This window comes from Phaseolus vulgaris, chromosome 10, assembly GCF_000499845.2.
Source record: "Phaseolus vulgaris cultivar G19833 chromosome 10, P. vulgaris v2.0, whole genome shotgun sequence".
Taxonomy (NCBI): domain Eukaryota; kingdom Viridiplantae; phylum Streptophyta; class Magnoliopsida; order Fabales; family Fabaceae; genus Phaseolus; species Phaseolus vulgaris.
Genome location: NC_023750.2, coordinates 4110021 through 4248261, shown reverse-complemented (window position 1 = coordinate 4248261; position 138241 = coordinate 4110021). Strand labels below are relative to the sequence as shown.

Below are 138241 nucleotides of genomic sequence, written 5' to 3'. Positions count from 1 at the left end.
ATAAGAAGCTCCGTAGCTTCATCCTTTATACTAAGGTAATGGCACCGTGGTTTATTAGAAATATTTTGCTGCATAAGAAATTAGAATAGTGCAGTTTTGCTGCACTACCAATTTGAAGAATTTATGTTGCTGCAGTAGAATTTTGCACATTTCATGCATAGTGCAGTTCAAAAATTGGTACCAAAGTACAAGCTTTGTCCAATCTTTTCAATTTTGTTTGTGGCTTTCGGCTATGTAGTGAGCTTTGATTCCCTGAAAGTAAAATAGTCAACCAGTCCACCATTAAATGTCGAGTGCAAAATAGTTTTAACCCAGTTGCAGAACTTATCATGAAAATAAATTTATGCAAAATAGAGAGTAGGAAGTCCCAATTGAGAGTGTCAAAAAGTCTTCTTTATATCATTGGCCACATTACTCCTTTAGCTTTAGAATAGGGCATATTAATACCCTTGGAGGCAATGCAAATACTATCACTAATTCACCTTCCTTTAACAAAACTATTTTAATGAGGGTACATAATACAACTAGCAATATTACTTAGTCTATCGGCCAAAAATTTAGTAATGATTTTAAAACAAAAATTAGTAATAGTTTTAGGATATGAAAGTCTTTTAAGATTCTCAACGCCTAACACTTAAGAAAAAAGAGAGATAACACTAGAGTTCTTATTAGGGAGATCCAATTTTGAGAGAAAGATTACTTGATAACTTTATAATTGTTATTGCAAACTAAATCCTAGTAAGTTTTAAAAAAGAAACCTCCAAAAAAGACAAAGAACAACATTAAGATTGAAAATCAGAATCTTTATCTCTTCGTTAGTAGGATCAAGAGTAATTAAATCATTTCCAAAGTTAGAAACCATAAGAGTACACAAAACTATTCATAGCAATCAAATTATGATTAGTGCCAATGCAAATAAGTGAATCACTTTGTTATTTTTCAGTCAAGATAATATTATACTCAACCAACATTGAAATGTGACGACCCTTCTATATTTAAAAGCAGGGTGTTTCTTTCTATATCCTATATTTTTTTGAAATACCTAAATTACTCTTAGACAATTTTGGATGATTTCGAAATAGGAAGTGTTAGGTAAATAAAAGGTGTTTTCGGAATAGGAAATTCAGAAAACAAAAAATCTATTAGGGGACTAATTTTTTTTACTTCTAAAATGGTAAATCCGAAATTCATAAAATTGTTCCAAAAAATATGTTCCAAAACATTTTAGAAAGAGTAATTTAAAAGTCATTTTTAAAAGGTAAAACAAAGTTTTAAAAAAATATGAGGTGCAGAGAAAAAGTTGTTAGAATGTAGAAAGAAACACCCTTAAAAATAACATGAAAAAAAATTAGTACCTCTATCACCATCATTGTACCAACAACACAAGCTTTCACTTGCCAAAGTTTTTATTGTATATCTAACGCCAAAGTTAGATCATAAAGATATCAAGTCAGCCAAAACACAATCACTTTGTGCCACAATTTATTTTGAATGCCAATAAGAACAACTTGTTTATCAAGAACAAATTTTATTAACATCACCAAACACACTTTTGTTTCAACATTTCAAGGCCACCTTGACACTTTTGAGCTTTTGTCACAAGTTAAATGTGGAATAACTCAAATAAGAACATTGTTAAACATCTTTAATGATTTTAGAGCAATCAACATGGTCATTCCAAACTTTGAGGAACACAAAAAGAGAGGATAAAACTGTTTTTTTTTATAAGCAATGAATAAATAAAATTAAGGGATACTTCAGGGGTATCCCAACCCATATACAGTAACCCAGAAGTGGACTTCCTATATCATCTACAAAAGAGACTCTCCTTTATGGTTGGGGCAGAGCAACCTTAAAGTGAGAAAACCATACTCAAAAAACAGCCAACAGGTTACCTTAAGCAACATACAACTCGAGACGCCCAAAACCGAGGCCCTCTACATTCACCTCGCCACGCGACGAGTTACCCATGCACATTGCCTTCGGCGACCACCGACTACACCCATATAGAGAACGCCACTTCCTCGACCGGCGATCATGTTGACATTTGCATAACTTCGACGATCACCGACTACGCACGCATGGAGATCGCCGTTCGTCGACCGGCGATCATGTTAACCTTTGCATCACTTCGACATCCACCGACTACGCACGCATTGAGATCGTCGTTTCAACGACCGGCGATTCTGTTGACCTTATATAACTTTGGCGACCACCGACTACATACATATGGAGAACGCCGTTTCAAATAACTTCGGCGACCACCGACTACACACATATGGAGAACGCCGCTTCATAAAGGAGAATAACTAAATGACACGAAGACAAAAGTTAAAATGAGATAACTTTTCATGTTTTTTTTTTTTTTGAGTTTAGACATACTAGACCAGCAAACTACAATTCCAAGTGATTATAAATGAAGAAAAAAAAAGAAAATGTTTTGTACTACCTAGTATAGGAAAATATATAGCAGTTAATATCCACCCATAACCATGACAACTAACTAGTACAACTTATATCTCTAGTACTTGAAAAGTAATCACTCCACATTTTCCTAACAATCGGCTTAGTAGTCATTATTGAAATAAGTTATAGGTTCAAAACTTTATAAATATCACCTGGGAGAATATTCTTAATTTAATTCAATATTTTTTTTTTTATTTGCTCATTCATTCTTAACTCTTACGGATTTGAATGTAGAGATCATCACTCAATTTCAACCATAAAGTTCGACAATCCTTTACCAAAAATGTAAACTTAGCTAAACAACTTGTCATCCATTTCAGCTTATTTCCAATAAAAATGTGTTTAATAATTTAACATAATGATATTGAAATAATGTTATAAAAATATGCCATATAATTTTGTATTCAAATAAAAGGGAAAATTACTTTTACTTTGTCTTCTTAATAAAATCAATTACACTCACCTCATTTGTATTTTTAGTAATTGATAATAAACTTCATAAATTTTAGTAAACTGACGTCCAATTCTTTTATTTTATTTATTTAAAAAATAAATTCAGATGTAGTGACGTTTATCTAAATTGTATTTATACTTTCTATTTTTCTTTCATTATTACAGTGGCCTCTTTAAATATACGTTAATAGGGAAAGAAAATTTATTTTTTATTCTTTTAAAATTTAAAGAGATACGTGCCTAACAGAAAAAGAGAGATAACATAATGCTTTCTTAAATAAAAAGTAAAGTTAATAGGTAAATTTAGAAAAAAAGAGAATATAATTGAAAAAAATAGTGTAATACTTTTCTTTTGGTTCAGAGTGGGTGTTGGTCTAACTTCTTAAATGGCTAAAGTAAATAATATTGATATATTGAGAGCCTGTTCTATTATATAATCTTATTTTTTTTGTCTAAGATTTTTGTTTTTTATAAAATAATGAAAATATATATTTTTTTTTAAATGAAGGTTGTATAATATAACAAGTTGTAAATATATTATTTTTCTAAAGTAAAAATGGGTGCTGCAATTCACGAGCTTCCAGGACTATGAAAAATAAATGTATTAATCTTTGTCTTCTTTGAATGGTTTTCTGTCTTGACTGTGTTGCATTTTTGTTCTCTCTTCTTCTAACCGTTGACCTTCCATGGAATTGGCCTCTTCATCATCCAAAATCCCACTGATGTACGATGTGGTCATAAACTTTAATGGAGAAGACATCCAAAGGAAATTTGTTTCTCATCTCGATTCTGCTCTCTCTGCTGTTGGCTTCACCACTTTCCTTCACCACCCCAATGCACTCCACCCAATTCACATCCAACAACCTATTCTCAATCTCTCTCGTGTAGCAATTGTTGTTTTCACCAAATCCTATTCTCAATCTGCTTGGTGTCTTCAACAACTCCATCAAATCATTGAATGGCACGAAACTTATTGTCGACATGTTCTGCCCATTTATTACGAAATTGAGCCATCTGATGTACGTCTTCAGATGGCTGATTTTGGTAAAGCCTTCAAAGAAACGGCACAACACACATTCTCAGGACAACAACTGGAGCATGCCATATCCAGGTGGAGCCACGCACTCACCAAAGCTGCAAATTTCTTTGGATGGAATGAGAGCAATTACAGGTAAATCACTCACCAAATGAACTATTTAAGCTTCTGATTTTTGTTTTGTAATACATGACTTCTTCTATAATTGCTATTGAATTGAAGGAGTGATGCTGAACTAGTGGACGAAATTGTTAAGACCGTTCTTAATTTACCAGTCTTGTCTGCTACCAAATTTCCAGTTGGATTACAATCGCACATGGAGGACCTGATTCGAACTATCAAATACAAATCTACGGAAGTTTGTAAGATAGCGATATGTGGACAGGGAGGATCTGGTAAAACCACCCTTGCTAAAGCCATCTACCATCAAATTCATGATACATTCACGGAGAAAAGTTTCATTGAAGATATTGGACAAGTTAGCAGAATAAGAGGGGATCTTCGTGTACTAGAACAACTCCTTTCAGATGTCCTAAAATCAAAGGTAGAGATAGATAGCTTTGAGATGGGAAGAACTATGATTCGGGAAAGACTTTCTGGGAAAAGGGTGCTCATTGTACTTGACGATGTGCCTGAGTTTAATAGAGAACTACTATGGGAATACCGTCATTGGTTCGGAGGAGGAAGTGTAATAATCATTACAACAATACCTGAAAACCTACCGAGGATATATGAAGTTGATTCTGTTTTTCAGGTAAAGTTAATGAACGCAAACGAGTCCCTTGAGCTTCTTAGTTGGCACGCATTTAGAGAAGCAAAACCAAAACAAGAATACCATGTACTTGCAGAAAGAGTAGTTTCTTATTGTGGAGGACTACCTCTAGCTCTTGAAGTCATTGGAAGTTATTTATATGAAAGGACGAAAGAAGAATGGAATTCAGTATTGTTACGATTAGACAATATTCCCCAGCACGATCTTCAAAGGAAATTGAAAATAAGTTTCGACCGTTTACGCAATCAAATGGAAAAAGATTTATTTCTTGATGTATGTTGTTCCTTTGTTGGTAAGAGCAGAAGCTATGTTACGAAGATCCTAAATGGCTGTGGAATAGACGCTGATAGTGGAATAAGAGTTCTCATAAAGCATAGTCTCATACAAATTAATAAGGACAACAAATTAATAATGCATCCATTGCTACGAGAAATGGGAAGAGAAATTATTCGTCAAATTTCAGGAAAGGAACCTGAGAAGAACAGTAAACTGTGGTTTGATAAAGACGCAAGATATTCACTGTCAGAGAATACGGTAAGAACATCCTTTATCTATGCTTTTTTAAACTCCTTTTGGAATCTCATGTGCAATATATTTCTTTTTCTTAGCTCTTTTCATCTAAGGGCACAAAAATCATTCAGAGATTGCCTACCGGAAGAGATTTCTTCGGAAGCTATCCTTTACATGTAAGCGACCCATCAAGACTGCTGAAATTAGGTAGAGATTACCATCTTAAGAAACTAAGATGGATCAGTTTGCGAGGGTTTTCTTCAGAATATCTACCTAACGACTTTTATCTGCATGATGCAATAGCCATTGATGTAAAACACAGTCTTCTTCGATTCCTTTGGAAAGAACCCCAGGTTTTTATCACGTGCCATTCTCTTTTAAAATTGTTATTTGTTTTCACTTATAACTATTTCGTTCTCATTTACTTCCTTAATATTTTATCAAAACTATGAAGGTTTTGGCGTGGCTAAAAATCCTTAATCTTAGTCACTCCAAGTACTTGAGAGAAACCCCTCACTTTTCCGGACTACCAAGTCTTGAACAGCTCATTCTCAAAGATTGTCCAAGATTGCGCAAAGTACACCGATCTATTGGACGTCTCTGCAATCTTATACTGCTAAATTTGAAGGACTGTACAAGTCTAAGCAATCTCCCCAGAGAGATATATAAGCTGAAATGTTTAAAAACTCTGATTCTATCTGGTTGTTTAAAGATTGACCTAATGGAAAAAGATATAGTACGAATGAAATCCTTGATAACTCTAATGGCTGAAAATACAGTTATGAAACAATTGCCTTTTACAATTGTAAGCCCAAAAATCATTGGATATATATCCCTACGTGGAAGTGAGGGATTGTCACATAATCTTTTTCCTTCTATCATTCGGTCTCGGATGTCGCCAACAATGAATCCCCTATCTTATATTCATCCCTTCATGGATATGGAGGATAATAGTTGGGATGATATTGCACCATTTCTTAGAAGCCTCGCGAATCTCCGAACTGTTCTGGTGGAATGTGACGCCGAGTTTCATCTATCTGAACAAGTAAAAACTACAGTGGTCGAATATGGTGGAAATAATACAGAATCAGCAATTTCAAAGAATCACCTCAAGTCTTTTCTGACTGGTGTTGGAAGATACAAAGAATTCTTCAATACTGTAAGCGATAACATACCTAAGGTTCTTCTAGTTTTCCTTGTGTTTATTACCTTAACCATCATTTTAGCTATTATTTCTGAGATCATAATATATTCCTAATGAAAGTATCTGATGTTAGTAATCAACCAAGCAAGGCATTATGCTTATAATATCTACTACCAAATTTATTTCCACTTTCTTGGTTTACTAGCTTCATGATTGCTTTATTCCCATTGATCGTAGAAATATAAACTAAGAGACAAAAACAGACTAAATCACTAAAGAAGAGATGGGGATGTATACACAACAAAACTATGAACCAGATTTGTTTTAATCATGTATAACATTTTTGCTTAACTAAACATGCCCTTGTTTATGACATGAAACAGGTATTTGCAAGCAGTGAGTCATGTGATGTTTCTCTCCCAGGTGACAATGATCCTTATTGGTTGGCCCATATGGGTGATGGACATTCTGTTTCTTTAACTGTGCCACAAGATCGTGTCGTGAAGGGAATGGCTTTCTGTGTTGATTATTTATCAACCTCCAAAATCATTGAACCTAAACTTACTACTGTCTTAATTGTTAATTACACGAATTGCACATGCCAAATACACAACCATGGCACGGTAATTTCCTCTAATGATGAAGATTGGCCGGGCATAATGTCAAATTTAGGATCAGGAGACAAGGTGGAGATTTTTGTGAGTTTTGGTAATGGATTGGTGGTCAAGAACACAACTGCCTATTTGATATGTGATGAATCAAATGACTTGGAAAAGGAGCCTGTACCAAAGAAAATATCTCTCCTTAAATTCATAAAGAAAACTCTAATGTGAGTTCTAGTAAGTCATTTATGTTTTTTTGAGAACTGAGTTATGGAATTAATCCTTGTGTCTTTCATTGCAATTTATTTTTTCTAATCCTTTCCTTGTATTTCTTTGAGTATAGTTCATAGTTACGAGATTCATACTTATTTTACCCTGTTTCTCACTCCTCAGATTGTGCTTCCTTGGCTTTACTTGAATTGAACTGTTTATTGTATTTGCTTTGTCGATGTTTCTTTTGTCAATTTTTTTCATTTTTAGCATATTCATTTGATATGTCCAAATATAATCTTTAAAAAATTCAAAAAATAACCATGTAGACAAATACCGCTAATGGTTAAAAATTACAAATGTGTACTTTTTATTGATTAGGCTTTTATGTTTCATATATAAAGTTTTTATCCAAGTAAAAATTAATAAATATAAACTATTTCAAGAATGTTTCAATCATGTTAAAATCGAACTTAGAAAAAAAAAGATAATCATAGAAAACCTATAGCTTATGCTTGCAAACCCATGAAAACTAAAAAAAGCATGATGTTGTGATCCAAAGGGAAACCAAACCAGCAGCTGTAAGGCTACAATAAAAAAGTAACACAAGGCTACCAAACCAACCTGTAGGGATACCATGAGCGGAAGCGTAATAATTTCAACCAAAGATTATGAGAAATTAAAGTAACAAGTAAAGTGAGAATGATACCATAATTTTTAGGTAGAAAACCCCTTTAAATAGAGGTAAAAAACCACCAGCGAGAGAGCCAAAACTTCCACTATAATGGTACTGGGAGTACAATGAATTCCTCTCTAGCTAATAGATAAATAGCCCCAAAACAAATCCTCTCTATATGGGTTAAACACTTACACCCAAGAGATGAAATAGAGAGTATAGGAAAAGAGAGAGGAAGCAAGTGTGTGTTGCTGTATGTTGTGTGTTGCTGTATGTTGTGTGTTACATTGCTTGAAGGAAGCCACTATATATAGTGGTTCTAGGAGACAACAATAATAAATTCAATTAATGGTAATTAATCTCCCATTGATTGCAATTGTTTGTGGCAATTAACCTCCCATTAATTGCAATTGATTGCGGCAATTAACCTCCCATTGATTGCAATTAAGTGTGGCAAGTAACCTCCCATTAATGCCAAGATAACAATAAAGGTGAGTCATAACCCACAAATCTCCACAATAAAGATGAAGCCTTGATTAAGTATGGATAATACCAGCTAAGTTCAGGCAATGATCGAACTTAGCCGATGGAAGTGGCTTGGTCAACATGTCTGCAGGATTTTCGGCCGTATGAATTTTTTCAACAATTATATCTCCTGTATCAACAATGTCTCGGATAAAATGGTGTTTAATTTCAATGTGCTTGGTCCTTGAGTGATACTTACTGTTCCTGGTCAAGTGGACAACACTCTAACTATCACAAAATATAACAAGAACATCTTGTTGAAGACCAAGTTCACTTACCAAGCCTCGAAGCCATATAGCCTCCTTCATTCCTTTTGTAGCAGCAATATATTATGCTTCAGTGGTGGACAAAACCGCAATGGCTTGAAGTGAAGAATACCAACTGATAGCAGACCCACATAGGGTAAAAATGTAGGCTGAAAGTGACCTTCTCCGATCTAAATCACCACCATAGTCAGCATTAACATAGCCAACTGCTCCTCCGGGATCGGCTCTATGTTGATCAAATACCAAACCAAGATCTGGAGAACCTTTCAGATAATGAAGTATCCATTTAACGGCTTCCTAGTGTGCCTTGCCTGGATTATGCATGAACCTGCTAACAATGCTAACAGCATAAGCTAAATTAGGTCTAGTACATACCATTGCATACATGAGACTTCCAATTGCATTTGAATACGGGACATGTGACATGCGTCTTTTGTCCTCGTCTGGTTTTGGACACTGATCTGATGACAACTTGAAGTGGGTGGCAATTGGAGTATTAACAACTTTGCAATCTCGCATTCCAAATTTGTCAAGCATCTTAAGAACATACTTCTTTTGTGATAGAAAAAGTTTTCCAGCTAGTCGATCTCTGTTGATCTCCATTCCCAAAATTTTCTTGGCAGGACCTAAGTCTTTCATATCAAATTCACTGCTAAGTTGGGCCTTTAACTTGTTAACTAAAGATTTATCTCTTACGGCAATCAACATGTCATCAACATATAACAACAAGTATATAAATGACCCATCAGATGTCTTTTGAAAATAAACACAGTTATCATAGCTACTTCTGGAGTATCCATGTCCAATCATGAAAGAATCAAACCTCTTATACCATTGTCTTGGTGATTACTTCAAGCCATAGAGAGATCTCTTCAAACGACATACATGGTCCTCCTTTCCAGGAACAACGAAGCCCTCAGGCTGCTGGATGTAAATCTCTTCCTCAAGATTACCATGAAGAAAAGCAGTTTTCACATCTAACTATTCCAGCTCCAAATCATACAAGGCAACTAAAGCAAGTAATATACGTATTGAAGTATGACGAACAACAGGAGAAAATACTTCATTAATGTCAATACCTCTCTCTTGAACAAAACCTCTTACAACAAATCTTGCTTTATTCCTTGTACTCTCAACACCAGGGATCCCTTCTTTTCTCTTAAAGATCCACTTGCAACTAATGACTCGTTTTCCTTCTAGTAACTTCACCAATTCTCATGTTTCGTTTTTTAGAAGACTCTCAACTTCTTCTTGCATAGCAGCAATCCACTTTGTTTAGTCGTCACCAGAGATAGCTTCAGAGTAATTATTGGGTTCACCTTCTTCACCCATCTCTTGTGCAATAGTTAAAGCATAAGCAATGTTGGCAAATTCTGCAATTAATCTTTGAGTTGGTTTCTTGGTCTCTGTTGTGGAAGTTCTTGAGCCATAGACCACGACTGTGGTAATCCTCGTCGTTTAGGTGGACATTGCTCATGTGGACTCAAATGTTCACTTGTACCATCAATAGTAATGACTTGATCATCTTGGGTACTGGAGGAATTGGGAACGTCTTCCTCATGAGCGGGTGTTTTAATCTCAAACTCCACTTTCTCTCGAGCCTCTTCCTGGCCACCTGTATCAATTGAGGAAATGACAGTATCTTTTACAGAAGAGAGCATAGCATTTTCATTAAAGGTCACATTCCGACTGTGAATTATTTTGTGAGATTCTGGGTCATACAAACGATAACCTTTAACCCCTGAGCCATAACCCAAGAAAATGCACTTCTTAGCACGAGGTTCTAATTTTCCCTCGTTTACATGAAAATAAGCAGGGCAACCAAATATTTTAAGATTAGAATAATCAACAGGGTTACCTGACCAAACTTCTTTTGGAATGTTGCAATCATTTGATCTGTTAGGAGAGCGGTTTATCAGATAGCATGTCGTTGAAGCTGCTTCAGCCCAAAAAGATTTGCTCAAACCAGAATGGGAGAACATGCAACGAACTCTCTCCAGGATAGTTTTATTCATTCTTTCTGCAACCTCGTTCTGTTGTGGAGTACTTGGGATGGTGAAGTGTCTAGAAATGCCTTCCTTCTTGCAGAAATCATTGAATTCATTCGAACAGAACTCAAGGCCATTGTCTGTCCTTAGCCTCTTTATCTTCTTGCCAGTTTGATTCTCAATCAATAATTTCCACTCTTTAAAAGTGGAAAATGCTTCATTCTTATGTTTGAGAAAATACACCCACAGTTTTCGTGAGAAATCATCAATAATTGTCATCATATAACGACATTTACCTCTGGAGGGAACTTTTGACGGACCCCAAAGATCCGAATGAATATAATCCAAAGTACCTTTGGTTCTGTGTATGGCTTTAGAAAAACTAACCTTTTTTTGCTTACCAAAAATGCAATGTTCACAGAAATCAACCTTTCCAGTACAGTGGTTACCAAGGTGACCCTTCTTCTTGAGGATTAGAATTCCCTTCTCACTCATGTGACCTAATCTCATGCCACAACTTGGTGTTATCTTTGTTGGGTGAGGCAACAGCTACAGAACCTGTAACTGTTGAACCCTGCAGCACATACAAACTATCACATCGAATTGCCTTTAGTAACACAAGAGCTCCTTTAGACACTTTTAAAACTCCACCTTCAGCTGAGTATCTACACCCATGAGATTCAAGGGTGCCTAAGGAAATGAGATTCTGTTTCAACTCAGGGACATATCTGACACCTGTTAAAGTTCTAACAATTCCATCATGTGTCTTGATTTTGATTGTTCCTTCACCAACAACTTTGTATTGAGCATCGTTTCCCATCAAAACAAGACCATTATAAATTGGTTCATATGTGGTAAACCAATCTCTATTGTAAGACATGTGAAAAGTACAACCAGAATCAAGAATCCATTCATTTTTAGACCTTTGTTCAGTGTTGAAAGCTACAAAACAATCCCCATCAGATTTAGTTTCAACAATACTAGCTTCGGCAAATTTTTCTGGTTGTTTACCATTTAGTTATCTTCTCTATCTTGCTTATTTTTCAATTTATAGCATTCAGAGATCTCGTGTCCCTTTTTCTTGCAATAACGACAATATTTGGAGTTCTTGCCTCTAGATTTTGACCTAGATTTATATTTATTGTTCCTACCTTTCTCTTGGTTTCTCCCTCTAACTACTAATCCTTCACCAGAACTTTCAGAATGAATTTGAGTATCAAATTTTTCTTTGGCTAGTAAATTAGTCTTGACATCATCAAAGCTTAAGGTAAGATAATTACCGTATAACATAATTTCTTTGAATTGTCGATGCGAGGGTGGTAGAGAAACAATAAGTAGAACGACTTTATCCTCATCATCAATTTTAACATCCAAATTTTCCAAATCAATTATGATGGAATTAAATTCTTCAAGGTGAGATTGGATGGGAGTACCTTCAGACATTCGGAGTGTAAAGAGTCGCTCCTTTAACTGGAGTTTTTTTGCAAGACTTTTGGTCATGTATATAGACTCCAATTTACTCCATATGCCTGCTGTACTTTTCTCGTTGATGACCTCACGCAACACCTCACGGGACAAGCATAACTGGATTGCAGACAATGCCTTTTCATCCATCTCATCCCACTGCTCCTCCGTCATAGTGGTTGGTCTCATCATTTTACCTGCCAGAACATTCTTTAAACCATTCAGTGAGAACAGCTAGCATCTGGACTCGCCAGATAGCAAAGTTGATTTTACCATCAAATTTCTCAATATCCAATTTCGACATTATTGAACAACAGATCCTGGTTGAATTATCGAAAAAGCTCTTATGCCAATTTGTAGGGATATCGTGTGCGGAAGCGTGATAATTTCAACCAAAGATTATGAGAAATTAAAGTAACAAGTAAAGTGAGAATGATACCAGAATTTTAAGGTGGAAAACCCCTTTAAATAGAGGTAAAAAACTACCGGCGAGAGAGCCAAAACTTCCACTATAATGGTACTGGGAGTACAATGAATTCCTCTCTAGCTAATAGATAAATAGCCCCAAAACAAATCCTCTTTATATATGGGTTAAACACTTACACCCAAGAGATGAAATAGAGAGTATAGGAAAAGAGAGAGGAAGCAAGTGTGTGTTGCTGTATGTTGTGTGTTACATTGCTTGAAGGAAGCCACTATATATAGTGGTTCTAGGAGACAACAATAATAAATACAATTAATGGTAATTAATCTCCCATTGATTGCAATTGATTGTGGCAATTAACCTCCCATTGATTGCAATTGATTGTGGCAATTAACCTCCCATTGATTGCAATTTAGTGTGGCAAGTAACCTCCCATTAATGCCAAGATAACAATAAAGGTGAGTCATAACCCACACAACCCCATCCATCTAGTGAAACCAGTGAAGGAGAAGCGAAAACCAGCAAGACTCAAGCAGGACATAATTAACAGATACATCTAATTAACCATTCTTTATACCAAAAGTTTTTCAAATAATGAAAACAACTTTGTGCCAAATAGTGAGTCAGATTTGAGCCTGCTGCACAAGTTCCTCACCAGAAAAAACCATTGAAACATATGATCCTCGATGCCCTTTCTTTTCTCAAATGGCCACCATGTTGATAGCACTTGATCCACCAACACCAATCCTGCTACAATGTTCATACCTTCACTGCTACAATGTACTAGGCACGTACCTGCATCAAACCACCCCTCTCAACCATAAACTGTATAACTTACCACAATTCTTCTTTCCTTCATAATCCAATAAACCATTGCCCATTATATTTCACAACATATATTAATAACATATCCGTACTAGTCAAACAACTCTTCACTTAAAAAATAAATGACATATTGTCTCATCATCCTCCCACACATATTGCAAATATTACTCACCATAACTATCCCACATCTTTCTAATTAACCTTTGTATTAATCTTATTTTCCAAAACCCTCCAAGTTGTGGTATATGTTGAAGGCAGTGCCTTAATTCTCCAAAATTCTCGTACATGGACTTGCCTTTCCCCTCTACTTCACCCTTTAAGATTCTATATGCTGATTTAACCGTATAATTTGATGTCTCTCCTTACTTCCATACCCACTTATCGTCTTTTTCCATGTTTAAACTTGTGTCTTCCAAAACTTGTGTCAATTGATGTGCTTGGTTCTTTTCCCACTCAAATAAATTCCTTCTCCGCTTCTATAACCAATTGTTATTATTCCACTCCCTAACATGATACAACTTAAAAATATCTGATTGTGCTTAGAGAAAATAATCTCGGGAACTTATTTTTTAGTTCTTCATTATCCGCCCATTTATCTTCCCAAAAACTAATCTCCATCCCATTTCCTACCTCTCAAGTTATATTATCATCAAATTTACTTTCTCATGAAGCCCATGCTATTTTCATACCTTCCGAACTCCAACCCCATAAAAATTTTCTCTGCAATTTCATTATCTCCTTCATTACCATTATTGGCATTCTATATAAAGATAAATGAAACAGAGGGAGAGATGAAAGCACTAATTTAATTAAGCATATCCTACCTGCCATAGATATAAATTTACCTTTCCATCTACCAAATTTATTCCTCATTCTTTCCATCACATTCCAGAATTTATCTCTTGTGGCACCCCCCAACTAACATTCCCAGATATTTAAATGGTGTTTTCATCACATCACAATTAAGAATTTTCGCAAAACATTGAATCAGATTGTGATTAACTACCACCCCTCCAATTTTACTCTTTAGAAAATTTACCTTGAAAATTTACCTTAAAGTCAGATGCTAATTCAAAGCAGTTTCGAATTACCTTTATAATAAACACACTTTGAGTATTGATTTTACAGAAAAATAGTGTATCATCCATGTATTGTAGCATATTCACCTTAACCAACTTATCCCCATTCTCCATACTTTCTATCATATTTTTCTCAACTTCTTTTCTTAAAACCCCTACTAATCCTTCTACAACTATAAGACACGAGAAATGTGTTAAGGGGTCTCCTTGTCTCAGTCCCTTCTGTGGTTTAAATTCCTGAGTTGGACTCCCATTCACTAATACTGACACCAAAGATGATTCTAAACATGCTTTTACCCAGACTATCCATCTTTCACAAAAATCTAACTTTCCTAACATATAGTAGATGAACTCTCATCTTAGTGACTCTTAAGCCTTCTCGTAATCCACTTTAAAAAATATTCTTTTTTCTCTTCAGTAGAACTTCGTTGGCCATAACACTATCCATTAAACCCTTACATTATATGAGTGTTGACTGCCTAAGATCAATAACTTTATGTGAGTATATTATTCTTGATCTCTTCCCAACAAATTTTATAAAACCAAAATTAAAGTCGTCACAACATTTCATCTTCTGTAATACTTCCTACCAACATTTCATCTTCTCCATGAATAGTTTTAAAATTTGTATTATCTAACCTGACTTGTTGCTATTCTCTCCCTGAAAAAATTGTCTAACCTTTTCCTTAACAACCACTTGATCCTGACACCATTGACTATTCTCTAGCAAATCATTAATCCCATTTCTTGACCTTCACTATTTAATTATAGAGTGAAAAAAGTTTAGTTAGTGTGGTGAGTTGTTCCACTGTGTAGTGTAAGAGAAAGAGAGAGATAGTGACTCTGATTCACTCGCCAAACCATCTGCACAACCATAATTCATTATACAGATCCCTCTTTCCTCATTTCTCCCTTAACGGACAAATATACCCCTCCCCTCTCCATTTCATTTATATAATTCATTTATATTAAAATAATAATCTACATCTATATCTACACTTAATAATCAGAATTATCTTATAATAATTAGAAATGTTAGACAAATCTCTATAACATTTCTAATCCAAAACATCATGATAATCACTGATAAATCATAAAAATTATATATAAAAGAATAAAATAATATTTCTAATCTGAAATTTTAAGATAATAAGTTTATTTGTCTTGTTTTATATACAATGTTAAAAGACAAATATATTTTGATACCAACTTTATCAATTTCATATAAAAAAAATTATTATTTTATTATAATATAATATTTATTATAGTTATGGAATGATTATTTTTTTGTTATTACAGTGTGAAAGAAATTCTATTCCATAATTAAACCTGGAACCAAACTCCTAGTTAAAATTTAAAAGAAAATTAACAAATTTCACATTTGTTGTTTAAATTTATTTTAAGAAGATATTTATTTGAGAGAAAATAATAATGCATATTTATATTTTAACTTGAAAAAGTCGAATCTAATAACTGGAGTTATGGCATGGGCAATCTATAATTGTAGTTGAGTCTAGAATTCTCTAGAAGTTGGTCACATGGGTCATCTGTGTTGAAAATTCTGTTTTTTAACTGCAAGTACATAAGTACATGTCATATTTTATTATTCTGTTTTAATTGTTAATTTAATATCTTTAGGTAACTGCTCATTAAATTAGTTAAGAATTTATTACTGTAAGTATTATAAATATAATTGTCATATTATAAATATAATTGTCAGTAAAGATAATAAAATATCTTCTTCTGAATTATTTAAAAAACTAAGGGTGGGTAATCCTTTATCTTCATCATCTTCCTCTGTCAGATTGCAGATTTTACCCTATTTTCTTATTCCTCTCAACAACTCCACCTTTCTCTCTCCTCACTTACTCTCTCTAACATCTTCTCCATTTATGCTTACACCCTCACCATACTCTTCCACCACACAACCACACAATGGGACAACTCAACAAATTAGCTAAACTTTTCTTCAAACTCTTCCACCACGCAACCATAAATCCCAAACGCTAATTACTCCTCCCCTGTTTCTGTCAACATCCTCGTTTATGTGAAGAAGCCAGCATTCAAAACGTTTCTCTCAATCTCATTATTTCAAACCCTAAACATTAATCTGACGTGTTTTTACTTTACAATCCACGTAATCACTTTTCTCTGGTAATCACTTTTCTCTGATACATAAACATCTTTACTAAATTAACTATTTAACTATTAACTCTAATGTAAAAGACGAAAAAGGTAATTAAACTAACAAATTTTATTAACATCACCAAACACGCTTTTATTTCAAGATCATTGACACTTTTGAGCTTTTGTCACAAGTTAAATATGGAACAGCGGAATAAGAACCTTGTTAAACACTTCAATGATTTTAGAGAAAAAAAACTTTGAGAAACAAAAAAGAGAGAGGATAAAACTGTTGAGTATAATAACTAAATGACATGAGCAAACTAGATGAAAAAAGTTAAAATGAGATAACTTTACATGTTTTTTTTATTTAGACATACTAGACCAGCAAACTATAATTCCAAGTGAGTATAAATTAAGAAAAATAAAATGTTTTCTACTACCTAATATAGGAAAATATATAACTAATATCTGTTAACATATTTAATATTTAGTTTTTTTTTAATTTATTACACTTTGTTTGTTTGACCCAACTTTTCTTTTCTGTTTCTCTTAATCTTTTTTCTTATATATACACCATGTATTTTACTCTCTCATAAGTAAATAATTTTTTTTTGTATTTTCTTTTATCTATTTTTCTCTCTTTTATGCTTAAGTCATTGTCTCTTTTTCATTTGCAATTAGGGTTCTTATTTGATGTGCTCTATTTGATGCACCACATCAGACAAGGAATATTCATCTTCATTGATTATAATATGGTATCAGAGCTCTTCGAATGAAGAGTTCTACTGCACTTATCTCTTATCTTTATTTCCCCATTTGTTGTTCTTGGTTATCTTTTCTGTTCTCTTTCAAAATCTTGATTGTGTTTCAAAATCTCTTAGACAATGTCTAATGAAAACCCTAGTCTTCATAGTCTTAATAGTAGTCACACTATTACATGCAATTTATGTGGTAAATACGGTCATACTGAGGTTGTTTGTTTTTGCAAAGTGGATTTTCCTTTTGGTAATGTTAAAACCTCAAAGTTTTCTTCTACTAGAAAAGTTTGTTTTTTTTGTAATCATCTTGGCCACATTGTCGACACCTATTATAAAAAGCATGGGTTCCCTCCTGGCTACAAATTCACCAATTGGACATCCCAAGCCAATAATATGATTACTACTGACACTTTTTCTGAGTTTTTTTTCCTAAAAAACAGGATGTAAAGGGGATTCAACTTACATCACAATAGTGTCAGTGTCAATTCCTGACCAACATTTTGCGTCAGCAAAATCTTGAGGATCCTTCCCCTCACACTCAAATTAATCAAGTTGGCACCTTCTCTGCGAATGAAATCTCCAATACTGAGCAATCTTCAACAGGTAAGTTTCTTTCTTCACTATCTGCTATAAAAGAATCTTGGATTATTGATTCTGGTGCCACCGATCATGTTTGCCACAATTTGAACGTTTTTACTACTTATACTAAAATTAAACCTGTCTTAATTAGTCTTCCAAATGACCAAACTGTTTATGCCACATATTCTGGTTTAGTACGTTTTTCTGATAAGTTTTATTTGTCTGATGTGTTATATGTGCCTCATTTTCAATTAAACTTAATATTTGTTTCTAAACTCACACACCAACTTAAATGTACTTTAACTTTCACTTCAACCCACTGCATTATACAGGACAATCTCACCCAAGAGAGGATTGGTACAATTAAAGCTACTGCTGGCTTGTACCTTGTCACTACCTTGCCTACTTCTAGCTGTTCTAAACCGCATTATTTTTCTCCTTTTATTAATTGTAATATCACGGAAAAAACATTTTGGCATTATAGACTAGGACATCCTTCACTTGAAAGATTACACGTCTTAAGCAAACAATACTCTTTTTTTATTACAGTTGATACTCATCATGTATGTGACACTTGTAGTCGTGCAAAACATAGAAAACTTCCTTTCACTTTAAGTAATATTGTTACCTCTGCTATTTTTGATCTTGTACACTTTGATATTTGGGGACCATGTTCCATAATTTCTATGCAAGGTTTTCGTTATTTCTTGACTATTGTTGATGATTACTCATGTTATACTTGGGTTATTCTTTTGCATAACAAATCTGAAGTGCGTCAGCACAATATTAACTTCACTGTTTTCGTTCAAAATCATTTCAAAACTAATATCAAAACAATTCGTACTGACAATGATGTTGAGTTTGCAATGTCAAATTTTTATGCTTCAAAGGGAGTTATACATAAAAAATCTTGTGTTGAAACACCACAACAAAATGACATTGTAAAACGTAAACATCAACACATACTAAATGTAACCTGGGCTTTACTTTTTCAAGCAAATCTTCCTCCTATTTTTTGGGAATTTGCTGTAAATCATGTTGTTTTCTTAATAAATGTTATTCCTACTCTATTACTTAATAACATCACTCCTCATGAAAAGTTGTTTGAAAAATCGTATGATATTTCCTTTTTAAAAGTGTTGGTTGTCTCTGTTATGCTAGTACCATTACTGTACATAGAAAAAAATTAGATGATAGATCTATCAAAGGTATTTTTCTTGGCTTCTCGCAAAATACAAAAGGTTATATTATCTTAAATTTAAAGTATCATAGCATAGAGATATCAAGACATGTAATCTTTCACGAAAATCACTTTCCATATAAATTGGACAGTGGCTTGCCTAGGAACCCCAACACTTTATCTCTCCCTATTTCTAATGCATATAATTCTGCTTTTGATTTTTTTTTTTTCTGATACTGCACCTCCTGTCGAGCCATGTGTCTCTACTCCTGCATCCAACATTGCACATCCACTAGAATTATCACCGCCTGCACCTCCAGGAATCACCTCACCCTAATTTTCAAGAAGATCAACTTGTCCTCACCGACAACCTGCCTATCTTGTGGATTTCCACACTGCAACCAACACTGTAAGTAGTAGATATCCTATTCATAATTACTTGTCTTACAATTCCTTATCTTCCAATTTTAGAAATATTATTTCCTCTATCAATTCTCATCATGAACCTCAGACCTATAACGAAGCCTCCAAACATGCTTATTGGCAATCTGCCATGCAAGATGAGCTTCAAGCTCTTGCTGCTAACAATACTTGGCAACTTACCCCTCTCCCTCCAGGAAAGAAAACAATTGGTTGTAAATGGGTATATAAAATAAAATACCATTCAGATGGCACTATTGAGCGCCACAAAGCTAGAGTTGTTGCCAAAGGGTTCACCCAACTTGAAGGACTTGATTTCTTAGACACTTCTGCACCTGTTGCTAAACTTACAACCCTTCGCCTTCTCCTTGTTGTTGCCACTACCAAAAATTGGATTTTAAAACAACTTGATGTCAATAATGCCTTTTTTCATGGTGATCTCCATGAAGAGGTATAATGGACTACCCCACCTGGCCGCTCTCTTCCTTCTCCCCAACATGTTTGCATGCTTCAACAGTCTTTGTATGACCTTCGTCAAGCTGGTCGCCAATGGTACGCCAAACTTTCTACTTTTCTTTTATCAAATAATTACTTTATTTCTGCTGCTGATTACTCTCTTTTTCTTAAATATAATAACGATAAACTCATTGTTATTCTTGTTTATGTTGATGATTTGGTCTTAACTGGTGATGACACGGAGGAAATCAATACAATTACTACATCCCTTCACCATCACTTCAAGATAAAAAAATTTAGGTCATCTCACTTACTTTTTGGGACTGAAAATTGCTCGAAATAGTTCTGAACTTCATTTAAGTCAACGCAAGTATACTCTTGATCTTCTTCACGAAACTGGCATGCTTGACTCTGCACCTGTGGCCACTCCTATGATTCACACCTCCCGTCTCTCTCCCGACCAAGGCTCCCCTCTTGATGCTGATTTAACTTCCCAATACAGAAGACTCCTTGGATGTCTAATCTACTTAACCAACACGCGACCAGACATCGCCTTCGCTGTTCACAATTTAAGCCAATTCATATATGCACCCACAACTCATCATCAACAAGCTGTCTCACGTCTTTTGCATTACCTCAAGGGCACCCCTGGTGAAGGACTATATTTTTCTCATACTAGCTCACTTCACCTCTTTGGTTTTAGTGACTCTGATTGGGCAACATGTCCTACCACACAGAAATCTATCACTGGATATTCCATATACTTAGGAGATTCCCTAATATAATGGAAATCAAAGAAGCAACCAACTATCTCCCGCAGCTCCTCTGAAGCCGAGTATAGAGCCCTTACCACCACCACATGTGAGCTACAATGGTTGTCTTACCTCCTTCAGGATTTACATCTTCCTCTCTCCCATCCCGCAACCCTGTATTGTGACAACAAATCTGCCCTTCAAATAGCGTCCAATCAAGTCTTTCATGAACGCACCAAGTACATCGAAATTGATTGTCACCTAGTTCGTGATAAACTTAACTTTGGTCTCCTCAAATTGCTGCCCATTACTTCGCCATGCAAGTTGCTGACATATTCACCAAGCCTCTTGCTTTCGCACAGTTCTCTACTCTCAAATCCGAGCTGGGCCTGACGAATATCTACTCCCCAGCTTGAGGGGGGTGTTAACATATTTAGTTTTTCTGTTTTAAGTTATTGGACTTTGTTTGTTTGGCCCAACTTTCCTTTTCTGTTTCAGCTAGGTCTTAGTCTTTTTTCTTATATATACACCATGTATTTTACTCTCTAATACAGAAGTAAATAATAATTTCTTTTGTATTTTATTATCTCTCTTTTATGCTTAAGTCATTGTCTATTTTTCATTTGCAATTAGGGTTCATCAGAACCTCCCTTTCTTCATTGCGATTACGTGCGATTACATGTGCTCCATTTGATGTACCACATCAGACCATGAATATTCATCCTCATTGACTATAATAATATCCACTCAGAACAATAAGAATGATTGAGATAAGTTATCTAGTTTAGGGTTTAAAGTTTACACATCACTTTGGGAAATATTTTTAGTTCAATTTAATATTTTATTATTATTTTGCTTTCATTCATAACTCTTATGAACTTGAGTGTCTGAGAGTTTTCTGCAGTTAAATTATTATTTAGTTTTCAACTATAAACTCGACAACTCTTATTACAGTAAATGAAGATGAATATTCCTTGTCTGATGTGATGCTTTAATGTAGCGTACGTAACCGCACGTAATCGTAATGAAGAAAGAGAGGTTTTGATGAACCCTAATTGTAGAGAAAAATAAATATAAAAGAAACTTTTATTCACTTGTATATTAGAGAGTAAAATACATGGTGTATATATAAGAAAAAGATTAAGACCTAGCTGAAACAGAAAAAGAAAGTTGGGTCAAACAAACAAAGCCCAATAATTTAAAATAGAAAATTAAATATATTAACACCCCCCTCAAGCTGGGGAGTAGATATTTTTCAGGCCCAACTTGGATTTGAGAGTAGAGAATTGTGCGGAAGCAAGGGGCTTGGTGAATATGTCAGTAACTTGCATTGCAGAAGTAATGGGCAGTAGTTTGAGGAGACCAGAGTTAAGTTTTTCACGAACTAGGTGGCAATCAATTTCGATGTGCTTGGTTCGTTCATGAAAAACTTGATTGGAAGCTATTTGAAGGGCAGAGTTGTTGTCATAGTATAGGGTTGCAGACTGGGAGAGAGAAAGATGTAAATCTTGAAGGAGGTCAGACAACCATTGTAACTCACATGTGGTGGTAGCAAGGGCTCTATACTCGACTTCAAAGGAGCTGCGAGATATAGTTGGCTGCTTCTTTGATTTCCATGATATTAGGGAGTCTCCTAAGTAGATGGAATATCCAGTGATAGATTTGTGTGTGGTAGGACATGTTGCCCAGTCAGAGTCACTAAAACCACAGAGGTGAAGTGAACTAGTGTCAGAAAAATATAGTCCTTCACCAGGGGTGCCCTTGAGGTAACGCAAAAGACGTGAGACAGCTTGCTGATGATGAGTTGTGGGTGCAGATATGAATTGGCTTAAATTGTGGACAGCGAAGGCGATGCCTGGTCGCGTGTTGGTTAAGTAAATTAGACGTCCAAGGAGTCTTCTGTATTGGGAAGTGGCATCAGCATCGAGAGGTGAGCCTTGGTCGGAAGAGAGACGGGAGGTGTGAGTCATAGGAGTGGCCACAGGTGCAGAGTCAAGCATGCCAGTTTCTTGAAGGAGATCAAAAGTATACTTGCGTTGACTTAAATGAAGACCAGTACTGTTGCGAGCAATTTCCAGTCCCAAAAAGTAAGTGAGATTACCTAAATTTTTTATCTTGAAGTGATGGTGAAGGGATGCAGTAATTGTATTGATTTCCTCCGTGTCATCACCAGTTAAGACCAAGTCATCAACATAAACAAGAATAACAGTGAGTTTATTATTATTATATTTAAGAAAAAGAGAGTGATCAGCAACAGAAATAGAGTAATTATTTGATAAAAGAAAAGTAGAAAGTTTGGCGTACCATTGGCGACCAGCTTGACGAAGGCCATACAAAGACCGTTGAAGCTTGCAAACATGCTAGGGAGGAGGAAGAGAGAGGCCAGGTGGGGGGCTCATGTATACCTCTTCATGGAGATCACCATGAAAAAAGGCATTATTGACATCAAGTTGTTTTAAAATCCAATTTTTGGTAGTGGCAACAACAAGGAGAAGGCGAAGGGTTGTGAGTTTAGCAACAGGTGCAGAAGTGTCTAAGAAATCAAGTCCTTCAAGTTGGGTGAACCCTTTGGCAACAACTCTAGCTTTGTGGCGCTCAATAGTGCCATCTGAATGGTATTTTATTTTATATACCCATTTACAACCAATTGTTTTCTTTCCTGAAGGGAGAGGGGTAAGTTGCCAAGTATTGTTAGCAGCAAGAGCTTGAAGCTCATCTTGCATGGCAGATTTCCAAGAAGCATGTTTGGAGGCTTCGTTATATGTTTGAGGTTCAGGATGAGAATTGATAGAGGAAATAACATTTCTAAAATTGGAAGATAAGGAATTGTAAGACAAGTAATTATGAATAGGATATCTACTACTTACAATGTTGGTTGCAGTGTGGAAATCTGCAAGATAGGCAGGTTCTTGGTGAGGACGAGCTGATCTTCTTGAAAATTGGGGTGAGATGCTTCCTGAAGATGCAGGCGATGATAATTCTGATGGAGGTGTAATGTTGGATGCAGGAGCAGAGGCACTATTTGTTGGAAGATCATAGGATAATGAGGTTGGTGGAGGGACAGTATTGGGTGCAGGAGTAGAGGCACATTGCTCGACAGGAGATGCAGTATCAGAAAAAAAAATCAAAAGCAGAATTATATGCATTAGAAATAGGGAGAGATAAAGTGTTAGGGTCCTTAGGCAAGCCATTGTCCAATTTATATGGAAAGTGGTTTTCATGAAAGATTACATGTCTTGATATCTCTATGCTATGAAAATTTAAATTTAAGATAATATAACCCTTTGTATTTTGCGGGAAGCCAAGAAAAATACCTTTGATAGATCTATCATCTAATTTTTTCATATGTGCAGTAATGGCACTAGCATAACAGAGACAACCAAACACTTTTAGAAATGAAATGTCATATGGTTTTCCAAACAACTTTTCATGAGGAGTGATGTTATTAAGTAATGGAGTAGGAATAACATTTATTAAGAAAACAACATAATTTACAGCAAATTCCCAAAAAATAGGAGGAAGATTTGCTTGAAAAAGTAAAGTCCGGGTTACATTTAGTATGTGTTGATGTTTAGTTCTACAATGTCATTTTGTTGTGGTGTTTCAACACAAGATTTTTGATGTATAATTACCTTTTGAAGCATAAAAATTTGACATAGCAAACTCAACATCATTGTTAGTACGAATCGTTTTGATATTAGTTTTGAAATGATTTTGAACGAAAACAGTGAAGTTAATGATGTGCTGACGCACTTCAAATTTGTTATGCAGCAGAATAACCCAAGTATAACGCGAGTAATCATCAACAATAGTCAAGAAATAACGAAAACCTTGCATAGAAATTATGGAGCATGGTCCCCAAATATCAAAGTGTACAAGATCAAAAATAGCAGAGGTAACAATATTACTTAAAGTGAAAGGAAGTTTTCTCTGTTTTGCACGACTACAAGTGTCACATACATGATGAGTATCAACAGTAATAAAATAGTATTGTTTGCTTAGACATGTAATCTTTCATGTGAAGGGTGTCTTAGTCTATAATGCCATAGTGTTTTGTCTGTGATATTACAATTAATAAAATGAGCAAAACAATGCGGTTTAGAACGACTAGAAGCAGGCAAGGTAGTGACAAGGTACAAGCCAGCGGTGGCTTTAACTGTACCAATCCTCTCTTGGGTGAGATTGTCTTGTATAATGCAGTGGGTTGAAGTGAAAGTTAAAGTGCATTTAAGTTGGTGTGTGAGTTTAGAAACAGATATTAAGTTTAATTGAAAATGAGGCACGTATAACACATCACACAAATGAAACTTATCATAAAAACGTACTAAACCAGAATATGTGGCATAAACAGTTTGGCCATTTGGAAGACTAATTAAGACAAGTTTAATTTTAGTATAAGTAGTAAAAACGTTCAAATTGTGACAAACATGATCAGTGACACCAAAATCAATAATTCAAGATTCTTTTATAGAAGATAATGAAGAGAGAAACTTACCTATTGAAGAATGCTCAGTATTAAGGATTTCATCCGTAGAGATGGTGCCGACTTTAATTTGAGTGTGAGGGGCAGGATCCTCAAGGTTTTGCTGACGCAAAATGTTGGTAAGGAATTGACACTATTGTGATGTAAGTTGAATCCCCTTTACATCCTGTTCTTTAGGAAAAAGTTTAGAAAAAGTGTCAGTAGTAATCATATTATTGGCTTGGGATGTCCAATTGGTGAATTTGTAGCCAGGAGGGAACCCATGCTTTTTATAACAGGTGTCGACAGTGTGGCGAAGACGATTACAAAAAGTGCAGACTTTTCATGTAAAAGAAAACTTCGAGGTTTTAACATTAACAAAAGGAAAACCCACTTTGCGAAAACAAAAAGCCTCAGTATGACCATATTTACCACAAAAATTGCATGTAATAGTGTGACTACTATTAAGACTATGAAGACTAGGGTTTTCATTAAACATTGCCTAAAAGATTTTAAAACCAATCAAGATTTTGAAAGAGAACAAAAAAAATAAAAAATAACCAAGAACAGCAAAGAGGGAAATAAAAATCAGAGAGAAGCGCAACAGAACTCTTCATTCGATGAGCTCTGATACCATATTACAGTAAATGAAGATGAATATTCCTTGTCTGATGTGATGCTTTAATGTAGCGTACGTAATCACACGTAATCGTAATGAAGAAAGAGAGGTTTTGATGAACCCTAATTGTAGAGAAAAATAAATATAAAAGAAACTTTTATTCACTTGTATATTATTGAGTAAAATACATGGTGTATATATAAGAAAAATATTAAGACCTAGCTGAAACAGAAAAGGAAAGTTGGGTCAAACAAGCAAAGCCCAATAATTTAAAATAGAAAATTAAATATATTAACAAACTAACCTAAATAACTTGTCATGCATTTAAGATAATTCCAACTTATTTTCAATAAAAATATATTTTTTTTTATCAGCAAAAAGGATTGAATAACAGGAACCACTTAAGGGGTGGTTCAACCCTTATAGATACATAAAAAAATATGAGACAATTTCTCTGGTCTCCCAAACCAACAAATAGAGAGACAAACAAATCTACCACTAAAACCCCGTACAGCCCGTACACTTTCAAGACTAACCCGTACAAATTCAAAACTAACCCGTACAAATTCAAATCTAACCCGTACAAACTCAAAACCAAACCCAATACAATCTCTTTGCAACCATATCAAGGGGCAAAAAGAACAACAGAAGCTTAGAACAACAAACAACCCAATTGAAGGAGTAACTCTTATAAAAGCTCACTTTATTGAAAACATACAATCCCTAGGATCAATACGCCACTCAGAGTAAGTAAAACTAGCAGAAACAGTTTTAGAAGTTACCCAAGACCAAACATTTAATTGTGCCAAAGTGAACACTTTCGAAGGATCGATCACCCCCTCCTTGAAAAATATGCTTCCATAATTTACTAGGTACAGCAATCCAAACACAATTCCAAACTACATTAACTTGGACAGGAGCATTTAGCAAAATAAAATACAAGAAGTGAGTTGTTGGGACAACATGGCCAACCGACGCAATCCCTAAACATGTATAGCACTGATTCCAGACTAACCAAGCAATCCTGCAATAAAAAAACATGTGATTTGTCGACTCCACAGCCATCCTGCAAAAACTACATAGATTGGTATCCACCAAAATCTCACGCCTCTCCAAGTTAGCTTTTGTGGCAATCGAATTAATCAACACCCTCCAAGTGATAATCTGTGCTGAGGGCAAAGCAGGAGTCTTCCAGAAGAAGACAAACACACTTTTTCCCTCAACAGGGCCTCTTAAAAGAGCATAGGCAAATTTTACCGAGAAACCACTATCCTTACCAGCCTTCCAAACTCGACTATCTGCAGAATCAAGATAGGGGTCTTTCCATGCACTTCTTGTAACAGATGGACTTCCTGGCATATATTTCCCGATCAAACAGACCTCTCCTCCAAATAAACTTCCACTCCCATCTATCATTAACCTACTCCCCACAAGACTGTAAACTACCTTCTTTATTACCACACAAAGAGAACAATCTTCGGAATTTACTTTTCAAATCTTCGTTGCCCACCCAAACATCTTTCCAAAACAAAATATCCTTCCCGTCTCCCACTCTCCACTTGCAACAATTCTCAAAGGATTTACCCCAATCCTCCATCCCCCAAACCCCCTTCAAGTCTCTCCACCAACTGGAATCCTTAGCATTACTTCTTTGTTCTTGTAAATTTCTCCAGCCTCCGTATTTAGATTCAAGAATTTCTTTCCACAGACCATCATTCTCAGTCTCCATACGCCAAATCCACTTTCCCAGCAATGCTGCATTGAAAAACCTTAAATTCAAAATTTCAAGACCACCAGCTTCTCTAGGCACTCACACACCTTTCTCCACGAGACCCACGCTACTTTCCTTCCTTCGTCTCCCCATCCCCACAAAAACCTTCTCTGTACCTTTTCAAACTCCTTTAACACAGCAACAGGCAGTTTGTACATGGATAAATAAAACAACGTAATGGCAGAAAGCACCGACTTAATAAGACACACTCTCCCTGCCAACGAGAGAAATCTGCCTTTCCATCTACCCAACCTGCTCTTAACTCTTTCTAATACACCATCCCAAAACGAGATTCGCTTGTGACTCCCCCAAACGATCAACCCCAGATATTTGAAGGGAGTTTTCATCACTTCACAATTAAGGATTGCAGCATACTACTGAATCACAGTATGATCAACCCCCACCCCTCCAATTCTACTTTTTGAGAAATTAACCTTCAAACCAGAGGCTAATTCAAAACAGTGCAGAATAACCTTCAGATTGCAGACCGATTTAAAATTCGCTTCACATAAAAACAGAGTATCATCCGCATATTGAAGCATGTTCACCTTAACCTTTTGTGCCCCAACCTCCAGACTTTCCACCAAATTCTTCTCTATAGCTATCCTTACAACACCTGCCAATCCTTCTGCCACAATGAGAAACAAGAAAGGCGCAAGAGGGTCACCTTGACGAAGACCCCTCTTTGGACAAAATTCTGGACTCCCATTTACAAGCACCGACACAGAGGAAGAAACCAAACAAGATTTAATCCATCTGATCCATTTTTCGCAGAAGCCTAGCCTTCCAAGCATGTAGAATAAGAACTCCTAGCTTACAGAGTCATAGGCCTTCTCGTAATCAACTTTAAAATAAACACAACTCTTCTTCCTTCGCTTCACCTCCTCTAAAACCTCATTTGCCACAAGGACACTATCCAATATGCCCCTTCCTTCCAAGAAAGCTAATTGCTTGGGACCAATTAACTTACTCATCACCTTCTTCAACCGGAGAGACAAAACCTTCGAGACTATTTTGTATAAACAACCTACCAAAGAAATAGGTCTGAAGTCGCTTAGCTGCTGCGGATGTCCATCTTGGGAACCAAACAGATGAAAGACACGTTTGACCCCCTGGGCCAACTTCCTCTATCTGCAAACTCATTCACTGCCTTCAGAACATCCTCTCTAAAGATCTCCCAACAGAACTTTAAAAAACCAAAGTTAAACCCGTCAGGACCGGGACTCTTCGAGCTTTCACAACTCCAAATTGCAAATTTAACTTCTTTTTCAGAAATATCTTCTACCAGCATTCTATTTTCCTCCCCAGAAACTGAACTGAAAGCAACATTATCCAACCTTATAGGAACCCCCTCAACTTCATCAAACCGAGATTTAAAAAAATTCCTAACCTTATCCTTTACCACCTCTGTATTATCACACCACAGGCCATCCACAAAAACTCCATTTAAGCCATTTCTCGCCCTCCTCCACTTAATAACCGAATGAAAAAAGCTTGTATTGAGATCCCCATGTTGCAACCACTGATGACCAGCAACACCCGCCTCTCCTCCCTACCCTGCTCGTCTAGATCACTTTCATCATCTCTTTCATCCAGCTCTTGAACTTTCTTGACCAGCTTATCCCCTTCAAGGTTCACATAACCAAAGACCTCCCTATTCCATATTTTTAAATCAGCCTTCAGCTTTTTCAATTTTTCTTTAAACACAAACATGCCTCCCCCATGTACCTCGTAACCATGCCACTTGCTCTTGACAAAATCTTTAAACCTCCCGTCACTCTGCCACGCATCCAAACTTCTGAACGGTTTCGGACCCCAATCCACTTTTGAGACCTTAAGCACTAAGGCGCAATGATCAGAAACAATTCTGCTTAAAACAAATTGTTTACAATCCGGCCACACATCCAGCCATTCCCTGGACACCAAGACCTTATCAATTCTACTTTTAACTGACCCATTTGGCTTGTACCAAGTAAACTTTCTCCCTACCATCGGTACATCCACAAGCTCAGAATTTTCAATAAAGTCATTAAACCCTCTGATATCTCTGCTGTAATCAGACGTGGAGAATAAACTCCTTCTCTCTTCTTGTCTCCTAACAGAATTAAAGTCTCCAATCACGCACCACACCCTATTGTTCTGGCGTCGTCTAAGCTCACCGATGTCTTCCCAAAGAACCTTCTTTTCCCTCAACAAGCTTGGACTATAAACGTTAACTATAACAACCTGAACCCCTCCACCACCCTTCCACACCCCTTCTACAGCAGAGAAATTGTTACCTCTGACAAAATTGACGAGTTGGAATTGGTTGTTTCTCCACATAGTTATGATCCCTCCTGCATTATTTCTAGCACCAACTTCAATCCACCCAATATCATTAGATCCCCACAAATGAAAAACCAACTCCTTACTAACCTTGTCGCATTTAGTCTCCTGTAAGCATAACATATCTGCCTGTTCTTTGCTGATCAGATCTTTAATATATTTTCATTTAATACCCCCTCCTATCCCTCTTATATTCAGACTAACAACCTTCATCATCTGAAACACTGCTCTCCTTCTCAACAACTTCCTGCATACTGCTGTCTCAGTTTTCCAAAGGTTTTAACTTGCTAATAATAATTTCCTCGTCACCAATAAAGGAGAACCCGAGTTCCTTTCCTATGCTCCACATTCTAGCAGCTTCAAAGTTATCGTTTTTCAACCGATTAAGCCTAGATCCATATTGGACAGCACTGTCGATGCTTCGGCTGAGAGGAACATAGGACTCACGACTAACATTGATGTCCAACAAAGCTCGAGGTTGTGAGCCTGTTCCTCCAAAACTGACCAAAGGGACACGGTTGAACTCGCGACTTACAAAACTTCCATCCACTTGACGGGTCGCACCATTGATTGAATAAAAAGGATTCAAGACCTTGTTTTCACTTCCATTTAAACTCCTCTGACCGTCCGCCACCGCACTACTAAACTGGTGACCTACTTCATCTTCCCTCCCATTCACCAGACTCGCACCCTCACAACCTCCTACGTCTCCGCTCCATCCCAATCTTCTGACTTCGTCGATGGAATTGGCTCCAATTGCCGACGACGGCGTGGACACAAGACTGCCACTTGCCGCCGCACTCAAGTCCACATAAAGAACTCCACTGCTGGAAAGCGCCGCTCCGCGAACGCCCCTATCGGACGGTGATAACCTTCCGTTTAGACAGGCGGAGCATCCACCAGAACCGCCACCAACCAGTGCAGGCCGCGACACCTCTTCGCCGCCAACCACTATAGGTCGCGACACCTCCTTACCGCCAACCACCGCAGACCGCATCGCCTCTACGCTTGCAAGCTCCCCTGCGACAACGCACGTGGCAGCCGCCGCCACCGCTGACTCAGTCCCAACCCTAGACGCGTTTCTTTCTTGGGCCAGAATAGGCACAACACAAATTAGGTCATCAAACCATTCCTTCTCCTGAGAAATTAATGTGTCATTAAGACCAATATTCTTTTCTGCACAACCATCTGACTGGGCCCCACTAACTTTATTACTCTGCTCTACCTTTTTTGAAGAAACTGTGGGGTTACCAAAGTGGGAAAAATCATAACCCAAGTTGGACAGATTTACCCCAAAATTAATATTGCACTTAGAATTACACATAACACTTACTCCACCTAGCATAGACTGACCCTTTCCGCAATGATTGTATTTGCATGCGCCACCTTCACCATCTAGCAAGCTTCCATTCACCTCCACAGGATACTGAACCGTTTCCTCCTCTCCTTCTTTTGGTTCAAATCCTTCACCAAGCTCCGAGTCTAGAGAATTGACAGAACCAACTCCTTCGAATTCAACTAAGCTTGCTTCGGATTCTTCCTCACAAACCACTCCCCATTGACGATCAAGGAGCCTCTGCATGGCAACCGGAACCTGTAACTCTTCTTCAAAGGATACGTTGCATAACTTGCCATTAATCTGCACTTGCTTTACCAACTTTGCCACACTTCCTATCGGGATTCTGACACGCAACCGAGCAAACTCAACCACCTCCCTTGTTATCGTGGCGTTGTCAATCTCTACTAACGAACCAACAAGAGACCCAATAGATTCGAAACACTGGCAACTCCAAAGTGCCAGTGGGACACCCCTACATCGGACCCAAACGAATTTTTCATCAACCACAAAACTAGCATCCCAGGGGACGAGAGACTCGAAAATTCCATCTAACAAGTCTTTGTTTCCAACAACTATCTTCTCTAACACTCCCACTTCATCAGAGGATAACAACACAAACTTCTCCCCTAAGGACCTCAACTTCACTGAATTAAATCCACACAACATAAAACTTTCCTTAATGGACATCACATTTTTTAACTCAATAAGTCTCCCTACAAAACACTCCTCCAACCACTTTGTAGACTCTACTGCAACTTGGAAGCAATCCATGCTCGCGTTCTCGACCTTCTTAGAGGCAGACTCATCTCCGTCCCTAACCACCTGAGCAAATGTTCTTTGTTGATTCTTCTGCCTCCAAGTCTTCCTTACCTGTTCATGCTTCCTTATGCCACCCACCTCAGGTTTGAGTGTTTCCTTCCTGCTAAACATAGGTAGATTTACCCACAACTTCCACATCCCAATCCAAATAGCATCAAGCCTCCTCTCTAAAGCGTGTGCATCCACCACCCCTTGAAAACTCACAAACCCGAAACGCCCGTTTCCGGAGTTGAGTCTTCTTGAGATAAAGACGTCGGCAACCCTTCCCCACCTTTGAAAAATCTTCCACATGTCCCTCTTCGCGTACTCATGAGGAAAATTTGTGAAAAAACACTTCACTTCCGCCATTGTGCGTAAAAGTACAATAATTGCTTGGTTGCACTTGCAGAATAGAAACTAGAGAACCATTTTCAAACCCTACCCTGCAACCTCTAACTTTTCAATAAAAATATATTTGTTTAATAATTCTAACATAATGATATTGGAATAATGTTATTCATGTGTACGTGTGGAAGTTAGGTGTAGGTGTGGACTGCAGGTGTATTATTCATGCAGATTGGGTGCCTAATGGAGTCAAGGTTGCAGGGTATTTGTCATGTAGCAGCTGAAGTGTGGTAACTATTGGCATAGTGTATAGGTGGTTGAAAGAAGGTTTCTAACCTTGCCATCCTCCGTACACACAGATGATTTCTCTTTGATGCATAAGCTGAAGGAACTAGCAGGCTCGATGTTGAAGGTTGCTGCATGCAAGGGTAAGTGGCCATGAGCAAGTCAATTGGTGGTATTGACCTGCTGATCTACACAGCAGAATTTAGTGCTAGCAAAGCTGTAGGCCAAGTTAATTGTTGCTGCATAACTTAATTGGGTGATTGCTGTTTTTCCTATCTGGTTTGGTTGAGGCCACTTTTTCTCCAAACTTTTCTAAGATGTTTGGCGCACCCTATGGTTGCTGCTCCAAGTGGCTGGTACATGCTTGTAGAATAGGTGTTGTGTGGATGTAGTTAAGTGTACACTGTTTGGGGTTGTAATGAAGTAAGTTAAGCCGCATATCGGGGTTTTGTTTAAGCCATAAAGAAGAGTAACTAAGAGACTTTATATACCGGTTGGATACCTTAAAGTATCTTTTTTTTATTAATTTATTCATTGTTGATAAAAAAAAAAAATACCATATAATTTTATATTTCAAATAAAAGGGAAAATTACATTTACTTTGTCTTCTTAATAAAATCAATTACACTCACCTCATTTGTATTTTTAGTAATTGATAATAAACTTCTTAAATTTTAGTAAACTGACGTCCAATTCTTTTATTTTATTTATTTAAAAAATAAATTCAGGTGTAGTGACGTTTATCTAAATTGTATTTATACTTTCTATTTTTTACATTATTACAGTGGCCTCTTTAAATATATGTGGAAAGAAAATGTATTATTTTTTATTCTTTTAAAATTTAAAGAGATACGTGCCTAACGTAAAAAGAGAGATAACATAATGCTTTTTAAAATAAAAAGTAAAGTTAATAGGTAAATTTAGGAAAAAGGAGAATATAATTAGAAAAAATAGTGTAATACTTTTTTTTGGTTCATAGTGGGTGTTGGTCTATTTTCTTAAATGGCTAAAGTAAATAATATTAATATATTGAGAGCCTTTTCTAGTATATAATTTTTTTTTTCTGTTTAAAATTTTAGTTTTTTATAAAATAATGAAAGTAATTTTTTTTTTAATTGAAGGTTGTATAATAGAATAAGTTGTAAATATATTATTTTTCTAGAGTAAAATGGGTGCTGCAATTCACGAGCTTCAACGACTATGAAAAATAAATGTATTAATGTTGGGCTAATTTGAATGGTTTTGAGTCTTTTTGACTGTGTTGCATTATTGCTTTCTCTTCTTCTAACAGTTGACCTCATCAATTTCTTCTATGGAATCGTCATCTTCATCATCAAATCTGCCACGGATGTACGATGTGCTTATCAACTTTAATGGAGAAGACATCCAAAGGAAATTTGTTTCTCATCTCGATTCTGTTCTCTCTGCTGTTGGCTTCACCACTTTCCTTAACCACCCTAATGCAGACAACCCTCTTCACATCCAACAACCTATTCTCAATCTCTCTCGTGTAGCAATTGTTGTTTTCACCAAATCCTATTCTCAATCTACTTGGTGTCTTCATCAGCTTCAACAAATCATCAAATGGCACCAAACTTATCGCCGACATGTTCTGCCCGTTTATTACGAAATCCAGCCATCTGATGTACGTCTTCAGATGGGTGATTTTGGAAAAGCCTTCAAAGCAACTGCAGAGCAAGCATTCTCAGGACAACAACTGGAGCATGGCATGTCCAGGTGGAGCCACGCACTCACCAAAGCTGCAAATTTCTTTGGATGGGATGAGAGCAATTACAGGTAAATCACTCACTTACTAAGCGTGTACTTCAATTTTGGTAATACATGACTTGTTCTATAATTGTTATTGACCTTGAAGGAGTGATGCTGAACTAGTGGACAACATTGTTAAGACCGTTCTTAGTTTACCAGTCTTGTCTGTTACTAAATTTCCAGTTGGATTACAATCGCACATGGAGGATCTGATTCGAACTATCAAATATAAATCCACGGAAGTTTGTAGGATAGCGATATGTGGACAAGGAGGATCTGGTAAGACCACCCTTGCTAAAGCCATTTACCATCAAATTCATGGTACATTCACGAACAAAAGTTTCATTGAAGATATTGGACAAGTTAGCGGAATAAGAGGGGATCTTCGTTTACTAGAACAACTCCTTTCAGATGTCCTAAATACAAAGGTAGAGATAGATAGCTTTGAGATGGGAAGAAGTATGATTCGGGAAAAACTTTCTGGGAAAAGGGTGCTCATTGTACTTGACGATGTGCCTAAGTTTGATGCGACATTACTATGGGAATGCCGTCATTGGTTCAGAAGAGGAAGTGTAATAATCATTACAACAAGACCAGAAAACCTACCAAGGATATATCAAGCTGATTCTGTTTTTCGGATGATTCCAATGAACAGAAACGAGTCCCTTGAGCTTCTTAGTTGGCACGCATTTAGAGAAGCAAAACCAAAACAAGATTATCATTTCCTTGCAGAAAGAGTAGTTGCTTATTGTGGAGGACTACCTCTTGCTCTTGAAGTCATTGGAAGTTATTTATATGAAAGGACTAAAGAAGAATGGAATAGAGTACTCTTAAAATTAAAGAAAATTCCTAAGCTTAAATTTGATCAGATATTGAAAATAAGCTTCGAGGGTTTATGCAATCAAATGGAAAAAGATTTATTCCTTGATGTATGTTGTTCCTTTGTTGGTAAGGGCAGAGCCTATGTTAGGAAGATCTTAAATGGCTGTGGAATAGACCCTGACAGTGGAATAAGAGTTCTGATAGAGCGTAGTCTCATACAAGTTAATAAGAACAACAAATTAGGAATGCATCCGTTGCTACGAGAAATGGGAAGAGACATTATTCGTCAAATTTCAAGAAAGGAAACTGGGAAGAACAGTCAACTGTGGTTTGATACGGATGCAGAATATGCACTGTCAGAGAATGCGGTAAGAACATCGTTTATCTATGGTTTTAAAACTTCGTTTGGAAGTTGTTGCTTTCTCATGTGCAATATATTCCTTTTTCTTAGCTCTTTTCATCTAATGGCACAAAAGTCATTCAGAGATTGCCTACCGGAATAGATTTCTTCGGACGCTATCCTTTAGAGGTAATAGACCCATCAAGACTGCTGAAACGAGATTCTGAGTACCATTTTAAGAAACTGAGATGGATCAGTTTGCGAGGGTTTTCTTCAGAATACCTGCCTAACGACTTTTATCTGCATGATGCAATAGCCATTGATGTAAAACACAGTCTTCTTCGATTCGTTTGGAAAGAACCCCAGGTTTTTATCACGTGCCATTCTCTTAAAAATTATTACTTGTTTCCACTTATGATTATTTCGTTTTCTCGTTTTCTTCTCTAATATATTACCAAAAATTATCTTCTTGAAGGTTTTGACGTGGCTAAAAGTTCTTAATCTTAGTCACTCCAATTACTTGATAGAAACCCCTGACTTTTCCGGACTACCAAGTCTTGAACAACTCATTCTCAAAGATTGTCCGAGATTGCGCGAGGTACACCAATCTATTGGATATCTCTGCAATCTTATACTGCTAAATTTGAAGGACTGTACAAGTCTAAGCAATCTCCCTGAAGAGATATATAAGCTGAAATGTTTAAAAACTCTGATTCTATCTGGTTGTTCGAAGATTGACTTAATGGAAAAAGATATCGTGCAAATGAAATCCTTCTTAACTATAATTGCTGAAAATACAACTATGAAACAATTGCCTTTTACAATTGTAAGCCCAAAAAGTATTGGATATATATCCCTACGTGGATTTGAGGGATCGTCACATAATCTTTTTCCTTCTATCATTCGGTCTAAGATGTCGCCAACAATGAATCCTCTATCTTATATTAATTCCTTTATAGAAATGGAGGATAATAGTAGGGATGATATTGCACCATTTCTTAGCAGCCTTGCGAATCTTCGAAGTGTTCTGGTGGAATGTGACACGGAGTTTCATCTATCTGAGCAAGTAAAAACTATAGTGGTCGAATATGGTGGAAATATTACAGAATCAGCAATTTCAAAGAGTCATCTCAAGTCTTTTCTGACTGGTGTTGGAAGATACAAAGAATTCTTCAATACTGTAAGCGATATCATACCTAAGGTTCTTCTCTACCTTTCCCTTTGTTTATTACCTTAACCATCATTTTAGCTGTTATTTCTGAGAACATAAAATAATCCTTTTGAAGTATCTAGTTGAACCTCCAATACTGAACTTTTAGCACCACGACTTCATCTAAAAGTATCTGATTTTAGTTATCAACTAACAAGTCATTATGCTTATACTAAGTACTACCAAATTGATTTCCACTTTCTTGCTTTACTAGCTTCATGATTTCTTTATTCCCATTGATCCTAGAAATATAAACTAAGACAAAAACAGAAATGCATTCTAAATCACTAAAGAAAAGATGGGGATGTATACACAACAAAACTATTAACAAGATTTGTTTTAATCACGTATAGCATTTTTGTTTCACCAAACATGCCCTTGTTTATGACATGATACAGGTATTTGGAAGCAGTGAGTCATGTGATGTTTCTCTCCCAGGTGACAATGATCCTTATTGGTTGGCCCATATGGGTGATGGACATTGTGTTTCTTTCACTGTGCCACAACATCGTGTCGTGAAGGGAATGGTTTTGTGTGTTGTTTATTTATCAACCTCCGAAATCATTGAACCTGAACTTAGTACTGTCTTAATTGTTAATTACACGAAGTGCACATGCCAGATACACAATCATGGCACAGTAATTTCCTTTAATGATGAAGATTGGCATGACATATTGTCAAGTTTAGGATCAGGTGACAAGGTGGAGATTTTTGTGAATTTTGGTCACGATTTGGTGATTAAGAACACAGCTGTCTATCTGATATATGGTGAGCCAAGGAAAAATTCCGTCATTAGATTCATAAAGAAAATTGTAATGTGACTTTTCTGGTATGTCATTTATGTTCTTTTTTGAATCATGTTTATTTTACCCTGTTTCTCAGTCCTCAGTGGTGCTTCCTTGGCTTTGCTTGAGCTGTTTATTGTATTTTTTTTTTTCTGGATTTTACTTTTGTCAATTATTTTCCCTTTTAGCATATAATATTTCAATAGGAATCCTCTTAAAATAAGACATTGCATTATGATATAAAGACAGCTGCTGTTTAATCCTTGTGTCCTTCATTGCAATTTATCTTTTCTGATCCTTTCCTTGTTTTTCATTGAGTATAGCTCGTAGTTATGAGATTCATACTCATTTTACCTGTTTCTCAGTTCTTGCTTCCTTGGCTTTACTTGAACTGTTTATTGTATTTGCTTTGTAGTTTTTACTTTTGTCCATTCTTTTGCCTTTTTAGCATATAATATTGCATTCAGAAATTCTCGTATTTTTCAACATAAGAAGCACCGTAGCCTCATCCCTTAAAGACTAAATTAAACAAAGTTTGATTTCATTTCTCGTTATTTACAATGATTATATTTTTTTATGTCTAATTTTAAAATATTTCATGTTTTTTTTTTCAATTTACATTTATAAGTTTCATTATTGTTTTCTGTTGCGTAAAGTCACCTAATTGTTTTAAATTTTAAATTTTCAACTAATTATTTTCAAATATAGTCATGATCTTACAAATTATTTTAATTTGTTATGAATTCTTTTAAAATTAATTCTTATAAATTAATATTCATTTGATATGTCTAAATATAATCTTTAAAAAATTCAAAAAATTAACCATGTAGACAATTACCGCTAATAGTTAAAAAATTACCCATGTGTACTTTTTATTGACAATTAGTTTAGGCTTTTATGTTTTGTATATAATTTTTTTTATGACAAAAAAAATTAATAAATATGGACTATTTGAAGATTTCAATCCTATTAAAAAAAAAAAACGATTAAAAACAAAAAGATAATCATAGAAAACCTATACCTTATGCTTGCAAGCCCATGAAAACTAAAAAAGCATCATGCTATGATCCAATAAACTGTATAACTTACCATAATTCTTGTTTCCTGCATAATCCAATAAACCATTGCCCTTTATATTTCACAACACGTATTAATAACATACCACCCCGTACTAGCCAAACCACTCTACATATTACATGTTGTCTCATCTTCTTCCCCACATATACTATTACTCATAATTATCCTACATCTTTTCAAATTGGCCTTTGTAGCAATTTTATTTTCTAAAATCCTCCATGTTGTTGTGGTTGTTTTGAAGGCAGTGCCTTAATCCTTCAAAGATGATATTGTTTCTGAAAAATAAAACTGCTATGTGTGTTATTACATTGTATGGTGCACGTTATATATAAATTACACAATACAATAGGTTGAGCTTTAGCCCAAGATACAGAACTGGAAGGCCCAAAAGTCAATAGATATACAAGAAGAAAACGTAAAAAAAAAACACAAACAGGAAACCATGAGAAAAAAAAAACAGAATTCACTTCACCAAGTAACCTTCACTGCCTCCAAAAGCCAATAACCACTCACAAATACCCACCACAGTGAATTAGAATCTTCAAAATGAAGTACTATTAATCTTGAAACAACCAGAGAGGATTAAAGTTCTTAAAGATTTCAACTTATATACCTCTATGGGCAGATTGCTTAGACTTGTGCAGTCTTTCAAATTTATCAGTACTAGATTCTGGAGATCTCCAATGGATTGGTGTACCTTGCACAAACTTGGGCAATCTTTTAGAATGAGCTTTTCAAGACTTGGTAGTCCTGAAAAGTCAGGTGTTTCTCTCAAAAACTTGGAGTGACTAAGATTAAGGAATTTTAGCCACTTTAAAACCTACAAAGATAGTAATTTTGGAAAATATTAGAGAAGAAAATAGAAGAATGCAATAGTTATAACCTGAACCAATTATACTATATCTATTTTAATTAACATGTGAGTTTTAAAAGAAAAAAAGCATGTAATAAATACCTGGGGTTGTTTCCAGACGAGTTGAAGATGACTATGTTTTAAATTAATTGCAATTACATTTTCCATATGAAAGTTATTTGGTATGTACTTGGAAGGAAACCCTTGCCAAGAAATCCATCTCAATTGTTTAGAAAAGTATCCATAATCTCCAATAAGTTGTACATAATCCAGTTGTAGCAGTCTTAATCTCTTCATTTTCTTGAAAGCATGAGCTTTGAAGCTATCTCTGCTGGTTGAATGCAGTTTCAGGGACAGTCCCTGGATAGCTTCTGTCCCCTGTGATGAATATAGCGAAGAGATACAATTGAGAAATCTCTCAATTTCTTTTGATCATTGAAACTGAATGCTGAGTCTAACAAGGTAACAACAGATGCATTGAACTTGAAAATGAAAACACTTTGAAAATAAGTTTCAAAATAATATAAAGAATGTTCTTACAGTATTCTCTTCCAGTACATGTTCTACATCATTCTGAAACCATAATCGACTTCTTTTCCCCGGTTCATTTGGCCAACTCTGATGAATAATTTCTCTTCCCATGTCTCGTAACAAAGGATGCATTGAAAGTTTGTTGTTCCTTTCAAATTTTATAAGACCACGTTCTATGAGAACCGTTATTCCAATATCAGCATATAGTCCACACCCGTTTAGTATCTCTGTCACATAACCTCTCTCTTTACCAATAAAGAAACAACATATATCAAGAAATAAATCCTGTTCCGTGACATTGTATAAACCGTCAAAACTTAATCTCAAGTTCTCTTGAATTTTATTAGTGGGAATTACTTCTGCTTTTAACGATAGACTTTCCCACTCTTTTATTGTCTTATTACATAAAATGGAACCAAGGACCTCAAGAACTAATGGTAGTCCTCCACAGTGAGCAACTATGTTTCTTGCAAGTTCATTGAAGTCTTTTCTTGGTTTCGCTTCTCTAAAGGCATGCCAACTAAAAAGCTCAAGAGACTCATTTTCATTCATATGATCCATTTGATAAACATAATCAACTTTGAGTCGGTTCAGTAGATAAACATCTCTAGTTGTAATGATTATCAGAGTTCCTTGACCGAACCATTCACGATTTCCGCATAGGTTTTCTAATTGGCCAAACTCAATCACATCATGAAGCACAATCAGCAACTTTTTTCGAGAAAGTCCATTCTCGAACATAGTACTTCCCATCCCAACGCTTTCCACCTCGAGCTTGGGTTTTAGGATACCATAAAGAAAATTTTCTTGCAAATCAACATGCCTTTTATCTACTCGATCCCAAACTTCTCTAATATTTTCAATAAAACTCTTACCAATAAATTGACGATAAATTCGATTATAGATGGCTTTGGCTATGGTAGTTTTACCTGATCCTCCCATTCCCCATATCCCTATCATACACACTTTCCTGCAATGATTTTCAATACCTCCAATCACCATTTCCATCCGGGAGTCTAATCCAACAGGAAATTGGGTAATAGACAAGTCTTTATAGTCCAGCAATTCAAGAACGCGGAAAACAACTTTCTCCACAAGTTCAGCATCATGCCTTGAAGATGAAGGGTAATGTATTACTAAAACCTTAGCATATGCTTCATTCAATCTCAAACAGAAGAAAGTACGAAGGATTCATCTGTTTACCTGAAATCTCTGACATCCCAACCACTGATACCTGCAGCTGTGGTGAGTGCACGGCTCCACCTGGACAATGCATGCTCCAGTTGCTCTCCTGAATAGCTTTTGTGTGCAGCTTCTTCCAACGCTTTTCCCAAATCATCCTTCTGATCACGTACGTCCAATGGGTCAATCTCGTAAAATATGGGAAGAATTATTTGACCAAATGTTTCGTGGCATTCAATGATGTTTTCAAGCTGAAGAAGGCAGCAGGTAGATTCAGTGTATGACTTGGAGAAAACGATTATTGCAATCTTAGAGGCTGCTATTGCTCGCATGTGTTCTTCCAGATCTATTCCCTCCTGCAGATTCTCCTCCTTAATCAAAGTTTTGACTTGAGCTTGTAAAAGGAGAGAATGTAGATGAGAAACCAACTTTCTACAGATTTCTTCTCCCCAAGAGTTGATGAACACATCGTATATGAACTGGGGTCCTGACTTTGAGAAGGATGAAGATGATGACGACGAAGAAGTGAACTCCATCAAAGGAATTGAAGTAAACTCTTCAAAGATCTAAGATCTGATAAGACATTTGTGGATAGAAAAACTATATATTTCGTTTCAAAATTTAAAATTACTTCACGAATTACAAGTTCTCATAAAACAAAACAAAAAAGGATTGAAGAAGATGATGATGACGAAGAACAGAAGTCCTTCAAAGGAATTGGAGTCAACACTTCAAATGTAACGCAATAATGTTAAGGATATTAAAATTACAGTTGTTTATGCACTTATCATCTCATCTCTGAGTCTAATAAAGAAATGTCATGATAAAAAAATCTTATAATTTTTTATTCGGCACCCTTTTTTTAAAAAGGGTGGGGACACTTTATTTTATTTATTATAAATAAAAAAACACTTTATAAAAATTTTGTACCAAAAGTGTTGATGAAGACAATGTTGAAATACCATAACACATTTAACTTTTGTTTTAAGAACCAAAAAGAGTTGGAGAAAAGATAATTATATTTAAAAAAACCAGGTTAGTGCTGCAAAGATTAATATTTTTTATACGTAATCTCGAAGTGCCCAATGACACACACCCACAATCACTCTACATTAAATTCCATATATCTTTTATTGATTAAAGTGCTTAGCTGAAGTAAAATTATATTTTCAGAAGATATGAAAGTTTTAAGAGGGGTTTATTAGTAGAGGTTATAATAACCTCTAGTAAGATAATCAAGTAGAGGTTTTTTAAATTCCAGTAAACATCAAACAGTTTTTCTAATAAATCTCAGTAAAGTGTTTTTATTATTTTTTTAATTAAGTCCATCTCTTATTTTTTATTTTGAAAAACTTTAATACTTTATTACTGCAACATGTTCACTCTTCTCCTATAACTTCTCAAATTCTAAAGAAATTCCATCCAGTAAATTATTCTAATTCGATGCTCCTTCACTCTCCTCGATTTCAATCATTCATCCTCTTAAACCACTGATTTAATTCTTTTTATAGTTGCATTAACTCCCAAATGTCCCCCACTAGCTTAAGCATACAACCACTACAGAATTTTTGTCCTCAACAGGAAGTCGTTTCCTACCACCAATCTTCCTTTTCTCCTCAATTCATCATGCTGTCAAGTATATGCTTATGGGTACTCACATTTTTCTACACCTCTGAAATTAATTTCTGTAAATTTGAATCGGTAGTCTAAGATTGTTTTATTCTAGTTAGCAGATGTGACTTAAGGCTTTTGCATTCCCCATTATCCAGTCTAGAAAAGGCATCAACTACAACATTGTCTTGCCCTTTTCTGTACTCTATTGAGAAGTCAAATTCCATCAATTTCACTAACCAGTTTTTTGCTGAAAATCAGTGGTCTCTGGTCCAGGATGTATTTTACGCTGTAATGATTTGTTTTGATAATAAAATGCCTATTTAATTGGTAATGCATCCATCTTTGTACAACAAAGACTACTCCCAACAATTCCTTTTCTTAAATTGAATAAGACTGTTGTTGCTTGTTAAAAGCATCTACCTCAATAACAAAATTTTGTGAGAAGTTTTGGAAGTGTCAAAATTGGTGTGCTACTCATTAATGTTTTCAGCTTGTCAAAAGCTTGTACAGCTATATCAGTCCATGTAAAATTATCTCTTCTTAACATATCAGTTAAGGGTTTAGTGATGACTCCATAGTCTTTAACAAATCGCCTATAATAACCAGCTAACCCCAAAAAAAACCCTCAACTGCTTTAGGGTCTGAGGTAAAGGCCAATTGACAATGGCTGCAATTTTATTAGGATCAGTAGAAACACCTTTCTCCGATATGATATGTTCCAAATATTCCACATTATCCACTGCAAAATAACACTTAGATCTTTTAGCAAATAAAGAATTGAGTCTAAGGGTTACTAGGATTTGTCGCGGTTGTTGATGTTCTATCAAATTCTTACTATAAATGAGAATATCATAGAAGAAAACCAATAAAAATGTCCTCAAAAACTGTTGAAATATTGTGTTCACAAGTCCCTTAAAATGAGCAGGTGCATTCGTGAGGCCGAAGGGCATTACCAAGTATTCATAATGCCCTGAATGTGTTCTGAATGTTCTGAATGTATTTCATATATCTGCAGGGTCCATTCTGACTTGATTGTATCCTGCTCTCAAGTCAATTTTCAAAAAGATTGTGGAACCTTTAGGTTCATCTAACAAATCATAGATTAGGAAACTTGTTTTTCACTGTACCCTTGTTTAACTGTTAATCCACGCATAACCGCCATGATCCATGTTTCTTTCCACCAGAACTACTGGACTCGCATAGGGGTTATTGCTGTTTTGAATTATTCCAAACTTCAAATATTTCTGCATAAGCTTGTCAATAATGTCTTTTTTATTTTTAGCATACCTATAATTCATGTTGCAAGTCATGACCTAGTAGCATGCATTTTGACAAAAGCCTCTACCAACAGTTTCTTTTTTTGGTCAGCGATAATGTTTTGAAAAATTGAAGGAGATGATTGGAATGAAAAATAGAAAATGTTCGAGTTTAAAGGAGGAATTTGTTAAGGATTAAATTCAAAGTTGCCATTAGTTTTGTTTTTCTCTACAAATTTTAAATTTTATTTATAGTATAATTTGAAATATAATTTATAGTATAATTATTATCATAGAACAAATGAATTGGAAAGTCTATTGTTAGACTATGTAGTAATATTGTACATCTATTTGAAATGCAGTAAAAAATTAAAAAAACATTGTCTTTGTTAACATCGGTTAGGTTTGGTGCTCAATTGTTTCTAAGTTTGGTTTGACATCAAGATTTACTGGTAATTGTTTCATTAGCATTCATAGACAGATAGAAAGTCAAACATTTTCAGATGATACTGATGATAAGATTCATCTGTAATGTTGTACCGATAATCACTAATAGATATGATTTGAAGTATCACCGTCAAGAAGTTTCTGCATCTCAACTGCAAAGATCCAAGTTGTATTCTACAGAGAAAAGAAAAAGCATAAGACCATTAGCATAAATCATTTTATAGGAAAACATGGTCAATTTGAAAATTTAATAACATTCCAATTGCACAAGTACTCAAAAACATATACCCAACTGCTAATTTTTGAATGACCAAAATTTGCAAACAGTCATAGAAAAAATAAATCAATAAAATTCTGCAAGTTATAGGACCATTATCATAATTTTCAATATCAAATATTAAGGAAATATAACAACATACTTTTTTTTATCATAAGATTTTCCTCCTATTTAGATAAATTCTTTTCTTTGATATCCAAATTTATTTTAAAAGAATTATATTCCTGCATAAGAGGAGATGGACCAATAAATTCCTACCAACAAAAAAATAGAATAAAGGTAAACAATATCACATAAGCAAATATCTTCAAAACAAATGAAATTTCCATTTATCCTCAATTTCTTTCTTTGTCTTCTTTCACTCGAGATCATTGAGTTCAAACACTAGTCACTCCAAAGTATATCAAAAGAAGATATACCCATAAACTTTACCACGGAGCGAAATGGATAAGAATAAATAGTTCTTCTTTATATTATTTTTTTTTTTTATCAGCAATGAATAAATAAAATTAAAGGGGATACTTCAGGGGTATCCTAATCCATATACAGTAACCTGAAGTGGACCTCCTATATCATCCACAAAAGAAACTCTCCTTTATGGTTGGAGCAGAACAACCTTAAAGTGAGAAAGCCAAACCCAAAAATATAACCAGCAGGTTGCCTTAAAGCAACATTCAACTTTACCGAAACACCCAGAACCGAGACCACCTACATTAACCTCGCCATACGACGAGTTACCCATGCACGTTGCATAACTTCGGCGATCATGTTGACCTTTGCATAACTTCAACGGCCACCGACTACGCACACATGGAGATCGTCTTTTCATCGACCGGCGATCATGTTGACCTTTGCATAACTTCGACGACCACCGACTACGCACACATGGAGATCGTCGTTTCATTGACCGGCGATCATGTTGACCTTGCATAACATCGGCGACCACCGACTACACACATATGGAGAACGTCGCTTCTTCGATCGGCGATCATGTTGACCTATGGAGAACGCCCCTTCATCGATTGGCTATCATGTTGACCTTTGCATACCTTCGACGACCACCGACTACGCACGCATGGAGATCGTCGTTTCATCGACCGGCGATCATGTTGACCTTTGCATACGGCCACCGACTACGCACGCTAGGAGATCGCCGTTTCATCGACCGGCAATCATGTTGACCCGAACGCCGCTTCATCGACCGGCGATCATGTTGACCTTTGCATACCTTCGACGACCACCGACTACGCACGCATGGAGATCGCCTTTTCATCGACCGGCGATCATGTTGACCTTGCATATCTTCGGCGACCACCGACTACTCACATATGGAGAGCGCCAATTCATCGATCGGCGATCATACCTGTTCCTTGTTACATCATATCAGGTTCAATTGATACACATAAGGCACTAATTAGGATTCAAATGGCAATCAGAAAATGAATATGAGAAAGAACTTGCCCTATATTTCAACCATAGCCAAGAGAGAAGCTGAGCCGCTTGAAAGATTTCCTCAGAATCGGGGACCCCTTTTCTAAAAACACCCTATTTCTATGCTCCCATATACAACGTACAATCGCTGCCCACACTCCTTTCCATACCTGATTCTGTTTCTCGGTCATGTGGACAAGGTGGAAGTTCTCAAAATGGCTGCCAATATCCTTATTATTTGGTCCCAAGATACCGTCTAGAAAGAGGTGCTGAGTGGTTTCTTCTGCCATGTTATAGAACACACATAGAGCTGAATTTACTATAATGCCCCGTGATTCCAGGTTCCTTTTAGTTGGTATTCTGTCCCAAAGAATTCTCCACGCAGTAATCATAACTTTTGGTAAAGCTTTGGTCTTCCACAACAAACTAAACACATCACTATTCGGTCCAGTGTCTTGGTTGGTCAGTAGGTTGTATGCAGATTTCACAGTGAAAATCCCCTTGGTATCCCCTCTCCATGTAATAAAATCCTTTACATCTTTATGTAAGACTTCCTTATCTAGAATTTCCAATAATTCCTCCTCCTGGTCCATTTCCCATTGGAACCTCTCCCTCCTCCATTTTAAGTTCCATTGCCATCCACCTTTTCCCCATAAACCGGTCTCCCCCACTATCATGCCTGGATGTAGGGACAGAGCGTATAATCTGGGATATAAATCCTTGAGCTTACTGTGACTAACCCAGTGATCTTCCCACATCCTAATTGAGTCACTAGACCGGACTTTCCATTCTACGGCCTTTTGAAACCACCCTTCGCCCTCACCTTCTCTGCAGATTTTAAGTAGATCACTCCACCACCTTGATTGTTTTTTCATCTGGCCATTGGTATTACTAGACACCATTACATATTTAGACTTCAAAATATCTTTCCATTTCCCTTCTTCTTCACTCATCAACCTCCACTTCCATTTCGCCAATAGAGCAGAGTTGAATTTCCTAATATCTTTGATTCCTAACCCACCTTGTTCAAGAGGCTTACAAATGTTCTCCCAGCTTACCCATGGTATAGACCTGTTGTCTCTACCCCAGGCCCACAGAAAACTCCTTTGTATACTCTTAATCTTGTTACAAACCGAAACCAGAGCTTTAAAGAAAGACAGGTAGAATAAGGGAATGGCTGTGAAGACTGATTTAATCAAGCAGATTCTTCCTGCCATAGACAAGAATTTTCCTTTCCAAGAACTCAGTTTAGCATTAATTCTATTGATGACAGGCTCCCAGAATGAAGCCTTACCAGGGTTACCACCTATTTCAAGACCCAAATACTTGAAAGGAATCTGCATAGTATTGCAATTTAAAGTCTTCGCATAGGTTTCTAATGTATATCTATCCACATTTACACCTGTCAGCTTCGATTTATGGAAGTTAATTTTCAGCCTTGATGCAAGCTCGAAGCATCATAGAATTGTCTTGATAGAGAAGATATTAGAAAAAGAGTCTTCACACATAAATAGGGTGTCATCTGCAAATTGTAGCATACTGCACTCTATGCCCCTCCCCACCTTCACACCTTTGAGCATATTGTGCCTAGACGCTTGCCTCACTAACCCAGCTAAGCCTTCAGCAACTACAAGGAATAAAAATGGAGCCAGAGGGTCTCCCTGCCTCAACCCTCTTGAGGGTGTAAATTCCTCAGTCGGGCTTCCATTAACTAGCACTGAGATAGAAGACGGTTTCAAGCACCCTGTGACCCACTTTATCCATTTGCTATGAAACCCCAACCTGTGTAGCATATCAAGTTAAAAGTTCCACCTTACTGAATCATATGCTTTCTCATAGTCCACCTTAAAGCAAAGTGCACACCTCCGATTCCTCCTCACCTCCTCTACTACCTCGTTTGCTATAAGGACACTGTCTAATAAGCCTCTGTTACTCAAGAATGCGGATTGATGTTCATCAATAACTAGAGCCAACACTTCCTTTATACGACCTGCTAACACCTTAGTAACAATCTTATAAAAGACTCCTACCAGAGAAATGGGTCTGAACTGCTCTAGGGATAGGGGATCATTCACTTTAGGTACCAGCGCTATGAAAGAGGCATTACACCCCTTTGGAATATCCCCCGTTTCTTGGAAAAGGTACACTGCTTCCATAATATCAGATTTAAGGTAATCCCAGCAGTTCTTAATAAAGGTAAAGTTAAACCCGTCCGGTCCTAGGCTTTTTGATCCTTCACACTGCCATATGGCTTCTTTCACCTCTTCCTCTGTGAAATTATCCACCATTCTTGTACTGATTTCTGCTGGGAGGGATTTAAATTCCACCGAGCCTAGATTAACTCCAAATTCTTGTGTAGCCGTGAACCTTCTTTCGAACAGAGCCTCAGCTTCTCTATGTACTCCTTCCGATTCCTCACACCATTCGCCCCCCACTTCCACTCCTTTGACTTCATTTTTAAGTCTTCTCCATCGGATGGTTGAATGATAGAATCTGGAATTCATGTCCCCTTATTTGAACCAGCTTGCTCTTGCTTTTTGTTTGGCAAGGGAATCGAGCTTATTATCTATCATCCTCAATTGACTAAGTAGTTCCATTCTTCTCAGCCGATCATTCTCCTTAAGATCTTCGTTATCATCCTTCACATCAAGGTCCTCGATTTCCTTTAGAATCCCGTTCTGTTTTGACTGTAAACACCCAAACACATTCTTATTCCAGTCTTTAAGATCGCTCTTCAGAAGTTTGAGCTTATCCTTGAGTTTAGATATGCTATTTCCTTGAACACTATATGTACCTCATTTCTCCTTCACAAAGTCCTTGAACCCTGGCTCCATGAACCAAGCATCTAAACAACAAAAGGGTTTAGGGCCCCAGTCTATGACCCAGGACTTCGCTACAATAGCACAATGGTCCGACACAATTCGTGGTTGCACATATTGTTTGTGAAAGGGCCATTTTTGGAGCCACTCTTCAAAGATAAGGAATCTATCCAATCTACTTTTAGCTGTACCATTTGATTTGAACCAAGTATATTTTATACCCACACATGGAATGTCTATCAAACAGTTTGTGTCAATAAAGGAATTAAAACCAATGATTTCCTTCCGCTGGTTGTGATTTCCTCTTACACCTTTCCTTTCATCTTCTTTTCTTACTGCATTAAAGTCGCCACAGAAACATCCTACCATGTTTTGATAAGACGTTTTGAAGGATGTTAAAGCTTCCCATAGAGCAACTTTATCCTTGTAGTTGCATGTTGCGTAGACGTTAACCACAAAACACATACATTTAGACTTGACATGCTGGCCTATTACTGCAATGAATCCGATTCCCATGATATGCGAATGATAAATGAATTTTCCTTTGTGCCACATAGATAGTATACTCCCTGCCCCATTGTCTCCTTCATTATGCAACCAACCAACATTGTTGTCCCCCCATTGGCTACAATATGTTTCACATAGTTTGCTTTAGTTCCCCCCCCCCCCCAAGCCCCTAATATTGAGGTTTACTATGATCATTATACAGCATGACAAGAACCCTCCTCAGACAACTTTTTAACTGCCTTATCCCTTTCCTCCATACCTTCTAATTCAACTACTATATCCACCTCCTCATCTGAACATCTAACACCTAGCTGTCTACCCGCCTCCCATATACGTACCGATTCAACCTCATTAATCTCCTGCTTTAACTGGTTATTGCAGTGTATAATATCACTTTCAGAATCAGCAAAGGAACAACGGTTTAACCTGGATGGGGAATTAATCCCGTAGTGTAGAGGTCCCAGACCGCCTTTGGATCTCCATCGTAGGCAGGATTGCTTCGTACCTTGTTCCCAAATTTCTCGCAATCTTCGGACATTCTCCGGTGTTTGATAACCATCTTCGGTATTTACCCCTTCTTTGCCCTTGGCCAGATTTCTCCTCTCTGACATTGAACTACCCGGCACTAGTGCAAAAACAAGAAAAGGATATGCTTTATTTAGTGCGGCTTTTGCGCTACTTGCTTTCGTAAAAAACATGGTGGCATTTTTGAAATTATTTTGATTTACGAATGCGGTTTTACCTTTAACCGCATTCGTAAATCCTTTTTTACCCTAAATTTTGAAGCGCGCCACACACAATTTCAAACTTTATTTCTCGTCTTTGCCTGCGTTTCGCGTTCGCTCTCTGAGTTCGTCTCCTTCTGCTGCATCTGCATTCCATTTGTGCAATGTAAGTTTCTTGAACTCTTTTTCTTGCTCTTCATCTTCACAAATATATGCATAAATGTTTTTCGTTTTTCTTATATATGTTTTTTTCCTTGCATTGGTGGTCTCGAAGCACTGTTTCGTTGGCTGACATTCGTTTTTCTTACATTGTTTGGTTTCTCGCATTGCTCAGTACTCTTTCATTGTCTTCGTGGTTTCTTGTGGATTTTTTGGTTTGCTCCGTTGCTGCTTCCCTGTCCGTCGTCGCTTCTGCTGTCGCCACCATTTTTCGCTCCTGTGACTCTTCATCAACGTTGGCTTCACACAAGATTGACGATGTTTTAAAATTTTTAATTTTTTTTTATGATTTGGCATATACAAGTGCAGTTAAAGAAAATAACCGCACTTGTAAATGGTATTTATAAATGCGGCTATATAACTGCATTTATATTTCTTGATTTACAACTGCGTGTTGATCAAATGCGGTTATAAAGCCGCATTTATAAATTCGAAATAGCCGCATTTGTTTTATGTTTCTGCACCAGCACACTGCTTGTTTCTCCCTGGGTGAACGTAGGGTCGTGTGGCAATCCTCCTTCAACCTCACCTCTTCGAGTATGATCCCCTGGTAATTCACACTCCACCTTCGTATTGTCCCCTCCAGAAAAATTCACAGACATCTCCGAATTGAAAGATCCGCTCCCTGCAATCGTCGGAGCCAAATTTCTTAGCCCATTCCCTACACATACTTCTCCTGACCCGAACCCAATTCTCTGGTTCTCTGGGCCCAGCCCAATACTTTCTTGGACTTTGGAGATATATGGGCCGTGCTATTTTCGGGTTTATCTGAGTGCTGGTTAAAACATTGAGTAGTATGCATTAGGTCAACCACCAAATTTTGGATGAGAGAGCAAATTGCTTTGACCTTTTCTGGCTCAGATAAAGCTGCCCCATTACTGCAATTCTGCTGCTCACGCATTACCAAATTTGCGAAATGTGATTCGCTTTTGCTCTGACATTCCCTTTCTGCCTTAGAAAGTTCCTTTAATTGTTGCGGATTTGTCTCTAGTGATGGCCAGGATTTTCTACCCTCCTTTACCTTTACGTCTCGCCGGGAAGTAGCTCCGATGTCCCCTACTCCTTCGTCAAACACCTTTTCCGAGAAGATGGTCTCCTCAATGAAGGTGTCCATTGATGAGATACTATCTGAAGAAGCATAGTGATGGACAGGGCAGTTGCATAGTCCTCCTTCTTTGCTGGGTTCCTCCTCCACAATATTAATATTAAATATTTGACCGTTAATACGGTAGCCTTTTGACACTTCTACTGTACAAGACTTCAACACCCGAACTTGAATGCGTGCATACTCAAGGTTCTCCCATTGCTCAGTGGCTTCATCTATGGTTATTAGTTCTTCCATTTCACCTACGACCTTAGACAAGCAATCCTTAGTCCACAAAGTTATGGGTAAACCATAACACCTGACCCATACTAGTTTGTGACCCGCTACATAAGATTCAGACCAAGGTTCAATATCATCAAACAAACTTGTGAACCCTTTGTTGTTTAACTTAATGATATCTTCCATTTGTTCTCCTTCTTCGGGGTTAAAAGCACAAGATTGTCACCCATATACCTCACCTTAATCATAGACATCCCTCCTTTAATAAACTCTTCACGTATCAGGTTGAAGTTCATATCTGGTATCATCCATCCGACTGCGCTATTAGCCATCCAAGGGAGAACTTTTACTAAGGTCTCAATTATTGGGCCTTTCCACTGTTCTTGTGAAACGTTCCTAACTGCATCCGCGTATGAATGTTTGTAGTTAAGATTCCTCCGAACATCCTTCCCCTTTACTTCTCTCCAAACCTCCTTGCTCTTCATTCTCCCCTGTGCGTAGTTATACGGATTCGAGCCTTTACCATCCACATGTGGTGCCACACCATGGTAAACATTCTCATTCCTCCTATATTTTGGCAAGTTCACATAGAGTTTCATATTGCCAATGTATATCTGGTCTAGCTCTTTCTCCAATCTGAGTTCATTTGGCACCGTAAAGAATCTGACAAACCCAAACCTTCTTCCCCACCTGTTTCTACGCCCAGATATAAACACGTCTTTCACCCTAGCCCATCTTTGGAAGATTTTCAGCATATCATATTCACCATGAGTACTTGGGAAGTTTGAGAAGAAGAATGTAGAACATGACTTTATAGATACAGGATTTGTATGTGTGGCAAGTTTCCTCCTCTACTCCTCCCCCCAGCGCCATCGTTCATCTCCTCTGCTACGCATCCTCACATAAGGAATTCTTCTTCTTTATATTATAATCACAAATATGTAAAAATGTTTAAATTCATAAATTATGAGTTATATTATAGTTATTTTATCAATAAATATTCATAAGCGTTTGTATTTTGATATGAAATATTACTGAAATATGAGACTTGTCTGTAATATGTGAGGCAAAATTCATCTCATCTTAGTGTGTGTCACACGAATTGGTTAAGAAAATTTCTTATGAGTTAAATTTACAACAACTTGAAACAACTGAAATACGAGTTGACAACAAATCATCTATTGAATTAGCAACGAATCTAATTCATCAAGAGAGGAGTAAGCATATTGATGCTCGTTTTCATTTTATTAGAGAACATGTTCTAAAGCGAATCTGGTGAGAAGAGGAATCAGCTTGGATAGTAACATGTGTGACCTGTGTGGGGAGGAAGAGGAAACTATGTCCCACCTCTTTTGTACTTGCAGAGTCACCTGGCTAGTATGGTCATATTGCTACGCATGGTTGGGGTTGGCATCGTGAGCCAAATATGCATTTTTTGAGTTTTAAGATTAGTGCGATGAACAAAAACGTTAATCAAATATGGGATTGTGTATGGGTAGCGGTGGTAGCTGAGTTGTGGAATCATAGGAATAAGAAGATTTTTAAAAGTGGCAGGATAAATCATATTGAAATTTTTTTCTATGGTGCAAGTGAAGGTATGGTCATGGGTGAATTCCAAAGTCAGTAGGGTAAGTTTTTTCGTATTCTGATCGATGTCTTGAACCTTTGGTATGCATGAGATCAGTTAGAAAATGGTAGAGGTTTATGTTGAATTGCGGGGTTGTTTTTGTTCGTCAACTACATCTCTTAGTTTTTTGAGGATTGGCTGACTATGTATAAGGGTTGATGTATCATTGAAATACCTCAATTTAATTTATTCATTTTTTGTCGATAAAAAAAATAGAACGTGTTCAGAATGAAAAAGTAAAAATAATGCATATTGCAAGTCATGACGAAGTAGCAGAACATCTTTACAAAGTCTCTGCCAACAATTTTGTTTGAAAAATTGAAGGATCATTGGAATGAACACTACAAGAAAATCATGAAATAGAAACCAATTTTTAGAGACCAAAATAATTAGTTACAATAGAAACTAAAATAGAAACCATTTTAAAAACTAAAAAAAAATTGGTTTCTAAATTAGTTTCTATTATTTTCTATTATTGTTAAATAGTTTCTAAATTGGTATCTAATTAGCAACTAAGGTTTTAGATACCAATTATTTAGTTTCTAAATTTGGTTTCTAAAACCTTGGTTGCTAATTAGATACAGATTTAGAAACTATTTAACAATAATAGAAAATAATATAAACTAATATATAAACCAATTTTCCTTTTAGTTTCTAAAATGGTCTCTAATTTAGTTACTATTGCAACTAATTATTTTGGTTTCTAAAAATTGGTTTCTATTTCATGATTTTCTTGTAGTGGAAGAATAGAAAGTGTTTGATCTTAAGGGAGCCATTTCTTAAGCATTAAACTCAAAATTACCATCAATGTTGTTTCTCCGTAAAAAATTGAATGTTCAATAATTATTACTTTTAATTCTGATTTTGAATGTCATCTATGATATGAGTTTAAATGTAATTTATAATATAATTATTATCATATAACAAATTAATTAAAAAGTTTATTGTGACACTGTATAGGAATATTGTACTCTTTATTTGAAATGCTGTAAAAAAATAAAAGCACTGTCTCTGTTAACCTATGTTAGGTTTGGTGCTCAATTCTTTCTAAGTTTTGTTTGACATTAAGATTTACTAATAATTTTTTATTAGCATTCACAGACAGATATCAAAGTCAAACATTTTCAGATGATACTCGTGATGAGATTCATCAGTCAAAACTGTTGTACCAATAATATATGATTTGGTATATTACCATCTAAAAGTTTCTGCATCAACCTTCAAAGATCCAAGCTGTATTCAACAAAGAAAAGAAAAAGTAGAAGACCATTAACATAAATCATTTTATAGGAAAACATGGTTAATTTGAAAATTTAATAGCATTTCAATTGCACAAGTACTCAGAAACATATACCCAACCACCACTGCTAAATTTTGAACGACCAAAATTTGCAAAAAGTCATAGAAAAAATAAATCAATAAAATTTTGCAACTTACATAGGACCAGTGATACCGTCCATTGTCATAATTTCCAAGATCAAACATTAAGGAAATATAAGAACATACTTTTTTTTAGCATTAAGCTTTTCCTCCCATTAAGGTAAATCATTTTCTTTGATATCCAAATTTATTCTCAGATAATCACATTCCTGCATCAGAGGACATAGAGCAATAAATTCCTACAAAAAAAAAACAGAATAAAGGTAAACAATATCACATAAGCAAATATCTTCAAACAACTGAAATTTCCATTTATCCTCAATTTTCTTTCTTTTGTTACTTCTTTCTCTCTAGATCAATGAGTTCAAACACTAGTCACTCCATACAGCAGCTTCCCTTCGAAGGTGAAAGAAAAGGAAGACAAAAGGAGACGTCGAGTGAGTTTAGCCTTTTAGGTTAAACTTATATAGCGATAACTTCATAAAAAAGAGAAGCATGAGAAGTAGAGATCGATCCAAGAGGGGAGGTGTATACAGGTGCTCAAATGACTATACCACATTCTTCTTTTCGAACTTCCCTTATGGCTACGGAGAGTTGGATATGATCAAGGTCTTCCAAAGGAGAGTTAAAGAAGTCTTCATATCACACAGATTGAACAAATGAGGGAGAAGGTTTGGGTTTGTAAGGTTATTTAAAGTAAGAAATGTGGAACGCCTTGAGAGGGAGTTGGACAGTCTATATATTGGGAATATGAAACTCCATGTAAACATTCCAAGATACCGAAGGCACCAGCTGGAACCTGCTAAGCCGTATGTGTAACGTAGGGAAGTTTCCGATCACTGCACGATAGTGGTGAAGTCAGTGGACAAGGATTGGGGACCAAAACCCTTTAAAACCATTGATGCATGGTTTATGGAAAGGGGGTTCCTAAACATGGTGAAGGATAGGTGACCTCCTACCGTGATCAGGGGAATGCGTTTATGGTGCTTAAAGAGAAACTGAAATGTCTGAAGAGAGATATGAAGGTATGGAACATGGATGTTTTTGGTATCATTGAGTCTACTAAGAAGAAGATTTTGGAGGAGATTGAGACTCTTGATTGTCAAGCATGTAACGGTGCATTAGATGCTTGTGAGAATCTATAGAGGCTAGGCCTGTTGGTTCGTTTAAAGGAAACTGATAGAAGGATGGAATCCCTTTTGAGCCAAAAAGCTAGGACCAATTGGCTCAAGAATGGGGACTCTTGTACTAGATTCTATCACTCCTCTCTAAGGTGGAGACGTCTCAGGAATGAAGTAAAAGGCGTGGAGGTGGGAGGTCAATGGTGTGAAGAACCCTGTACAGTTCGGGTAGAAGCGAATAGGCTTTTTGAAAGAAGATTTGCAGCAACAAAAGACTTTGGAGTTAGACTTGACGCGGTTGAGTTTAAATCTTTAACATGGGAAGACAACATGAGCCTTATTTAGGAGTTTTCTGTGGAAGAAGTCAGGGATGCTGTGTGGCTCTGTGAAGGCTCCAAGAGCCCAGGTCCTGATGGGTTCAACTTCAATTTCATTAAGAAAAGCTAGGAATTTATAGAAGTGGAGGTTATGACAATCATGAATCTCTTTCATGACACAGGTGTCGTACCGAAGGGATGTAACACATCCATCATTGCATTGGTTCCGAAAGTCAAGGACCCTGTTACGCTGGACCAATATCGCCCTATCTCGTTAGTAGGGGCTATATACAAAATCATCTCTAAGGTGTTGGCAGGCAGAATTAGGAATGTCATCTCCTCAGTAATCGATGATTGCCAATCAACTTTTTTCAAGGAAAGAGGGATTCTGGATAGTGTGCTTATGGCCAACGAGGTGGTGGAGGACATAAGGAGGAGTGGGGGAAGTGGTTTGTGTCTGAAGGTGGATTTTGAGAAAGCTTATGATTTGGTAAGATGGGAATTCCTCTACGATATGCTCCACCGGCTGGGGTTCCAAAGTAAGTGGATTAGCTGGATCAGAGGATGTATGGAAAGTTCCACAGTTTCTGTGCTAGTTAATGGGAGTCCTATAGAGGAATTCAAACCTTCTAGAGGGCTCAGGCAAGGTGATCCTCTTGCTCCTTTCCTATTCATAGTAGTAGCAGAAGGTTTGGCAGGTTTAGTAAGACAAGTTGTAAAGGCGAATCTACTCTCTGGCCTTAAGATTGGAACGAAGGAGGTCGAGGTGTGTTTCCTGCAATTTGCGGATGATACCATGTTCTTCTGTGAGGAATCATACACTAATGTGGTGACACTGAAGGCTATCCTTAGGGGTTTTGAATTAGCTTCAGGCCTGGAGATAAATTTCCACAAGTAAAAAATAACAGGTATCAATGTTCAAATGAATTCACTGGCTTGTTACGCCAAGACTTTGAATTGTGCTCAGATGGGGATACCTTTTAAATATCTAGGCCTTGAAGTGGGAGGGAACCCTAGGAAGAGAAAGTTTTGGGAACCTGTGCTAAACAAGTTAAAAGATAGACTAAGTGTGTGGAAAGGTAGATTTCTCTCATTGGCAGGGAGAGTGTGTCTACTCAAATCGGTCCTCACCTCAGTTCTGCTCTATTACCTATCTTTGTATAAAGCTCCGACTTCGATTTGCAAGAGTATTATCAAAATCCAGAGGAGGTTTCTTTGGGGGTGGGGGAAGGAGAACAAGTCCATCTCTTGGGTAAGTTGGGAAGTTGTGTGTAAACCTAAAGAGGAGGGTGGTCTGGGCGTGAGAGACATTAGAAAGTTCAATACATCTCTACTGGCTAAGTGGAGGTGGAGGTATATATCGGAGGAGACGGGGAGATGGAAGGAGCTGCTTGAATCGAAGTATGGCTCGGAAATGCAGATTATGGTCAAACTTCAATCATGGTGGTGGAGAGACTTGCTCAAAGTCTGTCGGGAGGGTGGAGGAGAAGGGTGGTTTCATAAAGAGGTTGGATGGAAACTAGGATGCAGGGACAAAATAAAGTTCTAGGAGGATGTGTGGATTGGGAACTGCAACCTTAAAACCCTGTTCCCCAGATTGTACTCGTTGTCTCTAAACCAGGGGCAGAAGATGGAAGAGGTAGGAGTATGGGAAAAGTTGAGGTGGTGTTGGCGGCTGAGGTGGAGGCGAGAAAGATTTGAGTGGGAATTCACGCTGGTAGAAGAGCTTGATTTGCTCGTAGCATCGACAGTTGTGCTTAAAGAAGAGAAGGATGTTAAGGTGTGGAGGAATGAGGAGAAAGGGTGTTTCTCAGTTAACTCTACCTATGAATGTCTAGCAAAACATGGAAGAGGCCCCCAACATGATGTCTTCAAGTCACTGTGTTAGGTTAAGGCTTTCCCAAGTGTGCTGACTGTAGCATGGAGGATTCTGCTGAATAGACTACCCACTAGAGATTATCTGAGTAGGAAAGGGGTGTTGGTGGAAACAACTCTTTGTGCTCTATGCCGGGCCAAGGAAGAATCGTGTAAACACCTCTTCTTGGATTGTAAATATGCCTCTCAAGTGTGGTCCATGTGTTTTAGGTGGATTGGAATTCTAGGTGTCCAACATAATGATATTATGGCCCACTTTGAGAGCTTTAACCTGCCTTAGGTTAGTCATAATCAAAATCTGGTTTGGAAAGGAGTTTGGACAGCGATAGTCAAATATATTTGGGATCACAGGAACGCGGTAGTGTTCAAGCAAGGTGTTGTAGATGCAGAAGAAATTTTTCAGCAAGCACAAATCAAATCCTGGCAATGGATGAAGTATAAGACAAATTCCTTTAACTATTCCTTAGTGGATTGGGTTTTGAACCCACTGTGCTGCATTAAAAGCTACAATTAGCAAGGTCTGTGGAGGCACTCTAAAGTGCAGGAGTGGGAAGGAGATGTTGTAAGTGAAGGCAAAAGTCAATGGTGGTGTGGTGAATGCAATCAAGTAGCCGCTGGCTGAGGGTCCCCTGTGTTGGTCCTCTGTAACTGGCTGGTATTGGGTGTTAGCCCCGCCACTAGAGCTATGGTGTATTCTATGTTGGGATGTGGGTCTGGTTTCAGTGGAGTCTGATTGCAGGTGCTAATAGGCGCTGTGAAGGGGACGCATGTTGCAGATTTATTCCTGCAGAACCAACATGGCAGTGCAGGTGCTAATAGGCGCTGTGAAGGGGACGCGTGTTGCAGATTTATTCCTGCAGAACCAACATGGCAGTGCAGGTGCTAATCGGTGTTGTGAAGGGGATTCCCACTGCAGTTTTACTTCTGAGGATCCAATATAATAGAGGTACTTGCTGGCTTAATCTGGAGTGTTGGTGTTGAGGGAATAAAACAGAGCAAGATATTTTATTATCTTTGCTAACCATTACATTTATAATACTTTCAGTAGCTGTCTCCTAAATGCTTATGAGCAGTTACTTAGAAATGTTTATTCAACAATTAAAATAGAAAAATAAAGAGTCACATGCAGTTACATGCATTTATGTGCAGTTACAAAATCATAATATCTAACATGGAGCAACAATTTTTGAACTGCAAACTCCAATCTTCTGTCTTAAGTATTCAAACTTGCTAGCTGGAAGTGGTTTGGTAAACAAATCTGCAAGTTGATTTTCAGCTTTACAGTAACAAAGAGACACATCACCATTCTTCTGCACTTCTCTTACAAAAAATAACTTGATATTAAAGTGCTTAGTTTTGCCATGAAAAATTGGATTGTTAGAGATTGCAATAGCAGCTTGGTTATCAACAAAAATCTTTGTGCTTTGCTTCTGCTCCAAATTTAAATCAGTCAGGATCTTTCTTAACCAGAGAGCTTGATTCAAAGTAGTTGATACAGCAACAAACTCTGCTTCAGCAGTGGATTGAACTACTGTTTCTTGCTTCTTTGAGCTCCATGAAAACATCCTTGATCCAAGGCTAAAACAATATCCTGATGTACTTTCCATGTCATCAATTGAACCTCCCCAATCACTGTCAGAGAAACCAGTTAACTTGAACTCCTTATGCTTCAAGAGCTTAACTCCAAAGTTCCAAGTTCCCTTGATGTATCTGATGACTCTCTTAGCAGCCCTCATGTGAGTCTCGTTTGGGCAATGCATAAATCTGGATAGAATGCTTACTGCATTTAGAATGTTAGGTCTAGTTGCTGTCAAATACATTAGACATCCTATCAAGCTTCTGAATTCAACTTCATCAACTTTGGGAGATCCATCTTCTTTGACCAGCTTCTCCTTTTGATTCATAGGAGTGCTTGTTAACTTGCAATCTTCCATTTGAAATTTTTTAAGTATTTCTTTTGCATACTTCTTCTGACAAATGAATACTTCATCTTGACTTTGCTTAATTTTCATCCCAAGAAAGTAAGTCATCAGACCAATATCTGTCATTTCAAAGACCTTCTTCATGTTCAACTTGAATTGATTGACTTGATCAAGATTATTTCCAGTGACCAACAAATCATCTACATAGAGAGAGATGATCAAAATGTCTGTACCATCATGCTTGACATATAGAGTAAGTTCAGACAAACTTTTCTTAAACCCCAGACTAATTAGGCGATCATCTATTCTACTGTACCAGGCCCTTGGGGCTTGTTTCAGGCCATACAGTGCCTTCTTCAGTAAGTACACTTTGTCTTTATTTCCTTTGTCCACAAAGCCTTCAGGTTGCTCAACATAAATTTCTTCTTCAAGAAATCCATTTAGGAATGCTAATTTGACATCCAACTGAAACACTTTCCAATTATTTTGAGCAGTGAGAGCGAGAAGCAATCTGATTGTGTCAAGCCTAGCAACAGGTGCAAATGTGTCTGAATAATCAACTCCAAACACTTGAGCATATCCCTTGACTACTAGCCTTTCTTTGAGCTTGTTGACTGAGCCATCGGGATTTAACTTAGTTTTAAATACCCACTTCACTCCTATTATTTTCCTGTCATGTGGTTTATCAACCAGCTCCCAAGTTCTGTTTTTCTTAATCATTGACAACTCCTCCTCCATTGCAGCCATCCAATGTTTATTATTTTTTGCATCATGGTATCCGGCAGGTTCACAAAAAGCCACATTGCATCTTTGATATATATCAGAGAGTGATCTTGTTTCTCTAATCGGTGTATCATCTGTTAGTTCATTCTGCCATTCTTCATCTACATGTTCTTCTAGAGTGTTGACAATAGATAAATCCCTTGATTGACTAGGAATCTGATTTGACTTATTTGAGTCTTCCCAACTCCATTGTTCATCTTCCACAAAATACACATCTCTGCTCACAATAAAACGTCTAGTATCTGGTTGAAACACCCTATAAGCCTTGGAACTGGTACTATAACCAACAAAAATGCCAGTTGTTGCCTTTTTGTCAAGCTTATCACGTTTAGTCTGTGGAATATAAGTGAAACAAAAGCAACCAAACACTTTATGAAATTTTAAAGATGGTTTGTATTCATACCAAGCTTCAAATGGTGTCTGCTCTTTCACTGCCTTTGTTGGAATTTGATTTTGTAAAAATACAGCAGTGTTTGCTGCTTCCGCCCAAAAATTCTTTGGGAGATTCTTCTCATGAAGCATGCAACGAGTCATTTCCATTATAAATCTATTTCTCCTCTCACTAAATCCATTTTGTTGTGGAGTGTATGGAGCCGTTAATTGATGCTCAATTCCTGCCTCCTCACAAAAAAGATTGGAAGTTTTTGAAGTGTACTCCTTGCCATTATCAGATCTTAAAATCTGAATTGTGCAACCACTTTCATTTTCCACTCTGGCCTTGAATTTCATAAATACACCAGCAACTTCTGATTTTTGTTTCAAAAAGAAAATCCAACACATTCTTGTTAGATCATCAATGAAGGCTATAAAATAAAGGTTACCATTTAATGATGGTGTTCTTTGAGGACCACAAAGATCAGTGTGAATGAGCAACAATTTCTTCGAAGCCCTCCAAGCCTGTTTAGGAAATGATTGCCTGTGTTGCTTCCCAAATTTGCATGCTCGACAGTTGGTCAATTCATCATCAAGATCAGAAAGTCCTTCTACCAACTTCTTTGATTGCATTTGAAGCATCCCTCGATGATGAAAATGCCCGAGTCTTTTGTGCCAAATTTCAGTGACACTTTCTTTGGATTTAAAGGCCATGTGCTCCTCCTCCATTGGATTGAGAGCAAAACTCTTTCCCTTCATTTCAATTTTAAACAAATCTCTGCCATCAACATCTTTGATTAAGCAATGTTTATTTTCAAACATCACTTTATAGCCTTTTTCCAACAATTGACCAACACTCAAAAGATTCTGATCAATCTCTGGCACAAAAAGAACATCTGTAATTATTTTTGTACCTTTATAGCTTGTGATAGCTATTGTGCCTTTTCCTTTTACTGTCAGGTGTTCACCATTTCCAATACTCACCCTTTTAATATCAGTGGTTCTCAATTCCTTGAAGAGTTCCTTATCATGTGTCATGTGGTTGGTGCAGCCACTGTCAACCAGCCAACTCTCACTTGATTCTCTGCTTGAGAAACAAGTGGCTACGAACAAGTGATCTTCCTCTTCTTGATCAGCAACTTGAGCATCTGCCTCCTCCACCTGATTTTGTTTTTGCATATCACTGCTTCATGTCCAAGTTGGTTGCATTTAGAACATTTGGCATCAGGTCTTCTCCAACATTTGAATGGTGGATGACCTAACTTATTGCAATGCTTGCAAGGAGGATAATTTCTCCTTTTGTTGTTATTGTATGTAGCAAGTTCTCCATTTTCTTCCTGGTTATGCTTGCTTTTGTTTTTCCACCCACCTTCATGTTTGGCTGGTAAAGCTCCCTCAACTACTCCATCTTGTCTCATGGCTCTCCTTTGTTCTTGTGCTTGTAAAGCATTTAAGAGCTCTGCGAGAGAAATCATTGATAGGTCCTTCGTATTCTCCAAGGTTGTTATGGTGGCTTCAAACCTCTCTGGAACTGTTACAAACAGTTTTTCTACAATTCTTGAATCTTTAAACACAGATCCAAGCAACCTCACTTTATTGGCAATGGTTACAAGTCTGTCCGAGTACTCTAACATGGAGCAACAATGATAGTGGACTCAGATTGATAAAGTGAGCAGGTTGTAGCTATGACTCCATGTTCAGATTCAGTTATGTTATCAACCATTGTGGGAGTAGCAGCGGTTTTTTGGGCCAAATTGGATGGGCTGTGGTGCTCTTCTGGCATGGCAGGAGTATCCTAGTTGGTGGTAAAACATGCTGATACAGGTACAACTATCCAAATGCAGAACTAAAAGCAGGGACGTAGGGTGATATGCTGGTTTTTGTTGGTTTTTGATGGTTGTTTTATTAGTGCAATGAGCCTTGAAGGAGTTGATATGTTGGAATGGGAAGTGAACCTAAATGTGATGTGCTGTAGTTTATGCGTAAGCAATTGGCTTGTTGTTATGATGCATCAAGTCCCTTTGTCATCTGAGATATAGTGGTAAGCTAGGCACATGCAACTCAACCTCATGCATAGGGTGAAGGAAGCATTCTCTTATGTGATTATAGCTTTATTAAGCAATGCTGTTAGGACTGGTTTTAATGTGCTTTTTGATCCCTTTAGGTTTGTAATCTTGATTTGCTGAGCTCTTAAGCTAGAGAATAGTATGTATAAGGGTTGAGACACCCCTCAAGTGTCTCTTTTAATTTTATTAATTTATTGCTGATAAAAAAAACTAGTCACTCCATACACTTACCACTGAGCGAAATGGATTGAGTAGATTATGAAAAAAACTCTAGATATTTGTATTTTTTTTCCTTTCTTTTCTTTATAATTTCTGTAAGTGAGTTTGTTGCAATGAAAATTCATCAAATTTATTTCCTTGATTTACTAAGCAAAAACTCTTTCATTGAGCAAATTTTAGCAAATTTCAGAAATTTCTAATTCTCTATTCTAAATCCTCTAAGTGAATTAATTTGATTTTGGTGTAAAGACTTAGAAACTTTATTGATCTTACAAATAATCCTTTCCTGAGCGGATCCACAACCATGGAATTATGTTAGTATTTGTTTACTCGGAATTCTTTCTCTAACAACCCAAAAACTTGATATCTATATGTTTAGACTTTATTAAGCTTATATGTTGTTGTTTAAAAATAACACTACTAATTTAATAATGGTCACATGTTAACACAATTGAATAACTTCATTTTTTTAAGCAAAAAATAATGAATAAATAAAATAAAAACATCACTTAAACATTGAATAACTTGAATGTGATATGAATTTGTAGTATGGATTAGGTCTTCCTTAAACATAGTGAGATCAAACCAGAACAAGATCAGAGTTCAAATGTACCAAAACTTTATTTCTGCAGAAAATATATTTAGTACGTGTCTATGTCAAGAAAACACACAAATTTTTAAGCTCCTGCTAAAACGGAATATCACTTAAAGAGATAATACCCATACGAACAATATCTTGATGAAAAATTATTGGGATTAATCCTTTAGTCAGCAGATTCATAAGCATGGAGTTGTGTTAATATATTTTATAAACAACTGTCTACTCTCTGAACTCATTCTTTAGCAACTAATAACTTGATGTCTATACATTTAGAATTTATTGAGCTTATGTTGTTGTTGAAAAATAAAATTATTGATTTATTATTACAAAATAACTTAGCTACCATATGGCTAAAGAAGCTAAGAGACTCTCTAACACTTTCCTACGAAATAACACTGCTAAAAAGCATGTATAAAATAGCATGATATGTATTTCGTACTGTTTTGGTATTCACAAAAATTGGAGTCAGTGTAACCAATGATAGCAAGTCTCTTTTTCGCAATTATAACTCACCTTGAATTGACCAAATGATGTAATTCCTGATGTTGCCCTTATCCATATATTTATTTGAAATTATGTTTGTCAAAAGTGTACTTATCTAGTTAAGAGTCCACTTTGGATTTCAAAGTGTTTTTTTGTCATATACTTAATGCTGAGCATAACAGAAAAACAAGACATGCATTGCACTTGAAAAAATGAAACACTTTCAAAATAAGTTTCAAAATCTTATAAAGAATGTTCTTACACTATTCTCTTTCAGTGCGTCTTTTACATCATCCATAATCGACTCCTTTTCCTCGGTTCCTTTGACCAACTTTGACGAATAATTTATCTTCCCATATGTCTCGTAACAAAGGACAACTTAACTACCAATTATTTAGTTTCTAAAATTTTGGTTGTTAATTAGATACCAATTTAGAAACTATTTAACAATAATAAAAACTAATATAGAAATTGTTTAAAATACCATTCTCGTTGAGCAAGGTCGGGATCGACGACAGTGTTGCCAACTTAGTGTTGCCAACTTAGATCTAAGGGATTCGAAGGTGTTTGAAATAGAAATTTTCGTGAAGGAGTTTGTAGCAGTTTTCACTAGTACAAAATTCTTCAATAACGACACCTTTCAAAGACGGTTTGGAGACAACCATCGTTAAAAACTAGGCGGTGGCAATACTGTAATATTTTTGAAATTTTTTTGGACTTTTAACGACGGTTCACCCCAGAACCGTCGTTAAAAGTGTGGGTTATAACGACGGTTCACCCCAAAACCGTCGTTAAAAGTGTGGGTTATAACGACGGTTCACCCAGAATCGTCGTTAAAAGTCTGTTTCAAAATTTGCCACGCTCTAACCCCGCGCCACGCTCCCACTTTCATTTAGAAATTTGCTTGCCTTTCTCACTTCTTACTCGACCGCAACTCTAACCCGCGACCCAAGCGCCGACCGCGCCCTCACCGCGCCGTGCCATGCCCCACCGCCGACCGCGCCTCTGCCGCGCCGTGCCATGTCCCCACCGTCGACCGCGACCCCGCGCTGCACCGTGCCTCTACCGCGAACCCTGCGCCGCACCGCGCCTCTGCCGCGACTAAAGGCCGCACCGCACCGCGCCTCTGCCGCGACCCCGCGCCGCATTGCACCGCACCACGAACCCTGCGCCGCACCGCGCTTCTGCCGCGACCCCGCGTCGTGCCGCACCGCGCCTCTGTCGCGAACCCCGCGCCGCACCGCACCGCGCCCCGCGCCCGCTCCGATCGCGAACCTCGCAGCGCGCCGCGCCCCCGTCGACAGCGAACCCGCCTCTGCCGCCGCGCCCGTGCCGCTCTGCTGACGTTGCGCCTGCGACCGCCGTCCACGCCTACGTGACCGTCCATCCATTTGAGGTTAGTGTATTCTTATTTATTATCACCTATATTTTGAAAGTATTCGTTTTGAGTTTGATATTAATTGTTTATATTGAACGCATTGGTTCTGAGTCCGGAGGTGTTCGACCTTCGGCAATTTTCATTCATTATATATTGTTTTGACATATTGAACGCACTGGTTCTGAGTCCGGAGGTGTTCGACCTTCGGCAATTTTCAGTCATTATATATTGTTTTGACATATTGAACGCACTGGTTCTGAGTCCGGAGGTGTCCGACCTTCGGCACTTTTGTTTTATATTTTCATGATTACATATTGAAAGTATTGGTTCTTAGTTTAACAGTTCTATGGATCGGAGTTGGATTAATACATCACGAATAAGTGATACTTACGAAAAAGGGGTGGAAGAGTTCATACAATTCGCATAACATAATGCCGTTAGTTATAAGAATGGAGTAAGGATAAGGTGCCCTTGTATCAATTGTTTAAATGGAAGGATATTGAGTGTTTCTTAAATTAGAGAACATCTTTTGTGTGATGGATTTTTGAAAAGTTATACAACATGGACGTGGCATGGTGAATTGTTAGACTTGCCAAGTGTGCACGGAGGTTCGGAGGAAGTTCATTTCTCAATGGATGATAGATTAGAAGACATGATTCGTGACGTGGGAGCAGAATCATTTGCTAATGTAGTTTTTGAAAATATGTCTAATGATGCAGAGACTCCTTTGTATCCTGGTTCAACTAACTTCACACAATTATCAGCAGTGTTAAGGTTGATGAATTTGAAGGCAATGAATGGATGGACCGACAAAAGTTTTACAGAATTGCTTCAATTGCTTAAGGACATGCTTCCAGAAGGAAATACCTTGCCCTATCGAAATTATGAGGCGAAAAAAATACTTTGTCCAATGGGTATGGAGTATAGAAAAATACATTCATGTCCTAACGATTGTATTTTATACAGAAATGAGTATGAAGATTTAAGAAGATGTCCCAGGTGTGGTTTGTCACGCTGTAAGGTTAAGGTTGGTCAGAATGATGAAATTGATGAATTGACAAAGGAAGGTCCTCCTGCTAAGGTTGTTTGGTATCTTCCGATAATTCCAAGGCTTAAGCGTTTGTTTGCAAATGCAGATGACGCTAAAAACCTTAGGTGGCATGCAGATAATAGAAAATGTGATGGATTACTTCGTCATCCTGCTGATTCTTTGCAGTGGAAGAATATTGATAAAGAATTTCCTGAATTTGGAAAAGAATCAAGAAACTTAAGACTTGGATTGGCAACTGATGGAATGAATCCCTTTGGAAATTTAAGTAGTAATCATAGTTCATGGCCCGTTTTGTTAGTGATTTACAACTTACCTCCTGCGTTGTGTATGAAGCGCAAATACATGATGTTATCTATGATGATCTCTAGTCCAAAACAACCTGGAAATGACATAGATGTTTATCTTAATCCATTGATTGAAGATTTGAAATTATTGTGGAATGAAGGGGTTGATGTGTTTGACGCGTTTAAAAATGAATCTTTCCGATTGCATGCGATGTTGTTTTGTACTATCAATGACTTCCCTGCTTATGGGAACTTGTCAGGTTATAGTGTGAAAGGCATAGAGCATGTCCAATATGTCAAGACAAGACATCTTATGAGCAGTTGAAACATGGAAGAAAAACCGTGTATCTTGGGCATCGTAGATTTCTAAAGAAATATCATCCGTATCGTCGATTGAAAAAAGCTTTTAACGGATACCAAGAACATGACATTTGTCCCACTCCATTAAGTGGTGTTGAAATTTATGAAAAAATCAAAAATGTTAATGTGACTTTTGGAAAAATGAAGAAGAAGCAAACGGTGAGTGAAATATGGAAGAAGAGATCAATCTTTTTTGATCTTCTGTATTGGTGTAAGTTGGATGTTAGACACTGTCTAGATGTAATGCACGTAGAGAAGAATGTGTGTGACAGTCTAATAGGAACACTTCTGAACATTAAAGGGAAAACAAAGGATGGTGTGAATGCACGTCTGGATTTGATTGAAATGAATATACGAGAGGAATTGGCACCGAGAGAAGTTGGTAAACGTACATACTTGCTTGCAGCGTGTTACACTTTGTCAAAGAAAGAGAAAACAAGTTTTTGTGAATGTCTTAAAGGTGTTAAGGTACCACAAGGCTACTCTTCAAATGTGAAGAGTCTTGTATCTATGAATGATTTGAAACTAATTGGCTTAAAGTCACATGATTGTCACGTTCTAATGCAACAATTATTACCAGTGGCTATTCGTGGAATCTTGCCCAAAAATGTTAGGCATACAATCACTCGACTATGTTCATTTTTCAATTCCATATGTAGTAAAGAGATTGACTCTCAGAAGTTGGATGAACTTGAAGAAGAAATAATTGTTATCTTGTGTCAACTCGAGATGTTTTTTCCTCCATCTTTTTTTGATATTATGGTACACTTGGTTGTTCATCTTGTAAGAGAAATCAGATTGTGTGGGCCAGTTTATATGCGATGGATGTATCCAGTTGAACGATACATGAAGATTTTGAAGGGATATGTGAAGAATCAATGTCGTCCAGAAGCTTCCATTATTGAAAGATACATTTCAGAAGAATCTATTGAGTTTTGTTCCGAGTACATGTCAAAAGCCAAATGTATAGGTGTTCCTGAAAAAGCTTGGCACTCTCGTAGATTCATAAGTAAATCTTCAAGAGGTGTACATGTCATAAGCAAATCTAGAGAAGAGGTTCTGCAAGCACACTTGTATATCTTGAATAACACTGATGAGGTGTTACCATACTTAGATACACACAAAGACATTGTCAAATATAAAAATCCAAGACAATCAGAAAAATGGGTGTTAATTGAGCATAACAAAACTTTCATGTCATGGTTTAAGCAACAAATAATGAATGATCCATCAGCATCTGAAACATTAACATGGCTTGCAAACGGTCTCAAATTTGATGTTTTATGTTGTTCTGGCTATGAAGTAAATGGTTGTTTGTTTTACACAAAGTCTCGAGATGATAGGAGTACAGTGCAAAATAGCGGAGTCACCTTGGAGGCAGAGTCTATGCAGTTTTCAACTGCAAAGGATCAAAATCCTGTTGTGGGATCAATGCCTTATTATGGTGTCATAGTAGAGATTTGGGAAGTTAATTATACCAAGTTTACTGTACCTGTTTTCAAATGCAAGTGGGTTGACAATAAGACTGGTGTCAAAGTTGATGAATCAGGAATGACTTTGGTTGACTTTCGAAAGATAGGTTATCATGACGAACCATTTATAATGGCACATCAAGCTTCCCAAGTTTTCTATATCCAAGATCCTACGTCTGACCACTGGTCTGTTGTGCTACATGGAAAAAAACAACATAATGACCCAGAAGATACAAACAATGACATTTGTGAGATTGAATCACTTACAAGAACGACCATCAATAAAGAGTACGAGGATGTTGCTGATGTTGTACATGCAACTCGAAATGATCATGATGAAGGAATATATATTTGTATGTACATGTGATTCATGTTTAGTTTTACAATATATTTCATTTTCATTATATTTCATATTCTTGATGCTTATTATATTTTTTTGATAACAGGAACATGGCAGATGATAAAGTTTCTCATTCAAAAACTGGTAGAGGACCTACAAGATTGAAGAATATGTTTAAGAAGATAACTAAAGATGACAAAATACCTTTGTCTATTGATATCCACACTGGTGTGCCCACTGGGCAACATGCAAAGAAATATAGGAGTTATCTCAGAGTACTTTCTCGTGAAAGGATCTCTATCTTAACTCAATCCTGGGATCACGTGACTGACCACGAGAAAAACATGATTTGGCAAGATATTCTGGTATGTAACTGTTTTTACTTTGCTAAATCTAAAGTTCTTTTATACTTTGTTTTTGTTTATGAACTAATTCTTTCAAACAATGTAGACGCATTACAACATCCCGAATGTGGAAACCTTGAAAGCGAAGGTTCTTTCAGATGTGGGTGTCAAGTTTCGTCACACTACAAAAAAAAACCGATTTACCTACGGACAAAATCCGTATGTAACAGCAGAAATCCGTAGGTAAATCAACATTACCTACGGATTTCCCACGGAAAAAAATTCGTATGTAATGTTGGCGTCGGTAATTTACCTACGAAATATGAACCCGTAGGTAACAGCAGTCCGTGGGTAATACCCACGAGCATCAGTCCGTGGGTAATACCCACGAGCATCAGTCCGTGGGTAATACCCACGAGCATCAGTCCGTGGGTAATACCCACGAGCATCAGTCCGTGGGTAATACCCACGAACATCAGTCCGTAGGTAATTCCGTATGTAATCATGCATCCATCAAAATGTCTATTCATACATTTAAATGAATGCCTTTTTTAAAACCTGTATAATTTAACATATCCAACACACATTTAATTTCAAATTCAAATATAACATAATTAAAGTCTCATCATATAAAAGATAACATAATATAAAGTCAAGTCCACTTGAAACATCTAAAAATCAAAACAAACTTGAAACATAACTAAAAATCCTAATTCAAAAGTCTAGTGAACTTGTAATGTAATTTGTTGTTCAAAAAAACTACAAACATAATCCTAATAATCTGCATAATGATTATCGTCATCTTGTTGTTGCGTAGGTGGTTCCTTTTGCCTTGGCGGTTCTTGTGGCGACAATACTTGTTGAGATTGTTGAGCAACAAAACTTCGTGCTTCGGAAGGAAGGAAAGGAAGAATGATACTAACCAATGATTTCACATGCTCGGTGAGTTTATCATTGTGTTCCTTATAATTTCGAACTTCTTCCTTTAGCAACAAAACGCTTGGTGAATCCTCAGAGGAACTTGAAGGTTGATTATAGGTGAGAGTATTACCACGTTTAAAGTTATGAGCCAAGTCTCCAACCCCGTAGATTCGACCTTTCTTCTTGCCACCTGCTGCAAGAAGCCAACTTTCAAGTCTAATTCTGTCTTCCTCTGCAGAATCTATGGGGGATGATCCAGATGCAACCTCTGATCTAACTTGGGAAAGTTTACTCTGAAATTCTTCCTATTATTGATACACAAAATTAATGTCATATGTACAATATATAACTAAAATAAAGAAAAATAACAACAAAATGTAACTCACGTGTGTACGTCTCGATCTTTCATCAACAAATTCACCACTACTTTTTCGTATGAGTCTGCATAAATACCTCATCAATATATGCAGGACGACCCAACTGTTTTGCCTATAAACAACAAACATAAATAATATTATTTTTATGCAAAACAATACCATCCAACTTCTTAAACTTGATATAATCCAATGTAGTATTATCAAATATCTAACCTTCAAACATTGTATAATAGAATAATATGTAATCATAAAACATAATTCAAAACCAATTACAAACAAAGTCCAATGTAACTTATATGTTTCGTGAATACATACCATGCGAATGGCATGCTCATGTGTACTAATGGAGCCACCTGTGTGTAAAGAACCACCTGTGTCAGATGTTCGGTTTTTTTGGTTTTGACTACACTTGGAACGAAAGTCAGGTAAATTCCACTGAGATAGTAAAGAAGTCCAGACATCATCAAACATCCAAATAGGCTTTTTCCCATTTTTTCTAGCTTCCATGAACATTTCAGATAACCTATGTGCGGCTTTTGAGTGGAAGTTTTTTTTAATCCTTTCCTCATGTTCAGGTTTCCAACAGACTTTTTTCTATGTAAACACAAAATTTATAGTTAAAAAAGTGAAGAATTTTTTAATACAACACTTTAAATAAATAATAACTGAGAATTCAATTATGGAAGATGCCAAATACCAAAAGAAACATAGAAAAAGTATTGTTAATATTAAATATAAGAAGAAATACTTTAAAACGTTTGAAGAAGATTTCTCTGTCTTCATCAGTCATTGAACCCCATGTAAGCCATGGCTGACAATATTGTTGTTTAATGATGAATGTGATTGCCTGTGATGCAACCCTACATGGATGAAACCTTAAAAAAACAAGTAATAAAGAAATTATTAGATAATAAATTGATAAAAGAAATAATGTGAAAGATTTTATTTATGGTCTTTACTTACCCATTACCATAAGGTGAAATCATAGGAAGAGCATGACCAACTGAGAGAGTGTCATCCTCATTGTTTGATTCTGCATCACCTCTATCACGGTAAATGTGCGCACCTTCCCCAATAGCACAATCATTGATTCTAGAAGGCACTGATAGCGGTGAGGGTGTTGATAATGGTGTAACCCTTGGCAATGGTGATGGTACTGATGATGTTGAGGGTCCTGTACCTGATGGAGAAGGCGCTGATGCCACAACTGGGGTTGGGGAAGATGTGGTGGGAGAAATGTCTCTTCTTGATTGAAAAGGTATGTCTGCAGTCCTAGGACATGGAAAAGATGCAGCTGTAGAGATAGGCGTGAGACCTGGGGTAGGAGAAGATGTATGTGCAGGAGTTGGGGATGGGGAAGGTTCATGTGTAATAGGTGCATTTGGTGGGGGTGGAATATTTACTTTAAGCACATATCGTGGCCTTTTACGCTTCATTACTCTTTTCCCCTTATTTTGACCAGATAAGTAAGGTTTTGGTTGGTCACATCCTCCTGAAGACATCTATAACCAAAAAATTATATTATCAATTATAAATGAAAGGAACATACTGCAATTAAAAACACACAACATAATAAAAGTTTCTTTCACAGAAGAATCATTATGTTATTACATAAACAAGAAAATAGCAACAGTAACAATCCCATAATGTATTCATAGCACATAATTCAATCATCATCAAATTCATGTTCTTCATTGTCTTCTTCTGAATCATTTTGTTCAAGTTGCCCATCTTCACTATCCTCTCCAGTATAATCATCTTCAGTGTCCCCATTTTCACTATCTTCAAACTCCTCTTCATTATCCTCTTCTTGAAAATCTTGAAATTCATTATCTTCGTCCACTTCTTCAACATGAACCTGCGAATGTTGGAATCCTGAAATACCTTCAACTTCAATTACTTCATTTACATGAGACATTTCATCTATTTGGTAAGGAACATCATCTTCCATATCAAGAGATTCAATGCGACCTCTAGGCTTTGTTTTAATTGCAACACACCAACTTTTTTTGTCCTTTCTTGATGTCGGATAGGGGACATAATATACTTGTCTTACATTATGTGCAAGGATAAATGGATCAAAGGGTAAATACATTTTCTCGATGTGAATGTTCACAATTCCATATTTAGGATCCACTATTGTACCTCTATGTGATGGATCAAACCACTGACAATAAAATACCACCACTTTCTTCGGGGAGCTCGAAGAATTGTACTCTAGCTCATATATGTGTTCAATGAGTCCATAGAAATCATCATGGCCTCCTTCCGTGAGCCCCTTTACATAAACACCACTATTTATTGTTTTTTTCCCCTTGCTCCATGCATGAGTGTGAAATTTGTACCCATTGACGAAGTAAGTGTGCCATTCATTAGCACATGTGAAAGGGCCATATGATAATTCCCTTAAGTGTATGTTTCTTACATTTAAAGGCTCACTTGTAACCTACAAAGGCAAGAGATACTGACTTATCTATATTTTTTTAGGTTAAATAAGACATAACTTAATCACATTGAGTTGATCATACCTGACCCGTAAACCATTCAGGGAAATGTGCATGTATATCATTTGATGCATTTGATGAGCTTATTTGTTTAGATTGCAAGAATGAACTGTGAAACATATTAAAACAATCAAGAATGGTTTATTTAGAGGATCAATTTTTTCAAAAATTAAAGTCAATTATTTGATATACTCACTCGAGGTATGGTTTTACTTCGTTGCAATTGATCAAAACATGAACATGGACAGAGTTCCATTCTTTATGGTTGAATCAATGGATTAACTTTTTTCCTGAAGAACGACCAGGCTGGTTAAAGATGGATAACATTGATGGAAAACTTTCAATTCCACGAGGTATTTCATTTCTACGATTTCGTGGTGACAACATGAAGTTCTTGAAATAGTGGGAACAAAAGTGAATTGTTTCTCGGTGCAAGTAAGATGCAGAAATTGATCCATCAACTTGAGCCTTATTTTTCACTGAGCGTTTAGAATCACCCATAAACCTATAATTAAGTAAATTGGAGATGGATTTAGACAAATAAATGAATTATTTTGACATAATAACAATAATATTTTTCATACCTTTCAAATGGATACATCCATCTATATTGAACTGGTCCACCAAGTCTTGCTTCATTTGCAAGATGAATTGGAAGGTGTTCCATTGAATCAAAGAATGCAGGGGGGAATACTCTCTCCAACTTGCAAAGAATGATTGAAATATTTTCTTCCATTCTAACCAAGTCATGATCCTTTATTGTTGCCGAGCACAAATCTTTGAAGAAATGGCTAACTTCGATAAGTGGATTCAAAACATGCACTGGTAATGAATGAAATGCAATAGGAAGTAAACACTCCATGAATATATGACAATCATGACTTTTCATCCCAAGCATCTTCCCCTTGTCTACATCCACACATCTTGCCAAATTTGAAGAATAACCATCAGGCATACGAAGTTCTTTTATCCATTGATAAACTAACTTTGATTCCCCTGTAGTTAAAGTGTAATTTGCTTTTGGTTTTAGAATCTTCCCATTAGCTTGCAACTTTAACTCCAAATCAGGTCTCCTACAATGCAATGTTAGGTCTTTTCTTGCCTTATCATTGTCCTTTGTTTTACCTTTTACATCCATGACGGTGTTAAATATATTGTCAAAGAAATTTTTCTCTATATGCATAACATCAAGATTGTGCCTCAATAAATTATCTTTCCAATATGGAAGATCCCAAAAGATACTTCTTTTTGTCCAATTATGCCACTCTCCATAACCTGGTAATTTCGACCTGTGAGGCTCATCTATGACTGTTGGTAGATTCCTAACTATATTCCAAACCTCTTCAGATGTCAACATAGGTGGTGGTCCACCCATTTCAACTTTGTCCTTTTTTAAAGCCTTTTTATTCCTCCTAAATGTATGATCATTAGGCAAGAACCTACGGTGTGAGTCAAACCAACTATTTTTTTGTCCATGTTCTAATCTAAAGGCCTTTGTGTGCTCCATGCAATATGGGCAAGCCAATTTACCTTTAGTCCCCCAACCAGACAACATGCCATATGCAGGGAAGTCATTAATTGTCCACATTAGACTTGCTCGCATCATAAAGTTTTGCTTCCTTGAAATATCGTATGTTTCAACACCACTCCACAACTTTTTAAGATCATCGATAAGTGGTTGCAAATAAACATCGATACGAGCCTTCGGATTATGTGGACCGGGAATGAGACAACTCAAAAACATATAGGGTCTAGACATGCACATTTCAGGAGGAAGATTATATGGGGTGACAATTACTGGCCAACAAGAGTAAGGTTTTGCTGATGCTTGAATATATGGATTAAATCCATCAGAGCATAAACCAAGTCGTACATTACGTGGCTCAACGGCAAATTCAGGATGTAATTGATCAAAATGTTTCCAAGCTTCACCATTTGAGGGATGTCGTAGCACACCCGAAGGTCTTCTATTATCATAGTGCCATGTCATTTGTCCTGAAGTTTGCATAGATGCAAACAATCTTTGTAATCTTGGAATGGAAAATAGAACATTCTTTTCAGAGGAATTGGTTTTCTTTTACTTGTTCCAACTCTTGGGTCATGATATCGTGCATGATGACAAAATTTACACTGTAGTAGTCGTCCATCATTTTTCCCATATTCATTTTCATAAAAAAGCATACAACCTTTTACACAACAATCTATCCTCTTAGCCTTCAACCCCAACATTGACACTAACCTCTTAGCATCATAATAACTTTTTGGCAAACCCTCTTTTATTGGTGTAGCATCTGACAACATTGTTGTGATAAAATCTAAGCATTGGTTAGGAACATTCCAATTAGACTTGCAAGCTAACAATTTCATACACATTGATAATTTAGAATCTACAGCCCCTACAAACAATGGCTCATTAGCCTCTAACAACAGATCATAAAATCTCTGAGCTTCTTCATTGGGAGGCTCCTCTCTGTTATTAAAATTAGATGGTTCAAATGTGTCATGTTGCCCAAGAGCATCGTGCACCATGTCTTGCATTGCTACAAATTGTTCACTTTCATCCACATGTACATCACTACTTGAAACACGAACGTGATCGTCATTGTCATTAACATGTGGCACTTGTTCACCATGATGAATCCAAACATGATAATCATACATGAAACCGTTTTTATAGAGGTGAAGCTTGACCATTTCAATTGGAAAAATCTTTGTACATTGACATTTATCGCATGGACATCTAAGCTCCCTTTCATTCAAATAAGACTGTTGTTGACAAGCTTTAATGACAAACTCTTCAACCCCATTCACAAAACTTTCTTTTAAACCCCCTCTGCCAATATAGCATCTATCGTACATCCAACTACGATTTACATGAAACAATTCCATGTTCTGAACCAACGACAACTAAAGACTAAAGATTGAAGTTGCCACAAAGATGCCTTTAGCCCTTTAATGTATTAAAAAAGAGTATTATAAGTTACTTCACCCTGAACTAGCAAGTAATGTGTAACAATGAATTGTGTTAAAAAATGATATCTATGAACAAAGCATCTCTTAAACCAATATAAAGATATCTCTTAATAAGAAAGAGTTTCATAAATTATTGCATTATATGACAACATCAATTACTTATATAAGTTCTATGCAGGACATCAATGACTTCCTAATCTACTTTTCTCCATTATGATATAAACAAACAATTATACAAACAATTATCATAAACTACAGGTCTATATAGTATGTAATTTCAGTTAATACCATTCACAAAAAAACAAAAAATAAAGCAAATTATAGACCCACTTATTCTAGTAAAAGAGGTTCAACGTGCCACCAATTAGTGAAAATAATGTAATCTAAGCAAGCCTTATGCTTAACTGCAGTATAAGTTGGGTTTTTTTTTTTTGCTTATTTACTGCCAAGGGTGGAAAAGGTGTGGTCAAAGGTTGATGTGCTGCCAGCTAAACCATCTAAGAGGCATAGCAGAACCACATTGGAGGCATGAGGAATAAGCCTTGTATAAGGTGGTATCTAGGTGGCATAATTTTCTTGCTCTGTACTGGAATGATGTTCTGACTTAGAGTAATCTAAGCAGAATCAGGAGCAATAAGCCTACGCTTTTTTCAGAACTGGCAGCAAGGCTTATATAAGCCTAAAAGTGTCTTTTTCATATTGGTTCCTTGTTGGAAGGCAAGGTTTTTCTAAGCCTAAAAGTGTCTTTTTGAGATTGGTTCCTTGTTGGAAGGCAAGGTTTTTCTCTCATGCTCTTTTGGTTTAGCTTGAGCTGAAATTGCTACACATCCTAGTAGGTTCCGCAATATGCAGACCAAGTTCTCCTCACATTTGCTGAGGAGTGGGAGCTAGAGTGGTGAAGTGGTTTATTATGAGGTCCACTCTTTGGTTGGAGCAAAATCTGTGACAAGGGTTTGAGTTGTTGTTGGGAGATTGGTACGAATAAGAGATTGGTATCCTACTCTTAATCCAGTAACATTTTCTAATATCCTCCTATGACAAACTCAACATTTTTAAAGCTACCAAACAAAATAAGAAAAACCTTTATGTAGCAGAACCTGCAAAATGTCATTCAACATTTTATTAGTTAATTCTAATTCCATCCAAAAAATATAATATTTTACCTTGGACAAACCCGACTCTGATCTGGAAAATAAGCAAATAAAAAATCGCCAAATTTATTTTCTAACGTTTTCTCAACCTACAACCATAAAAAACCATTTCATGAGTAAAGATCCAAAAATAAAATTACAGAATTTGTGAACGTGAACATAAACTGTGCATGGAGAAAAATATTCACAATTGCCAAATACAGCATAACAACAAAGTTAGAATTTTAGATCAACAAATTCCAAGTCTTGAGCGAAAACAGATGTCACACCGGATGAATATGAACATTAGAAGTACACTCACAGTATGATTTAAAACGCGTCCAATAGTCTCAAAGGAGGCCTTTCCATTCAGTTAACCCAGCGGAAACATTATCAAGCTGGATCAAAGAAACATAAGATAAGAAATACAAACAATAATATGCTGATAACAATAATATGCAAATAATAAGATGGAGTGTGAATTGACTACGCCCATTTCAAAACATTCTGAAATGGGTTTGATAAGATAATAAGATGGGTTTGATAAGATGCTTATCAAACCCATATACCCTCTTTTCGATTCTTCTTTCAGTGCTGTGTATTTGTATTGTCACCCAACTTTTACTCCAATTTCAAAACAACGGTATTGGTAGATTAGAGAGCGTCTAGTATCTTCATAAAAGTAAGTTAGGTGCAGTGACTTGTTACCTTTTAAATTAGCAACATGTCCAGAAATAATGGTGGCCAGTCATTTCCTTTGCCCTACTTAAATAACTTCTACCTTCTTTTTAAGTCACTTCGAAATATACCTGCACTATCTTAATCGGATTCTAAACAATGTGTATACTCCATTCTCTCCTTTTTCCTTCAAGAGGTTTTTCTTTCTATTTTCTGAATACAAATGAATAAAACTATTGAAGGAAGATTTATGACACTGTACGCATGCACCATGTTTGGTACGTTGCTGATTTCCAGTTTCTTCAAAAATGAAATGTTAATTATACATGATCTGTCTTAATATATTTAACTAGAGCATGGCATCAGTTGATGTAACAAAAAGTTGGAAGTTTCCCTTTCTGAAAGACATGATAAGGTAATCAACGAATTTAAGACCTGCGGGCTGGAAGATCTTCCAGGCATAAATTAAGAAATCCAACCAAGAAAAAAAGTGAATAATGTGAGACAGCTAGTTGATAGAGTATTAACTTAAAAAGTGTGAGTGAGTGAGTATTACATCAAAAGTTGCACAGTTTCTTTCATCCCTTTGAAATTTAATTAAAAACGATGCATATCCATATATGGTTTATAAAAGTAAAATATATTTAGAGAGTTTCCTTTTACAACCTTTTATGGTGATGCAAGGGGAAATAAGGTTAAGGAGCAAAAAAGCACATCAGTTAAAGTGCTGCTGCACACAGAATGAACAAAATGTATTGCCATCAGACTGTCATCAGAAAGACTATTATCTTCACGTAAAGGCACATGGTCGGCTTCATCTTTTTTCACCTTTTTCAAAGATTAGTTTTAATGCTCAAAATAAATACAAAATCTAACTAAGAAACCCGAAAGAAAATGATGATAAAGATCTGTATGATCATGATCATGTTATTGAGATCATGATGCTCATCATGGCCATCGTCATCTCCTTGTCAAGGCATCATTTGTGTAGGACCATTGAGGAAATTGCTTTGCTTTGAGCTTATTTCACACAGATAGATATTATATATACATATGGTTGTAGGTCTCAAAGATTGACACCAATTTAACATATGTGTACGTAAATTTAACATAATTATTTCCTTTCCTTTTTCATAAACCACGCGCAAAAAACACCATGTGAGTTTTCAATCTATAATCTCTCTCACAGACCAATTTTAGACATTAGAGGAAAGTTATTAAGCTGCACATCAATTGTAACAAACATGTCAATCTCTATCAGTATCTACTATTAAAGACGACAACACTAAAATAGCCATTAACATCTTTAACAAGAAACTCTGTTTCAAATTATAGAGAAACACATTTTCCATATATGGTTGAACGCAATTCTCAATAACTACCCCCATTCCTCAAATAATAGAGACAAAAATTAACTGAATACCAATGTGGAATTAATAAACTAGTTATATTTTGAGCTTGTTTTGTATTTTAGGTGAATGCAAGAAAAAGTGTATATAAACAGACTCTTAATCCCTGCATTCAACCATGGATAATTACCCATGGATTTAACAAACCAATAAATCAATTAAGTAAAAATCACAAGAATGAGAAAGTTGAAGGTGAAACATAGAATTGAAACATTTTATTACATTATAGTGGTATGTAACTGAACGTAGAATTGAATCCAAGAGAAAGCTGAAGGAAGGAAACCCAATTGGGAATTCCGAACAGAGAAAAAACAGAATACTGAACAGAGAAGGAAGTACAGGTAAGGGAATATGTGCTTGCTTATTATAGGTATTATTTATAGGTGCTAAACGGTGGAAGCGGTGAGCCACCGCATCGCACCGCCGCATCGCACCGCTCACCTCTCTAAACTCACTTTAAATGTTAAGTAATCCAACTGAACATTATCGTACACTAAATCAAAGAAAAAAAATTCAATACCTTTGAATAAGCCTCTGTAAATCGCCCTTGAAACGTCTGCGCTTCAGGCCACCACGACGACCACGACGACGCTTTCCATTGGGTTTTCACGAAATTTTCGAAGTCACCATTCAAGATTTAGGTTTACAATCACGAACACCAGATTAGGGCTTTTGGTTTCACAAATTGAAACCAAAAATTGGGGATTTCTGTGTAGATTTCGGAAGACACGAATTTGGGTTGAAATCTTCGAATGAAACAGAGACTGGGAGAGAAAAAACGGGAACTTCAAAGTTTCATTCTTTGGCCGTTTTGGAGCTTCGAAGGTGTTACAGTTTCGGTTTCTCACATTCTCACGGTTTGGTTTAGGATTTCAGAACCTCCATTGACGTTTTCAAACAAAAACTCGTGTTTCAGTTTAAGAAACCTGTTTCAGTCAAGGGAGCAAGAGTGTGAGAGTGTTTGAGAAGAGTTTGAGAGTGTTTGAGAGGTGAGTGGAGAGGAATGTTCCTCGGAAGGAAACCAACATATTTTTAAAAAAAAAAAAAAATTACTTTAAAATACATTAAAAACTTTCCCACCACCTTAACTTTCGTAGGTAAAGTCCTTTCTCCCCTTTTTATGTTCAATAACATTACCTACAAAATTTTTGGTAGGTAAAAACCTATTTACATACCAAAAAAAGTTCATGGGTAATTATCCATGGGTAATACAGGTTTTTCTTGTAGTGTCAGTTCAAATCAAAATTGACAACAGATTATATATATGGGAAAAGAAAAGAAGAAAATCCTTGTGCAAAATATGCATCCATTGATGAAGAAACTTGGCAGCAGTTTGTCAATATTCGACAAACTGAAAAATGGCAGGTTAGTATCACTTTTATATTTGAATATAGTTTATATTAACGTATTACTAAATTTTGAGTGTTATGATAGGAGGTTCGGAACAAAGCAAAAGCCAATCAGGCACATAATGATACCCCACACTTATTGTCTCGTGGTGGTTATAAGTTGCTAGAGCAGAAGATGCTTGAAGAAAAGATGAAAGCACGTTCTACTTCCATTGAGGAAATGAATAGTGTAGATTCTTTAAGACCTCCATCCCCACCACTCCGACATGAGATGTGGAAGTGTGCCCGTATAAACACATTAGGGACATGGAGTTCTAAGTCTACAGAACAAACAGTTGAACGCATTGTAAGTTTGACAATTTCTTTTCAATGTGTTATTTTAAATTCTATGTGTTATTTTAAATTCAATGTGTTGAAGTTTGTCAATTTCTTTTCATTTGTTTTAGGATTCTCTTAATGAGCAATCAACACAGGGGACTTTTAAACCATGTGGTCGCAATGATATTCTTAATGTTGCTCTCGGACGACCTGAACACCCTGGATGTGTTCGTGTAGCTGGATATGGGGTTGGGATTCGGTCATACTTTGGAGCTCCATCACACAGCAAGGAACAATTTTCCAATGAACCTAGCCAAGAGTATTTACTACAACTACGTGAGCAGTTAAAGGCTGAGGTAACTCAAGAGCTTAAAGAAAGCTTCATGGAGGAGTTTAGTGCGCGAATGGAAATGGAGTTCAAAAAGCGGTTGGAGGGTTTAGGACACTCACAGCAACCACCAACTATGGTACAAGATGAACCACCTCCGCCTCCTATTAAGAAAGTCAGCACTAAAGGGAGTTGTTCGGCAGTTCATCTATCAGGGGATGACTTTGGCTCAACTAGCCAATGCGAACTATATGTTGAGTGTAATTCTTTGACCCGATTCGTTGCCTTGGGTAAGTGTTATGAACAATGTTACACAATGTGCCTCTTCCTTCTAATTTCATGAAGGTCACGGTGGAGAAGGTCCTTTATGGTGATCTTGCAGTTCCTGTGCCGACATCAGAGGTGACAATTGTGGCAGAGGCATTACATACTTTCGTTGCCTGGCCTAGACATCTCGTCAGACCTATAGATTCTATGGTATATATTTGCACTAATATTAATAGAATTATATATCAGATATATTACATTCTAACTAATTTAAGTATTTTTTTGTTTTGATGAGTAACAGGAACCTAAGACAAATCTGCCTTTGGGAAAGAAGAAAATAGTCTCCATTGATGATCCTCTGGCGGCATTGGTGAAAGTTGCTACAGCTTTAGATACAATCGTCTTAGAGGTTCCATGGGATGCCAATGTATTTGGAAGGCATAGTAATCTACCGTTGTACGTTCACATGTCTGATTTGTTGGACCTTGCATCCGGAGATCAAGAGATTAACATAACAGTTCTGCAATTATGGATGATGTAAGTTCAAATTTTAAAATCTTTATACTTTTGATTTATTAAATATATTAGTACTAACTTATTGAAATTTAGGTATCTTTCTGGATTATGCTTTGATGAGGGGAAACACAATATATATGGGTTTTAGACCCTTAAATCACTCAATCAATTGGAAACAAGAAGTCGGAAACACAAACATACATCACCACTGCCTTAAAGAATGGTGGAAAACACATTTATTTTGCTCCGTACATCCATGAGTAAGTTCTTATTTATTAAATAAGTTTTCATAAATTATTGAAATAAGAGAAACTAATTAACTGATTTGTTATACAGGCGTCATTGGCAACTATTGATCATATCTATTCAAGATCATACCGCTGCATGGTTTTGCTCCTTGCATAAAAAACCTCCTGCCTATTTTAAAAACATTATAGATAGGTACGAGAGTTTCATTTAACATTTATTATTACTTATATATTATATAATGTTATGTATTCTAACATGAAATCTTATTATTTTAGTGCTTACTCTGGATATAATATGTTGTGTGGGAGGAGAACTTCAAACGCACAAAAACTCACTTGGATGTACCTTAAGGTATTTAGAGTATATTTGTTTACTTAATTTAATGTGTTTCACTCATTCATTTAATACATTTATTTTCACATGCAGTCCAACAGGCAACCTGAAAATTATGAGTGCGGTTATTATGTTATGCAGTGGATGTTGACTATTTTGCAAGCTGAAATTAAGAAAGGTTGGGATAAGGTAATACCTCAATACAATAAACACTTTAAAATTTGAGATTTATTATTCATGCACTAATTCAAAATATTTCAAATGTCACAGTTGTTCAACGACCAACACCCGCTAGATTTAGAAGCATTGGAGTATGTGAGAACAACATGGTCAAAGTATTTTGTAACCATGTATAACACTCTAGTATAGATAAATCATTACAATGACAAATTTTTTTATATACTACCAAACTTTTTTTTATAATGTTATAATTTGTTGTATTTAATTTTTATATTTAAATTATAATTTGAAATGTTTTTATTTTATGGAATTGAAAACTTTTTAAGCAGGTTATTTGAGATTTTTAAAAGATTTTTAAAAGATTTTTTTTTTTTAATAAAGACATATAACGACAGTTCCACTTGGAACCGTCTTTAAAACCCATACTTATAACGACGGTTCCTATGGGAACCGTCTTTAAAAGTGCCTTCAATTTTTGAAATCAAAAAACGCAACCCCATTTTTAACGACGGTTGTGGGAACCGTCGTTATAAGTCGCGCGTTTTAACGACGGTTATGGGAACCGTCGTTAAAAAACCATACCTTTTAACGACGCCGGTAATAACGACGATTCCGGAATCGTCTTTAAATGTCAATTTTAACCGTCGTTAATTTACTTTTTTGTACTAGTGTTTTGGCAATTGAAGACGGCAGAAGCTACTTTCTTTTTCACTAATTTTCCAAATGAATTTCAAGAAAAGGATTTATGGAGGGTTTTTAAACGTTGGGGAAGGGTTATAGATGTCTTCATATCTAGAAAGTTAGGGAAAAAACGCTTTGGTTTTTGTCAGATTTCATGACGTTAAGGATGGGTATGCTTTAGAAAAACAACTTGATTCTTTTTGGATTGGTACATGGAAGCTTCAGGAATACAAACCGAAATACAAAAGGCAAGAGAAGTCAATGCACACTTCGCTGAGACAAATTTATTATTGGAAAGTTTGGAACCAAAAGAATCAACAGTGCTCTTATATATGCACAAGCAGTCAGGGGTGGAAAAGCGAGATCCGATCATAAGGGAGAAGATGAATTTTGGCCACATGTTAGAGTTAATGCAGAGACGTCTTTTTGGTTGGAGAGATGCTTCATCGGGAAAATGTCAAAAACAACGGATGTGCAAAATATTAAGGAGAGTTTATTTTGGGAGGATTTAATTTAGTAAGGGGGAGAATCTTAAGGGGGGTGTACGTGCTGCTATCATGTGAAGAAGAGGGACAAATTAAGAGGTTGATTGCAGACAACAAAGAATGGTTTGAAGGTAATTTTGAATCAATTGTTCCATGGGATGACTCTTTTGCGATTTTTGAGAAGATAGCTTGGTTCCGATGCAGGGGTATATCGTTGGCTCTTTGGATTAACCAATGTTTTGAATGCATAGGGGTTCTTGTAGGAACGCTTGTAGAGGTTGATGAAGGAATAATTTCTAAGGAGGTGTTAGAGTATGCGAGGTTGTGTATTAGAATCCCATTGGGCGAGGAGGTAAGACTGGCGAAATCAATGAGGATAAGTGATAGGCTATGTTAGGTTTTTTCTGAGGAAGAAAATTTCCATGTTCCTTCGTTTGGAAATCTGTTTCACAAGTGGGGGGTGGCTTCAGAGGATGAATCGGAAGCACAACTTGACTCTAGCATTGGTGAAGAATTTTCAGAGTCCGAGTACTTAGATCACGATGGTAGACAAGGAGAGGGAAAAGGGAGGAGACGACTGTTCAATTTCTGAAAAAAAAGGAAGAAATTTCAAAAGGCGGCACATGCATTAATGGAGGAATTGTTTATGTCAGGAAGAGTCACAATGGTATGTTGGAACCAAGGAAAGAGGGGATTATTAACTTGGAAAAAGATGAGGCACGGAATAAAATCTTAGTGGATATTAATAGCGGCGGCGAAACCCGCAACGTTAGTGGAGGGCACGGTGGAGAGGCAGGAGGAGAAAAAAGGGTGGCGACGTGGACGGCGACGCTCGACGCAGTGGAGAAAGTCGACGACGTCTCACCTCTACCACTGTCAAAGGGGAACGGCGCGGGGACATGACTCATGACGATTGGAGCGCTGGCCGAGGAAAAAACGATGATGGGTGGCGATGAGGAAGCAAGGGTTGTGCCAAAATCGTAGGCGACAACAATCAAAGCGTACGCCGGAGCCAGTTCTCACGCATCTGCACCACGATTGTGCGTCGCAGCGGATGGTGCTAGCGAGTGTTCGAGGTGGGGCGACGACACGAAAGGGAGAGGCGAATGGTGGCTGTTAGGTGGGAGGGGCAGGGCAGATTTAGGAGGAAAAAGGTGAGGTGAGGAGGATTGACTATGGAAGCAAAGGAACTGTTGTGTGCGAGACAGATGATGAGACAGCAAACGCCACGAAAAAGATGAGCTCGGTGGGGTTAGTACGGAGTGTAAAGGTCGCAGATGTCGACGATAGAGCAGTGGTGGTATCGACACCAAAGAATAAGGCATGTAGGATGGAGACAATTTCTGCAAGTTGTCCGGTGGGGAGGTTGATGGACAATATTGGTGGAGGGGGAGGCGATATGTTCGTTTTGAGAGACAAAAATTCACCATTGGTTGAAAGATTATCTAAGTCAGTTTCGTTAAAGGGTTTAAGGTCAGAAATTACTATCTCAGTTAGAGATGTTAGAAAGTATAGGAAAATGCTGCGGTTAAAAGATGAGCAGGGCGAAATCAGGAGGGCATGGAAATCTGGTAAGGAGATGGGTTTCACTTTGTTAAAATAAGAAGAGGTTGTTTTAAATAGACTTGGTAGTTTGGACAGTCGGGACTACAAATGTAGTCAGATGGAGAATTGTGTTTCTGATGATGAGTCTAATTAGCATGAATATAAGGGAGATTGGCATAAGTACGAAAAGAACATACTTAAGAGACTTGATTAGAAAAGAGGAGGTTGGAATGGTATGTCTGTAGGAGACAAAGTGCTTAGTGATTAGTAAGGAGCATTGCTATTATTTGTGGGGCTCAAATGAAATTGAATGGATGGAGAATGGGGCAGTTAATAATGCAGGAGAAATTATTACTATATGGAGAAGAAGTAGTTTTTATATGATGAGATACTTTAATGGAAAATCTTATTTGGTTATCGAAGGAGTTTGGAAAGTAGGAAATAGGGTACAACTTATGATAATGAATGTGTACAACTCTGGATCGTTGAAAGCACGGAAAGAGGTATGTGATGAGATTAGTGACCTCAGGAAGAGTAAACAAAACATGGTGTGGTGTGTTGTTGAGTACTTCAATTCAATTAGAAGGAAGGAGAGAAAAAGCCCAGTTTCAGTATCATATTATTGTACAGAAATCAGGGGTTCAATGGTTTTATCGAAAATGCAAAATTGTTGAATATTCCGATGGTTGGAAGAAATTTCACTTGGTACAAGCCAATTGGGACGATTAAGAGCAAAATTGACAGGATTCTTATTTCTAGGGAATGGTTGGATGTATGGCCGAATAGTAAACAATTAGTTCTCAGTACAATGGTTTCTAATCATTGTACTATAGTGCTCAAAACAATGTCGGTAGATTGAGGGTCGAAACCTTTCAGAAGTCTAGACGTGTGGCAAAGAGATGGAAGATTTTTAGAATTTTTTTGGAGTAAATGGCAGAGTTATGAAATGTAGGGAGGAGGGACGTTTGTACTAAAAGAGAAATTGAAGAGATCAAAATTAGATTTGAAAAAGTGGATTAAAGAGGTTTTTGGGAACGTCAATCAAGAAGGTATTTTATTACAAAATAAAATTCAAGAGTTGGAAACAAAAGACGACGAAGGCATTTTAGATGAGTTTGGGCGAGAGGAGATGATACTATTGTTGACTGAACAAAGTCGAAACTTATTTAAACAAGAAACGGTTGTGCAACAAAAAGCAAGGAAAAGTTGGTTGAAACAAGGCGACTTAAATACAAAAAAGTTCCACTCATCTATGAAGTGGAGAAGAATGAGAAACGGGATCAACGGGGTAGAAGTGAACGTTCAGTGGTGTGAGGAGAAGGAGGTGGTAATGACTAAGGTCAGAAAGTTTTTCGAAGCTAGATTCGCCAGGGAGTCCGAGCCAGTGGTTAGGTTGGACAATGTTCGATTCACCTCGTTATCAAAAGAAGATAATGTGTCTCTAGTTGGAGTAGTCTCTGAAGAAGAAATTAATAACGTTGTTTGTAGTTGTGATGGTTCGAAGGGCCCTGGTCCTGACGGTTTTAATTTCAGTTTCATTAAGTTTTGTTGGGGTTGTCTTAAGGAAGATTTTGTCTCGGCGGTAAATGATTTTATGGTCAATGGTAGGTGGCCTAAGGAATCAAATGCTTCTTTCATTTGTTTGATTCCTAAGAATGATAATATGCAACAACTTAATGATTATAGACCGAATTTGTTGGTAGGGTGTGTGTATAAAACAGTTTCAAAGATTTTTTCTATCAGGTTGAAAAAAGTGATCAGTAAAGTTATCGACGTTAGGCAATCAACCTTTCTTGAAAGAAGAGGGTTATTGGATAGTATTTTGGTAGCCAATAAAGCTTTAGAAGAGTTTAAGAGGAAGAAGAAAAATTGTGTGTTTTTCAAGGTGGATTATGAGAAGGCTTACGACTCTGTGAGGTGGGATTTATATATTATATGCTAGGAAGGATTGGCTTTTGTGAAAAATGGATTTCCTGGATTAAAGCTTGCTTGGAATCAACGTTGATGTCAATTCTCGTAAACGGGAATCCTACTAAGGAATTTATTCCAAAGAAAGGGTTGAAGCAAGGTGACCCGTTAGCTCCAAAGATCAAAAGCGTATTTAATATAAAGGTTATGTTGAACTGTTTTGAATTGCCATCTAGTCTTAAGGTGAATTTCTCGGGGTGGAGCAGATAGAGATTCTCCACTTTGCGACAATTCTAAATTGTAAGGTGATGAGAATTCCTTTTAAATATTTGGGGATGCCTGTAGGGGGTGTCATAAGAGGGGTGAGTTCTAGGATGAAGTGATTAACAGGGTAAAGAAAAGGCTAGGAAGGTGGAAAGGAAAATTTATCTTGATGGCGGGGAGGATATGCTTAATTAAGTAAGTTTTGTCGTCCATACCTTTGTTCTATCTTTCTCTATTCAAGATATCATTTATTGTTTTAAAGAAGATTGTGAGTCTGTAGAGAAATTTTTTGTGGGGATGGAGGTCAGATGGAAGGAAGATTGCATGGGTGGCATGTGATAAGGTTTGTAAATCCAGGGAAGCAGGAGGGCTCGATATTATTAATGTCAGGCAATTTAATTTGGCTCTGTTGGGAAAATGGATTTGGCACCTGAAAACGGAAACAAGGGGTTTTGGATGGAGGTATTGGAATCTAAGTATGGAGGATGGAGAGGTTTGAAGGAGAAAAAAGATAATAATAGTAAGGTCTTAAGGAAGGTCTAGAGGTTTCAGGAATGGGGAGGGAAGTTTGAAGATCGTTTGAATTTGGAGGTTGGAAACGAGAGATATGTTATGTTTTGGTCAGACAATTGGATAGATTAGAAGACTTGAAACGCAGATTTCTAAGGTTATTTTCTTTGTCTGTTAATAAGGAGGAAAATTTATGTGATTGTGGAATATGAGAATGGGACCTAGGAGTGGAACTTAAGGTGGAAAAGGGGTCTGTTTGCTTGGGAATAGGAGCAAGAAAATCAACTCTTAGAGATGATCTCTATAAGCGACTCAAGATGGAAACAATGGATAATGGGTATGGAAGGATAATGAGTCAACATAGTTTTCAGTTAAGAACGCTTATGGTTTTTTAAGGGAAGAAGGAAGTGAGGAGGACTGAAGAAGATATAAATTTTTCTAGAAAATTAAGGTACTTCCCTCAGCTCCAGTCACAACTTGGAGAGTGATTGAAAACAATGTTGTTTGTAGCGTTAATCTGGAGATAAGAGGTATCAAGGTTGAGAGTAATCTGTGTTGGTTATGTAAAAGGTCAGAGGAGTCAACAAATCATTTGTTCTGCGAATGCAGAGTTGCTTGGCTAATTTGGAATCTTTGTTATGACTGTTTAGGAGTAAGATCAGTCGATTTTATGGATCCTGAGTCTCATTTTGAACATTTCAAGATTCTGGATGCACCCACTTCAGTTAATCTTATTATGAACAACGTGTGGATTGCGTTGGTTAGCGAGATATGGAGGCACATGAATAACTGTTTATTTAAAGGTGGAGTGGTTGATCATACTGAAGTTTTCTCTCTAGCACAGGTTAAGGTTTGGTCTTGATCTCATCAAAGATGTCGTCAACTAATTTCTCATTCTCTCATTGGTGTCTAGAACCCTTGGTATGTATGCATTCAATTTAGTATTTTTATAAGGGTTGATCCTTGTTATTCTTTTTTTTATTGGTAGAGACGGGATAGACAGTAGGAGGTGTTGTTTGTTGATATGTAGATGGAAAGGTACTCTTTGAACATCATTATGCTGGATAAGGGTTGAACTACCCCTAAAGTGAACCCATTTAATTTCATTATTATTTACTGAAGAAAAAAAAACAATTTCAATGTAATAGGTAAAGTTGTTTTAAGTATATGTACTCTTTTTTTTATTCCAAATAAAATCGTGTTATTTTTTACCGTCTTAGTCAAAATCAGATTACATCCGTGTTATGAATTTAATGTAATCTGATTTGAACCGAAGTTATATCATACTAACATAATTTCATTTAAAATTAAAAGTTAATTAATATCAATTGAAGTTGTTGTGTGAGTGAAAAATATTTCTTCTCTAACACTAAAGTTATATCAAATTGGTAAAACTTCACTTTTATTACATATTCAAATTTGTAGTATATATATAACTTATTTACAATGTAATTGTGTATGAAACAACATACTCATGGATAATTTTTTAATATTTTTTCTATTTTAATATTTTATTCTGAAGAATTACACCTCTTTGGCTAAAATAAATCTGAGAAGATACTATACTCTAGTGTTTAAAAACACAATTCCAACTGGCAAAAGAAACCAGGTTAGTTCCGGAAATATCTCAATCACTATATTAAATTTCATATATGTTTTATACTTCATTTTTCTGCGACCTTCACGTTCAGTTTTTAGAAAGACACTTTAAGGGCTGCAATTAATTCACTTTGGATTTCAAAAAAATTTCAAATAACTTTCTTTATTAAAAAATTTATGATATTCAATTAAGTTTTTTAAACATTAAAATAACTTACGATATTCTGTCAAAACTATTAAAAAGAAAATCAATTACACTCACCTCATTTGTATTTTTAGTAATTGATAATAAACTTCCTAAATTTTAGTAAACTCACGTTCAATTCTTTTATTTTATTTATTTAAAAAATAAATTCAGGTGTAGGGACGTTTATCTAAATTGTATTTATACTTTCTATTTTTTTACATTATTACAGCGGCCTCTTTAAATATACGTGGAAAGAAAATGTATTATTTTTTATTCTTTTAAAATTTAAAGTGATACGTGCCGAACGTTAAAAGAGAGAGAACATAATGCTTTCTAAAATAAAAAAGTAAAGTTAATAGGTAAATTTAGAAAAAAAAAGAATATAATTAGAAAAACTAGTGTAATACGTTTTTTGGTTCACAGTGGGTGTTGGTCTAACTTCTTAAATGGCTAAAGTAAATAATATTGAGGCTGATTCTCCCTACACTCAATCAATTTGAACTTGCACCCAATTGTATTTGTGAAAGTATCGAATTATCTTTAATGAAAATGAAATTAGGGTTTAGTGATTTCTCCACTCAATCACACACCCAAGTTCATTTCTTCCATTATCGCACCCAACAACATCTCTCGCACGAGCTTTCGCATCCTCGTACCTTGGTAGGCATTTCTCCGGCAGCGTAGTGTTGAGTGGAAGACCCCTTGAACAAAGACGAAGTCAGGAGCGTGAAGGTCGTCCATTGTTGCGTGAAGGTTTAAGAGCATCATCTGCATCAGCGCACCCTACAAGCTTTTTTCAAAATAAACATGACAAGGATACAATTGGATTTTAAAATGTTCGTTGGGTGCTAATCACAATTGATTGGGTGCATGAAGAAATTGGCTAATATTAATATATTGAGAGTCTCATTTGTTCTAGTATAAATCTTATTTTTTTTTGTCTAAAATTTTAGTTTTTTATAAAATAATGAAAAAATATATATATTTTTTAAATGAAGGTTGTATAATAGAACAAGTTGTAAATATATTACTTTTCTAAAGTAAAATGGGTGCTGCAATTCATGAGCTTCCACGACTATAAAAAAGAAATGTATTAATCTTTGGCTTCTTTGAATGGTTTTCTGTCTTGACTGTGTTGCATTTTTGCTTTCTCTTCTTCTAACCGTTGACCTTCCATGGAATTGGCCTCTTCATCATCCAAAATCCCACAGATGTACGATGTGCTCATCAACTTTAATGGAGAAGACATCCAAAGGAAATTTGTTTCTCATCTCGATTCTGCCCTCTCTGCTGTTGGCTTCACCACTTTCCTTCACCACCCCAATGCAGACAACCCAATTCACTTCCAACAACCTATTCTCAATCTCTGTCGTGTAGCAATTGTTGTTTTCACCAAATCCTATTCTCAGTCTGCTTGGTGTCTTAATCAGCTTCAACAAATCATCAAATGGCACCAAACTTATTGCCGACATGTTCTGCCCGTTTATTACGAAATCCAGCCATCTGATGTACGTCTTCAGATGGGTGGTTTTGGAAAAGCCTTCAAAGCAACTGCACACCAAACATTCTCACCACAACAACTGAGGCATGGCATGTCCAGATGGAGCCATGCACTCACCAAAGCTGCAAATTTATTTGGATGGGATGAGAGCAATTACAGGTAAATCACTCACGCATATTTTAAGTTTGTGATTTAATTTTGGTAATACGTGACTTGTTCTATAATTGTTATTGACCTTGAAGGAGTGATGCTGAACTAGTGGACAAAATTGTTAAGACAGTTCTTTATTTACCAGTCTTGTCTGCTACTAAATTTCCAGTTGGATTACAATTACACATGGAGGATGCGATTCTAACTATCAAATATGAATCCACGGAAGTTTGTATGATATCAATATGTGCAGAGGGAGGATCTGGCAAAACCACCCTTGCCAAAGCCATCTACCATCAAATTCATGGTACATTCGTAGAGAAAAGTTTCATTGAAGGTATTGGGCAATTTAGCGGAATAAGAGGGGATCTTCGTTTACTAGAACAACTCCTTTCAGATGTCCTAAACACGAAGGTAGAGATAGATAGCTTTGAGATGGGAAGAAGTATGATTCGGGAAAGACTTTCTGGTAAAAGGGTGCTCATTGTACTTGACGATATACCTACGTTTAATGGACAATTACTACGGGAATGCTTTCATTGGTTCGGAGGAGGAAGTGTAATAATCATTACAACAAGACCTGAAAACATACTGAGGATATATAAAGCTGATTCTGTTATTCATGTAAAGTTAATGAACGCAAACGAGTCCCTTGAGCTTCTTAGTTGGCACGCATTTAGAGAAGCAAAACCAAAACAAGAATACCATTTCCTTGCAGAAAGAGTAGTTTCTTATTGTGGAGGAATACCTTTAGCTCTTGAAGTCATTGGAAGTTATTTATATGAAAGGACCAAAGATGAATGGAATTCAGTACTGTTACTATTAGACAGTATTCCCCAGCACGATGTTGAATCGAAATTGAGAATAAGTTTCAACGGTTTAAGCAATCAAATGCAAAAAGATTTATTTCTTGATGTATGTTGTTCCTTTGTTGGTAAGAGCAGAACCTATGTCACGAAGATCCTAAATGGCTGTGGAATAGACGCTGATAGTGGAATAAGAGTTCTCATAAAGCATAGTCTCATACAAATTAATAAGAACAACAAATTAATAATGCATCCGTTGCTACGAGAAATGGGAAGAGAAATTATTCGTCATATTTCAACAAATCAACCCTGGAAGAACAGTCAACTGTGGTGGTTTGATAATGATGCAGAATATGCACTGTCAGAGAATACGGTAAGAACATCCTTTATCTATGCTTTTGAATCTTCTTTTGAAAGTGGTTGCTTTCTCATTTGCAATATATTTCTTTTTCTTAGCTCTTTTCCTCAAAGGGCACAAAAGTCATTCAGAGATTGCCTATCGGAAGAGATTTCGTCAGACACCATCCTTTACGGGTAAGAGACCCATCAAGACTGCTGAAACTCGCTGGAGATTCTGAGTACCATTTTAAGAAACTGAGATGGATCAGTTTTCGAGGGTTTTCTTCAGAATACCTAACTAACCACTTTTATCTGCACGATGCAATAGCCATTGATGTAAAACACAGTCTTCTTCGATTCCTTTGGAAAGAACCCCAGGTTTTTATCACGTGCCATTCTCTTTTAAAATTATTATTTGTTTCTTCTTATAACTATTTAGTTTTTTCGTTTTCTTCTCTAATATATTACCAAAAACTATGTTCTTAAAGGTTTTGATGTGGCTAAAAGTCCTTGATCTTAGTCACTCCAAGTATTTAATAGAAACCCCTGTCTTTTATGGAACACGAAGTCTTGAACAGCTCATTCTCAAAGATTGTCCAAGATTGAGACAAGTACACCCTTCTATTGGATGTCTCTGCAATCTTATACTGCTAAATTTGCAGGACTGTACAAATCTAAGCAATCTTCCCAAAAAGATATATAAGTTGAAATCCTTAAAAACTCTGATTCTATCTGGTTGTTCGAAGATGGACCTAATGGAAAAAGATATAGTGCGAATGAAATCCTTCATAACTATAATTGCTAAAAATACAGTTATGAAACAATTGCCTTTTACAATTGTAAGCCCAAAAAGCATTGGATATATATCCCTACGTGGATTTGAGGGATTTTCACATAATCTTTTTCCTTCTATCATTCGGTCTCGGATGTCGCCAACAATGAATCCCCTATCTTATATTCATTCCTTTATGCATATGGAAGATAATAATTGGGATGATATATCACCATTGCTTAGCAGCCTCACAAATCTTCGAAGTGTTTCGGTGCAATGTGATGCCGAGTTTCAACTATCTGAGCAAGTAAAAACCATAGTGGCCGAATATGGTGCAAATGTTAGAGAATCAGTTCTTTCAAAGCATCACGTAAGGTATTCTCTGACTGGTGTTGGAAGATACAAAGAATTCTTCAATACTGTGAGCGATATCATACCTAAGGTTCTTCTCTCGCTTTCCCTTTGTTTATTACCTTCACCATCATTTTAGCTATTATTTGAGAGAACTTAAAATAATCATAATTAAGTATCTTGAAGAAACTACAATACTGAACTTTTAACACCACGATTTCATCTAAAAGTATCTGGTTTTAGTAATCAACTAACAAGTCATTATGCTTATACTACCAAATAGATTTCACTTTCTTGGTTTACTAGCTTCATGATTGCTTGATTCCCATTGATCGTACGTAGAAATATAAACTAAGAGATAAAAACAGACTAAATCACTAAAGAAAAGATCGGGATGTATATACAACAAAACTATTAACCAGATTTGCTTTAATCATGTATAATATTTTTGTTTAGCTAAACATGCCCTTGTTCATCACATGATACAGGTATTTGCAAGCAGTGAGTCATGTGATGTTACTCTCCCAGGTGACAATGATCCTTATTGGTTGGCCCATATGGGTAATGGACATTATGTTTCTTTCACTGTGCCACAACATCGTGTGGTGAAGGGAATGGCTTTGTGTGTTGTTTATTTATCAACCTCCGAAATCATTGAACCTGAACTTACTACTGTCTTAATTGTTAATTACACGAAGTGCACATGCCAAATACACAATCATGGCACAGGAATTTCCTTTAATGATGAAGATTGGCATGACATATTGTCAAGTTTAGGATCAGGTGACAAGGTGGAGATTTTTGTGAATTTTGGTCACGATTTGGTGATTAAGAACACAGCTGTCTATCTGATATGTTGTGAATCAAATGACTAGAAAAGGAGCCTGTGCCAAAGAAAAACTCTCTCCTTAAATTCATAAAGAAAACTCTAATGTGAGTTCTAGTAAGTCATTTATCTCCTTCGTTGCAATTTATTTTTTCTGATCCTTTCCTTGTTTTTCTTTGTATAGCTCATAGTTACGAGATTCATATTTATTTTACCCTGTTTCTCACTCCTCACATTGTTTACTTGAACTGTTTATTGTATTTGCTTTGTCGTTGTTACTTTTGTCAATTCTTTTCCCTTTTTAGCATATAATATTGCATTCAGAAATCCTCGTAAAAAATATTGCATTATGAAATAAAGATAGCTGCGGTTCGATAATTTGTTATGTGTTTCGTCTGCTATATGCTATGTACTCTCTGTTTTCGTTTCAACAGAAGAAGCACTGTAGCCTCATCCCTTTATGTAAAGACTAAATTAAACAAAGTTTGATTTCATTTCTCCTTATTTACACTGATTATATTTTTTTATGTCTAATTTAAAAATATTTCATTTTTTTTTTCAATTTACATTTACAAGTTTCATTATAGTTTTCAGTTATGTAAAGTCACCTAATTATTTTAATTTTTTAATTTTCAACTATATTTTTTCAAATATAGATCTTACAAATTATTTTAATTTGTTATAAATTGTTTTAAAATTAATTCTTATAAATTGATATTCATTTGATATGTCCAAATATAATCTTTAAAAAATTCAAAAAAATAACCATGTAGACAAATACCGCTAATAGTTAGAAAATTACAAATGTGTACTTTTTACTGACAATTAAGTTTCTATAATTTAAAAAATTAAATTTAACTTTTAAAGACTGAAATAATATAGTACCTATAATTTTAAACAATTTTAGATATTTATTCTTAGAGACTAAATTATAATTTTAAATAATTTAACATATTTAGTCTTACGAATTAAAATGATTTAGTTCATATAATTTTAAGCAATTTTAAAATTTAAAAAAAAAAATTAAAAGTCTATTTCTTTTTATAATCAACTATGAAGGTATTCATGCATTTTGGGGGCAATTTGGGTTGGAATTGTGAATGAAATTTGGAAGCATAGGAACTCGATCGTCTTTAATGGAGGAGTGATAGATGTGTTAGAAGTTTTTGTCTCTGCGCAAGTAAAGGTATGGTCTTGGATTCCTGCAAAGTCCCGCGAAGTTTACTTTTCCTACCCCTGTTGGGTTATGGATCCTTTGGCATGTATACGACCGATTCGGTAAAGCTAGTTAGCGCTTGGTTTGGTTGGTCCTTTGTCCGACGATTTTGGGTGCCAAGTTAGGAGTTAGATTCTATGTGTTCTTGTAAAAGGGTTGGATCACCCGTAAAGTGGTCCCAATTTATTTATTTTTTATTGCTGATAAAAAAAATGCATTGATAAAAAAAATTAATTATTCATTCAATTTTAATAACAAAATGAATGTGTAGAGCACCTGGTTAGGGACATAAGATTGAACACTTACAAAGGAAAAGGAAGATACACTAATGCAATCAAATAAAAAAATCTGACACAAAATGAAACACATAGTGGATAATGAAGATATTTTAATAGAGTTAATAAAGACATGTGGAAAGTATTTTTGCAAATGGCTAAGCAGACCTAGAGAGGAAATCATTTGATGATTTTATAAAATATGTTCACAAGTATTCTGAAAAGAAATAACCAACAAGTACTGTACATGTAATAAAATATTTAATAATAATATAATTTTTATATTGGTTACCCAACTTGATTTATCTATAGTTTTTCAAAGTGATTTAAAAAAAAAAGGTTATAATGTTGTCACTTTTTGACTTACAACAAGTAGTAGATAAAATCACAAGTAATTATCTAGGTACATAACATTTATAACTTTATTTGATAGTAAAGTTCACTCTTAAACAAGTAAATATAAAATTATATGCTCATTACTTTAGAAATATTACTTCACAACAATGAATAGTTTTCAAAGAAAATCACTCATTTACACTTTTAGCACTTGAAGGCATTTTTACACTAATCTCATGCAAATAAGACTAATTAGTTGTATCTATGGACTTGATTATTGCATAGATAGAAAAGAGCTTAAATAATTTTAAATAAATACATGATTATAAAGTAGATTTAACTTACTTTTCTTTCATGCGTAAAATAAGAGGAATCAATTAATTTTTGTAATGGGATTTATTAAATCTAAAGACAATAAGGTGTTAACATTAGAAGGAAAATAATCCAGAAGAAAATTGAATTCCATCAAGCTTTATTAATTCTAGGTCAAAACATATGAAAAGTCTCAACTTGTCCATGAAAAACTGTTTCACAAAAAAAAAAAAAAAAACTGTTTCACAACTTTTCATAAATATGTTTCTCATATAATCATAACAGGTGATTCAAAACAATAATTCTTTAAACGATACCGTGATACTCATCAAACGATAATACCTATCAAACAATAAAAAATCACCAGAAAATCTAACATAACTTCAACTTAGATTTTATCTGAATCAATCTTCACAATATTCTTTTCCATGTCATGTAAACCGTGAAAACTTATTTTAATTTCTCTTGAACTTGATCAATGGGAATATTTTTTAGTTTTGACGATATATCTTCCCAGTCTTCCATTGTCCTATCACATAACTCATGACCCCTTACCAAGCATCAATTGTGTGTTCTCACTTGTTCTACAACAAGAAAGACAATTAATGAGAAGTGTAGTTTTTGACAGCAAAATTCTGATAAATTCTACAAACCCAAATAATTGAAAAAAAGATAAAGTCATTGAAACCAGGTGGAAATCACAAGGGAGAGGAAGAAGTCGGAATCAGAATTATGGTAGTTATTGTCACAAACTAAACCACACTGCTGATGAATGTTTTTTAAAACATGGATTCCCTCCATGGTATAAACGCAAGAATGATAGAGCCATCAACAACATTTTTTCACAAAATTACGCTGCTACTAACAAGACTGAAGATATTGACCAAGAAGGTCTAACCATTCCCTTAGTCAAGAGAGTGCACAGTTTACACAAGAACAGATCCAACAAATCTTGAAGATTTTCCAAGAATAAAAAAATGAGTCTATTCATAAGGTGAACAACTTCACTGGTGAGTTATCTTTTGGAAAACTGAGAAAGGTAAGTATGTAAAAAATTATTGGATTTTAGATACCGGAGCAACAAATCACGTTACTCACTGCGAATACTTTGTTTAAATTTTTTTTACAGGATAAAACCTATAATTGTTAAATTACCAAACAATTCACGTGTTATAGCTGAACATGCAGGAACCGTACAAATATCTTATCTTTTTTTTTCTGTATGATGTCTTATACATTCTTGAATTTACTATAATCTTGTTTCTGCTCAACGTGTCATTGAATGTCTTAATTGTAAACTGACTTTCTGTAGGGATCTAAAAACTAACCTTAGAGTAAAAGTGGTATATTTTAAATGATACCTGAATATTTTATTATTAAAATGAAAATGACATATAAATAGAGAATTCAGTTATTCAGGTCTCATTTTAAAAGAACCACCATCTCTCTAAAATTTCCCTTTTCCTTTCTCTCCCTTTTTCTAAGATTCTGATCTCCTCACTTATCAGTTTTGCGATTGGAGTCTGCCATTGGACTCCTGGCAGCGAAGATTACAAGACTGCCCGATCAAAATCTCTTATAGAGTAAGTTCAATTTTGTTCCTCTTTTTCCTTTTCTCTCCCTTCTCTCTAAGATTCTGACCTCCTCACTTATCAGTTTGGCGATCGGAGTCTGCCATTGGAATGCTGACAGTGAACCCTATAAGATTGCTTGATCAAAATATCAGATAGAGTAAGTTCATTCTTGGCCCCTTTTTCTTTTGAGTTAATTTTGATCTTATTAGATTTATGCTTTGCATATGATTCTTTTAGCTTCAAGGTTAATTTTGTTAACAAAGGGTCCTAGTTATATAGTTATACTTTTATCAGGATTCTGTGGTGCAGGTTAAATTACCTTTAGGCTTTTGGTAGATTTGGAGATCCTAGTGATCATCAGCTAAAGTTCAGGTAAGGGAAGCTAGTTCTAAATTGCCAATAGAACCCTAGTCTAGAAGATCTGGATGTGGGGATGACGACTTAAACACAACGCTCTTATCTCCGACCTACATTAATTCATTTCGAAACAGAAATAAGTCAAAGGATAGGCCTTAACAAGTAGAAAAAAGATAAAGGAACTACTTTTTTTTTCTAGTAAGATGGTTAGACCCCCCCGGGAAGAACCCAGAGAAAGTACCTATACAACAATATCTATTGTCCATACAAAGACTTGAGGTGACTAGCCTTAGCTAACAGCAGAGGTATTCTCTTTGACTCAGGATTATGAACTAATCTCCGGTCCTGCTTTGCCAGGAGAGCCTGATTGAAATGAAACAAGAGAACTTCCTGAAGCCGAGACCTCCAAACTTGCTAATCAATGACTCTATCTGCTCACATATTGTTTGAGGAATCTTAAAACAACTCATAATGTAGGGATAGCCTGTACCACAGCTTTGATCAGAACCTCCTTGCCTGCCTTTGACAGAGGCTACGCTCCCTTACTCCCAACAAGTTGCTGGTCGGGAAATTGTTTGAGATTGAAATGAAAAGCTTAGATATAGTAGACGGTGTAGAATGTATAAGTTTGGTTTTCTTGACAATTTCAGAGCATATATTTTGATTATTTCATGATGATTCAGTTTATGAACTAAAAATTGTTTGTGACAATTTTTAAAGTAAATTATGAGTTGATTATTTGAAGAATTGCTATGTTGATTTTAATCTGAATTATGGTGTTTTTGAGATAAATTAGTTGTTGGGTTTAACAATTGGTGATCAAACTTTAATTTTCATGTTGTGGCTTCCCCATTCTTTTTATTAAATAATGTTGGATACATGGTGCTAGGTATATGTAAAGTAAAAAGAAGAATATTTATTGTTCATGCTCTTTTCTTTCATTCTATAAATGCTATATAATGTTGGATAATAGTTTTCTTTTCTCCTTTTGTAATTGGTGTAACAATCTTGCAATAATTCTAACTCACTCTTGCAATAATACATTCATATGTATAAATATTCAAAAATGTCCTAGCTTGAATATCTTTTTTTTTTATTTCACAATTTGCGTGGGTCTAACTCACACTAACATTTTCTTTTATTTCACATTTTGTGTGGGCCTAACCCACACTAACATTTTAAATTATTTCTTAATAGTGTCGGTCAAACTCATTCATGATTTTAATTTAGCATCCAAGAAGCGGAGGCTAAACCTACACTAGCTTAAAATTATAAAATAATAGTTCTAACTTTGTGGCGGCCAAAATGTCTACTTGCGTGCACATTGTGTAGGTGTACTCAGATTGCGTCAGCTGAGACCCACAGAAAAAAGTTAGCATCCAGGGTATTAACTTCCATTTTTTGGGAGACGCTAGGCCTACACTAACAATGATTTTGCGTAGGTTTTTTACTATTTGTGTCTCTCTGAAGCCCACACTTTTTACCTTATTTCTTGTAGTGCACGGTAACCATGCAGATTGAAAAAATAGTTGGTGAGAAGATTTTTCTTTTTCTAAAATGGTGCAATTTTGTCAAAGATTTACATAAATTTACACATTTTAAAAATATTACCCATATAATTAATTTCTCGTACTATCACATCATTTTATTGTAAAGAAGTTGTGTATCTATGATATCACTTTAGTTTTGTGATATTGAAGTTGTTTTAAGTATATACGATTTGATTAATGTTAATCAGGTCTTTTTTTTAATTATTCTAAATAAAGTCGTGTCGTCGTTAAAATCAGATCACACCAAAACTGTGTCATACCGATACAATTTTAGTGTAATTTGATTTCAATACAAAAAGACATTGATCACAATATCCCTTCTCCATAAAAATATTATTTTTTGTTATGATAATCTTGTCAGATTCAAATGACACTTTAACCTCAACTTTGCTTAGCAATGTTACAAAGATCAAATTAACTTTAATCGATGACACATGTAGCACATGACTCAAAGCCAGAGTTTTACTAGATGTGTGCTTTAGAAAAACCTTTCCTTTTCTAGGACAACAATTGTCCTGGAATCACCAAGATAAACTTCTCCTTCTCCATCCCCACACTTGTGTAGGAGTTAAACACATTTCTGTTTCCATAGATGTGTTTGGTAGACCCACCCATTTGCTCACATTGGTCACAAGATTTACTTGTGAAATGACTGCAACAATGGTATCTTCCCCTCCGGCTAGATTTGTCTTGGAAGGATAGTCGTTTTTGGCTCCATGTTTGCACTAAGGTGCATGATGACCTGACTTTCCACAGACAAAGCAATTTCCATTTTTCTTAAAGGTGGGGTTAGCTCCATTGTTACGAATTTATTATTATATTTCTTTTTGTGATCAGATTTTTTCTAGCACCTTTTTGGAGTTGGTTTGTCTTCTACTATATTTGCAGACAAAGTTTTGGCCTTTGCAACAACACACTCCTTCCTGTTTGTGTCTTCAATGATGATGTGGGTGATAAGATATGATAGTGACATTTGTTTGTACCCGTGCTATAGTTGCTGTTTGTAATCAGTTCAAGATTATGAAAGTTTCTAAAAACTCAAGCTTATTGTATAAATTTTTATAATAATTATAAAAATAAAAAACAAATTTGTTTGAACTAGTCATGAAAAACATCTTTCTGCTAAAAAGAAAAATTGAAATATATTTATCAATTTAATCTTTATTGTCAATTTATATAATTTTTATAATTATATAATATATAGATCTGTGTCTCAATATCTTACCTTTTAAAAATTATACCTATTATTCCGTATTCGTGTTTATGTTATATCAATATTCAATGTCTTTGCTACATAATAAAATATATTTAGAAAAATCTTCATACTTATTTTTTCGGTGGTTCAGAGTGGGTGTTGGTCTAACTTTTGAAGTGGCTAAAGTTAAACGTGTGCTGGGATTAACGCGCTTCCGCGACTATGAAAAATATATAATAATCTTTGGCTACTTTAAATGGTTCTGTGTCTTTTGTCCGTGTTGCATTATTGCTTTCTCTTCTTCTAACAGTTGACCTCATCAATTCCTTCCATGGAATTGGCGTCTTCATCATCCAAACTCCCACGGATGTATGATGTGCTCATCAACTTCAATGGAGAAGACATCCAAAGGAAATTTGTTTCTCATCTCGATTCTGCCCTCTCTGCTGTTTGCTTCACCACTTTCCTTCACCACCCCAGTGCAGACAACCCACATCACATCCAACAACCTGTTCTCAATCTCTGTCGGGTAGCGATTGTTGTTTTCACCAAAACCTATTCTCAATCTGCTTGGTGTCTTGATCAGCTCCAACAAATCATTAAATGGCACCAATCTTACTGCCGACATGTTCTGCCTGTTTATTACGAAATTGAGCCATCTGATGTACGTCTTCAGAAGGGTGATTTTGGAAAAGCCTTCAAAGCAACTGCACACCAAACATTTTCAGCAGAACAACTGGAGCATGCCATATCCAGGTGGAGCCACGCACTCACCAAAGCTGCAAATTTCTTTGGATGTGATGAGAGCAATTACAGGTAAATCACTCACTTACTAAGCTTGTACTTCAATTTTGGTAATACATAACTTTGTATAATTGTTATTGACCTTGAAGGAGTGATGCTGAACTAGTGGACAAAATTGTTAAGACCGTTCTTCATTTTCCAGTATTGTCTGCTACTAAATTTCCAGTTGGATTACAATCGCACGTAGAGGATCTGATTCGAACTATCAAAAATAAATCCACAAAAGTTTGTACGATAGCGATATATGGAAAGGAAGGATCTGGTAAAACAACCCTTGCTAAAGCAATCTACTATCAACTTCATGATACATTCACGGAGAAAAGTTTCATTGAAGAGATTGGACAAGTTAGCGGAATAAGAGAGAATCTTGGTTTACTAGAACAACTCCTTTCAGATGTCCTAAAATCAAAGGTAGAGATACATAGCTTTGAGATGGGAAGAACTATGATTCGGGAAAGACTTCCTGGAAAAAGAGTGCTCATTGTACTTGACGATGTGCCTGAGCTTAATAGACAATTACTATGGGAATGCCGTCATAAGTTAGGAGGAGGAAGTGTAATAATCATTACAACAAGATCTGAAATCTTACTGAGGATATATAAAGCTGATTCTATTTTTCATGTAGAGTCAATGAACGCCAAGGAGTCCCTTGAGCTTCTTAGTTGGCACGCATTTAGAGAAAAAAAACCAAAACAAGAATACCATCTCCTTGCAGAAAGTGTAGTTTGGTATTGTGGAGGACTACCTCTAGCTCTTGAAGTCATTGGAAGTTATTTATATGAAAGGACCAAAGAAGAATGGAATTCAGTATTGTTAAGATTAGACAATATTCCCCAGCACGATCTTCAAAGGAAATTGAAAATAAGTTTCGACCGTTTACGCAATCAAATGGAAAAAGATTTATTTCTTGATGTATGTTGTTCCTTTGTTGGTAAGAGCAGAACCTATGTTACGAAGATTCTAAATGGCTGTGGAATAGACGCTGATAGTGGAATAAGAGTTCTCATAAAGCATAGTCTCATACAAATTAATAAGAACAACAAATTAATAATGCATTCGTTGCTACGAGAAATGGGAAGAGAAATTATTTATCAAATTTCAGGAGAAGAACCTGAGAAGAACAGTAAACTGTGGTTTGATAAGGATGCAAGATATTCACTGTCAGAGAATACGGTAAGAACATCCTTTATCAATGGTTTTGGAATTTTTTTTGGAAGTGGTTACTTTCTCATGTGCAACATATTTCTTTTTGTTAGCTCTTTTCATCTAAGGGCACAAAAGTCATTCAGAGTTTGCCTATCGGAATAGATTTCTTTGGACGCTATCCTTTACAGGTAAGAGAGTCATCAAGACTGCTGGAAGTCGCTGGAGATTCTGAGTACCATTTTAAGAATCTGAGATGGATTAGTTTGGGAGGGTTTTCTACAGAATACCTACCTAACCACTTTTGTCTGCATGATGCAATAGCCATTGATGTAAAACACAGTCTTCTTCGATTCCTTTGGAAAGAACCTCAGGTTTTTATCACGTGCCATTCTGTTTTAAAATTATTATTTGTTTCCACTTATAACTATTTCGTTTTCTCGTTTTCTTCTCTAATATATTACCAAAAACTATCTTCTTAAAGGTTTTGACGCTGCTAAAAGTCCTTGATCTCAGTCACTCAAAGTATTTGATAGAAACCCCTGATTTTTCCGGACTCCCAAGTCTTGAACAGCTCATTCTCAAAGATTGTCCAAGATTGTGCCAAGTACACCAATCTATTGAATGTCTCTGCTATCTTACATTGCTAAATTTGCAGGACTGTACAAATCTAAGCAATCTCCCCAGAAAGATATATAAGTTGAAATCCTTAAACACTCTGATTTTATCTGGTTGTTCGAAGATTGACTTAATGGAAAAAGATATAGTGGGATTGAAATCCTTGATAACTATAATGGCTGAAAATACAGTTACTAAACAATTGCCTTTTACAATTGTAAGCCCAAAAAGCATTGGATATATATTCCTACGTGGATGTGAGGAATTGTCACATAATCTTTTTCCTTCTATCATTCGGTCTCGGATGTGGCCAACAATGAATCCCCTATCTTATATTCATCTCTTCATGGATATGGAGGATAATAGTTGGGATGAAATTGCAGCATTTCTTAGAAGCCTTGCCAATCTCCGAAGTGTTCTGGTGGAATGTGACGTCGAGTTTCATCTATCTGAACAAGTAAAAAGTATAGTGGTCGAATATGGTGGAAATATTACAGAATCAGATATTTCAAAGAATCACCTCAAGTCTTTTCTGACTGGCATTGGAAGATACAAAGAATTCTTCAATACTCTAAGCGATAGCATACCTAAGGTTCTTCTCTAGTTTTCCCTTTGTTTATTACCTTCACCATCATTTTAGCTACTATTTCTGAGAACATAAAATAATCCTAATGAAGTATCTAGTAGAAACTACAATACTGAAGTTTTAGCACCACGACTTCATCTAAAAGTATCTGATTTTAGTAATCAACTAACCAAGTCCTTATGCTTATAATAAGTACTACCAAATTGATTTCCACTTTCTTGCTTTACTAGCTTCATGATTGCTTTATTCCCAATGATTGTTGAAATATAAACTACAAAAACAGAAATGCATACTAAAAGTGATGGTGATATATATATATATATACACAACAAAACTATTAACCAGATTTGTTTTAATCATGTATAACATTTTTGTTTAACTAAACATACGTCCTTCTTTATGACATGATACAGGTATTTGCAAGCAGTGAGTCATGTGATGTTTCTCTCCCAGGTGACAATCTTCCTTATTGGTTGGCCCATATGGGTGATGGACATTCTGTTTATTTCACTGTGCCTCAAGATCGTGTCGTGAAGGGAATGGCTTTGTGTGTAGTTTATTTATCAACCTTCGAAATCATTGAACCTGAACTTATTACTGTCTTAATTGTTAATTACACGAAGTGCACATGTCAGATACACAACCATGGCACAGTAATTTCCTTCAATAATGAAGATTGGCCTGACATAATGTCAAATTTAGGATCAGGAGACAAGGTGGAGATTTTTGTGAGTTTTGGTCACGATTTGATGGTTAAGAACACAACTGTCTATCTGATATGTAGTGAAGCAAATGACTTAGAAAAGGAGCCTGTACCAAAGAAAAATCTCTCCTTAAATTCATAAAGAAAACTCTAATGTGAGTACAAATAAGTCATTTATCTTCTTTGAGAACTTTGAGTTATGGAATTAGTCCGTCCTTCATCGCAATTTATTTTTTCTGATCCTGCTTCAATGTTCATACCTTCACTGCTACAATGAACTAGCCACGTACCTGCATCAAACCACCCTTTCAACCATAAACTGTATTTTTTTTTTATCAGCAATAAATAAATAAAATTACGAGGGATACTTAAGGGGTATCCCAACCCGTATACAACAGCCACATAGTTACTCCTCCGAACGGGAAGGATAACCCAAGTGTGACATATCCTGCAAAAGCTATATCCCCAGCCAGTTCACAAACATTTACCTACATGACAGAAAACTACAGGAAAAACCAGCAGAATAAACCAGCAGCTTCCCAACCCCAACACCATTCCAAAAGATATAGCAGAGCATCTCCTAGAACTCCCCCTGCACCCTGCAATCCAGCCCTCTATACCAGCGTAGAATTCCACTCTTCCGTCTACCAACCCCGCTCCAACAGTCTCTACTTCCTACTTTCCTTTCAATACCACCACACCACTAGAACTGTGCATCCAAGGTCGGTCTTTGCTTGCTTAACAGCTATAGAGGCTTTTAGAATAAGTGAATCACAAGCACATATGCCTTTTTCCTTCACCCACCGTCTCCATCACCTATGTATTAACCAGCCAATAACCTCCCAAACCTGCCAGCCACAACAAATCAGCCACGAATTTACGAAACACCATGTACCACCTTACCTTCTCTGCATAGAAACATCACGACCCTATTCCAGATTGAGTCGGACCCCCTGAATTGTGTGACTCAATTCCATCCTTGGAGAATCGGCTGCACCCATGGTATCACTTCAAACAGCCACCCCTCCTTTGGTACTGGTACGTCACTCCCCTACCAACGTACTCCCTTTTTAGCATATATATGCTCTCCTTAACAACCTGCTTCCGGTTCCTGCAAAAACCATTAACATAGGCCACCCCCGAGACAAGAACCAGCAACCCAATTCCCTGCCTGGAGAAAACTAACTAATCCATAAGGAGCCCAAACCATCACTAAAACAGATTCCTTCCTACCAAATACTTCACATGATGCCAATTCAGAAGTAACAACCATCTTCTTCGTAACCATCACTGACGCATGTACACCAGAAGATTTTAGCAGCTTCTGATGCAAATATTTGGGTTGAAAACCCAATCTACAAAAGAATAAGAAAACGAGCGAACTTTATGCTTCATCCACAACCAAGACTTCAGTTGAGCCCTCTGGAAAACCTCCTCAGCATCTACTACCCCTTGTTGGAATGCAATCATGTTCCTCTGGTCCCATAAACATCTAATGACATTTATCCATACCCCTTTCCAGATCCTATTCTGCTTATTACTAACTTGAAACAGGTGAAAAATGCAGCTTCAGATCATGTTGCTGTACGAATGAAATATCTACCCACTGAAAGCATAGAGACCAAACCTTCTGGGCATATTTACACTCCATGAAAAGGTGTTAACAGGTCTCCTCCTGTAACTGGCACAAGGGGCACATCTTTGAGTTCACCACTACCCCTCTCCGGCTCAGACTCACTCTTGTAGGAAGTCTTCCCATCAGTACCCTCCAGGCTGTCACTATCACATTTGGAAAAGCCTTCACCCTCCACAAGAGTTTATACACTTCTCCCTGGTTCCCTCTACCATGCTTAGCTAGACAGTCATAGGCAGAGCTCACCGAAAACAACCCCGGTACCTCCTTCCCCCATATCTGGGTGTCCTGGACATTTTCTCTCAAACTGGCCCCTGATAGAAGCATATTAAGGTCCCTCTCCAGAGAAGATTCCCATTCAAATCTACCTCTCCTCCACCTCAAGTCCCACCTCCACTCCGTGCCATCCCATTCACCCATCTCACCCACTGTTTTACCTTGGTTTAAAGATAAAGAATATAGGCGTGGGAACATAGATTTGAGATCCACACTTCCGATCCATACATCCTCCCAGAACTTTGCTTTGTCACCACGACCTATTTCCCAACCTAACTCTTCCTGAAACCACCCTTTACCTCCTCCCTCATTACACATCTTAGAGAGGTCTCTCCACCAACACGATTGATATTTGACAGGTGTAAGGCTGCTTTCCACTCCCAAATCGTATTTGGAGTCCAACAACTTCTTCCATCTTCCATTCTCTTCCGAAAGACACCGCCATCTCCATTTCGCTAAGAGAGCTTTATTAAACAAAAATATATCCCTACACCCTAGCCCTCCCTCCTCTTTTGGTCTGCATACATCTTTCCAGCTAACCCAAGCAATTGGCTTAGATATTTTCCCCCAACCCCACAAGAATCTTGTTTGAATACTGATAATCCTTTTACACACCGAGGTCGGTACTCTAAACAGGGAGATATAATACAGTGGAATAGCGGTTAGAACAGAATTGATTAAGCAGATCCTCCCTGCCACTGATAGAAACCTCCCCTTCCAAACACTGAGCTTTGCTTTCAGCTTGGTTATAACTGGATCCCAGAATTGTTTCTTTCTTGGATTCCCTCCCACCTCCAGTCCAAGATACTTGAAAGGCACCTCCATCTGGTTACAGTTCAACGTCTTAGTGAAACACCGTATAGTACTGCTTTGTACATTGATCCCTGCTAACTTTGATTTATGGAAATTGATCTTCAGTCCTGAAGCTAACTCAAAGCCCCTCAGGATGGCCTTCAAAGTTAACACATTCATAAAGGTATCCTCACATAGAAAAAGAGTATCGTCTGCAAACTGTAAGATACACATCTCCACCTCATGCCTTCCTATCTTCAGGCCCGTCAACATATTAACCTTCAAAGCTTGTCTTACTAGCCCAGCAAGTCCTTCAGCAACCACAATAAACAAAAAAGGGGCTAGGGGGTCGCCCTGACGCAACCCTCTAGAGGGCTTAAACTCCTCCGTAGGACACCCATTAACTAAAACTGACACAGTAGCTGATTCCAGACAACCTTTGATCCACAAGATCCATACAGAATGGAAACCCAGTTTGTGTAACATATCATACAGGAAATCCCATCGAACCGAGTCATAAGCCTTCTCAAAGTCCACTTTTAAGGAGATACCACTTCTCCCCTTTTTCCTGAGATCCTCCACCACTTCATTTGCCATAAGGACGCTATCCAAGATTCCTCTACCCTTTAGGAAAGATGATTGGCTTTCATCTATGATTGCTGGCAATACCTTCTTCAATCTCCCAGCCAACACCTTTGTAATGATTTTGTAAAAGACGCCAACCAAAGAAATGGGTCTATACTGCTCCAGCTTAGTGGGGTCCCTCACCTTCGGGATAAGCGCAATAAATGAAGCATTACAGCCCTTCGGGATATTTCCAGTCGCATGAAACAAAGCCATTGCTTCCATTAACTCTGCTTTAACAAAGTCCCAGCTTTTCCGAATAAAATTGAAGTTGAACCCATCCGGACCAGGGCTCTTAGACCCTTCACACTGCCACACTGCATCTTTAACCTCTTTTTCTGTGAAACCAGCCACAAGCCCCTCATTATCTCTCAAAGTTAGAGTCTTAAACTCTACCTCATCCAACCTCACCCCTAGATCTTTCGTTGCGTTGAACCTAACTTCAAACAGCTTTTTCGCCTCTAACCGAACAGTACCTGGTTCCTCACACCATTTTTCCCCCACCTGAACACCCTTCACTTCATTCCTGAGTCTTCTCCACCTCAGAGATGAGTGAAAGAACCTAGTACAAGAATCACCACTCTTAAACCAACTTGCTCTAGCCTTTTGGCACATAAGAGAGTCAATTTTTTTGTCATTTTCTGCCAATCGACTTGTCAACGCCATTCTGTTAAGCCTATCACTTTCCTCCAGACCCCCGGTACAATCTCTGTTGTCTAGCTCCTCCAACTCCTGTAGCATCCTCCTCTTCGCAGAATGGAGGTTACCAAACACCTCTTTGTTCCACACTTTCAGCTCTGACTTAAGGAGTTTCAATTTCTCCTTAAAACTAACAATTTCGTTCCCTTGGACTGGGAATGATTCCCATTTATCCTTAACCAAGATGTTAAAACCCCTCTCCAAAAACCAAGCGTCAATCGATCTAAAGGGTTTAGGACCCCAATCCTTCTCCACAGATTTCATCACCAGAGCACAATGATCAGAAACTTCCCTTCGAAGGACATACTGTTTGCACATGGGCCACTTCAACAGCCATTCTTCCGTGGCTAGCCCTCTATCAATTCTACTTTTAGCTGTTCCATCCGGTCTAAACCACGTATAATTCTTGCCAACCAAGGGTAAATCTAACAAGGCCATGTGATCAATGAAGCTGTTAAAACCAGATATCTCTCTTACCTGATCATTCCTACCCCTGACTCCTTTCCTCTCGGATCTGCTTCTCACAGCATTGAAGTCACCACAACAACACCAGATTGATTCCTGTGACACCGTTTTAACATTAGAGAGCTCCTCCCATAGAGTCTTCTTTGCATTCAGAGCACAGGGAGAGTAAACGTTGGCAACAACACACCTAACGGACGATTTTACATGTTGACCAACAACCACAATAAAACCTTTCCCCATCAAGTGGTATTCATAACTAAAACCTTCTTTGTGCCACATGGACAAAAGGCTTCCACTCCCCTCCTCCCCTTTATTGTGTATCCAGCCTACATTGTTATCACCCCACAAAGCAAAGCACCTAGCATCCGAGATGTCCTTAGCCTTTGTTTCTTGTATACAAACAAAGTCCACCTCCTCCCTTCCTATTAAGTGCCTCATGTACCTTGACTTGGTACCACCCCCCAGACCTCTTATATTGAAGCTAACAATAATCATAAAAAACCTCTCTTCTTCCCTTCCTCTACACAACTCATGGTCTTCAAATCCCTTTCCTCCAGACTCGAGAACTCCTGGATAACCTCCTGTTCGTCCTTATGACACCTTATCCCAACTTTCCTACTAATCTCCCACAGCTTAATTGGTTCCTCTGGTGAGTCAAACTCACGCAGCCTAAGATTGCAGTTATCAATATCTCCATCTGAAAGAGAGACTGTGGGCATACCTTGTCTAGAGAGAAAGGATAGAGCATTCTACGGGCATTTGTTTCTGATTCTAACAGATCGCCTTGGGTGTGACTTGGAGCCTTCCAGATCAACAAGGCCTTTGATTTTCCGCCGACGCTGTGTGGTTGTGACTCCCCTTTCCTCATGCCCACCACCTTCTCTGCACCCCAACAGCATCCCTCCTCTTCTGCGGTGAGTTCCGATCCCAAGAACAGCGTCCTGGTTTTTGGAAGAGATGTTGCCAGCATGTGTCCCATCGTGCTCCATCGGTGTCTTCTTCTTCGCACTCTCCAACTCCAGATATATGTTTCTGCTACCTTCCTTCTCAACGTTCATATTGTTCTCCTGCTCTTGAAAAGCATATGTTCCCTCTCCTCGTGCTCCCCCCTGTCTTCCTCCAGTTCGAAATCTCGTCTCCATCTCGGATCCAAGGTCCGACAGAGCATTACCAGGCCTTGACCCGGAATAGCCCACTCCCATACCCGTCTGCAGCACGTCTTCTTGGGCTTCCTTTCTACCCTGGCCCAAACCTAGCACGAATATGTCTTGGTTATACATGCTTTCAACGTCCACCACTAATCTGGCCAGCTCAGCATGTGCAGAAAAGCTACAAAAAGAACGCTTGCCGACCTGGATAGCAGCGTTTCCAAAGTCAGGTTCCTCAACTAGCTTTTGTCGTTGACTTTCCTCATCAGTGAAAGGATTACCACCTTTTTCCTGACACGAACTGAACCCTGCAGAGAGCTCCCCTAAACGGGCATTCAATCGTTGCGCCTGGCCTTCGTCCTCTTCTCCACCTCCGACCACCTTCCCCTTCATCTGACTCCGTTCTATAGTCCTTCCGACTCCCCCCTCCTCGTAGCTTTTCACCGAGAAAGCCGATTCCTCCACGTAGGTTTCGGTTGAGGTGATACTGTCTGAAGAATCATAGATACGATGTGAGTCTTTGCACTGTCCTGCTAATACCACTGGGTGTTCCTCCTCAATAAAAACACTTATATTTTGATCATTGATCCTGAACTTCCTTGCCACCCTTAAGAGCCGATTATTCTCGATTCTCACTTTCAGACGTGCGAACTCTAGATTTTCCCACATCAACGTGGCATCATCAATATCAATCAGCGTAGCTATGTCTCCAACCACTCTAGCGAAGCTCTCTCTGTTCCATAAGGTTATTGGCAGACCAAGACACCTTACCCAAACCACTCTATGACTCACTGTGAACGATGGTGACCACGGCTGCATCTTGACCAAAACACTATTAAACCATTCTTTGTTAAGGTTTATAATCTCCTCCATCTTCTTTCCACCTCTTGATGTTAAAAGAGCAAGGTTATCCCCCATCGCTCTTACTCTGAGCATGCTCATACCTCCTCTAACGAATTCTTCTCCTAACTGTTCAAAATCCAAATCAGTATTAAAACGCCCTACCACACTTCCTTCCATCCACGGCAATGACTGTTGCTTTGCGGTAAAGACTGGTCCCTTCCATGCCCACCTTTCCTGACGTCTAACTGCATCAGCAAAAGATTTCTTCTCCCCCTTCTCCACCCAGACCTCCTTCCCTTTGTATGACTTATTTACTTCCGTTTCAACCCGCTCCATCACCCCATGCTCTAGCCTCCCCGTCCCCACTGAGCTTTTGTTCCTTCCTTCCTCCCTTGACACATCCACACGGTGGTACTTCGGTATGTTCACAAAGAGTTTTGTACTCCCAATGTATATTTGGTCAAGTTCCCGCTCTAGTTTTCCCACATTCTTCACATCAAACAGCCTCACAAACCCAAATCTTTTGCCCCACTTATTAAGCCTTCGTGAAATAAAAACATCTTGCACCCTCGCCCACCTTTGAAAGATTTTAAGCATGTCTTTCTCTCCAAACCCGTTGGGAAAATTTGAAAAGAAAAAGGTTGTAGATTTACTAGCCTTACTAGGTTGGAGGTTTGGTTTCCGGCGAGATCTCTGCTCACCCTGCCCATCAAAAGAAAACACCTTACTGTTCCGATCTACTCCCCACGCTCCGCTGCTCCCCGCTCCCTCCATAACAAATGGATGTTTCCAAGAAGAGAAGTTATATAACCATAACCATAATTCTTCTTTCCTTCATAATCCAATAAACCATTGCCCATTATATTTCACAACTCGTATTAATAACATACCACCCCGTACTAGTCAAACCACTCTACATATTACATGTTCTCTCATCTTCTTTCCCTTATATACTGAAAATATTACTCATCATAATTATCCTACATCTTTTCAAATTGACCTTTGTAGCAATTTTATTTTCTAAAATCCTCCATGTTGTGTTTGTGTTGAAAGCAGTGCCTTAATCCTTTAAAAATTCTCGTACATGGACATGCCTTCCCCCTCTACTTCGCCCTTTAAGATTCTATATAATGATTTAATAGTATAATTTGACGTCTCTCCTTTCTTCCAAACTCACTTATCGTCTTTTTTCAGTCTTTTTTCATGTTTAAACTCGTGTCTTCCAAAACTTGTGCCAATTGATGTGCCTGGTTCTTTCCCCACTTGAATAAATTCCATCTCCATTCTAACTTCTATAACTAATTGTCATTATTCCACTCCCTAACTTGATACAACTTAGAATCTTTGTTTGTGCTTAGAGAAAATAATCTAGAGAACTTATCTTTTAGTTCTTCATTATCCGTCCATTTATCTTTCCAAAAACTAATCTCCATCCATTTCCTACCTCCCAAGTTATATTATCATCAAATTTACATCCCCGTTCCTCTGATTTCCATAACTCATTCAGATCCCTCCACCAAAGTAAATCCTTACTATATATCCTTCCCTTAGACCTTTAAATTCCTCCAACCTCCATACTTTGATTCTAAAATCTCTTTCCACAAGTCACCCTTATCGGTACTCACCCTTGCCAAATCCATTTTCCCAAGAGAGTGACATTAAACAATCTTATATCTATAATTCTGAGTCCTCCAACTTCTCTTGATTCACAAACTTTTTTCATGAAACCCATGCTATTTTCCTACCCTCTGAACCCCAATCATATAAAAAAATTCTCTGTAATTTGACTATCTCCTTCGTTCCCAGTATTGGCATTCTATAGAAAGATAAATAAAACAGAGGGAGAGATGAAAGAACTTTTAATTAAGCATATCCTACCTGCCATAGATACAAATTTACCTTTCCATCTACCTAATCTATTCCTCATTCTTTCCACCACACCCTCCTCAAATTTATCTCTTTTGTGGCACCCCCAAATAACATTCACAGATATTTAAATGGGTTTTCGCCACATCACAATTAAGAATTGCTACAAAACATTGAATCAGATTGTGATTAACTCCCACCCCTCCAATTTTACTCTTCAAAAAATTTATCTTAAGGCCAGATGCTAATTCAAACCAGTTTAGGATTACCTTTATAATAAACACACTTTGGGTATTGACTTTATAGAAAAATAGTGTATCATGCGCGTGTTGTAACATATTCACCTTAACCAACTTATCCCCAATCTCCATATTTTCTATCATATTTTTCTCAACTGTTATTCTTACAACCCCTGCTAATCCTTCTACTGCTATAAGAAACAAGAAATATGCTAAGAGGTCTCCTTATCTCAGCCCCTTCTATGGTTTAAATTCCTAAGTTGGACTCCCATTCACTAATACTAACACTGAAGATTATTCTAAACATGCTTTTACCCATGCTATCCATCTTTCACAAAAATCTTTCTAACATATAGTAGATGAACTCCCATCTTACCGAGTCATAGGTGTTAGAAAAGATGGCTTTAAACTAGAGGGAGGGTGAATTGTTTAAAGGGGTTTTCGCAAACTTTTCAAAACTAGAATGAACTTATTTCAGAAACCAATTGATTCAGCAATTCAGTTAGCCAAAACAGCAAGCAAAAGCTGTAGCACCAGAAAAACAATTGATTATTTCGTAGAAACAATCGGTTGTTTATATCAGCAAACAACAAATAAATTGAATTTAAAGAGTTAGAGATAGAGAGATTGTACACAATTGTTTATACTGGTTCACTCCAAACTAGAGCTACATCCAGTCTTCTCAGAAACCCTGAGGATATCCACTAAGCAATCACCACTTGATCACTTACACCACAACCAAGAGAATGACCTTGAAACACCTCAAGAAACATACTCTCCTTGGCCAACACTAAGATTGTTGATCTTGAACACCTCAAGGACACACAGCCAATCTCAGCAAACACAGAAACGAATTGTTCAACATATTACAAAGATTGCACTTGTTACAAATGAATATCTGAAATCAATACAAGTAGAATCCTATTCCAACACCTTGATCAATCACAAAACTCTTAAGCAATCTCAGCATTTTGAAAACTCTCTTAGAAAAACTTTGTCAAAGATTCTTAATTCTTAAAACTGTTTTTCTGAATATATTCAAAGATATAGTTTGTTATCAAATCTTAACAAACTCTTAAATTGCATTAAAAGATTGGTCAAAGCATTTAATGACTGGAGCGTATACAGTTAAAGCATTTAAAGCTCAGTCAAAGAAAACAGTTTTTCTGTTATAAAACAAACAATCGGTTGTTTCCTCGAATCAATCGGTTGTTTTGGTACTTAATAGTTTCAACTATTTAAAAATAGTTTTCAATCTTTCTCAAAACACCTAAGTATAAACAATCGGTTGTTTCGACAAAACAATCGGTTGTTTCAACTTAGTTTGAAAAACATTTTACTTTTATAAAGATTGAGATGCTAATTGCTTGAGATTTATTACAAGGGTGGATTACAACATATAAACTACCCCAAAACAAAGCTTAAACAAGCACAGCAACATCAAGCAAAGCAGAGGCTTCAACATCCTTCAAAGGATTTGGATTCTTCAAAACATTGAACATCACAAGGTTCAACAATAGGCGTTCTTGTAATCAACTTTAAAAAATATGCAACTATTGTTTTTTCTGTTTAGTTCCTCTAGAACTTCATTGGCCACAATCACACTATCCATTAATTCCCTACCTTCTAAGAACGCTGACTGCCTAAGATCAATAACTTTATGTAACTATGTTCTTCTTGATCTCTTCCCAACAAAATTTTATAAAACCAAAATTAAAGTCATCACAACATTTCATTTTCTGTTATAATTCCTACCAAGATTTCATTATATTCTCCATAAATAGTATTAAAAATTGTATTATCTAACCTAACATGTTTCCATTCTCCCCCATTGAACATGTCCTTATAAAAATTCTCTAACCTTTTTCTTAACGAGCACCTGATCCTCACACCATTGACCATTCTCTAGCAAACCATTAATCCCATTTCTTGACCTTCTCCATTTAATTATAGAGTGAAAAAAAATTGGTATTAAAATCACCTTGCTTCAACCACCTGTGACGGGCTTTCTGTTGCATTATAGCTTCTTGTTTAAAATTATTTCTACTCTGCTTAACTAACAAAAACCTCCTTTCCTCTCTTCTTTCCTCATCTAACTTGCTCTCGTCATCTCTTGCATCTAACTTTTGAATTTACTTTTGTAGTTCTCCCCCTAACTGATTAACATTTCCAAAGACTTCTTTGTTCAAGATTTTTAAATCAGATTTTAGTTTTTTCATTTTTTCTTTAAAAATAAACACCCTGCTACCATGCACCTCATAACTATTCCATTTATGTCGTATGAAGTCTTTGAAGATCTACTTAAACAAATTGTTTGCTATCTGGCCATTTTAGCATCCCTACGTGAGTGTTGCTTTTAACTACTCGAGATTTGTTCTGGCTTACAAATTATTTATTTTCTCTGCAGTTACTAAAAGACACGGGGCATTGCCAAAAGAAAGCATAAAAAGTCACGTAAAGATGCTATTGGAGTTGTATGCTTTCCACCTTCGTTTAAAGTTATATGATTCTTATTACTTTAGGTGAATGGTGCTGACACCATGCTTTTGGCACCCTTCTTTAATTGCTTCTGATATCCGATGCCATGCTTTTCATCTTGTCAACAATATCTTTCGTCCGATATTTCGTTTTACAAATTATACGAACTTTAATCACCTTTTTCAAAATTATTCAGCCTCCAGAATCAGTTTCACAATTATCCAAATACTACTCGAAGTTGCTAAAAAGTAATTTAGTTCAAGTCAAAATAATCGATGTAAAGTAACTAAACCTCAGTCGACTTGTCTTGGTGGATTATAGGACAACGAAAATTGGTTAACATATTAACGGTAAAATTGCACTAGTCTTATTATATTCAAATAGTTTCGCATAACCGATTATAGTGGTAACAAAACTTTTCTTTTTTCATGTGATATTTGAAACTATTGGTTCAGTCCCGATGACACGAGCAGAAAGGACCATGTTTGTGCCCCCATCAACGACCAAGCTCACTCGTGCCTTGCCTTCCAGTTACCACCTTCATCAATATAAACCATCAATGTCCTGGAACATCATTATCAACGAATATAACAAACAAGGCTTTGTCATCCAAATGTTCAATATTGCAGGGATTTGCTTCATCAATCATCTCATCATTACTTCCCTCAGACTCCCCTACTTTAAATTACGGTATTATGTTCAGAATTGCAACTAAACAAGTCAACCTATTCTAATTTTGTACTTAAATAAAGTACAATACATAAATCCGGAATTACATAAACAAAATGAAAGAGAAGACAATCCTGAGCCTTTCCAATTGCTGAATTCTTTGTTACAAAAAAAAGAAGCAAATGCACACATAGATTTAAGGTAGTTCGCATATCCAGAGACATTAAGTCTTTTGTTTCTTTAGGGAACAAATAAATTTTAAGTGGGTAACATGCTGAAAGAGCGAAAGAAATTAAAATTTTGAAAATAATAGACATAGTTGTTGGTTTTTTAGAATAATTCAAAGGAAGATATTTTATTATCTTGGTTGACAATTACATTTGTAGTACTTGTAGTAACAAACTCTTTAACTAATTTTATGAGCAGTTATATAAAAATATATTAAATCAACAATTAAAACACAATTAAAACAGAATAATAAAATATCATTTTCACTTATGTGCATTTATTTGCAGTTGAAAAACAGAATTTCCAACACTCCTCTTTGATTTTTTGAACTGCAAATTCCAATCTTCTGTCTTGAGAACTCAAACTTGTTGGTTGGAAGTGGCTTGGTAAACAAATCTGCAATTTTTATTTTTTTTCATCATCGCTCTGCTTAATCTCCATTCAACACCTTTTGATTTGACATAAGGTGCAGATTCTAAAAGACTATTGTCAAAGCCTAAGCTGATCTAATAACATTTGTCTTCTTTTCCTTCCACAATGAGACCTTTAGGTTGCACAACAGAAATTTCCCCCTTCAAAAAATCCATTTATGAATGTTGATTTGACATCCATTTGATGTACCTTTCTATTTCGAGGTATGTTAACAAGCTCCCGAGTTTTGTTCTTCGCAATCATATACACCTCTTCCTCCATTGTCTTTTCCGCCTTGGGTTATTGATAACTTCTTTGTGATCAACAGGTTCTTTGTGATCCACATGTTGTTCACATATTGCAACGTTACATCTATGATATATGTCAGAGAGTAATCGATTGCCTTTAATTGGTGGATCATCTTCCATTTCAGATTTTTGCATCTTGAGAAGCCTTTGACTAGTCAGCTCCTCCTGAAATAGATCTAATGAGAAACTTTTGCCTCTCATTTGTACCTTGAACAAATCTTGTTATGTAGCATCCTTGATCAAACAGTGGTTATCTTCAAACAACACCTTGAAGCCTTTATCGAGTAGCTAGCCAACACTCAATAAATTTTGGTCTATGTTAGGTACATATAACACATCAGTAATAGTTTTAGTACCTGAATGTGTTGCTACAACAATGGTTCCTATTCCATTTACTGAAATGTGACCCCCATGGCCTATCTTGACCTTTGTGATTTGTGAAGGCTTTAACTCCTTAAAAAGTATTTTGTCATAAGTCATGTGATTTGTGCATCCACTGTCAATTAGCCAAGATGCACTTGAAATATTGTTGGAGAAACCAGTTGCAACGAAAAGTACATCCTCCTCCTCATTTGCAAATTGAGCATTTACATCTTGTTGCTCACTTTGGTTTACCTCTTGTTGCTCACTTTGGTTTCTACAAATGACAGCTTCATGCCCAAGTTGATTGCACTTGTTGCACTTAGCATCAGGTCTTCTCCAGCATTAAACGGTGGATGACCTAACTTGTTGCAATGCTTACAAGGAGGGTAATTTCTCCTTTTGTTGTTATTGTGTGCAGCAACTTCTCCATTTTCTTGATGGTTCTGCTTGATCTGGCTACCTTTGTTTCTCCAGCCACCTTCATGTTTGGCTGTTAAGGCTCCTTCTATTGTTCCATCTTGTCTCATGGCTCTTCTTTGTTCTTGTGCTTGTAAAGAATTTAAGAGCTCTGCAAGAGAAACTTTTTATAGGTCCTTTGTGTTCTCTAGGGTTGTTATGGTGACTTCAAACCTCTCTGGAACCATTACAAGCAGTTTTTTCACAATTATTGAATCTTTTAACACAGATCCAAGCAACCTCACTTTGTTGGCAATGCTTAGAAGTCTGTCAGAGTACTCTTTTACGGATTCTGACTCCTCCATTCTCTGCAGTTCAAACTCCTTGATTAGATTTAGCACTTGCATTCCACGAATCCTCTCATCACCTTCATATTCTGCCTTGAGGTAATCCCAGATTTCTTTTGCTGACTTCAAGGACATTATCCTTGTGAATACCATAGGAGATACAACTGCAAATAGACATGCTTTTGTCTTTGATCTTTTCATCTTCTTTTCCTTCTGTGATTTTATTTGTGCCACAGTAGGGTTTTCTGGAAGGGACTGAATTTCTTCTTCTACAGCTTCCCATAAATTCAATGCTTCTAGGTAGGTCTCCATACGAACAACCCACATTTGATAATTGTCTCCATCAAAGACAGGTTGTGCCATTGCTGAAAAATTGAAACCTCCTTCCATTGATGCACTCTACTAACCTCGGATCCCTCGAGAAGATTGCTCTGATACCAATTGTTGGTTTTTTATAATAATTCAAAGGAAGATATTTTATTATCTTTGCTGACAATTACATTTATAGTACTTGCAGTAACAAACTCTTTAACTAATTTTATGAACAGTTATCTAGAAATATTAAATCAACAATTAAAACAGAATAATAAAATATCACTTGCACTTATGTGCATTTATTTGCAGTTGAAAAACAGAATTTCCAACAATAGTTTTCTTGTTGGATTATGCTTTTACAAGCATTATATTAATGTAAAATATAGGAGGACAATTTTTAGGTGAATGTAACAAATTATGGAAAGGGAAGTTGTTGGATAGACATGATATGTACCAGGTCGTTTGAATTGTAGGTCAATACGCAACATGAAAAGTTTGGATTTATCTTTTCTAATTTGGTTCTCCCCGGCCAAAAAATGTTCCCAACTTTCTATTAGGGTGACTCATAAGCTAAATATAAGACAGTTCGATTGTGAGAAACCAAAAATCTTTCTTGATTATGGTTTCATTAATTATAAACTTCCAGATCTGCTATATAGATTTATGGCCAAAATACAGATTTCACTGTCTCAATATATTTCAGAAGCAATAATAAAGTGAGCTAGATGATCTATACTCTATTAGCATTGCTTAATAGGTTTTAGAAAAGGTTATCTTCTAAATCTTCTGACTTGCTCAGTAACTGATCACATACTCCACCGGAAAGAGCACAAAGCAATCTTATAAAACTATAGTTACCGATACCCCACAAGTTCAGTTAAAAAATTTAAACTGTGCTATTCATGATCAACTACAAAATGTAGAATGACCAAAACGCATAGCGAATAAGAAATATTTAGATTTTGACTAGACAAAACCAACAACAACAAGAGTAGTAAAAAGTTTGAAATTCCATTGACTACTAGCTTGTTGAAGGCCATATAAAGATTTGATTAACTTGCAAACAAGGGCAAGATAAGAAAGATTCAATCCAGTAAGTGATTTCATATAAACCTCCTCTTCTAAGTGATGACTTTCTTATTTGACAAGTGTACAAAGTCAAAAGTAATAAATTGTTCCCAAGGATGATTATCGAACCCACAAGAAACAGTTCTAAAATTTCAAGCATAATATTCAATAAGTATAAAAAGATGTGTAAAAGTTTGTTTGCATCATGAATTTGTAAGAAATTAAATAAAAATAAAGTAAATGATTTGGATTATTCAATTGAAAAAATTGGGATTGAGGTTAATCTTTCTCTCTCATTTGTATTTCAATGCATAAAAACATATAACATTTCATCTTGATTGACATTGATGCACATACACAAATCATTCATATCGATTATTCACATACAAAATTATTAAGATTGTTTCTTAAATATCGATTTCTCACATATTTATAAAATTTTTATCATTACAAACAAATGTTGTAAAGCAATTAACATTTCAAATTTATTCCTAACATTCAAATATACTAAGCATTATCATTTAAGTCATATGTTTAGAAGTACTTTCCTGTCAAATCCAAGGATCAAAATTATGAATAAAGATTCAAACTTTGAGAATGAATGATAAAACCAATCATCAATCAAGAACATAATATTATAAATAAATATCACCTTAATACATCATAGTTTGAACAAATTACTTCCAATCCCAAATGAAACACTTAGTTACCAATATTGGCCATTACAAGAATGGAAAGCAATAAAAGAAGATCCAGAGTTTTCCTCTTTGATGGTTGCCTCCTCTTTCTATCTCTGATTGTCCTCCCAATGATGTCTAAGGTTTTGTCTCACGCCTTCAATTTAACCTAATTGGGTTTGGTTTAAGTGACATTTTGCTTAAGCAAAATATTGCTTGCTTAAGCGATTTTCACGAGCAAAAGCCCAACTTCACTGGAGTGAACTCACTTAAGTAAGGCTTGTGAGAGTCTTGGGCGAGTTTTGACAGGTTTCCAACTTTGTCCTTTCATCTTATCTTTAACTTGTCCATTCTATTTTAGCCCTTTTATCTCCATCTTCCCTTAGATTTCTAAAATTAGTACAAAATTGGGAATAAATTGTTTTTATTCATCTTATAATCCAAAAATATGTAAAAAAAAAACTCAAATTGCTAAATTAGAGATGGAATTATAACTTTATTAAGAATTAAAGTCTATAAGTGCTTATCTTTTTGCATGAAATATTACTGAATTATGACACTTATCAACTCCTCCCAGTCTAGAATCTTGCTTGTCCTCAAGCATAGTAAATGAATATAAATAAATCATATTTAGGTGCAAAAAAAAATCAAAACAACTTTATTGACTAAATAACATGTTAAATTAGAAACTTATGGTGATTCCAACTTCAAATACAACAAAATATAAATACAATCAACTTCCAGGATAACAACTGAAACAATGAAATGACAATTTATCAATGAATTTCTTTTCATATTCTCACATGTAAGAGTTTCTATCAATTTTCGCATAATCTTAACAAATCCTAGGAAAATGAGAATTCTGCATGTGAGGAGGATATCCACAATTCTTATAGAAAGTTTCAATAGTGTGACCAGAACAATCACAATGACGACACACTTGAGAACTACGACCACGACCCCTATCGAAAATTGAGGAAGATTAAGACCGAACACCAGAACCACCACATCCTCATGTTAAGGAAGGAAAGTAAGTTAAAGTATGAGGATCATCAACAAGTACACCAAAATGACGTTCCTAATGGATTAGGAGCAAGAAAACATGATCAATCCTGAGTACAACACAATACCTTCAATACCCAACTTGCACCTTTTCCAAAAGGTTTACCTCGATTTGAAATGGAAAGTTACATTTTCTTGTACCTCTAACACTTATCCACTTCATGCTTATATTTTATATACTTACCACCCTTCTCATAACCTAACAACACAAATATCTTTCTACCTTATCCTCAATTTGTCGTGTTAGATCTAACAATGACTACTACAAAGCCAAGTCCAAATGTTTAAGTTTTACCTCATTAGTTGTAAAATGACTACCATAATCTACTTCGAACAATTCATATTTACTAACTTCATAATTTATTAAGTTATCCATATCATAATTTCTTTCTACTTCAAAATTATTCGTCCACATTTCTGACTCCCTAGCCATAATTAAACAATGAGTGACCTACATATTATTCAAATTTATAAATAGCAAAACAATAAAATATATTCACTTAACTTAATAAAAAAACATAGAAGTAATTTAATTATATTGTATATAGGATCTTAGAAAGCGGAATTCTTTACATTTTTATAAATTGCATACTAGATTCTTCAACTTGAAAGGACAAACGGATCCAATATTGTATACTGGAATCCGCAAATTGGTTTGTAAACCGGCTTGTAAAATTCTGTTTACAATTTTGGTATGCATTTTTTTCATGGATTCCAATAAAAAATCCAAATAAATTGATTGGATTTAAAATCCATATCTATTTTAACTAGATTAAATATATTTAGATTTTTTTTTAAATCCATTTAAAGTGGATTAAATCTAGATTAAATCCACTTTGTTAATTAGATTAAAATCACTTTATCAATTACATTAAATCCATTTTGATATGGACACAAACTAACTTGACTCGAACTGGGCCTAAGCCGACTCAACCTGGACGCAGACCAACTCGGCTCTACATCGACACAGACCCAAACGGCTCGACATTGGCCGGCCAGACGACTCGGCATTGGCCCGGGCCCGTACGACTTGACATGGGCCCAAGCCCATATGACTCAACATGAGTCTGGGCCTGGACGACTTGACATGGGCCCGGACCCAGACGACTCGACATCGGCCCGGGCACGGGCGACTCGGCATCGGCCCGGGCTCGGAAGACTAGACATGCCCAAACGACTCTACATCGACTCGACATAGACCCAGGCATGGACGACTCGACATCGGCCCAGACTCGAACAACTCGACATCGGCCTAGGCCCAGACGACTCGACATGCACGAACGACTTTACATCGGCTTGGGCCCGGATGACTCCACATCGGCCCTGGTCCGCTCGGCTCCACATCAGTCTGGGCCTGCTCAACTCGACATCGGCCCTGGCCAGAAAGACTCGACATCGACCTCGACCCACTCGGCTTGACATCGGCCCCGGTTCGCTCGGCTCGACATCATCCCAGGCCCGCTTGGCTCGACATCGTCCTAGGCCCGCTCGTCTCGACATCTTCCCAGGCCCGCTTGGCTCGACATCGGTTTGGGCCCACTCGACTAAACATCAGCCCGGGCCCGAACAACTCGACATCAGCCTGGGCCCAGACGACTCGACATCGACCCTGTCCTGGACAACTCGACATCGACCCGGGCCCGAACGACTCGACATCGGTCCGGACCTACTCGGGTCGACATCGGTCCAGGCCCGCTCGGCTCGACATCAGCCAGGGCCTGCTCGGCTCGGCATCGGCTCGGCATCGTCCTGAGCGACTTGATATTGGCCTGAGCGACTCGATATCGGCCTTGACTCGGACTACTCGACATTGGCCCGTGCTTGCTCTCCTCGACTTCTGCCCGGGCTTGCTCGGCTTGACATGGGTCTGAGACTGCTCGGCTTGGCATGGACCCGAGCCTACTCAGCTCGACATGGGCTCGAGCTCGCTCATCTCGACATGGGCTCGAGCCCGCTCGACTCAACATGGGCTCGGGCCTGCTCGACTCAACATCGACCCGGACCTGCTCGGCTCGACATCAGCCTGGGCTTGCTCGGCTCGACATCAGCCCTGTCCTGGTCGTCTTGATATCGGCTCGGGCCTGCTCGATTCAATATCGGACCCGAAAGAATCAACTCGACATGGGCTTGGACTGACTTGACTAGACATTGGCATGGGTCAACTGGGCTCGATATCGGCCGAGTCGACTCAATATCGACCACTCAACTCGACTTGAACCAGGGTTGACTCGGCTCGACTTTGGCCCGAAATGACTTGGCTCGACTTTGGCCCATACCGACTCGATTTGACTTGGGTCCGGACGACTCGGCTCAATGTGGACTTGGGCCGACTTTGCTCAACTTGGGCCCCAATTGTCTTGGCTCAACCTGGATTGGACCAAGTCAAAATCCAACCCAAAATACAATTTGGATAATCCAAAAATGTATCCAATCTATATCTAATCCATATCCAATTAAATGGATTGGATTTAAAATCCAAAAATATAGATTTGGATTTGAGATAAATCCATTTCAATTGATTAAAACTAATATGGATTTAGATAATTATGGATTGGATTTTGTAATTTGGATTTTTTGCCCACCCTTGATTTCAACAATGGAGATGTTCCGCCTTACGCAATTTGATATACAAGAAGAAAACGTAAAAAAAAAAAACGCTAATAGGAAACCATTAAAAAAAACGCAGAATTCACTTCACCAAGTAACCTTCACTGCCTCCAACAGCTATCTCCAACCACAACCGCCAATAACCACTCACAAATACCCACCACAATGAATTAACAATGAATTAGAATCTTCAAAATGAAGTACTTCTTTCTCAATATGTGAATTCGAACTGGTACATTACTTCTTTCTCAATATGTGAATTCGAACTGGTACATTACTTCTTATCTTCAAAATGTAGGCCAATTCCAATTTTAACACCTCAATTATCTCCTTATTTTCAAATTAGCTTGAAAAACATCATTGAATACTACAACATGTTGCAGGTTTAATTGGAAAACTTTCCTAGTAGATGTGGAAAAAATTTCAATGCTCCAACCGTTAATTTGCCCTCCTATTTTCTGAAAACAAAGGAAGTCAAAGTCTTGAGACATTTTAATTAATTTGTGGGCATCTTCTTCAACTTGGTTCTACTTAGATCCATATGGCGCAGATTAATCAATTTGTCTATGTCTTGAGGCAATTCAAGTAGATATGTACAACACGATAGCAGCAAGGTTTGTAAATTCTACAGCTTGCATGTCCATTCAGGTAACTTCTTGATTTTAGTGTAAGGGGAGATCCAAATATCTCAAATGAATAAACTTTTCAAGAGATGTTGGAGATCCCACATCGACTAGAGATTATGGCATTTCATTGTATATAAGTGGATGCAAACCTCACCTCATGAATCGGTTTAATGAGATTGAGTTAAGCTTAAAATCCACTTCGTAATAAGAGAATCAGACAACTCGTTGATATCACATTCTACTGTGACATAGATAGAACTCAGGGCCTCAACGATATCATTCAAACGTTCCACTATGTATTATTTAGCCTCAAGCACAGCCAAGAAGGTATAACGTGAGAAGTGAGAATCAGGGCAAAATAAACATTGATTTTCTTAACTATAAATTACTACTCAAAAGGTTCTTTTACTAAGTCATTTGATCCACCACATATCAAATAGAGAGCTATGATCTTGACGACGGATCAAAACTCACAAAAATCGCCACCTTGTCTCCATATCCTAAATTTGACACTATGCCATGCCAATCTTCATCATTAAAGAAAATTATTGTGCCATGCTTGTGTATCTGTAATGTGCACATTGTGTAAATTAACCATTAAGACACTTGTTTCACAGCTGTATTTTCAGCAACGAGAGTTATCAAGGATTTCATCAGCGCTATATCTTCTTCCAAAATTTTAATCTTGAAACAACCAGAGAGGATGAAAGTTCTTAAAGATTTCAACTTATATATCTCTCTGGGGAGATTTCTTAGACTTGTGCAGTCTTTCAAATTTATCAGTATTAGATTTCGGAGATCTCCAATGGTTTGGTGTTCCTTGCACAAACTTGGGCAATCTTTTAGAATGAGCTTTTCAAGACTTGGTAGTCCTGAAAAGTCAGGTGTTTCTCTCAAGAACTTGGAGTGACTAAGATTAAGGAATTTTAGCCACTTTAAAACCTACAAAGATTGTAATTTTGGAAAATATTAGAGAAGAAAATAGAAGAATGCAATAGTTATAACCTGAACCAATTATACTATATCTATTTTAATTAACCTGTGAGCTTTAAAAGAAAAAAACATGTAATAAAATACCTGGGGTTGTTTCCAGACGAGTTGAAGATGACTATGTTTTAAATCAATTGCAATTACATTTTCCATACGAAAGTTGTTTGGTATGTACTTAGAACGAAACCCTTGCCAAGAAATCCATCTCAATTGTTTAGAAATGTACCCATAATCTCCAGTAAGTTGTACATGATCCAGTTGTAGCAGTCTTAATCCCTTCATTTCCCTGAAAGCATGAGCTTTGAAGCAATCTCTGCTGGTTGAATGCAGTTTCAGAGACAATCCCTGGATAGCTTCTGTCCCCTGTGATGAATATAGCGAAGAGATACAATTGAGAAATATATCAATATCTGTTGATCATCGATACTTAATGCTGGGCCTAATCGGTTAACGACACATGCATTGCACTTGAAAAAAAAAAATACTTTGAATCGAAGTTTCAAAATCATAAAAGGAATGTTCTTACAGTATTCTCTTTCAGTACATCTTTGACATCATCCTGAACCCATAATCGACTCCTTTTCCCCGGTTCCTTTGGCCAACTCTGACGAATAATTTCTCTTCCCATGTCTCGTAACAAAGAAGGCATTTCAAGTTTATTGTTCCGTTCAACTTTTATAAGACCAGGTTCTATGAGAACTGTTATTCCAATATCAGCATACAGTTCACATCCATTTAGTATATCTGTGACATAGCCTTTGTCTTTACCAACAAAGAAACAACATACATCAAGAAATATATGCTTTTCCACATTGCTTAAATCATCAAAACTTATTCTCAAGCTCTCTTGAATTTTATGAATGGGAATTACTTTTGCTTTTGAGGATACACTTTCCCACTTTTTCATTGTCTTATGACTTAAAAAGGAACCAAGGACCTCAAGATCTAGTTGTAGTCCTCTACAATAAGCAACCATGTTTCTTGCAAGTTCATTAAAGTCTTCTCTTGGTTTTGCTGCTCCAAAGGCATGCCAACTAAAAAGCTCAATGGACTCATTTTCGTTCATATAATCCATTGTATAAACAAAATAAAGTTTGAGTAGGTCCAGTACATGAAAATGTCTATTTGTAATGATTATTAGAGTTCACATTCACATCATCAAGCACAATCATCAACTTTTTCCGAGAAAGTCCATTCTCGATCATAGTTCTTCCCATCCCAACGCTTTCCACCTCAAGCTTGGATTTTAGGACATTATATAGAAGATTTTCTTGCACATCAACATGGCTTCCATCTACTCGATCCCAAACATCTCTAATATTTTCAATTAAACTCTTACCAATGAATAGATGGCTTTGGCTAAGGTAGGTTTACCTGTTCCTCCCATTTCCCATATCCCTATCATACACACTTTGGTAAGATTCAGTGTATGATTTGGAGAAAACGATTATTGCAATCTTAGAGGCTGCTATTTCTCGCATGTGTTCTTCCAGCCCCATTCCCTCCTGCAGATTCTCCTCCTTAATCAAAGTTTTTACTTTAGCTTGTAAAAGGAAAGAATGAAGATGAGAAACCAACTTTCTACCGATTTCTTCTCCCCAAGAGTTGATGAACACGTCGTATGTGAACTGGGGTTCTGATCTTAAGAAGGATGAAGACGATGATGATGAAGAAGAAGCGAACTCCATCAAAGGAATTATTGGAGTCAAGTCTTCAAAAGCAATAATGTGAAGATGTTTGTTGGTTTCTTAGAATAATTCAGAGGAAGATATTTTATTATCTTTGCTAACAATTACATTTATAGTAACTGCAGTAACAAACTCTTAACTAATTTTATGAGCAGTTACCTAGAAATATTAAATCAACAATTAAAACAGAATTAAAACAGAATAACGAACAGTTAAAAAAACAGAATTTCCAACACTCCTCCTTGATTTTTTGAACTGCAAATTCCAATCTTCTGTCTTGAGAACTCAAACTTGTTGGTTGGAAGTGGCTTGGTAAACAAATCTGCAATTTTTATTTTTTTCAATAAGGTGCAGATTCTAAAAGACTTTTGTCAAAGCCTAAGCTGATAAGATAACCTTTGTCTTCTTTTCCTTCCACAATGAGACCTTTAGGTTGCTCAACAGAAATTTTCTCTTCAAGAAATCTATTTAGGAATGTTGACTTGACATCCATTTGATGTACCTTTCTATCTCGAAGTATGTCAACAAGATCCCGAGTTTTGTTCTTCTCACTCATATCTACCTCTTCCTCCATTGCCTTTTCCGCCTTTGGGTCATTGATAACTTCTTTATGATCAACAGGTTCTTTGTGATCCGCAGCTTCTTTGTGATCCACAGGTTCACATATTGCAATGTTACATCTATGATATATGTCAGAGAGTAATCGATTGCCTTTAATTGGTGGATCATCTTCTATTTCAGATTTTTGCATCTTCATAAGTCCTTAATCAGACGGCTCCTCCTGAAATAGATCTAATGAGAAACTTTTGCCTCTCATTTGTACCTTGAACAAATCTTGTCCTGTAGCATCCTTGATCAAACCGTGGTTATCTTCAAAAAACACCTTGAATCCTTTTTTGCAGCAACCGACCAACACTTAATAAATTTTGGTCTATGTTAGGTACATATAACACATCAGTAATAGTTTTAGTACCTGAATGTGTTGCTACAACAATGGTTCCTATTCCTTTTTCTGAAATGTGACCCCCATGGCCTATCTTGACCTTTGAAATTTTTGAAGGCTTCAACTCCTTGAAAAGTTGTTTGTCATAAGTCATGTGATTTGTGCATCCACTATCAATTAACCACGATGCACTTGAAATATTGTTGGAGAAACCAGTTGCAACGAAAAGTACATCCTCCTCCTCATTTGCAAATTGAGCATCTATGTCTTTTTGCTCACTTTGGTTTACATCTTGTTGCTCACTTTGGTTTCTACAAATGACTTCTTCATGCCCAAGTTGATTGCACTTGTTGCACTTAGCATCAGGTCTTCTGCAGCACTTAAACGGTGGATGACCTAACTTGTTGCAATGCTTACAAGGAGGGTAATTTCTCCTTTTGTGGTTATTGTGTGCAACAACTTCTTCATTTTCTTGCTGGTTCTGCTTGATCTGGCTACCTTTGTTTCTCCAACCACCTTTATGATTGGCTGTTAAGGCTCCTTCTATTGCTCCATCTTGTCTCATAGCTCTTCTTTGTTCTTGTGCTTGTAAAGCATTTAAGAGCTCTGCAAGAAAAAATTTTGATAGGTCCTTTGTGTTCTCTAGGGTTGTTATGGTGGCTTCAAACCTCTCTGGAACCGTTACAAGCAGTTTTTTCACAATTATTGAATCTTTTAACACAGATCCAAGCAATCCCACTTTGTTGGCAATGCTTAGAAGTCTGTCAGAATACTCTTTTACGGTTTCTGACTCCTCCATTCTCTGCAGTTCAAACTCCTTGATTAGATTCAGCACTTGCATTCCACGAATCCTCTCATCACCTTCATATTCGGCCTTGAGGTAATCCCAGATTTCTTTTGCTGACTTCAAGGACATTATCCTTGTGAATACCATAGGAGATACAGCTGCAAATAGACATGCTTTTGCCTTTGATCTTTTCATCTTCTTTTCCTTCTGTGATTTTATTTGTGCCACAGTAGGGTTTTCTGGAAGGGACTGAATTTCCTCTTCTACAGCTTCCCATAAATCCAATGCTTCTAGGTAGGTCTCCATACGAACAGCCCACATTTGATAGTTGTCTCCATCAAAGACAGGTGGTGCCATTGCTGAAAAATTGAAACCTCCTTCCATTGATGCACTCTACTAACCTCACAGATCCCTCAAGAAGATAGCTCTGATACCAATTGTTGGTTTTTTAGAATAATACAGAGGAAGATATTTTATTATCTTTGCTAACAATTACATTTATAGTAACTGCAGTAACAAACTCTTAACTAATTTTATGAACAGTTACCTAGAAATATTAAATCAACAATGTATCTCAGGAGTCAGAGTCATATTTCTAGTAGAAGACACTACTACTCGAGAAAGATCAGTTGTAGTATCATCACCTTCATCAATATCTCCGAGTGATCGAACATTAAGAGCAAAATGAGAATTCTGCATGTGAGAGGATATCCATATTTCTTATAGAAAGTTTCAATAATGTGACCAAGACAATTACAATGAGCACACTTACAAGACACTTGTTTTCACAGCTGTATTTTCAGCAACAAGAGTTATCAAGGATTTCATCTGCGCTATATCTTCTTCCAATATATTAACCTTGAAACAACCAGAGAGGATGAAAGTTCTTAAAGATTTCAACTTATATATCTCTATGGGGAGATTGCTTAGACTTGTGCAGTCTTTCAAATTTAACAGAAGTAGATTGTGGAGATCTCCAATGGATTGGTGTACCGTGCACAAACTTGGGCAATCTTTTAGAATGAGCTTTTCAAGACTTGGTAGTCCTGAAAAGTCAGGTGTTTCTCTCAAAAACTTGGAGTGACTAAGATTAAGGAATTTTAGCCACTTTAAAACCTACAAAGATAGTAATTTTGGAAAAGATTAGAGAAGAAAATAGAAGGATGCAATAGTTATAACCTGAACCAATTATACTATATCTATTTTATTTAACCTGTGAGTTTTAAAAGAATAAAAGCATGTAATAAATACCTGGGGTTGTTTCCAGACGAGTTGAAGATGACTATGTTTTAAATCAATTGCAATTACATTTTCCATATGAAAGTTATTTGGTATGTACTTGGAAGGAAACCCTTGCCAACAAATCCATCTCAATTGTTTAGAAAGGTACCCATAATCTCCAGTAAGTTTTACATGATCCAGTTGTAGCAGTCTTAATCTCTTCATTTTCTTGAAAGCACGAGCTTTGAAACAATCTGTGCTTGTCGAATGCAGTTTCAGGGACAATCCCTGGGTAGCTTCTGTCCCCTGTGATGAATATAGCATAGAGATACAATTGAGAAATCTCTCAATTTCTTTTGATCATTGAAACTGAATGCTGAGTCTAACAAGGTAACAACACATGCATTCAACTTGGAAATGAAAACACTTAGAAAATAAGTTTCAAAATAATATAAAGAATGTTCTTACAGTCATCTTTTTCAGTACATGTTGTACATCATCCTGAAACCACAATCGACTCCTTTTCCCTGGTTCGTTTGGCCAACTCTGACGAATAATTTCTCTTCCCATGTCTCGAAACAAAGGATGCATTTCAAGTTTGTTGTTCCTTTCAACTTTTATAAGACCACGTTCTATGAGAACTGTTATTCCAATATCAGCATGTAGTTCACATCCATTTAATATATCTGTGACATAACCTCGGTCTTTACCAACAAAGAAACAACATACATCAAGAAATATGTCCTTTTCCATATTGCTTAAACCGTCATAACTTTTTCTCAATTTCTCTTGAATTTGATGAATGGGAATTACTTTTGCTTTTGGCAATACACTTTCCCACTCTTCCATTGTCTTATCACATAAAAAGGAACCAAGAACCTCAAGAGCTAGTGGTAGTCCTCTACAATAAGCAACCATGTTTCTTGCAAGTTCATTAAAATCTTCTCTTGGTTTTGCTTTTCTAAAGGCATGCCAACTAAAAAGCTCAAGGGACTCATTTTCATTCATAACATCCATTTTATAAACATAATCAACTTTGAGTCGGTTCAGTAGATGAACATCTCTAGTTGTAATGATTATCACAGTTCCTTGACCGAACCAATCACGATTCCAGCTTAGTTTTTCTAATTGGTCAAACTTATTCACATCATCAAGCACAATCAGCACCCTTTTTCTAGAAAGTCCATTCTCGAGCATAGTTTTTCCCATCCCAACGCTTCCCACCTCGACCTTGAGTTGCATGGTCTGCAAATCAACATGCCCTGCTGGATCCCAAACTTCTCTAATATTTTCCATAAAACTCTTACCAATGAATGGAGGATAAATTCGATTATAGATGGCTTTGGCTAAGGTAGTTTTACCTGACCCTCCCATTCCCCATATCCCTATCATACACACTTTGGTGGAATGATTTTCAATACATCCAATCACCTTTTCCACGTGCCACTCTAATCCAACAGGAAATTGGGTAATAGAGAAGTCTTTATAGTCCAGCAATTCAAAAACGCGGAAAACAACTTTCTCCACAAGTTCAGCATCATGCCTTGAAAATGAAGGGTTACCAAAAGTAAATCACATTCTTAACATATGCTTCATTCAGTCTCAAACAGAAAAAAGTACCAAGAATTCTTTTGTTTACCTGAAATCTCTGACATCCAAACCACTGATACCTGCCGCTGTGTTGAGTGCACGTCTCCACCTGAACATTAATGGATAGCTTTTGTGGTCAATTAATTCTTCACACGCATTTCCGAAACCGAAATCAACCTGATAACTTAAATTCAATGGGTCAACCTCGTAAAATATGGGAAGAATTATTTGACCAAATGTTTCGAAGCATTCAATGATTTTTTCAAGCTGAAAAAGACAGCAGGTAGATTCAGTGTATGATTTGGAGAAAACGATTATTGCAATCTTAGTGGCTGCTATTGCTCGCATGTGTTCTTCCAGCTCCATTCCCTCCTGCAGATTCTCCTCCTTAATCAAAGTTTTGACTTGAGCTTGTAAAAGGACAGAATGGAGATGAGAAACCAACTTTCTACCGATGTCTGCTCCCCAAAAGTTGATGAACACATCGTATCTGAACTGGGGTTCTGATTTTAAGAAGGATGAAGATGATGAAGACGAAGAAGAGATCTGCATCAAAGGAATTGAAGTAAACTCTTCAAAGGTAAAGCAACAATGTTAAAGATGTTAAAATTACAGTTGTTTATGGACTTATCATCTCATCTCGATTCTAAAATAAAGAAATTTCATGATAAAAAAACCTATATAAGAGTTTTTAGTCTGACACCTATATAAATATTTTGTATCAAAATTTACATAACAAATTATAAGCTAAAATAAAACAAAAAGTGTTGATGAAAACAAAGTTCAAGTACCATAAAACACTTAACTTTTGTTTTAAGAATAAAAAAGAGTTGGAGAAAAGAGAATTATATTAAAAAAAAAAACAGGTTAGTGCTGCAAAGATTAATATTTTTTATATGTAGTCTTGAAGTGCCGTACGACCCACCCACGTTCACTCTACATTAAATTCCATAAATATCTTTTATTGATTAAAGTGCTTAGCTCAAGTAAAAATATATTTCCAGAAGACATTAATTTTTTATTAGAAGGTTTATCTTCGTTTGTTAGGTCATTTTTTCATACATTTTTTTGTTTAGGTTTCTTGTAACGCGGTGACAAGGAGTTTATCATTGATTTCATTACGTGAAAAACTACTTCTGTTAGCTAACAGACTGCTACCCATTTTAAGGTTTTTATATTAAAGTTGAGTAATGTTGCCTCGTTATTTTATTAAAATAGGCTTGGTTTTAAAAAAAATACGACGTAGGATAAATCGTGTCCGCGAAAAAGTCATGCAATGTATGTTTAAGATGTGAAAAAGTCATGCAATGTCATGTTTAAGAGATGCTGTGTTAAGGTGATGTGACTTTAGTTCTAAAGATGAAGTTATGCTACGATGACATTCTACTTTAATTACGAATTTTTTATTTTTTTTTAAATTAAGTAAAGTCACGTTTAGGTGTTACGACTTCAGTTTACACCGAAATTGATTACATTAAAATTGTGTCACCCTAACATGACTTATTTGTAATTAGTTTTAAATTAAAGTCGTGTCAACTTAACCCGAATTCTTTGTAAGTTATTATTTTAATTCCATACATGGATTAAATAAGTTTTTTTAACATATATGATACTAGTTTACGTAAATAGTAATATTTAATTAATTATTTAAGTATAGTTTAATTTGATCCAAAATTGTGCATTGATGGGTAATAAGTTATGTAATATTTTGATTTGGTTATTTGATAAGGAGTTTTTTTAAGAAAAAAATGTTGTTGAATATTCTATAGTTTCATATTTTAAGGATAGGAAAGCTTATGGTGAAGGGAATGAATGAACACGCCACTTGGAGGTGTGGGAACTCCAAGATAAGTGAGGAAGATCTGCCACTTGAAATGCTCACACATTCAAGATAAGAACCAAAATATTTAGGAGACAAAGCTCACTAATCACTCAAACAGATTTTCTTTACTATTCAAATTCTATGTCAAAATACATGAGGAAAGACACCCTATTTACGGATGTGGTGCCTTGGTGGGCAAGATGGGTTAAGGGTAGAAAAGGCAAGGGAGAGGAGCTGCCTAGGGTGTTGACCATGGTCAAAACCACACCTTTAGACATAGCTTCTAGAAGATAGGTTAAAAGCCCTAATTCTAGGTACAAGTTCATTTCGCCAAGTACACTCCATTTTATGCTATGTGAACCTACTCTAGCCTATTTTGCTATTTGGGCCTCCAAAGTGTGCCCAATTTATTTACAAACATGTGTGTTGTCCTTTAAGAAGACCAGAAGAAGGAACAATTGATGTTCTGGTCTATGCAAAGTTCTTCTTTTAGCAAGGTTCATCTAATATTTGGTGAAGCCTTGACTTGATTGCTGAGATGACTACTCACAATGTGAATTGTCTCTTGTGTCCTTGGTCATCTTTTTTACTATTTGGGTTATATCAGAGTGACCCAATTAAGCCATCATTTTGTAAGTAGCAAACCGTCCCTCAACTTTTGACCTCCACCTTTGATGCATCTCCAAACGACACATGACCATCTTCAATCCTTTGTATATCTTTGAATAGGTACCCGTGACCGCACATATGGTTGCTTGCTCCCAGGTCAAGGTACCACAGAGTGTCACTATTAATGTTGACTTCATTTTGAGCCATCAAGAGAACACCTTCATTCGTTTTGTCTTCCAAGGCTAGGTTGGTTGTCTCTTCTATCTTTATATCGGCTCGATAATATTTTGCAAAATGCCCCACTTTACCACAATTATAACATTTGTCGCAGTTGCAATCCTTCGCATAGTGACCATATTTGTGACATTTGTGAGCGTCGTTAAGTCAGTTGACTATTCTATTGTGCACACAATACTCTCAAAATTGTCGATTAATGTTCTCAAAATCTTCTCCACAACTCGTGCATCGGTCAACTTTTCACCGTTTCGATTGAGTTGATTCCCCACAATTTGTACACGCGTGATGTAGTCAGATACAATTTCTGACTCCACCATATTGATGCTCTCCAACTAGCCACGAAGAGTTTGTAGACACACTTGCTTAACTTGCTCGGCTCCTTTGAAAACCTTTTTTAAGATGTCCCACACTTCTTTTGAAGTAGTTGCATTGACAATCTTCTCAAAGCCCGACTCATCAAGCGCTCAAAACAACATGTATAGTGTCGCTTTATCCTTTGATCGTGTCTCTTTCAACGCCTTGGTTTGAGCCGTCGTATCTGTTGGTTCTTCGAAATCTTCTTCAACCACCTCCCATGCATCTTGAGAACATAGAAGCGCTTTCATTTGCATTATCCAGTTATCATATTTGGTCGCCTTCATTAATCGTGGTAGCGATATTTGACCTGTCACATTTTCCATTGGCTCTAGATATACCAAATTGTAAAAACAACCAAATGCTAAAGTTAACACTCACACTCTGTTTTCTCTAAAGAGACACTCTTCTTCTTGTCTCTATTGTATTTCTTTTTTGTGGTTCATCTTACAACTGAGAGTACATCCTATTTATAGGCTTTAGAAAGCTCTTCTAGAAGAGAAAATAATAAAATCTCATTATGGTCTTAAAACCCCACTAATAACATAATAAAATCTCACTCACAACTTTTGACCTTTCATCTATCAAAACTCTCATTCTTTTATTTTTTTAGTAACTTCTAATTTTAAAACCCACAAACTAACATTTAAAAGTTTATTAAATAGAACTGACCAAAATGATGTACTTCCTCTCATGTTGCCCTTATCCATATATTTATTTGAAATTATGTTTGTCAAAAGTGTATCCAGTCAAAGTCCACTTTGGATTTCAAAGTGTTTCTTTGTCAAATACTTAACGCTGAGCATAACAGAAAACCAAGACATCCATTGCACTTTAAAAAATAAAACACTTTCAATTTAAAAATCTTATAAAGAATGTTCTTACAGTATTCTCTTTCAGTGCATCTTTTATATGATCCTGAAACAATAATCGACTCCCTTTGACCAACTTTGACGAATAATTTATCTTCCCATGTCTCGTAACAAAGGATACATTTCAAGTTTGTTGTTCCTTTCAACTTTTATAAAACCACGTTCTATGAGAACTGTTCCAATATCAGCATGTAGTCCACAGTCATTTAGTATCTGTGACATAGCCTCTCTCTGACGAAAAGGAAAAACATATATCAAGAAATACATCCTTTTCCATGTGATTGCGTAAACCGTCAAATATTATTTTCAATATGTTTTGAACTTGATCCATGGGAATTCTTTTTAGTTTTGACGATGCACTTTCCCACTCTTTCATTGTCTTATCACATAAAAAGGAACCAAGGATAGTAAGAGCTTGTGGTAGTCCTCCACAATAAGCAACTGTGTGTCTTGCAAGTTCATTAAAGTCTTTTCTTGGTTTTGCTTCTCCAAAGGCATGCCAACTAAAAAGCTCAAGGGACTCATTTTCGTTCATATGATCCATTTTATAAACATAATCAACTTTGAGTAGGTTCAGTACATTAACATCTCTAGTTGTAATGATTATCACAGTTCCTTGACCGAACCATTCACGATTCCCGCATACGTTTTCTAAGTAGTCAAACTCATTCATATCATCAAGCACAATCAGCAACTTTTTTCGAGAAAGTTTATCCTTGATCCTAGTTCTTCCAATCCCAAAGAATTTCATGTCGGGCTTGGGTTTTAGGACATCACAGAGAAGACTTTCTTGCAAATCAATAGGCCTTGTTTTAGGATCCCAAAATTCTCTAATACTTTGAGTAAGACTCTTACCAATGAATGGACGATAAATTCGATTATAGATGGCTTTAGCTATGGTAGTTTTTCCTGATCCTCCCATTCCCCATATCCCTATCATACACACTTTGGAGGAATGATTTTCAATATATCCAATCACCTTTTCCACGTGCGACTCTAATCCAACAGGAAATTGGGTAATGG

The 138241-nt window shown here is 36.6% G+C and overlaps 13 protein-coding genes across 24 annotated transcripts in view; 4 read left to right on the top strand and 9 right to left on the bottom strand.

Annotated features, from left to right (window-relative positions):
* Window positions 1-3499: 3499 nt before the first annotated feature.
* On the top strand, window positions 3500-7368 carry LOC137819397 (disease resistance protein RUN1-like). 4 transcript variants are annotated; one of them, XM_068623229.1, is made up of 5 exons: window positions 3500-4090; window positions 4178-5261; window positions 5336-5590; window positions 5692-6396; window positions 6765-7368. In XM_068623229.1, the coding sequence occupies exons 1-5, from the start codon at window positions 3606-3608 to the stop codon at window positions 7212-7214; spliced, it is 2979 nt and encodes a 992-aa protein (XP_068479330.1). In that variant the 5' UTR covers window positions 3500-3605; the 3' UTR covers window positions 7215-7368. The 4 variants fall into 4 exon arrangements, with proteins under 4 accessions (XP_068479330.1, XP_068479329.1, XP_068479332.1 ...); XM_068623228.1 differs by having other exon boundaries at window positions 5692-6417; XM_068623231.1 differs by having other exon boundaries at window positions 3502-4090; window positions 4255-5261.
* Window positions 7369-27938: 20570 nt separating this feature from the next.
* Window positions 27939-30012, bottom strand: LOC137819214 (uncharacterized). Its single transcript, XM_068622994.1, has 3 exons — window positions 29121-30012; window positions 28687-28971; window positions 27939-28342 (listed from the first exon to the last, which is right to left on the bottom strand). Exons 1-3 carry the CDS (start codon window positions 30010-30012, stop codon window positions 27939-27941), a joined length of 1581 nt encoding a protein of 526 aa, XP_068479095.1.
* A 3877-nt stretch (window positions 30013-33889) lies between these two features.
* On the top strand, window positions 33890-37667 carry LOC137818836 (disease resistance protein RUN1-like). Of its 3 annotated transcripts, none has more exons than XM_068622463.1 (5): window positions 33890-34453; window positions 34533-35616; window positions 35700-35954; window positions 36064-36768; window positions 37197-37667. In XM_068622463.1, the coding sequence occupies exons 1-5, from the start codon at window positions 33969-33971 to the stop codon at window positions 37617-37619; spliced, it is 2952 nt and encodes a 983-aa protein (XP_068478564.1). In that variant the 5' UTR covers window positions 33890-33968; the 3' UTR covers window positions 37620-37667. The 3 variants fall into 3 exon arrangements, with proteins under 3 accessions (XP_068478564.1, XP_068478563.1, XP_068478565.1); XM_068622462.1 differs by having other exon boundaries at window positions 36064-36789; XM_068622464.1 differs by having other exon boundaries at window positions 33917-34453; window positions 34610-35616; window positions 36064-36789.
* Window positions 37668-38647: 980 nt separating this feature from the next.
* On the bottom strand, window positions 38648-42032 carry LOC137818834 (disease resistance protein RUN1-like). 3 transcript variants are annotated; one of them, XM_068622460.1, is made up of 5 exons: window positions 41248-42008; window positions 40054-41155; window positions 39616-39891; window positions 39274-39480; window positions 38648-38948 (listed from the first exon to the last, which is right to left on the bottom strand). In XM_068622460.1, exons 1-5 carry the CDS (start codon window positions 41760-41762, stop codon window positions 38910-38912), a joined length of 2139 nt encoding a protein of 712 aa, XP_068478561.1. In that variant the 5' UTR covers window positions 41763-42008; the 3' UTR covers window positions 38648-38909. The 3 variants fall into 3 exon arrangements, with proteins under 3 accessions (XP_068478561.1, XP_068478562.1, XP_068478560.1); XM_068622461.1 differs by having other exon boundaries at window positions 38648-38935; window positions 41248-42006; XM_068622459.1 differs by lacking the exon at window positions 38648-38948 and having other exon boundaries at window positions 38959-39480; window positions 41248-42032.
* Window positions 42033-51037: 9005 nt separating this feature from the next.
* LOC137819466 (uncharacterized) lies at window positions 51038-52269 on the bottom strand. Its single transcript, XM_068623321.1, has 2 exons — window positions 52238-52269; window positions 51038-52084 (listed from the first exon to the last, which is right to left on the bottom strand). Exon 2 carries the CDS (start codon window positions 52029-52031, stop codon window positions 51183-51185), a length of 849 nt encoding a protein of 282 aa, XP_068479422.1. The 5' UTR covers window positions 52032-52084; window positions 52238-52269; the 3' UTR covers window positions 51038-51182.
* An 18344-nt stretch (window positions 52270-70613) lies between these two features.
* LOC137819205 (uncharacterized) lies at window positions 70614-73024 on the bottom strand. Its single transcript, XM_068622983.1, has 5 exons — window positions 72102-73024; window positions 71887-72013; window positions 71454-71732; window positions 71215-71250; window positions 70614-71066 (listed from the first exon to the last, which is right to left on the bottom strand). The coding sequence occupies exons 1-5, from the start codon at window positions 72638-72640 to the stop codon at window positions 70614-70616; spliced, it is 1434 nt and encodes a 477-aa protein (XP_068479084.1). The 5' UTR covers window positions 72641-73024.
* On the bottom strand, window positions 72805-76531 carry LOC137819201 (uncharacterized). The gene is made up of 5 exons (XM_068622975.1): window positions 75724-76531; window positions 74227-75637; window positions 73926-74147; window positions 73667-73751; window positions 72805-73584 (listed from the first exon to the last, which is right to left on the bottom strand). Exons 1-5 carry the CDS (start codon window positions 76529-76531, stop codon window positions 72805-72807), a joined length of 3306 nt encoding a protein of 1101 aa, XP_068479076.1.
* A 15112-nt stretch (window positions 76532-91643) lies between these two features.
* Window positions 91644-95674, top strand: LOC137818109 (disease resistance protein RUN1-like). Of its 3 annotated transcripts, none has more exons than XM_068621339.1 (5): window positions 91645-92211; window positions 92295-93381; window positions 93465-93725; window positions 93836-94561; window positions 94959-95674. In XM_068621339.1, exons 1-5 carry the CDS (start codon window positions 91727-91729, stop codon window positions 95343-95345), a joined length of 2946 nt encoding a protein of 981 aa, XP_068477440.1. In that variant the 5' UTR covers window positions 91645-91726; the 3' UTR covers window positions 95346-95674. The 3 variants fall into 3 exon arrangements, with proteins under 3 accessions (XP_068477442.1, XP_068477440.1, XP_068477441.1); XM_068621340.1 differs by having other exon boundaries at window positions 91661-92211; window positions 92372-93381; window positions 94959-95538; XM_068621341.1 differs by lacking the exon at window positions 93836-94561 and having other exon boundaries at window positions 91644-92211.
* A 6655-nt stretch (window positions 95675-102329) lies between these two features.
* LOC137818108 (disease resistance protein RPV1-like) lies at window positions 102330-106191 on the top strand. 2 transcript variants are annotated; one of them, XM_068621337.1, is made up of 5 exons: window positions 102330-102927; window positions 103005-104088; window positions 104172-104432; window positions 104543-105268; window positions 105676-106191. In XM_068621337.1, the coding sequence occupies exons 1-5, from the start codon at window positions 102443-102445 to the stop codon at window positions 106105-106107; spliced, it is 2988 nt and encodes a 995-aa protein (XP_068477438.1). In that variant the 5' UTR covers window positions 102330-102442; the 3' UTR covers window positions 106108-106191. The 2 variants fall into 2 exon arrangements, with proteins under 2 accessions (XP_068477438.1, XP_068477439.1); XM_068621338.1 differs by having other exon boundaries at window positions 102526-102927; window positions 103058-104088.
* Window positions 106192-117584: 11393 nt separating this feature from the next.
* LOC137819199 (uncharacterized) lies at window positions 117585-120113 on the bottom strand. Its single transcript, XM_068622973.1, has 3 exons — window positions 119638-120113; window positions 119001-119281; window positions 117585-117703 (listed from the first exon to the last, which is right to left on the bottom strand). The coding sequence occupies exons 1-3, from the start codon at window positions 120111-120113 to the stop codon at window positions 117585-117587; spliced, it is 876 nt and encodes a 291-aa protein (XP_068479074.1).
* Window positions 120114-126447: 6334 nt separating this feature from the next.
* On the bottom strand, window positions 126448-128505 carry LOC137818107 (disease resistance protein RUN1-like). Of its 2 annotated transcripts, none has more exons than XM_068621335.1 (3): window positions 127622-128505; window positions 127183-127458; window positions 126448-127047 (listed from the first exon to the last, which is right to left on the bottom strand). In XM_068621335.1, the coding sequence occupies exons 1-3, from the start codon at window positions 128168-128170 to the stop codon at window positions 126703-126705; spliced, it is 1170 nt and encodes a 389-aa protein (XP_068477436.1). In that variant the 5' UTR covers window positions 128171-128505; the 3' UTR covers window positions 126448-126702. The 2 variants fall into 2 exon arrangements, with proteins under 2 accessions (XP_068477436.1, XP_068477437.1); XM_068621336.1 differs by having other exon boundaries at window positions 126904-127047; window positions 127322-127458; window positions 127622-128322.
* A 2708-nt stretch (window positions 128506-131213) lies between these two features.
* Window positions 131214-134257, bottom strand: LOC137818104 (disease resistance protein RUN1-like). The gene is made up of 4 exons (XM_068621332.1): window positions 133374-134257; window positions 132203-133277; window positions 131765-132040; window positions 131214-131629 (listed from the first exon to the last, which is right to left on the bottom strand). The coding sequence occupies exons 1-4, from the start codon at window positions 133874-133876 to the stop codon at window positions 131282-131284; spliced, it is 2202 nt and encodes a 733-aa protein (XP_068477433.1). The 5' UTR covers window positions 133877-134257; the 3' UTR covers window positions 131214-131281.
* Window positions 134258-137179: 2922 nt separating this feature from the next.
* The window catches only part of LOC137818106 (disease resistance protein RUN1-like), a 1889-nt gene continuing 827 nt past the window's right edge, over window positions 137180-138241 (bottom strand). Inside the window, exon 2 of the mRNA XM_068621334.1 lies at window positions 137180-138241. This exon is cut by the window's right edge and continues 68 nt beyond it. Coding sequence (XP_068477435.1) covers window positions 137421-138241 — 821 coding nt within the window. The 3' untranslated portion in view covers window positions 137180-137420.

Bases quoted from the DNA above. Each gene is read 5' to 3' on its own strand.
- LOC137819397 (XM_068623228.1), top strand. From the start codon at position 3,606: ATGGAATTGGCCTCTTCATCATCCAAAATCCCACTGATGTACGATGTG. The intron at 4,091-4,177 runs GTAAATCACTCA...ATTGAATTGAAG, and splicing joins TGGAATGAGAGCAATTACAG to GAGTGATGCTGAACTAGTGG. The intron at 5,262-5,335 runs GTAAGAACATCC...TCTTTTTCTTAG, and splicing joins ATTCACTGTCAGAGAATACG to CTCTTTTCATCTAAGGGCAC.
- LOC137819214 (XM_068622994.1), bottom strand. From the start codon at position 30,012: ATGTTATGCTTACAGGAGACTAAATGCGACAAGGTTAGTAAGGAGTTG. The intron at 28,972-29,120 runs GTAGGGAGGAGA...GTGATAATACAG, and splicing joins AAGTGATCTAGACGAGCAGG to AGGTGGTAAAGGATAAGGTT. The intron at 28,343-28,686 runs GTTGGCCCAGGG...TTGGAAGGCTAG, and splicing joins TGAGTTTGCAGATAGAGGAA to GCTTCTGCGAAAAATGGATC.
- LOC137818836 (XM_068622462.1), top strand. From the start codon at position 33,969: ATGGAATCGTCATCTTCATCATCAAATCTGCCACGGATGTACGATGTG. The intron at 35,617-35,699 runs GTAAGAACATCG...CCTTTTTCTTAG, and splicing joins ATGCACTGTCAGAGAATGCG to CTCTTTTCATCTAATGGCAC. The intron at 36,790-37,196 runs GTTCTTCTCTAC...GACATGATACAG, and splicing joins TAAGCGATATCATACCTAAG to GTATTTGGAAGCAGTGAGTC.
- LOC137818834 (XM_068622459.1), bottom strand. From the start codon at position 41,762: ATGGAGTTCACTTCTTCGTCGTCATCATCTTCATCCTTCTCAAAGTCA. The intron at 41,156-41,247 runs GTAAACAGATGA...TTCATCTTCAAG, and splicing joins TGGGATGTCAGAGATTTCAG to GCATGATGCTGAACTTGTGG. The intron at 39,892-40,053 runs GTAAGAACATTC...TATTCATCACAG, and splicing joins ATGTACTGGAAGAGAATACT to GGGACAGAAGCTATCCAGGG.
- LOC137819466 (XM_068623321.1), bottom strand. From the start codon at position 52,031: ATGGAAGATATCATTAAGTTAAACAACAAAGGGTTCACAAGTTTGTTT.
- LOC137819205 (XM_068622983.1), bottom strand. From the start codon at position 72,640: ATGTCTTCAGGAGGATGTGACCAACCAAAACCTTACTTATCTGGTCAA. The intron at 72,014-72,101 runs GTAAGTAAAGAC...TGTTTTTTTAAG, and splicing joins ATTTCACCTTATGGTAATGG to GTTTCATCCATGTAGGGTTG. The intron at 71,067-71,214 runs GTATTTATGCAG...TATCAATAATAG, and splicing joins GTCCTGCATATATTGATGAG to GAAGAATTTCAGAGTAAACT.
- LOC137819201 (XM_068622975.1), bottom strand. From the start codon at position 76,531: ATGGAATTGTTTCATGTAAATCGTAGTTGGATGTACGATAGATGCTAT. The intron at 74,148-74,226 runs GTATGAAAAATA...ACTTAATTATAG, and splicing joins TGGATGTATCCATTTGAAAG to GTTTATGGGTGATTCTAAAC. The intron at 73,752-73,925 runs GTTAATCCATTG...TATGTTTCACAG, and splicing joins GGTCGTTCTTCAGGAAAAAA to TTCATTCTTGCAATCTAAAC.
- LOC137818109 (XM_068621339.1), top strand. From the start codon at position 91,727: ATGGAATTGGCCTCTTCATCATCCAAAATCCCACAGATGTACGATGTG. The intron at 93,382-93,464 runs GTAAGAACATCC...TCTTTTTCTTAG, and splicing joins ATGCACTGTCAGAGAATACG to CTCTTTTCCTCAAAGGGCAC. The intron at 93,726-93,835 runs GTTTTTATCACG...ATGTTCTTAAAG, and splicing joins TCCTTTGGAAAGAACCCCAG to GTTTTGATGTGGCTAAAAGT.
- LOC137818108 (XM_068621337.1), top strand. From the start codon at position 102,443: ATGGAATTGGCGTCTTCATCATCCAAACTCCCACGGATGTATGATGTG. The intron at 104,433-104,542 runs GTTTTTATCACG...ATCTTCTTAAAG, and splicing joins TCCTTTGGAAAGAACCTCAG to GTTTTGACGCTGCTAAAAGT. The intron at 105,269-105,675 runs GTTCTTCTCTAG...GACATGATACAG, and splicing joins TAAGCGATAGCATACCTAAG to GTATTTGCAAGCAGTGAGTC.
- LOC137819199 (XM_068622973.1), bottom strand. From the start codon at position 120,113: ATGGCACAACCTGTCTTTGATGGAGACAATTATCAAATGTGGGTTGTT. The intron at 119,282-119,637 runs GTTTGAAGTCAC...TGTCATTTGTAG, and splicing joins CTTGTAATGGTTCCAGAGAG to AAACCAAAGTGAGCAACAAG. The intron at 117,704-119,000 runs GTACTAAAACTA...AATTTAAAGTAG, and splicing joins TGTTGTAGCAACACATTCAG to GGGAGTCTGAGGGAAGTAAT.
- LOC137818107 (XM_068621335.1), bottom strand. From the start codon at position 128,170: ATGGATTATATGAACGAAAATGAGTCCATTGAGCTTTTTAGTTGGCAT. The intron at 127,459-127,621 runs GTAAGAACATTC...TATTCATCACAG, and splicing joins ATGTACTGAAAGAGAATACT to GGGACAGAAGCTATCCAGGG. The intron at 127,048-127,182 runs GTATTTTATTAC...CAATCTTTGTAG, and splicing joins TCGTCTGGAAACAACCCCAG to GTTTTAAAGTGGCTAAAATT.
- LOC137818104 (XM_068621332.1), bottom strand. From the start codon at position 133,876: ATGCAGATCTCTTCTTCGTCTTCATCATCTTCATCCTTCTTAAAATCA. The intron at 132,041-132,202 runs GTAAGAACATTC...TATTCATCACAG, and splicing joins ATGTACTGAAAAAGATGACT to GGGACAGAAGCTACCCAGGG. The intron at 131,630-131,764 runs GTATTTATTACA...CTATCTTTGTAG, and splicing joins TCGTCTGGAAACAACCCCAG to GTTTTAAAGTGGCTAAAATT.